The sequence below is a fragment of the Budorcas taxicolor genome, chromosome 11 (assembly GCF_023091745.1).
Source record: "Budorcas taxicolor isolate Tak-1 chromosome 11, Takin1.1, whole genome shotgun sequence".
NCBI lineage: Eukaryota > Metazoa > Chordata > Mammalia > Artiodactyla > Bovidae > Budorcas > Budorcas taxicolor.
The window spans coordinates 107,528,300-107,650,195 of record NC_068920.1 but is presented as its reverse complement, the minus strand read 5'-3'; the positions used below and the strand labels follow the sequence as shown (position 1 = coordinate 107,650,195).

Sequence of the window (121,896 nt, the reverse complement as noted above, 5' to 3'; positions counted from 1 at the left end):
CAGGCAGCCTCTAAAATGGGCTCCAGGGAGCCCTTCCTCCTTTCATTCTTGCTTTTGTGTAATCCCCTCACCTTGAGTGTGGGCTGGACCTAGTGTTGTGCGTCTAACAAATAGAAAGCAGGAAAGGTGAAGGATGTCACTTCTGAGATTAGGTTAGAAAATCAGGGTGAATCCTCTTGCTCAGCCTGTCTCGCTGGTTCATTCAATGAAAGCCAGCCACCATGCTGTGAGCTGCCCTGTGGAAAGGAACTGAAGGTGGCCAACAGGTAGTGAGGAATGAGACCTGGGTCCAACATCCATGAAGAATTTAATTTTGCTAACAACCACAAGATCCTCCCCTAGTGGGGCCTTCTGCCAGCCGAGCCAATACCTTGACTTCAGCCTGGTAAGAAACCTTGAACCAAGGGAGCTACCTAAGTGTTTCCAGATTCCTAACTCACAAAGCCATAAAATTATGTTTGTTGTTTTAATCGTAAAATTTTGGTAATTTGAATATAGCAATAGATAACTTACACTGCCCTCAAGTAGTTTACGGCCAATTAAACATATAAACATATAAATAAAATAAACATATAAATAGGGAAAGAAAATAGGGACTTCATCAGTGGTCCAGTAGTTAAGATTCCACCTTCCAATGCAGGAGGCTCAGATTCAATCCCTGGTCGGGGAACTAAGCTTCCACATGTCATATGGTGTGGCCAAAAATTTTAAAACAAAATAGTTAACACATAGTGCTTATTACTTGCCAGATGCTTTTTAAAGCATTTTACATATATTGTTTAATTTCCTTCTTACAACTCTATGAGGTAAATATTATTACTATCACCATTTTATAAAAGAGGAAATTGAGGCAACAAGAAGTTAAATAACTTGGTCGTGGTCACACAGCTAGTGGAACTGAGATTCAAAGTCAGTTTGGTGCCAGAGTTCAAGTTCTTGATCACTGTATTGCACTGTTTCTGTTCCACTTTATGTGCCACAGTAGAGGTATGTTGCTTCTTCAGGAGTAGCATTTCATTATCATCAACCCGTGCTCAACCGTGTCCGATTCTTTGCAGTCCCATGGACTGTAGTCCCCCACGCTCTTCTGTCTGTGCTATTTCCCTGGCAAGAATACTGGAGTGGGTTGCCATTTCTTCCTGCAGGGGATCTTCCCAAGGCAGGAATAGAACCCAGGTCTCCTGCATGTTTTGCTTTGCAGGTGGATTCTTTACCACTTGAGCCATCAGCATAGGAAATGATTATATCTGTAAGATCAAGAAAGGGGTCAGAAGGATTCAGACACCTGGGCAGTGTTTGAAAGATGGAAGTAAGGCATTCCAGGCAGATGGAATAGCTTATGCTGAGGTATGGGGCCGAAAGACTTGCCCCCGGGACACATTCCATTCAAATGTTTCAAGTCAGTATATGCACTTCCTTATATCCTGACCTTTATTTCTACTGGTAAACATTAGTCTCTTGGAGTTTTAATAAACTGTTACTCTTTTCCAAAAAGAGTAATGCCTGATTCTCAACCAAAGGTAAAGGCAGGAGCTCAGAATAAATTGAGCTTGTTTCAACAAACAAGATGATTTAGGGGATTAGTAACCAAGTCATTGGTCTTTAGCAGCAACAGAAACTCACTGTTTACATACTTCCCACATGCTGTCCACTAGGGAGTATGATGCTCTCCCTGCCCTTGGGACAACAAGGAAAATCAATTATAAGTTTGAGAACTGCAATCAGAGTTTCTATATTTAAATGAAATAACTTTAAATAACCTGGGCTTCCCTTGTGGCTCAGCTGGTAAAGAATCTGCCTGCAATGTGGAAGACCTGGGTTTGATCCCTGGGTTGGGAAGATCCCCTGGAGAAAGGAAAGGCTACCCACTCCAGTATTCTGGCCTGGAGAATTCTATGGACTGTATAGTCCATGGGGTCGCAAAGAGTCGGACACGACTGAGCGACTTTCACTTTCACTTTAAATAACCTTGCATCAGGCCCAAATAACCTACTGATAGGCAAAATGGAGAAGACAGAAGAAGGGGGATAAAACATAATTTAGAATTAATCACTAAGACTTCCCTGGTGGCTCAGTGGATTAGAATCCGCCTGCTGATGCAGGGGACACGGGTTTGATCCCTGGTCCGGGAAGATTCCCCATGCTGCAGAGCAAAACGGCCCACTTGCCTAGAGCCTGTGCTTCGAAACAAGAGAAGCCACTGCAATGAGAAGTCCACATACTATAGCTAGAGAGTAGCCCCTGCTCACTGCAACTAGAGAAAGCCTGGACAAAGCAAGGAAGATCCAGAATCATCAAAAATAGATAAACAAATAAAATTATTAAAACAAAAAACAAATGTTGATGAGGGTATGGAGAAAGGGAAACTTAAACAAAATTAATCACTGGAAAAAGGAGCCAGGTAAACCTAAAACCAAGGAGAAGAGGCTCTAGATACAATAATTAGAGACATAAATAGTGGTTGCCTTTCTGCTTTATTACCATGTGTGCATGTGTGCTCAGTAGCTCAGTGTTGTCTGACTCTTGCAACTTTTTGGACTGTAGCCTGCCAGGCTCCCCTGTCCATGGAATTTCTCAGGCAAGAATACTGGACATTATTATTCTCAAAAGGCCGGTTAAAATATTTTTGAGATAATTATGGATTCCCATAAAACTCAACATTCAGAAAACGAAGATCATGGCATCTGGTCCCATCACTTCATGGGAAATAGACGGGGAAACAGTGGAAACAGTCTCAGACTTTATTTTTGGGGGCTCCAAAATCACTGCAGATGGTGACTGCAGCCATGAAATTAAAAGACACTTACTCCTTGGAAGAAAAGTTACGACCAACCTAGATAGCATATTGAAAAGCAGAGACATTACTTTGCCAACAAAGTCCGTCTAGTCAAGGCTATGGTTTTTCCAGTGGTCATGTATGGATATGAGAGTTGGACTGTGAAGATGGCTGAGTGCCAAAGAATTGATGCTTTTGAACTGTGGTGTTGGAGAAGACTCTTGAGAGTCCTTGGACTGCAAGGAGATCCAACCAGTCCATTCTGAAGGAGATCAGCCCTGGGATTTCTTTGGAAGGAATGATGTTGAAGCTGAAACTCCAATACTTTGGCCACCTTATGTGAAGAGTTGACTCACTGGAAAAGACTTTGATGCTGGGAGGGATTAGGGGCAGGAGGAGAAGGGGACGACAGAGGATGAGATGGTTGGATGGCATCACTGACTTGATGGATGTGAGTCTGAGTGAACTCTGGGAGTTGGTGATGAACAGGGAGGCCTGGCGTGCTGCGATTCATGGGGTCACAAAGAGTCGGACACGACTGAGTGACTGAACTGAACTGATGCAGTTATAAGAAATAATGCAGAGAGATCCTACATAGTGCAATATCACAACCAGGATACTAACACTGGTTGCTGCTGCTGCTGCTAAGTCACTTCAGTCGTGTCCAACTCTGTGTGACCCCATAGACGGCAGCCCACCAGGCTCCCCCGTCCCTGGGATTCTCCAGGCAAGAACACTGGAGTGGGTTGCCATTTCCTTCTCCAATGCATGAAAGTGAAAAGGGAAAGTGAAGTCGCTCAGTCGTGTCCAACCCTCAGCAACCCCATGGACTGCAGCCCACCAGGCTCCTCCGTCCATGGGATTTTCCAGGCAAGAGTACTGGAGTGGGGTGCCATTGCCTTCTCTGACTAACACTGGTACAATGTATCAAATTTACTTAGTTTTAACATGTATGTGCGTACATAAATGTGTACATATGTATGATGAATCCTATTTCTATGCTAATTTATCACAAAAGCAGAGTTGTGTGGCTACCAGAAGCAAGGTCTAGAACAGTTCTATCGCAAAGGCTCCTTAAGTTCCTCTTTCATAGCCCACAGGCACCCTTGCCCGTCCCACTATCTCCAGTCCCTGCCATCTCCAATCAGTTCTCAATCTCTATAATTTTGTCTTTCAAGAATGATATATACAAATAACTTTTAAGACAAACTGAGTTTCAGCAAACTCAGGGAGATAGTAAAGGACAGGGGAGCCTGGCGTGCTGCAGTTCATGGGGTCACAAAGAGTCGGACACGATTTATCAACTGAACAGCAAACAACAATTTTTGAGACTGGCTTTTTTTTCACTCAGCCTAATTCACTAAGATGTATCCATGATGTCATGTGTATCAACAGTTCAGTCCTTTTAACTGCAGAGTAATATTTCGTGGTATTGGTGTACCACAGTTTGTTTAATTCGTCACTTGTTGAAGGGCATTTGGGTTGTTTCCTGTTTGGGGCTATCACAAAAGTAAAGCTTTATGAACATTTGCATACAAGTTATTTTTTGTGTGGATCTGGAATAAATGCCCCAAGTTACAACTGCTGGGTCACAGGATAAGCAAGCTCAGTTTATAAGAAACTGCCATAGTCTGGTCCAGAATGACTGTACCTTTTTTCCCATCTTCAGTGTGTGGGTGATCCAGTTTGTCTTCATCCTCACCCGCATCTGACATATTGCTACATTTTGTTTTAGCTATCCTGATAGGCATAAAGTGATACCTCATTGTGGTTTAAATTTGTATTTTGCTAATTGCTAGTTTTTCCTCTTTCTTGTTTTTTAAAAAATTTTATCTTATATAGGATTAGCAATGTTGTGTGAGTTTCAGGAGGACAGCAGAGTAAAGTGCTCCATTCTCTGCGACAACCTCCATAGGAAAAGAATTTGGGAAAGAATAGATATATGTATATGCATAATTGCTAATTATTTTTGAACAGCTTTTTATTTGTTTGCCATCTGTAAATCCTTTCCAGTAGCATGTATATCCATGTCCTTTTCTTCTTTTTAATATTTACTATATTTATTTGGCTGTGTTGAGTATTCTTTGTAGCACGGTCATGAGGGATCTTAGTTACAGCATGCAGGATCCAGTTCCCCGGCCAGGAATTGAACCCAGGCTCCCTGCATTGGGAGCAAGGAGTTCTAGCCACTGGACCACTGGACCCCCTTTACCGTTTTTCTGATTGGACTGCTTTCTCTGTTTAAAACTGATGAGTTCTGAGAGTTCTTTATGTATTCCAGAAACAAGTCCTTTGTCAGATACAAGGTTTGCAATTATATTCTCATTGTATAGTTTGTCTTTTTATTCTCTTCACAAGATCTTTCCAAGAGCAAAAGTTTTAAATTTTGATGAAGTTCAATGAATAATTTTTTCATTTTATGAATTATAATTTTGGTGTCAAATAAACATTCTTTGTTTATCCCTGTGTCCCAAAGATTTTTTGCCAAGTTTTTCTTTTTTTTTAAGTTTTAGATGACCTGTTTAACATTTAAGTCCAAGATCCATTTTGAGGCAATTTTTGTAAAAAATATTTGACTTAGATTGAGATTCACTTGTATTTGGCCTATGAATGCCCAATAACTCCAGCTATATTTGCTGAACAGGCTATTCTTCCTCCTTTGAATTTTTCCTAAACCTTTGCTAAAAATCACTTGGGCATATTTGTGAGTCTATTTCTGTTCTCTATTTGTATTTCACTGAACTATCAGTCTATCCCTATGCCAGTATCATACAGTCTTGGTTACTGTAGCTATATATTTAGACTTAGCATAGTTTGTTTTCAAAATTATTTTAACTAATCTAGGTGCAGCACTTTTACATATAAATTTTGTAGCAAGCTTGTCTATGTTATACCGTGCTGAGATTTTGATCAGAAGCACACTAAATCTATAGTAATCAATTTGGAAAGTATTCATATCTTTACTGAGTAATCATACACTACACAAACACAGTGTGTTTATCATCGTACAAACACAGTAAAAATACATACAAATATATCATACAAACACAGTATGTTTATCCATTTGTTTAGGTAGCTATTCAGTTCAGTTCAGTTCAGTTGCTCAATCTCGTCCGACTCTTTGAGACCCCATGAACTGCAGCACGCCAGGCCTCCCTGTCCATCACCAACTCCCGGAGTTCTCTCAAACTCATGTCCATCGAGTCAGTGATGCCATCCAGCCATCTCATCCTCTGTTCTCCCCTTCTCCTTTTGCCCCCAATCGCTCCCAGCATCAGGGTCTTTTCCAATGAGTCAACACTTCACACGAGGTGGCCAAAGTATTGGAGTTTCAGCTTTAGCATCAGTCCTTCCAATGAATACCCAGAACTGATCTCCTTTAGGATGGACTGGTTGGATCTCCTTGCAGTCCAAGGGACTCTCAAGAGTCTTCTCCAACACCACAGTTCAAAAGCATCAATTCTTCAGCACTCAGCTTTCTTCACAGTTCAACTCTCACATCCATACATGACCACTGGAAAAACCATAGCCTTGACTAGACAGACCTTTGCTGGCAAAGTAATATCTCTGCTTTTTAATATGCTGTCTAGGTTGGTCATAACTTTTCTTTCAAGGAGTAAGTGTCTTTTAATTTCATGGCTGCAGTCACCATCTGCAGTGATTTTGGAGCCCAAAAAATAAAGTCTGAGACTGTTTCCACTGTTTCCCCGTCTATTTCCCATGAAGTGATGGGACCAGATGCCATGATCTTCGTTTTCTGAATGTTGAGCTTTAAGCCAACTTTTTCACTCTCCTCTTTCACTTTTATCAAGAGGCTTTTTAGTTCCTCTTCACTTTCTGCCATAAGGGTGGTGTCATCTGCATATCTGAGATTATTGATATTTCTCCCAGCAATCTTGATTCCAGCTTGTCCTTCTTCCAGCCCAGCGTTTCTCATGATGTACTCTGCATAGAAGTTAAATAAACAGGGTGACAATATACAGCCTTGACGTACTCCTTTTCCTATTTGGAAGCAGTCTGTTGTTCCATGTCCAGTTCTAACTGTTGCTTCCTGACCTGCATATAGGTTTCTCAAGAGGCAGGTTAGGTAGCTATAGGGCTATTCAAATGATCTGTTTAGGAAATTCCCTTGCTGTTCAGTTGTTAGGACTCTGAGCTTTCACAGCTGAGTGTGGGTTCAGTCCCTGATTGGGGAACCAAGATTCCACATGCCAGGAAGTCAAAAACAAAAAAGAGAGAGAGAGAAACATAAAACAGAATGATCTATTTCACACTGCGCAAGTTGTGCTAGTCTGTGTGTTTTGAGGTTTGTTTCATCTAAGTTGTTAAATTTATGTGTATAGAGAGTAGCATTTCCTTATTATCTTTTTTGAGGGGGTTGCACAGCATAGCATTTGGAATCTTAGTTCCCTGACCTGGAATCGAACCCACGTCACTTGCAGCGGAAGCTCAGAGTCTTAACTTCTGGACCACCAGGGAAGTCCTCTTATTATCTTTTTAACGTCTGCAGAGTCTTTAGTGATATTCAGTTTCATTCCTGATACTGTAATTAGTGTCTTCTTTTATTCCTTGTCAATTTTATTGGAGGTTTGTTAATTTTCCTTTATGATTCTCTATTGTTTTCCTATTTTTGATTTTATTCATATCTGCTTTTGTATTTATTATTTTCTTCTTCCTGTTTGCTTTCAGTTTATCTTGCACTTCTTCTCCTGGTTTCTTGAGGTGAGACCTTTTTTTAACCCTGTATTATTTAGAAGTGTGTTGTTTAGTTTCTGAGTTTTTGGAGATTTCCTCTTATCTTACTGTTATTCATTTTTAGTTCAATTCCACTGTGTTTGGATAGCATACTAGGTATGATTTCAATTCTTTTAAATTTATTGAGAATTATTTTATGGCCAAGGATATGATCTATCTTGATAAATATTTCGTGGACATTTCATAAGAATGCATATTTTGCCATTATTGGGTTCAGTTCAGTTTAGTTCAGTCGCTCAGTTGTGTCCAACTCTTTGCAACCCCATGAATCCCAGCAGGTTGGGTATCTATAAATGTTGATCAGATTCTGCTAGTTGTCAGTAGTTTGCTAGTTGTAAGTTCTTTCATATCTTTGCTTACTTTCTATCTAGTTGTTTTACTAACTATTGAAAGAAGGTTGCTGAAGTCCCCAGCTATTAATGTGAATTTGTCTATTCCTCCTAGTTCTATCAGTTTTTGTGTCACATAATTTGTAACTCTGTTGTCTGGTGCAGGCGTATTTTGAACTGCTGTGTCTTCTTAGTGGACTGATCTTATTATTACGATATAATGCCCATCTCTACCTCCAGTAGTTTTCTTTGCTCTGAAGTCATCTTTATATGATATCAATATAGCTACTCTTACTTTCTTTCAATTAATATTTGTATGATAGGTCTTTTAAAATACTTTTATATTCAGCCTGTAATACGATTATATTTGAAATTAGCTTATTGTAGATATCATATAAGTTAGATCCTGGTTTTTAATCCACTTTGCCAATCTTGTCTTTTAACTGGTATATTTAGACCATTTATATTTAATGTAACTAATGATATGTCAGAGCTTCAGTTCAGTTCAGTTCAGTTGCTCAGTCGTGTCTGACTCTCTGCGACCCCATGAACTGCAGCACGCCAGGCCTCCCTATCCATCACCAACTCCCGGAGTTCACTCAAACTCACGTCCATTGAGTTGGTGATGCCATCCTGCCATCTCATCCTCTGTCGTCCCCTCCTCCTCCTGCCCCCAATCCCTCCCAGCATCAGGGTCTTTTCCAATGAGTCAACTCTTTGCATGAGGTGGCCAAAGTACTGGAGTTTCATCTTTAGCATCATTCCTTCCAAAGAACACCCAGGACTGATCTCCTTTAGAATGGACTGGTTGGATCTCCTTGCAGTCCAAGGGACTCTCAAGAGTCTTCTCCAACACCACAGCTCAAAAGCATCAGTTCTTCGACGCTCAGCTTTCTTCACAGTCCAACTCTCACATCCATACATGACTACTGGAAAAACCATAGCCTTGACTAGACGGACTTTGTTGGCAAAGTAATGTCTCTGCTTTTGAATATGCTGTCTAGGTCGGTCTTAACTTTCCTTCCAAGGAGTAAGCGTCAAGTTTGCCATTTTATGTTTTGATTTCTGTGTCTTTGGTTTTCTATTTCCCTAGTTTCTTTTTTCCAGCCATACAGTGGATTACTTGAGCACTTTTAAAGAATTCCATTTTGACTTATCTACAGTATTTTTCCCCAGCTTTATTGAAATATAACTGACATATATAACATTGTGCAACTTAAGAGGTGCAACATACTGATCTGATACATTTATATATTGCAAAATTATTACCACTGCTATCTTTTTTAAATTAATTATTTTAATTATTTGTGTTTAAGATTTTGGCAAAATATACACTAACATAAAGTTTACCATATTTAATCATTTTAAGTATGCAATTGAATACATTCACCATGTTGTATAGCCATCATCTCTATCCATTGAGAAGTTTTTCATCATTTCAAACAGAAACTCTGTACCCCTTAAACAATAATTCTTCCTTTTCCCCTTATCAATAGTATTTTTAATTTTACTCTTTGCATATATTTTTTAGTCATCACTCTAGGTATTACATTATACATACCTATTAAATTCTTGTTTGTTGTTAGTTGCTAACATGTGTCCGACTCTTTTTGTGACCCCATGGATGGCAGTCCACTAGGCTCCTCTGTCCGTGAGATTTTCCAAGCAAGAATACTAGATTGAGTTTCCATTTCCTTCTCCATATCACAGTTTACTTGCATCATTTTATCAATTCGACTTAAGCGTAGAAACCTCACCTCCCTTTATGTCTTTGTCCTCCCTGTTAATACGATTGTCTTAAATATTTACTTACATTTAGAATCACATCAAACAGTGTTATAATTTTTGCTTTCAGTGCCAATTTAGAAATTTAGAAAACTCAAGAGAAGGGAAGTCTATTGCACATACCAACATTTTTGCTTATTATATTCTTTCTTCTGTATGTTCCAATTTTTTTTTGTTTGGAAAATATTATGTATGTCTGTGGGTGATTTTCAATGGACATAGAATTCTGGATTGACAACTTCTAGTACTTGAAAAATGTGCCACTTCCTTCTGACCTTCATGGTTCAGATGAGCAATCTGCTGTAATTTGTATTGGTTTTCCTCTGTACAAAATGGTGTCATTTCTTTTTGGCTGTTTTCAAGATACTCTCCTTATTTTTCAGAAGTTTAATTGTCACGTGTCTTGAAGTGGAATTCTTTAGGTTTATCATACAGTCTTTGGTATTTGTTCAACATCTTGAAATTATAGGCTTATATCTTTGCCAAATTAGAAAAGTTTTCAGCTATTATTCCTTTGAATACATTTTCAGTCTTACTTTCATTCTCCTTTCCTTCTGTGACTACAATTATAGGATTGTTACTTAAAAAATAATATCCCACAGTCCCTGAGACACTGTTTATTTTTATTCCAGACTATTTGCTGTTGTTCAGATTCAATAAGTTCTATTGGTCTGTTCCTCAAGTTCACTGATCCTAACCTCTGTTATCGTCACTATGTTTTTGAGCCCAAACAGCAAGTTTTTAATTTCACTTATGTATTTTTCAGTCTATAATTTGTTTCATTCTTTTAATAATCTCTATATCTTTGCTGAATTGTCTTTGTTTCAAGAAACTTTGTCAGTGATTGCTCAAGTATTATCATAGCTTTAATGTAATTACCATGGGCTTACCCAGGTGGCGCTAGTGATAGAGAACATGTCTGCCAATGCAGGAGATGTAAGAAATCCAGGTTTGATATCTGGGTTGTGAAGACCCTTTGGAGAAGGAAATGGAAAGCCACTCCAGTATTCTTGACTGGAGACTCTTATGGACAGAGGAACCTGGCAGGACAGGATTGCAAAGAGTCGGACATGACTGAAGCAACGCAGCACTAATGTAATTATCAGATAATTCCAACATTTGATTCATTTCGTTGGCATCTATTGATTGTCTTTTCTCATTCATATTGTGATTTTTCTAGTTGTTGGATGAGTAATTTAAAAAAAAATCACATCGTGGATATTCTGAATAGTATATATATTAACAGTGTTCTGGATCCCATTTAATCTTCTTTTTCCTTTAGAGCAGGCAGTCCCCTATTGAGATTTAACACATGGGCTGCTGGGTGTGCATGTTTAGCTTCCAAGCCCTACCAACACACTTTGGCAAAAGCGGAGCCCTGACTCATACTGCCTTGTTGCAAAGAGGTGGGGTGGAAGTTCAGCATTCCCCTTGCTCCCAGTGGAAGGGTTGGGGGGTGACAACTCCCGCTGTCTTGTTGCCTCTTAACCAGGGGTATAAACTCAGCTCCCTGCTCAATCTGTTGGTACCACCTGCTGGGGGAACTGGAGCACCACCTGCCTTTGCCAGGCAGGAGACAGAAGGTCAGCTCCGTACTCTGACTTGCCAAAACCATCCTGCAGAGGAACTGGAGCGCTGCCTCCAGGTCCCTGGATTAAGGGGGGTTGAGTGGAAAATTATGTCCCTGCTTAGCTCTGCTGATACCATGCTAGGGGGAAAGGATGCAGTTTTTTGTGTTTGGCTGGAATTGGATGGATATTGCCAACAAAAGTTTCAGTGTTAGGCCATCCCTTTTCCCATGCTTTGGTTAGAGAAAATAGGCTTTCTTGGAGCCTTTATTGTGTGTGCCTGTTTGTGGTGCTGAGTGGGAGTCTTTTGCAGTACCCCATCTGAGATATGGGGGCTTCCCTGATAGCTCAGTGGTAAGAACTCACCTGCCTATGGAGGAGATGCAGGTTTGATTCCTGGGTGGGGAAGATCCCCTGGAGAAGGGAATGGCAACCCACTCCAGTATTCTTGCATGGAGAAATCCCATGGACAGAGGAGCCTGACAGGCTACAGTCCATGGGGTTGCAGAAGAGTCAGACATGACTTAGCAACTGAACAACAATGACAACAACTGAGATATTGAAGAAAACCTGTGAATTAACCACCAGGTCATTTTTCAAGTCCTAAGATCCCTATACTGCCCAACTTGTTTCTACCTTTCAAAATATTCCTGTTTGCGTTCTGTGTTACGTCCAGGGTTGGTTTTTTTTTTTTACAAACAACCTGGAGGAATGGGATTAGTTTGTGTTTGTGGAACTGGAAGTCTCAAAAGGCCACGTTTTAAGCACTTGCTTAGTTTACTATCTGGAGTTTCCCCCAGGTTGTCAAAAGTCATGAATCTCGTACGTCAGCAATTTACAGCCTAGACTCTGCCCTGCATAGATGTGGTAGGAAAAGGCAACCCACTCCAGTATTCTCGCCTGGAAAATTCCATGCAGAGAGGAGCCTGGTGGGCTACAGTCCATGGAGTGGCAAATAGTCGGACATGGCTGAGCATGCACACATGCACACAAGATACATAAACAGATGCATCAAATACATACGTAAGAGGAAATAACAGCACTCTGGATTTTTATAGGGCTTCATGGTTTATAGAGAACTTTCTGTGAATCTATACATATATATTCTTATACATTTGCTAATTACATGTATACATTTACCATATAAAACACATTTAAATTACTTTAGAAATAAATATATATAACTCAGTGATGTTGCAAGGTAGGTGGAGTAGAAATTGTTATTAAAAAAAAATAAGACTGTTAGGTTAAGATTGTTGCCAAAGGTGTAAAAGCTGGCAAGTAGAAGTGTTACAATTTCTGTGAATTTTAGCCCTAGACTCCTATTACCTAACCACATTACTTAGAGTAAATGATCCTTTGTGTTATTAGGAACCACATGCTTAACAAGTAATTATGTAGCATAATTTTGCTTTTCGGAGGTAGAGTGCTAATGGGTTTTGGAGTCAGACAGATTTTAATTCAAATTCCAGCTCCACTGTGTATTAGCTGTCTGATCTTGCAGAAATCCCTCTCTGCTTCAGTTTATTCCTTTGTAAAACAGAGATAAAATAATATTTACTTCCAAAGTTGCTTCTGATAATCACATATTTAAAGCAAAGTGCCTGGCATACTGTAAGCACTCGATAAATGGTAGGTATTATTATTACTGGAATAAATAAACAAAGCCAAAGGGGGGAAAAACACCCATTACATTTTTGCAATGAGGAAGTAGTGATTCAGCATCAAAATTTTCAAAAGCAAGGAGGGGGAATTCCCTGGTGGTCCAGTGGTTAGAACCCCAGCTTCCACTGTAGGGCACACGGGTTTGATACCTGGTCTGGGAACGAAGACCCCACAAGCCACAGGGTGTGCCCCCCCACCCCAGAAAAAAAGCAAGGAGGGTGTATCTATCTATTCCTGCTTGGTTGTGTAGTGCCTCACATGTTGTCTAATAAACACTGGCATCTCTGTAACTTTAGAACTGGAAGGGACTTAAAGGTCATCTATTTCAAGCTTCTTATTTTATAAACAAGGAAACTGAGGCCAGGCGGGGCTGAGTGAATTACTTCAGAATTACAGTGCTATCACCCTTCCTGCTATACCTGTAAACCACACAAAAGGGTGAGCAGCAAACAAAGTAAAGAAAGACACCCAGATTCCAGAAAGGGTCACAAAGGAGTCAGACACAACTCTGAGACGAAACAACAACAAAACCAGAAGGCAGCCAATGAGAAGTGCCCTGGCTTCCAGAAGGGGTGAAGACCACTTTGGGGATGGCTTTGCTGTTGAGAGAGGCTGTCTTAAACAACCTTTAGTGGTGCTGAAAGAAGGTGGTAGTGGATGCAGAAGAAAAGGCATTATTGTCAACACTGCCTACCAGTAGGTCATAATGGCAGGCAAGGTATAATCCAGCCAGCCAGCAAACAGGCATGTAAGTGGCAATATGCCCCAAACCACACAGGAGATATAAAAGAACTGAAAAACATTCTGATCAATACTTTTGCTGGTAGTTATGCTTTCACCCATTTCTTAAATTAGTCTTAGCAGCAATTTCCAGAAATGTCTCATGTGGAGATTTCTTTTTTTTTTTTTTGTAACAGCTTGAGAATGATGAAAATTGATTTTTAAATAAATGATGAAAAGGAGTGTTATTTTCAAAATTTGATATTTCATAATAACACATTTTGTCAATTTAACCTTACTTTTTTATATTGGCTGTCAGCTAGAACAGTTAGGAAATTAGCAAGGTCTCTTTCACAAAGTTAGTTTTTTTTTTTACAATTATAAACATAGTCTTGCTTACTCATATCTGAAAGTGCATTTTGCATAAAAAGCATATTTTAAAAGTTTTCTTTATAGATTCTCAAATTTGAAAGATGAAATTTTTACTTTTTCTATCGGTGTCTGTCTACTTTCAAGCATCTAAGAGCAAGTCAAGATGAAAAAAAAATATGTATAAGATCTACTGAATAAGGGTGAATGCTAAGCTATAGTTATATGTAACAGTTACTAAACATTTCAAAAAGATGTCACGAGCAGTTCTGAAAACTTTTGTTAGAGAAATGTGTGTGCTTAGTCACTCAGTCGTGTCTGACTCTTTGTGACTCCTTGGACTGTAGCCCACCAGGTTCCTCTGTCTGTGGGATTCTCCAGGCAAGAACACTGGAGTGGGGTAGCCATTTCTTTCTCCAGGGGATCTTCCTGACCCAGGGGTTGAACCCAGGTCTCCTGTATTGCAGATAGAGTCTTTACTGTCTAAGCCACCAGGGAAGCCCGAAAGAAATGTTGAAGACAATAAAAACAGTCTACAAAATAATTCTAAATAATGAGGAACATCCTTCACCTATGGGCCTATCTGTATATTCAAGAAAAAGTCTGGAAATTCATCCCAAGTGTTAAATCTAATTTTTTTTTTCTGGGTCTTGGGATTTCACTGGATGATTATTTCTGTTAACCTATTTGTATTTTCTAATTTTCTAACAAAGAAGATGTATTTTGCTCATAAAACAAAAAGGGTTTTTTCTTCCTTTCTTTGGATTGTTTTCTTAAATGTTACAGAGAATGGAGTTTGGGGTGGAGGGGAGGACCAATGCAAAGTCTAGAATGATTGCAAATGAAATGGTCCCTAGATTGAACAAATTATGGGGGCAGGAGCTCAGTTGATACTGGATGGGGTTTTTGTTTGTTGGTTGGTGTTTGTGTGGGTGAATTATTTTTTGCTGTGTGGTAAAAATGTAGTCATAGAAAAATAATTTGCAGTTGTTCTGAAAATGGAATTTTTCTGCTGTTTCTTCTAGAGACTTCTCTCTGAGAAATCAAGGTTTAGGCTGAAAGCAATTATGCGCTAGGTAGGAAGGGCCAATACAAAGGAAGAAGGTAACAAAGATCTCTGCCCTTACAAGTACTATTTTTCTTTCCCTGGTTAAATTTGCATTCTCTTCTCCCCTTGTTGGGCTTCCCAGGTGCCACTAGTGGTAAAGAACCTACCTGCTAATATAGGAGTTAGATCATTGGGTCAGGAAGATGCCCTGGAGGAGAGCAGGGCAACCCACTCCAATATTCTTGCCTGGAGAATCCCATGAACAGAGAAGCCTGGTGGGCCACATAGGGCCGCAGAGTCGGAGAGGACTGAAGCAACTTAGCAAGCACACACTCCTCTTATCTTCTTTCCTTTAACAAGTACCTAGGGCACTTTTTCTGCGCTGATTAAATCATGGGAGAGAAAAGAAAATTCATCTATGACCTAGGAGCTAACAATCTAGTTAGAAAAGAAGGTACATTTTGGAAAAGTTAACTAAAAATATGAGGGCAGTATGCATGTAAGCATTAAATGGCTTAACAGAGAAGTCCTCCAGCAGTTAAAAGAGCGGCTGGTAACCCTTAGGGTCATGGTCTAGATCAGAACTTTTCAACTGAACTTTCTACAGTAAAAAAAAAAAAATGTCCTGTGCTGATTAACACAGTAGCCACTAGCATCTGTAGTTACTGTGCAGCTGAAATGTGGCTGGTACAACTGAGAAAATGAATTTTAAAAATTTAATTTAAATAGCTACATAGGGGGACTTCCCTGGTGATCCAATGGCTAAGACTCTGCATTCCCAATTCAGGGAGACCGGGTTTGACCCCTGGTCAGGGACCTAGATTCTGCATGCTACAACTAAGACCTAGTACAGCCAAATACATAAATAAATATTTAAAAATATAGCTACATATCGCTGATGATTACCATATTGAGGAGTGGCAGACCAAAATCTAGAAGGTATCAACAGCAAAAGAGATTAATAGTAATAGGATTTGTCTTATTACTTGAAGAAAGGGAAGGATTTGAGTAGCTGAGGATAAAGAAAAGCATTCTAGGAGAAGAAAAAGCATGACGAAGCTGTGCTTAATTCACCCTCATAGTGTGAAAGTGCCCAGTGTTTGGATGGGGGATTGTGATGTTCTGCTATGCTGGGCAGACCACACAGCTAAGATTCAGGATTTGAAGCTGCAGGTAATGGGAAGTCTTGACTATTTCTCATTGGAATTGAAGTCGCTCAGTTGTGTCCGACTCTTTGCGACCTGTGGACTGTAGCCCACCAAGCTCCTCCGTCCATGGGATTCTCCAGGCAAGAATACTGGAGTGGGTTGCCATTTCCTTCTCCTTTCTCATTCAGTTCAGTTCAGTTCAGTTGCTCAGTCGTGTCTGACTCTCTGCGACCCCATGAATCGCAGCATGCCAGGCCTCCCTGTTCATCACCGTCTCCCAGAGTTCACTCAGACTCACGTCCATTGAGTCCGTGATGCCATCCAGCCATCTCATCCTCGGTCGTCCCCTTCTCCTCCTGCCCCCAATCCCTCCCAGCATCAGAGTCTTTTCCAATGAGTCAACTCTTTGCATGAGGTGGCCAAAGTACTGGAGTTTCAGCTTTAGCATCATTCCTTCCAAAGAAATCCCAGGGTTGATCTCCTTCAGAATGGACTGGTTGGATCTCCTTGCAGTCCGAGGGACTCTCAAGAGTCTTCTCCAACACCATAGTTCAAAAGCATCAATTCTTCAGCGCTCAGGCTTCTTCACAGTCCAACTCTCACATCCATACATGACCACAGGAAAAACCATAGCCTTGACTAGATGGACCTTTGTTGGCAAAGTAATGTCTCTGCTTTTGAATATGCTGTCTAGGTTGGTCATAACTTTTCTTCCAAGGAGTAAGCGTCTCTTAATTTCATGGCTGCAATCACCATCTGCAGTGATTCTGGAGCCCCAAAAATTAAAGTCTGACACTGTTTCCACTGTTTCCCCATCTATTTGCCAGGAAGTGATGGGAACAGTTGCCATGCTCTTCGTTTTCTGAATGTTGAGCTTTAGGCCAACTTTTTCGCTCTCCTCTTTCACTTTCATCAAGAGGCTTCTTAGCTCCTCTTCACTTTCTGCCATAAGAGTGGTGTCATCTGCATATCTGAGGTTATTGATATTTCTCTCGGCAATTTTGATTCCAGCTTGTGCTTCTTCCAGTCCAGTGTTTCTCATGATGTACTCTGCATAGAAGTTAAATAAGCAGAGTGACAATATACAGCCTTGACGTACTCCTTCTCCTATTTGGAACCAGTCTGTTGTTCCATGTCCAGTTCTAACTGTTGCTTCCTGACCTGCATACAGATTTCTCAAGAGGCAGGTCAGGTGGTCTGGGATTCCCATCTCTTTCAGAATTTTCCACAGTTTATTGTGATCCACACAGTCAAAGTCTTTGGCATAGTCAATAAAGCAGAAATATATGTTTTTCTGGAACTCTCTTGCTTTTTCCATGATCCAGCAGATGTTGGCAATTTGATCTCTGGTTCCTCTGCCTTTTCTAAAACCAGCTTGAACGTCAGGGAGTTCACGGTTCACGTATTGCTGAAGCCTGGCTTGGAGAATTTTGAGCATTACTTTACTAGCATGTGAGATGAGTGCAACTGTGTGGTAGTTTGAGCATTCTTTTGCATTGCCTTTCTTTGGAATTGGAATGAAAACTGACCTTTTCCAGTCCTGTGGCCACTGCTGAGTTTTCCAAATATGCTGGCATATTGAGTGCAGCACTTTCACAGCATCATCTTTCAGGATTTGAAACAGCTCAATTGGAATTCCATCACCTCCACTAGCTTTGTTCGCAGTGATGCTTTTAAGGCCCACTTGACTTCACATTCCAAGATGTCTGGTTCTAGATTAGTGGATAATAATAGCTCTTATCATATACCCAGCATTATATTGAGTGCCTTACATGGACTGTCTGATTTAATTCTTATAACAACTTTTTCAGGAGAATGAAGATTATTATTATTTTTTAAATATTCATTTGATGGCACTGTAGAGGTAAGAGAAGCGATTATAATCTTGGAAGGATGACAACAGTACTTATGAAGGGACTTCTCTGGTGGTCCAGTGGTTAAGAATCTGCCTGCCAATTCAAAGGACATGGGTTCGATCCCTGGTCCATGAACTAACATCCCACCTACCATGGGGCTACTAAGCTCATGAGCCACAGCTCCTGAAGTCCACACACCGTAGAGTCTGAGTTCCACAACAAGAGACGCCACCTCAGGGAGAAGCCCATGCACCACAACTATAAAGTCTGCTTGTAGCAACAAAGACCCAGCACAGCAAAAAAAAAAAAAAAAAAAAAAGTACTAATGAAGGTGAGGCTCAGATAGTTAAGAATCTGCCTGCAATGCAGGAGACCTGGGTTCAATCCTTGGGTTGGGAAGATCTCCTAAAGAAGGGAATGGCCACCCACTCAGGTTTTCCTGAGGTTCCCTGGTGACTCAGACAGTAAAGAATCTGCCTGCAATGCAGGAGACCTGCATTCGATCCCTGCGTTGGGAAGATCCCCTGGAGGGCACAGCAACCCACTCCAGTATTCTTGACTGAAGAATCTCCATGGATAGAGGAGCCTTGTGGGCTATAGTCCATGGAGTCAAAGAGTCAGGCATGACTGAGCGACCAAGCACAGTGAAGGTGAAGGAAGTAGAAACTGAAAAGCCTCATTTAAGACATTAGGAAGTTAGACTCAATACAGAATATGCGGAGAAAATGTGGAGGGCGGATGGAAAAGGGAGTGAGACAATCTGTATCCCTAGGGAAACTGATGAGGACATCTGGAAAGCACCAATAATTCTGGGGTGACTGAAGGCAGGTTACTTAGTGAAGGGACCTTGAGAAGGATACAGGTGGCAATGGAAACAGGTCAATGGAGTCAAGGAATCTGATGAGGGAAAGGTTTTCAAGAACCCTAGAGATAAGTTAAGGGCTTCCCAGGTGGTGCAGTGTAAAGTATCTGCCTGCCAACGCAGGAGATGCAAGAGACATAGGTTCACTCCCTGGTCAGGAAGATCCCTGGGGGAGGTAACGGCAACTCACTTCAGTATTCTTGCCTGGGAAATCCCCATGGACAGAAGAGCCTGGTGGGTTGCAGTCCATGGGGTCGCAAGGAGTTGGACACAACTGGGCAATTGGGCACACACACACGCGTATACACACACACACAGAGGTAAGTTAAAGATGAAGATGGTGAGGTGGCATAGGAACATGGGAAAATTAAGATAATGCTGACAAAAAATGAAGAGTCAAGAGGAGGAGAGTCAGTTTTGGAAGGGAAATACAGATTCTGTTTTTGACATGTTCATTGGAGGTAATAAGTTCTCTGGATGATGATGTCTTGCTGCTGCTGCTGCTGCTAAGTCGCTTCAGTCATGTCCGACTCTGTGCGACCCCATAGACGGCAGCCCACCAGACTCCCCCATTCCTGGGATTCTCCCGGCAAGAACACTGGAGTGGGTTGCATCTTGCTAGTTGGGGGAAATGTGAAGCTAGTTTATGAGAACAGATCAGGACAATTTTAATTTTAATGTGCTCTCACAGGGCATCAGGTAGAGAGAAAACAAGGTTGAGAATAGAACCTGGGGCAAACGCCCATCCATATAGGTGACTAACTGAGAAAGAAGAGCCAGTAAGAGGGAAGGGATGACTGAACCAAACCATGGCAATGCCCTGGAGGTCACAGAAGGACTTTAAATGGGATGGTGATTCGTAATTTTCACGTGTTGCAGTGAGATCAAGGGAAACAAGAGTGAGAAAAGGGTGACTGAGCTTATCAAGGTGATCCTTGGGGAAACAGGAGGAACACATGTAGAGGCTCTGTTTGGGTAGTTGGGCCTTGCGAAGAACTGAGGAAAAGGGAAACAGATTGAGAAGGGTTAAATGAAGGTTCCCCCTACATGATCAGGTCAGGCGGCAGCTTAGGAAGGGAGAAGGGACTCTTCTTCCTTCTGGCACTTGACAACAGTTCACCAAATGGACGGTATCAATAGACATATTTTGAGGAGAGGATTCTCAGGGAAGCAGGACTCAGGGTCACCTGCCAAGAAAGAAGGGAAAATGGGCAAGGGAGGGAAGAGAAAGGAGGTATGTAACAGCCACAGTTGGGGCTGCCCTTGAGAATCACCAAGAAATAAAGGATTGGGTGCAAGATCAACATGATTCCCTGACTAAACTGCCATCTCAGATTTATTCCTGGGAACTGACATCAATAGTAACAACCACCACCACCATTCATCATGTGGTTATCATGTGCTGCTTTCCGGGTGTTTTCGTAAGTTACCTCACTTAACTTTCCTAACAATGGAGTTCAGTATTATTAATCCTAATTACTTCCGAATTATAAAAAAAGGAAATTGAGGCTCAATGAGATTTTACCTAAATTAAAAAAGGAAGATAGCATACCATGTCTCCAGGCAGTGCTTCCTGCACAGAAAACACAGGCAAGGGGGCTGCCTTATTGGAAATCTATAGAAAAGCAAACGAATAAAACTAGGAAAAGGTCTTTTTTGTTTCATTACGCATTCTTTACTTGAGAACCAATGGGATATAAATTATTCCCCATCAGTACTAAAAATAAAAGCATGCTGTGAGCATGTTTTCCCTTCTACAACTGGAACAATTCCGGGAATCGGTTAGTTGCTTGTCTGAGTTAATAGTTTCCAACTCTTAAAGAGTTTAATTTTCAGATTAAAGAAATCATTGTCACCTAATCTGCGGAATAACATTTTAAGTTGTTAAAATGATAATATACTAAATAAAAGTGAAAAAGAATAAGCCATTGAATACGAATAAAGGCTCACCTATGTAAAAAAAAATTGAATCAGATCATTTCAGATTTTAATAATGGTGCGCAAAGAATAAAACTGATGATACAATTGGTATTATAATAAATGACATAGCAATGGAGGAGGGAGTGCGGTCTTGGGAGGACCCTCAGTGGGACAAGGGAGCTCATTTTAGGATGAGAAGGTAGAGAGTTTTCCAGGTCAAAGAAAATGCAAGTACAGAGGCCCCGAGGCAAGCAGCAGCGTGGCTCCTCCTCAGCTGCAGCTCAGTGAGCGAGTAGGTGTAGGCCAAGGTTGGAGGCACCATCGCCAAGTCAGGGAAGGATTTACGCAAAGGGGTAACTCCAACCTATTCAATGAAATAAGGCGCCGCAGAGGCGCGGGCCAGACTGCCCCAATCTCCGACTAGAGTTTCCTGTCCGCGAAGCTGCCCGTCTTACACGCAGGGTGAAGCAACCGGTCAGGAGAGGCTCCAGGCCCAGGGGCCAAAGGGCCGAGGCCTGCGGGGATGGGGGATGTGTGTGTGTGAGGCGTGTGACCTCCTAGTGTCGCAAAAGTCGAGGGAGCACCGTAGGCTGCGCCCGGCCACCCCTTTCTCCAGCCCCACAACCACCCCCGCCTTTCTTGCTCGTTAGAGACCCTCGCCCGTAGCACCTCCCACCCCGTCCGGCCCAGCTGGATTTCCGCCCCCCCACCTCGGGGCGGCGAATCCGTTTTCCAAAACTTCGGAACGACCGTACCCCCTTGGGTGATGGGGAGAGGAAATAATACAAGGCTAGGGCGAAGTCCTACAGGAAATAGACCTCTTTATTTCTGCCTTGTTTTTCCTTATGGTTTCCCCAAAACGCCTAGCTTCCCGAGATGCTCTTCAAGTCACCCCCTCCAACAACGAGTCTATTGGTTTGGCCCTTAGTCCCGGATTGGCTTAAGGGTTACGCCTCGGCCTGGGATTGGAGAACGTTGGGCCCTTACGTGTTCCCGGCGCCCATTGGCTCGTTTTCCCCGTTTCTGGGCGGAGTCGCTAGGGCCGGTTTCCACCCACTTGTTTACGGAGCGCGTAGTTGTAGCGCTCTCGGAGCTCTGGGGCTGTCTCTAAAGTTCCCAATTTAGCTCTTTGGACCAATTGGGGGCTGGCTCCACCCTCTCCCGCTCCCTCGCACGCCTCCCGCGTGGTACGGCCCACACCTTTAGAGCGGCGGCGCGAGCGGCTGTGTTCCTCCGCCCGCGCTCGCCTGGCTGACCCCCCTCGACGGTGCGCTTGGTACGGCCCGCGCCGCCTCCTTCTCTAGCTGGGGTGGTGGTTGCCCCCCTCGGGTCGGCGGCGCTTGGTGCCGCCCGGGAGAACCAGGTCATCGGTCGGTTCCCTTGAAAACAAAAACAATCGGCGGCGCCGCGGCGGGCAGTCGAACGCGGCGAGCGGGGAAGCCGGGGCGCGGGGCCGAGTCTGACCAACTAGCGAGAGCAGCGGCCACGCGCCGGGGCCGGGGCGCCATGGGGCAGGCGGGCGCGGGCTTCGCTAGGCTCCCCTGGCGTCGGGGCTAGCGCTTCCGCCGCCTCGGCCTCTCGCGCCGCCCGCCTGGGGGACGAGGAGCAGGACGCGGCCTCGGCCGGGCCCGGGCCGAACGGCTGCGGACACTCGGGAGCCGAGGAGCAGAACACCGCCACCGCCGCCTCCGGGATGGATCAGTGCGTGACGGTGGAGCGCGAGCTGGAGAAGGTGCTGCACAAGTTCTCGGGCTATGGGCAACTGTGCGAGCGCGGCCTGGAGGAGCTCATCGACTACACGGGTGGCCTCAAGCACGAGATCCTGCAGAGCCACGGTAAGGCGGCCCGGATGGTCGCGCGGGACCGGGCCCACCCACCCCGAGCCCCTCGGGCCCAGGCGGGCCAGGAGGGTGCCTCCGGGAGGCCAGACCCGGCCTTCCCTGGGGCGCCGGGATCCCCAGGCCCCTGTGACTTTTCCTCCTCTTCTCCCCCCGATCTGTCTTGAACCTACCGCGACCTTGTTGTTAATTAAAAGTGAGCGGGAACCCATCCGGAAACCAATTCTGGAGCCACGGGTTCCATCCAGGGTTAAACCCGGGCGCGGGGCCGGCTCGTCGCACCTGCAGATTTCCTCCCTCCCGGGGTGGGCGCCCCTAGTTAATTGCCTTGGGCCGGAGGATCCGGGCGAAGAGAGGGTCAGTGCAGAGAGCCCCACCCCTCCTCCTCCTCCTCGCCCCAAACATTTAGCCAGGGACTGACTTTGCTCGTCTTTCTTCATTTTTTTAAAATTAGAAACTCGCATGTTATTCTTAGCTGTGGGTTAACAAAACAGCCGCTGCTTCAACTCCATAATTTGACTCTCTGTAGAAGAAGCCTTTCTTTCAACTCCGCAGCGGCACTAATGTGATTCCTAAGAAACTAGCTAAATCAAACTTAAGCTCTCCCAGTTGCATTCTGCGATGAGACGGGAGGCAGCCTCCCCAGAAACACATTGTGGAGCAAGTTGTTAGTTACCTGCGTTACCTGGTCAAGTTTTTACTTGTTTTCCTTTCAGAAAGCAGGTTTTCAATGGAAGGTGTTTCTTCTCTATTATTATAGCCCTAGGCCCTGGGGGAAGATACTTGGCTGCAGTTAACTTGTGGAAGCTGGGTGGGATTCTTTGGGTTTGGGTTCTTTAAATAACATGAAAAGTCTGGTATTCTTTAGGTTAAAATGTCTGTAGTGATGATTCTTTCTGAGCAAGAAGTAATGGACTTCATGGAATGGATTTGTTGTTTGGGGGCCCTGCTCAACTCAGAGGTTGAACAGAAATCTTTGATAAGGAAGGTTTGGTAGCTGGGGTCACATGTGGATACTGGAGCAAGTGTGGTTGAGGACAGTGGGCACTGGCTGAACTTCTCTCCACCTCTCTTCCTTCCTGTACACTTTCCTTTCCCAGGCTGTTTTCAGTTGAGAGTTAGTGCTCATCCATGGTGCCTGTGTGCGTGGCTCAGTCGTGTCTGACTGCACCTCCATGGACTGTAGCCCACCAGACTCCTTTGTCCATGCAGTTTTCCAGGCAAGAGTAATGCAGTTGGTTGCCATTTCCTCCTCTAGGGAATCTTTCCGACCTAGGGATCGAACTCACGTCTCCTGCACTGGAAGGTGGATTCTTTACCACTGAACCACCTAGGAAGCCCCATCCATGGTGAAAGAGTCTTATAACAGCATCTCATCCTGGACACGGCAGTCACTTGTGAACTCCAAGAAAGAAGGAAACCCAGTGACCATAGTGGGGTTAGGACTTGAAGTATGAATATGGAAAAATGAGGAGACCTAGACTGCTGCCTGCAAGGGGGAAGTAGATGTGGGGTAGGATGGGTCTCCTGGGAAGGCTCTGGTGAACTTGGTTTGCGACAAGTGAGAAACTGACGGACTAATGAAGATAGTCAAGGGCATCATGTTTCCTATTGGCTGAAGATGCATAGATGGAGTTTGGGAGCAAAGAAAGGTTTAAGATGGTGTCCTGGTGTCCTTCTATAAAGGAGAGTGAAGGAGATCATTAGGTTACACAGAGGAAAGACGGTAGGGTCTACCCACAGCCTTGAACTCCCCTTGAAGAGCGGAGGTGCTGGAGGTGCCAGCAGAAACAGAACGGGCAGGCTTAGAGAGGTTGGTCAACTGGTGTTTGGCTATTGGGAGTCAGTGACCCTCTTTGCAAGCAGTTTCATAGAATTGTTAAACTAGATCACTAGGAGTTAAGAAAAATAATATATTGAGGTGAGAGAGGCTGCTTAAGTAAGGGAGCTGAAGGTGTGCTCCTTCCGCCCCTCATCTGGAGAGGCAATCTTTTTGTATTGTTAAAGACTGAAAAGGGACTTCCCAGGTGGTGCTAGTGGCTTCTGCCTGCCAATGCAGAAGACAGAAGAGCTGCAAGTTAGATCCCCGAGCCAGGAAGATCCCCTGGAGGAGGCTATGGCAACCCACTCCAGTATTCTTGACTGGAGAATCCAAGGAGCTTGGTGGGCTACAGTCCGTAGGGTCCCAAGAGTTGGGCCTGCTTCACATGCAAAGACTGAAAAAGGTAGGAGTAGGTGAAGGGTGTAGACTTGGAGAGGTGGAAGGAAGGATTTCATTTTTAAGGAACAGGTTGAATATTGAGGGCTTGTAGAGTTTGAGAGAGAGAGAAGACAGAAACTATTTAAAAATCCCTTTATTCCATGAGAGAGAGAGAAGATAGAAACTGTTTAAAAATCCCTTTCTTCCATGAGAGAGAGAGAGAGAGAGAGAATATTAATTGAAGGCGAATGATTTGAATTTCGTTTTAGGGGATTTGGGGCCCATCCCAGATGGATAAAATAATTCTGAGAACTTGCTGAAGCAGAAATGTGTTTTAGACCTCTTTCCTTGGGACTTTTCGAGGAACTTATGGTCAGAGGGATATTAGCCACAGAGTTTGCTTTGTTGTTCAAACAGTCTGATGTGAATTGTGGCGTTCCTGCCTATTTTTTACCTTCTTATCTAACAAATTGCAGTTTTATATTGATAATCTCTTTGATTTTCTTTAATTCTTCAAGAATAGGATTAAGAGACTAAGGAATTCTCCAGGCAAGAATACTGGAGTGCATTGCCATACCCCTCTCCAGAGGATCTTCTCAACCCAGGGATCGAACCCTGGTCTCCTGCATTGCAGGCAGATTCTTTACTGTCTGAGCCACCAAGAAAGCCCCTAAGAGACTAAAGGCAGCAATAAAACATGAAAGAAAAATAAATACCACAAGCACTAGGTCTAGTTTTCAAAATAAAATCTTCTTTCTTGTTATGATGTTCTATTGTATGAAGACAACAGATTTCATGCCTTGGTGTCTGGAAGATGGTATTTTTCAAAGCAGATGATTTCGAAAGTTCTCTGCAGACAATGTGGGTATTACATTGAGTCTTAAGTATACCCTTCTTAAAGCTGTATGCACTGAAATCTGATTTTGGAACTCCATTTTCAAGTCTAAAGGAAGTTTTCAAAGCTCTGAATATGCCTGTCTGGGCAAGTGATCTGGTGGTTTCTCATGACCTGATGGAGGGGCTCCAGTTGGCACCCTCTGTAATTAGGCTTATTATAATAAGCTCATTCTTTGGGTTCATTTGTGATGATATTCTTATCATGGGGACTCTATAGATCCCCCAACATTGCATCACAGTGTTGGTGAGTGACTGCCTGATTCAGTAGTGTTCTTTAGTGAGGGCCAGGGGGTCAGGTTAGTTTTTGAGGTTGAATTATATTTTCTTTACATTTAAATTTCTCTTTTCTAAAGTTGTGAGCAGACAGCTATACCACGTGAGGATGGTTAGGATGGCTTGTGGTAGAAACTGATCAACCATTAAAGGAAACCCATTGACAACTGTGGTCCACTCACACCACCCTTGTTGCAGATCGTGACGTGACCTCTGCCCAAAGGGGGCTTGCCTGATCTCCCCTAAGATCCTCTCATCTGCTCTGAATTGCCCCACATGACATTTCCCTAACTCTGAGGGAAGAGGAGAGCACTCTTGTCATTTAGTGTATCCTCCTTTCAGTGAGAGTTTCCCTATGAGCGTGAAGTTTGCTGTAAGGTTTAATACAGTCGATGCTGTTGGTGATTGTTCTCACTCTGCCCTTGATCTCATTTGGATGATGCCCTGGTTCTTCTCAAACTTCACTTACACATGCGCACTCATTTTTCAGGTAGATTCACAGTTTCACTTCAGTAGATTTATCCTCATTCTGGGCAATAATTGTGAAGTCATAGATTTGGTATGTTAGGTATAATCAACCTTATATTAACTATGTTAAAATACTTCACATACAGCTAAAGTCACCATTTACATCATTGGTAGGGGAACCACACTTTGGACAGCCCTTGATTAACAGATGAGTGGTATTAGATACATTTTGGTGATTTGCCTTGTGGGTTTTTATTGTTAACTTTTGGGGGAGGGCAAGTGTATTTATATTTTGTTTATCATTAGCACTTCTGTGGTGTGGAAAGGAGAACATAAAAGAACCATAAATGGTGTATTGCTAATATTCTAAATTCATGTTTGGTGATAGAATATTAGGCTGGAACAACTGGGTAACTGTTTTATTACATGTATATAGTATACTTGAGAAAAAATTACAATGTTTAGGAGTGTAAAGGATGTACAATATTTAATGAAATTGTTACTTTGGAGCTGTTATTAAAGGGAGTTCGAATATGGTTTCTGAAAGTGATTGTCAAGGAATTTTCTAAATTTAAAATTGTATTTCTTTTGAGTGGATAATACATTTAAATGGTATAAATTCAAATGATAAGAAGGATGTCCAGTAAAAAAAAAATCTCCCTCTCAGTCATTGTTATTCTCGGACCACCTAGTTGTCTATCTTGCAGCGAAAGATTTGGCTGTTTGCAGAAAAAATTTAAGAAGATTCAGGGAAATGATAATTTATCACTGTTTATTTTTTCTCTAAGACATTGGACGTATAGTTCTACATACTGTGATTTAGGCTTAGTATTATCACAATTTGCAAGTTGGTAGAGATTGTTTCATTTGTGGGTGCAGCCAATATATATTATCAGCTAAAACTCCGTGTGTTTCTGTGTGGTCTAACACTTAGAGTATGATCTTCTACCTTCATCTCTTTGGTGAATCAAAGAGAATTTAATTACTAATTGCAGAATTGCTTCTTTTTTTTTTTTTTTTTTAACTTGAGAGTGATGAGAAGCAATTAAACATGAAAGAAAAAGCAAAGTAGATGGTCACGTTTTAAACTAATTTTTGTGATATAGTATTGGGTCAGTAGACAGAAAAACCAGAGGTCCAGGGTTACATGTTAGGTATAACTAACTTTACATTCTAGAATTTGAATTGTATATATTACATATATATATTGGAAAATATGTTTATTTATATATGCAGATTCTCTGCTTTTCACCGTCTACCAGTGTTGTGTCTGTGTTGAACTAATTGTAAAAGGATCAGGGTTTGGTGGACTAGTGATATGTCTTACTTCAGTTCAGTTCAGTCACTCAGTCGTGTCCGACTCTTTGCGACCCCATGAATCGCAGCACGCCAAGCCTCCCTGTCCATCACCAACTCCTAGAGTTCACTCAGATTCATGTCCATCGAGTCAGTGATGCCGTCCAGCCATCTCTCTAATCCTCTGTCGTCCCCTTCTCCTCCTGCCCCCAATCCCTCCGAGCATCAAAGTCTTAGTTATCCTTATTCTTTGGCGTACTTTGAGTAGGCTGCATAGCTTGGTCCCTCATTTGTTAACTAAACATTTTGCTAAGTACAAGACACTCTTGAAAGAATTAATGCCATTCAAGTTTTAAATAAAATTTGGTAACTCCATTTAGCATTTAATCTGAAAAGTAGCAAGATAAGTAGGTCAAAAAAGTTTGTGTGAATTAGCCATTATTCAAAAACTCAAAGAAGAGAATAGACCAGTCACCAGTCTACTTGGACTGTTTTATAGATGGTGAGAATCATAATAATAATAGGCTACCATTGGTGTTTCCAGTTGGGTTTAGAAGCAGATTTAACTTTGTCAGCCATTCCTTTCCAGGCTCATTTAGGAGGTAACTCTTGTCATCTGGCACCTTATTCAGACTGCTGTATCACTCAGGATCCTTTTGGTTGCAGGTGGCAAAATGGTTTTAATTAAAATGGAATTTGTTGACTCATAACTAAAAAGGCTGAGGATAGGCCAGCGGCTCCCGGGGCACAGAGGGTGTCATGAGGACTGGTTTTGTTCTCTTCCTCTCTTGGCTGCGCTTTCCTCCATGGTTGGCTTCATCCTCAGCAGAGTTTTTTCCACATGGAAGCAAAGATGGCCCGTGGACTCATGTCATTCTTGTACTGCTTGTAATCCCAGAGACAGGGACATGCCTGTTTTCTGTATTTCCAACAGAATTACTGGGGAATATTTTCATTGTCCTAGTTCAGATCAGTAGCAGGGGCTGCTGGGTGGAGTCCATCAGCCACCTTGGGCTGCGCTTCCCAAGTGCCAGATGATTCATGACCCTGTGGCGGGCTGTTGCTCAAATAAAGGAGAGAGTTCTAGAAGGAAAGCTTGCGCCAGACAGAAATGATAGATGCCCATTGTAGTTGAGCCAGCTGTAAGTTACATCGGTAACAGCATTCTTTGAGATGGTTTCTTGATTAGCCCAGTCTTTACTTCTCAGCTTTCTCCTTGACTTCTAACTGTAGTGTTGAGATAATTCAAGCCCTGAGTTGCTGGTATGACTTCATGTGTAGACTCTGAGACTACAGCTTGATTCATGTTACCTTTGGGAACTTACTTGAAATTACTTTAATGCTTGGTGTAATAAAATCACTTTCCTAGGGTTATCTTATCTCCTGAGTAGTTTCTAATTCTGGATAATAACCTCGGTAAGAGGGAAACTTGCCAACACTTCTGTGATACTGTCTTACTAGAGTTAATAGAGAAATTTCTGTTGTTTTCATGTTGCGGTCACTTAGTAGCTAGCATAGTGAAAGTGGTGTTTTAGGCAGACTGCTGTTCACTTGGGATATTGAAACTTACTTGTTTCTGTTTGGAGCCCTGCTTCTTCATCTGTAAAATCTTTGAAAATGACCCCAAGAGGCAGTTGTGGGGAAACCTGGGGAGTCCTGGCCAGAAGCTATGTACTTGGAGGCCTGTGGTACTCCTATGTTACTCCTCAAAGTTGAATACTGGGGAGGTGATAACTCAACCGAGCATTTCTTCTGGCCTTCTTAGATTACGTGCTAGTCTAACGGCTCAGAGAACAAGAGACTAGAATCTCGGGCAGCACTTGAGGCTTTTAGAAATAAGCTTCCATTCTGTCTTGGTTTAGTGATCGTATGGCTGAGCTCAGTGGTTCTTTGGGAACATTGTTTGGGAAATCCATATGTCTTCTTTTGCCAAGTCTTTCTCCACCTTAGAGGCCTGGGGCGCAGTATGTGCTGTATCTGTACAATCCATATAGATTTAATGTCTTATTCTTGGTCTGCGAAGACGTTTGGGAGGACATAAAGGGAGACTTTTAAAAAGAGAAGCATGGTATGCATGGCCTCAGTCCTCCAGGAAGGTAGAGGCTAGTTGCGGAGACAAGATGTGGCTGTGTTTGTGGAGAAGAACATAAAGTTTTGCCCTTGAGCTCAAGCGATCTGGATTTGAGTCCTTGTTCTAACACTTCATTGCGTCTCCGTGTGTGTGTGTGTGTGTGTGTGTGTGTGTGTGTGTGTGTGTGTGTGCGCGCGCGCGCACACGCACGTCTGTGCGCAGTTGCGTCCAACTCTTTGCCACCCCATGGACTGCAGCCCATCAGGCTCCTCTGTCCATGGGATTCTCTAGCCAAGAGTACTGAGTGAGTTGCTATTTCTTCCTCCAGGGATCTTGCCGACCCAGGGATGGAACCCGCATCTCTTGTGTCTCCTGCGTTGGCCAGTGGATTCTTTACCACCAGCACCACTGGGGAAGCCCTCAGTGCTTCTACAGTCTCACTTAACCTCTTTGCTCCTCAGTAGACTGATAGCTTATGTCATGGGTTGTGGAAATTAGATGGTATGAACTGGCTTTGAACTCTGTAAAACAAGGTTTACTTATTGTTTTTAAGGTCCGTACCTTTAAGCAGTGTCTTAATTGAGACCCTGGGTTTAGATATCTTTATTACTGGTGTATGTTAACTGCCATTGTGTCCAGTGGTCTGCTTAACACTCTTAGGAATATTCAAAAAGTATAACACAACAGTCTTCAAGGAACTTTATTTGGATAATGAGGCCAGAGTTTTACAATTGAGAGGGGAAAAACCATGGCTGTGGAACAGTACACAGCATAATACTAAGGGCTTCCCTGGTGGCTCAGACAGTAAAGAATCTGCCTGCAGTGCGGGAGACCTGGGTTTGATCCCTGAGTTTGGAAGATCCCCTGGAAGAGGGTGTGGCAACCCACTCCAGTATTCTTGCCTGGAGAATCCTCACGGACAGGAGCCTGGGGTTGCAAAGAGTCGGACATGACTGAACGACTAAGCACACAGCACACTTAATGTTATGAGATAACAGTGCTTCTGGTTGGTGTAAATACTATCAGTTTAGGAAAATGGGAAGAGAAGGAGCCCTTAGAACGAGCTGCTTAGAGGTGGGCTGTTTCAGTTGCACTGCAGAGCACTTGGTCAGTAGTTACTAACCCCCTGTTCTGTGTGAAACTGGGCTGAATCTTGTGGGAGTTACAGAGGACGAGCAGTCATCCTCATGCTCCAAGCACATTCTGAGTAGCTGGGGAGGTGAGCCCAGTATGTTTTTACAGTGCGAGGCCATGTGTATCCGGTAAATGCTGATTGAAGGATACCAACAGTAGGGTGGGATTTGAGACAGGGACAGGCTCCTCCAACCTGTGGGCAGTTTCAGGAACAGAGACTGAGTGAGGCGAGGAGAGAGATAGGATGAGGTGCTGGGAGAGGAGCTGGCAGGAACAAAGATGCAGAGGAGTGAGAGTACAGGAGGCATCCTGGGAACAGTGAAGCATCAGAGTGGGGAGGCAGGAAATAGAAGAACGAAAAGTAAGCTGGACGCAGGCTCTGTATAGTCAGGGCTGTCAGGGAAGGTGGTAAACCGAGAAGATACTGAGAGACTTGGGTTGGAGGCTGTGAACAGGGAAGGACAGGGACATGATCTGAGACCAGTTAGCATTTTGGGTGATTGGAGTGGGAGTGAAGTTTGACTAGAGGCAAGAAGACTAGTTAAGGTTCCTTGTCAACGTGCGACTGATGAAATAGGGGCCTATTCTGGAGTAGTGGTAGAGACGTAGAGACCCAGGCATGGAGTCTCCTGCAGGAAGAAATTACCAGGACATGGTGCAGAATAGGAGAGAAGGCCCCAAAAAATCAAAGGTTCATCTAGGGTTCTGAGCATGAATGACAGACAATTACAGAACCAGGAGGGATATGGGAAGTGCAGGAGAGGGGAAGGTAGAAATTTGGGTTTGATTTTTAAATAAGAAACCCACATTCAAATGCTATAAGAAGCTCTATCTGGTTCACCCATTCATTTCAGAGATAAACAGATGTCTCGATTAATTCTCTGTATTTCGAATTTGAAGGGAGTGAACAGGCTCTCTCAAAATACCTTGTTGTTTAGTCACTAAGTCTTGTCTGACTCTTGCAACCCCATGGACTGTAGTCCGCCAGGCTCCTCTGTCTGTGGGATTCTCCAGGCAGGAATACTGGTGTGGTTGCCATTTTCTTCTCCAGGGGATTTTTCCAACCCAGGGATCGAACCCGGGTCTCCTGCATTGGCAGGCAGGCTCTTTACCACTGAACCACCGGGGAAGCCCCTGAAAATATCCAGCAGATATTTAAAAACTTGTTCCCACGTCTTCCTTCCCCTCTTCTTCTCTGGCCATTTCTTGCCTCGCAGACTACTGTAGAGCCCTGCTTTCTTCCCCGTGCCCCTCACACTGGTCTGGCTCTCTGCTCCAGGAGGACTGTTAGTCTGTGCCATGTCACTTAGCTCTTAAAGATAAACTGAGGTGATTTGTTTTCTCTCGTGTTTGGACTTGCACCCCCCTCGGCTGTGACTTGGTGCCGTGGATCCGAATACCCATCTGTGACTCTGCCATTGGGGTGGACGAACAAATGCTATACTTTCCTTTACTGTGTACATTTGCCAGCTGTTAATTTACCAAAAGTTTATTTTGTTTTCAGGTTGTACTGCCTCTAGGGGGGAAAAAAAAGAGTGTTTTCTATTTGTGCCTTTTCCTGCTTCCTCTGAGTATATCTCAGTTGAGTGGTCACTGTGTCCTAAGTGCCAAGGTAGCTCATGAGAAGCCCAAAACCTCAGTAGGCCATAGTTTGGCTTGCTACTCGGGTTTCCCTGGTGGCTCAGACAGGAAAGAATCTGCCTGCAGTGCAGGAGACTCGGATTCGATCACTGGGTTGTGAAGATCCCCTGGAGAAGGGAATGGCTACCTACTTCAGTATTCTTGCCTGGAGAATTCCACGGACAGAGGAGCCTGTTGGGCTGCAGTCCTTGAGGCTGCAAAGAGTCAGACACAACTGAGTGACTGACACTATGGTTTGCTACATACAGTGTGAAATAGCCCTTTATTATTATTTTTCATACCAACCTTTTCAGAGTTTCAAGTTTTTCTGTTTTAATATCTTGCAAGCATATCCATGTTCACCTTGTCAATGACTTTTAAAAAAATTTTTAATGGGAGGTTAATTGCTTTACAGTGTTGTGTTGGTTTCTGCCATACATTAACACGAACCAGCCATGAGTATACATATATCCCATCCCTCTTGAACCTACTTTCCAACCCTGCCCTCCATCCTACTCTAGGTCATGACAGAGCCAGAGTACCAGGCTGAGCTCCCTGTATTATACAGCAGCTTCCAGTTAGCTACCTATTTTACACGTTGTCAATGACTTCTTTAGAATCAGTCTTATCCTTGAAATTGAGACGGTGTAGTACACAATCTGTTATTTTTCTATTCGTTCAGTAAATAGTTATTGAATGCCTAATATGTGCTGGTTTCCATGCTAAACATGGGAAATTAAATACTTATGTTTTCTACCTTCAAGTAATTTCATGGGAGTGATAAATAAAATATTTACAGTGTAGTGTGAAACCCTGGTAGAGAAGTACAAGAAGCTATGCAAGCAAATATTTTTCTAATTTACTGTTTCCAGGTAACTAATGGACATAAATCCTGAAATGGATAGGCAGTGAAGCTAAGAGCAGAGCTTGAAGTCTTAACTGGTTTCTATAAAAACAGCTTAATGTTGTATGCTTAGTTGCTCAGTCGTGTCTGACTCTTTGTGACCCCATGGACTGTAGCCTGCCAGATTCCTCTGTCCATGGGGATTCTCCAGGCAAGAATACTGGAGTGGGTTGTCATTTGCTTCTCCAAGTAATCTTCCTGACCCAGGGATCAAACCCATGTCTCTTGTGTCTTCTGCATTGCAGGCAGATTCTTTACCACTGTACCACCTGGGAAGCAAGGTAATATGAATTTAGGAGTTAGCTCACATATGTGTAATTTAGTTTGACAGATGTCTGATTTTGGAGGAGTCTATGCCTATTCTAATTTCTGAGACTATCATGCTTAAATTTTTGTTTATAAAAGATACTATTCTATTGCACTAAAAGGAAAAGTATCTTTAACTTAGACCAACTGTGTATGTTGATTCTCTGCTTGGATTTAAGATTGATTATTGCCATACTAATTGTTTTGCTTGTTGACTCAAGTCAAATAATAAAAGTGACCTTAAAAATAGTACTTTTGTGTTACAGCCACTTTGAAAGATGGTTTGGTGTTGTTTTCTTACAAAACTAGACATTATTCTTACAATAAAAGGCAACAGTCAGTGTTCCTTGGTATTTACCCAAAGGAGTTGAAACTTAGCTCCACACAAAAACCTGCGCCTGGATGTTTATGGCAGGTTTATTCATAATTGCCAAAACTTGAAGACAGCCAAGATGTCCTTCAGTAGATGAATGGCTAAAGTGTGGTCATACCCAGACAATGGACTAAATAAAAAGAAAAGAACTTTCAGGCTGTACATGTGTGGAGGCGGGGTATACTGGGAAATCTCACTGCCTCCCTCTCAATTTTGTTGTTAAGTATAAAACTGATCTTGAAAAATAATCTTTGGAAAAAAAAGTATTTGTGGTGACAGTAAAAGGTGAGTGATTTCTTTTCATACTTGTGTACGGGTCCTGAGTCCAGGGAGGTTATTGCATTGCCAGACACACTTGGCACAGGACTTCATCCTGGGTAAAAAGTGACCACTCTCCTAGTGGCCAGCATGGCTCCCAGCGTTCACCTTCCTCTCTGGTTGTTATGGTAAAGGTGGCTGTCACAGGAACTGCCCAGTTTTACTTCTAGGAACTGAATCCGATGAGTTTTCTTTCATAGAGAAGCAGATTTCTGTTTCTCTTAGAAGCAGGTTTTGTTTTCAGACAAGTAAATGGAAAGAACATTAGGCCTCTCCCTTTAGGACTTAGAAGTTTGGTCTCAGTCCGTTTGGTGATTACAGTGATTTCCAAACCTGTTTTTACCTTTGGCTGCTTTCCACCAAATCCATTTGAAAATGCATTAATGGAATCCTTTTCTCTGAACAGGGCTTTCCTGGGGTTCTCTTTCAGATTATGCCATTATACTTTTCTTGTGCTTCCAAATACTTTGTAGAAATTATTCTCCTTGGGGCATATTGAAAACTGTGTTAATTAATTGACCTTATATTCCTCACATCTATGATTTATAAACATAGCAAACTGAGTCACTAAAATTTGAAAATGTCAATGGATTTTGAGGTTGGGACATAGAGATTCAACTGGCAAATCCCAAATGACCTCTCTCCAGCTTGAGCTTTGCTTTTGTGTTCCTTAACCTTTTGTTTGTTGTCTCCTAATTGTAGAAATAAACATGTCCAGCTGTTAGGGTTTGCATTTTTAGGCTTTTTAAAAAAATAAGTTAAAGTTCACATACCGCAAAATCACCCTTTGAAAGTGTCAAATTCACTAGCTTTTAGTACATTCAGAGTTGTGTAGCCATAACCATTATCTAATTTGAGAACATTTTCTTCACTCCAGGAAGAAACCTCCTCTTATTCACAGTCATTCTCCATTCCACACTTCTCCAGCTCAGGCAAGTATGAATCTTCTTGCCTGTTCTGGACATTTCAAAGAAGTAGAATCAAACAATCTGTGGCCTTTTGTGTGGCATATTTCAGCTTAATGTTTCCAGGGTTCATCCATGTTGTAGCATAGATTAGTGCTTCCTTCCTTTTTATAGCTGAATAATACTATGTTGCATGGATTTGCCACATTTGTTTATCCATTCATTATTTGGGTATTTGAATTGTTTCTATTTTGAGGCTATTAAAATGCTGCTATGAACATGTACAAGTTTGTGTATGGATGTATGTTTTCATTTCTCTTGGGCCTGGCGTGCTGCGATTCAGGGGGTCGCAAAGAGTCGGACAGGACTGAGCAACTAAACTGATGTACCTACATGTGGAATTGTTGGCTTATATGGTAACTTTGTTTAACTTTCTGAGGAATGTTTTCAACAGCTTTTGCACCATCCCTCAGCAATATATGTGGGTCTCAATTCTCCACATTCTTGCCAACACTTATTATTGTCGTCCATCTTTTTTCATTATAGCTATCCCAGTGGGTGTGAAGTAGTTTCTGAGTGTAGTTTTGGTTTGCATTTCCCTATTGATTAATGATGCTGACTACCTTTTCCTGTGCTTATTGGTTACTTATATATCTTTTGTTTTGACCATGCCACACGACTTGTGGAATCTTAGTTCCATGATCAGGAATTGAGCCTGGCCATGGCAGTGAAAGCACCAAGGCCTAACCATTGGACCACCAAGGAATTCCCACTCTATCCTGTTTGGAAAAAAATCTGTTCAAATTCTTTGCCTATTTTTAATTGGATTGTTCATCTTAGAACAACAGACTGGTTCCAAATAGGAAAAGGAGTACATCAAGGCTGTGTATTGTCACCCTGCTTATTTAGCTTATACGCAGAGTACATCATGAGAAACACTGGGCTGGAGGAAGCACAAGCAGGAATCAAGATTGCTGGGAGAAATATCAATAACCTCAGATGACACCACCCTTATGGCAGAAAGTGAAGAAGAACTAAAGAGCCTCTTGATGAAAGTGAAAGAGGAGACCTGACCTGCCTCTAGAGAAACCTATATGCAGGTCAGGAAGCAATAGTTAGAACTGGACCTGGAACAACAGACTGGTTCCAAATAGGGAAAGGAGTACGTCAAGGCTGTATATTGTCACCCTGCTCATCCTGGAACAACAGACTGGTTCCAAATAGGGAAAGGAGTACGTCAAGGCTGTATATTGTCACCCTGCTCATTAACTTATATGCAGAGTACATCATGAGAAGCACTGGGCTGGAAGAAGCACAAGCTGGAATCAAGATTCCTGGGAGAAATATCAGTAACCTCAGATATGCAGATGATACCACCCTTATGGCAGAAAGTGAAGAGGAACTAAAAAGCCTCTTGATGAAAGTGAAAGAGGAGAGTGAAAAAGTTGGCTTAAAGTCCAACATTCAGGAAACGAAGATCATGGCATCCGGTCCCATCACGTCCTGACAAATAGATGGGGAAACAGTGGAAACAGTGTTAGACTTTATTTTGGGGGGCTCCAAAATCACTGCAGATGGTGATTGCAGCCATGAAATTAAAAGACACTTACTCCTTGGAAGGAAACTTGTGACCAACCTAGATAGTATATTCGAAAGCAGAGACATTACTTTGCCAACAAAGGTCCATCTAGTCAAGGCTGTGATTTTTCCAGTAGTCATGTATGGATGTGAGTGTTGGACTGTGAAGAAAGCTGAGTGCCAAAGAATTGATGCTTTTGAACTGTGCTGTTGGAGAAGACTCTTGAGAGTCCCTTGGACTGCAAGGAAATCCAACCAATCCATTCTGAAGGAGATCAACTTGGGATTTCTTTGGAAGGAATGGTGCTGAAGCTGAAACTCCAGTACCTTGGCCACCTGATGCAAAGAGCTGACTCACTGGAAAAGACCCTGATACTGGGAAAGATTGAGGGCAGGAGGAGAAAGGGATGACAGAGGATGAGATGGTTGGATGGCATCACTGACTCAGTTGACATGGGTTTGGGTGGACTCTGGGAATTGGTGATGGACAGGGAGGCCTGGAGTGCTGCGGTTCATGGGATCACAAAGAGTCAGAAATGACTGAGCGACTGAACTGAACATCCTGATATTGATGCATTCTTTTTGTATACTGGATACTAGATCCTTATCTGATGCATGATTTGCATATTTTTCTCCCATTCTGTGGGTTCTCTTTTCACTTTCTTGGTAGTGGTAGTGTTTGGTAGTGTTTGAAGCACTAAAGTTTTAAGTTTTGATGAAGCGAAAATCACTCCGTCGTGTCCAACTCTTAGCGACCCCATGGACTGTATAGTTCATGGAATTCTCCAGGCAAGAATATCAGAGTGGGTAGCCTTTCCCTTCTCCAGGGGATCTTCCCAACCCAGGGATCGAAGCCAGGTCTCCCACATTGCAGGCGGATTCTTTACCAGCTGAGCCACAAGGGAAGCCCTTGTTTTGATCAAGTCCAATTTAATTATGTTTTTGTCTGGTTGCTTTTGGTGTCATATCTAAGAAACCATCACCCAATCCAAGGTCATGAATAAACCCATTTTCTTCCAAGAGTTTGATAGTTTCAGCTTTTAATTTCTGTCTTCATTCCATTTTGAGTTAATTTCTATGATATGATTTTTTTGCAAATGAGTAGCCAGTTATTCCAGCACCCTTTGTTGAGTATGACTTTCTTTTTAACTGTTTTCTCCCCCTTACTTTATTTACCATCAATCTGTATACTTATATTAATAGCACCTGCAAATGTGTAGGGTATATAAGACTGTGGAGGATACAGTTTAAGAACTTGTCTTCCCTTTGGTTCTTACATCTAGTTGAGGCTGATGATGGTGTATATATCTGAAATTGTTAACTGGTGTTTTATTCTGTGCCAGAGGAGTGGTAGAGAAAACAGAATTCATTAGGAATTGAGAAGACTGAGTAAGTCTGTGGGCATAGAAATTCAAAGAGAAGATAAAGCCATTGAGGTTAGATAAGGGTTAGATACAGAAAGAGCAGAAATGGCCAGAACAGAGCTTACTGAAGCAATTAGGTTCTTTTGGCCCAAAGTATGTATAGGACATGTTTTAGACAGATTTAAATTTTTTTCCTGGATTATCAGGTCTTTCCTTCGCCTAACCTGCATCACTAGAAATTGGAAGCACCTGATACATACTTCGTGCAGTTGTATTTAGAAATAAGGGCAATTTCTGTTTTGGCCACCCCATGTTGAATTGGGTACCTTACGGATACATTCTTCTGCTTACTTCTCTCAGTGGTTGTCATAAATGCTGGAATGCTTTCCTCTGTAGGGAAGGAAAAGTAATTTTACATCTACCCTTGCAAGTTCTTGGCTGAGAGACTCCTATAATAAAAAACAGACTGACTAGAGAAAAGCAGTTTGTTTACACGTATACCTCATGTGCTTGTGGGAGGTGCACTCAGTATTCCAGGGAGTAGTGAGTGACTCAAAGAGGTGGCTTAGAACTCAGGCTTACAGACCAGCTTCAGCTGAAGACAAAAGAAAGGTAGGTGTGGGTAGGCCAGTAATGGGGAGGTTAGCAGGAAAAGCACAGTAAACAGGGGTTAGGTTTTTTATGTAAATCTAAGTCTGAGCTTTCATAAAAATTTCTTGTGATTTACGAGAAGGTAATGGCAACCCAGGGGTGATCTTTAGAATGGACTGGTTGGATCTCCTTGCAGTCCAAGGGACTCTCAAGAGTCTTCTCAAACACCACAGTTCAAAAGCATCAGTTCTTCAGTACTCAGCCTTCTTCACAGTCCAACTCTCGCATCCATACATGTCCACTAGAAAAACCATAGCCTTGACTAGACAGACCTTTGCTGGCAAAGTAATGTCTCTGCTTTTGAATATACTATCTAGGTTGGTCATAACTTTCCTTCCAAGGAGTAAGCGTCTTTTAATTTCATGGCTGCAGTCACCATCTACAGTGATTTTGGAGCCCCAAAAAATAAAGTCTGACATTGTTTCCACTGTTTCCCCATCTGTTTGCCAGGAAGTGGTGGGACCAGATGCCATGATCTTCATTTTCTGAATGTTGAGCTTTAAGCCAACTTTTTCACTCTCCCCTTTCACTTTCATCAAGATCAGCCCTGGGTGTTCTTTGGAAGGACTGATGCTAAAGCTGAAACGCCTGTACTTTGGCCACCTCATGCGAAGAGTTGACTCATTGGAAAAGACTCTGATGCTGGGAGGGATTGGGGGCAGGAGGAAAAGGGGACGACAGAGGATGAGATGGCTGGATGGCATCACCAACTCGATGGATGTGAGTTTGAGTGAACTCCAGGAGTTGGTGATGGACTGGAAGGCCTGGTGTGCTGCAGTTCATGGGGTTGCAAAGAGTCAGACACGACTGAGCGACTGAGCTGAATGGCAACCCACTCCAGTTTTCTTGCCTGGAGAATCCCAGGCTCCTAGAGGAGCCTGGTGGGTTGCCGTCTGTGGGGTCGCAGAGTCGGACGTGACTGAAGCAGCAGTCACTCTTCTCTTCCTCATATAGAGATACCCTTAAAATGGAGGTTTATTTTATACATTTAAATTTCCCTTATAAAAGGGTCACTTCTATTCTGCTTTCAGAGCTTCTCCTCTGTTTGTTGTTTTTCAGAAATAATTAGCTCAAGATCATCCTTGTGCCAAAAGGCTATTTGGGGGTGACATTTTCTGCTACCCTTCTCCCCCTTCTTTCAAGTTTTTGCCCAGATGTCACTTCCTCAGTGAGGCTTACCATGTCCACCTGTTGAAGATTACAGTGGCTCAACCCACAAACACTCTACATTTGTTTTACTCTGGTCCCCCGCCCCTGCCAGGAGCACGTATCCTCTTTTGCAGTATTGTGTAATTGACTGACTTTGTATTTATCTTGCTCACCAGAAGTTATGTTTTGCTGGGATTTTTGCCTGGACACAGCTGTACCTGTCACATAATTGAATGCTCAATAAATAGCTGTTTGATGAATGAAGCTCCTAAGACTGCTTTTACTTTGGGGCTCTTCTCTTTCAAATTCTTGGGCCCTATCCCAGACCTCTTGAATCAGAAACTCTGGGGGTGTGGATCTATCTACTTTGTCTTAACTAGACCTCCAGATCACTCTGATGTAAATTTATCTTTTAAGAACCACTCAGTAAGATTTCAGGAGCTAGGTCTGTTGCTTACAGGTGTGGATGTGTAGGCCTGTGCTTGAGGTAACTGACAAGTATTACTGAATACAAATTCAGAGATAAAGAGAATACAAATAAAGAGAGCAATCTCTTTTTTTGAGGAGATGGCACAAGGAAAGGAAATCAGCGGTAGTAACTTTCTGTTGATCTATCAAGGAAAAAGTGTCCCCACAACTACTTTGTTGTTGTTTAGCCCCTAAGTCGTGCCCGACTCTTTGTGACCCCCATGGACTTCTGCACACCCCACTTCTCTGTCCTTCACCATCTCCCAGCGCTTGCTTAAACTCATGTCCATTGAGTCAGTGATGCCATCCAACCATCTCATCCTCTGTTGCCCCCTTCTCCCGGCCTCAGTCTTTCTCAGTATCAGGGTCTTTCCAGTGAGTTGGCTCTTTGCATCAGTTGGCTGAAGTATTGGAGCTTCAGCTTCAGCATCAGTCCTTCCAATGAATATTCAGGGTTGATTTCCTTTAGGATTGACTGGTTGGATCTCCTTGCAGTGCAAGACTACTGTAGATTCCACTAATACAGGAGGAGGCACTGGACTCAACAGGTAGTCACACTCATACTCATGGCTAACATTCGTTACAGCAAAAAGGTACAAGACAAACAGCAAGGGAAAAAAGCACACAGGGCATTGTCTAGAGGAAACCAAGAGAAAGCTGCAAAGAGTCCTCTCCCAGTGGAGTCACACAGGGCAGCATACTTAATTCCTCTAGCATCAAACACTAACAAATATGAAGTGTTACAGTATTCCCCTGGAGACTCAGTGGTAAAGAATCCAGCTGCTAATACAGAAGACACAAGTTCGATCCCAGGGTCAGGAAGATCCCCTGGAGAAGGAAGTGGCAACCCACTCCAGTATTCTTGCCTGGGACATCCCACAACCTGGCCAGATACAGCCCATGCGGTTGCAAAGAGTCAGATACAGTGACTAAACAATAACAACGTGAAGTGTTTATCTCTGAGGGAAGCTCATTTGGAGACATAGTCTTCTGGTGTTTACTGGGTACTGTCGTGTAGGCAGGCACCCTCTGTCTAGCAGATACCAAAATTCCAGACTCCCAGAAGAAAAGCAGTTCAGCACAAACCACATTTTACAAACAGTTTAGGCACAACAAGCCATTCTTAACCAGTTAGAGTAGTAGGAACCTTCCTGAAATCCAAATTCCCAAATGCCCACCAGAGACCAACCTTGCAAGCCAGTCTGAGATTGCTAATCCTTACAAAGACCTGCTTGCAGGGTGGGCTCTTGGCCGGCACCTGGGAACTCGAAGTTCTTGAGAGTTCCTCCCACCCTGACTGGTAGGGATGGCTCACTGAGGCTTACAGGTGGGGATATATAAACTCTTTTCTGCTATGTTCACTGTTTCTCCATGTTATCCAGAAAAGTTTGTTTTTTCTTCTTTGTGTAGAACATAAAACAATTAGACTTCTCTCTTCTTAGGAAATTTAGTAATAAAATGTTGTGAGAGTGACTTGGACAGTTTAAGTGGATTGAATAAGTGAGTTTATTCACTTAGACATATTTTCTTCAAAATGCCTTGGTAGTATTATGCAGTATTATTCAATTTAGTAATTATATAAGTGATTTATGTCATAGTAAAAATTTTAAATGTATTCCAAATGATGCAAAAATTAAAATAGCTTTCTTACTGTTCCTTTGAAAAATATCGCCTATGGCTGTTACCATCTGTTTCAAAGTGGACAGTTGATTTTTCTTCACATCTACCTTTTCATCTTCCAGAGGGCCAATGTGATAACTTGCCATCTTTGGGTTTGCTTTTTTGAATAGCCAGTCATCTTTCTTTCTTTTTTTATAGGTCAAGATGCTGAATTATCAGGGACACTTTCACTTGTCTTGACACAGTGCTGTAAGAGAATAAAGGATACTGTTCAGAAGTTGGCCTCTGACCACAAAGACATCCACAGCAGCGTTTCTCGGGTTGGAAAAGCCATTGATAAGGTATGGTGTTGTCGGGAGTGTCGGGTGTGTTCTGGCATCAGCCACCATTTTCCCATGACTGCTTTCGTCACAGTAGCTTTCTCATTGTTCATACTATTTCTTTCATCCTTGCTTTTAGTAATATCGTTTTACTATGGTACTCTTAAAGTCCCGTGTTGCTGTTATTTCCAAAAAAACAAGAATAAAAGCAAACCAAAAACCTTCTCTTTTTATAGCCTTTTTTTTTAACCCATTTTCTTGTACGATGACCACTCCTAATGTCAAGGTGAGTCAGTTTCCAAATTTCTAACTTCCTCTGAGGGAGTTTGTTCATAGAAGGAACTTTTCCTACTTGCTGAGTAATTCCTGGGGTGTGACTTGGCCTCTGTTAGGGGATGACTGGGGTAACGAAGCTTGCGTCTGTCTGCCCTGCATCATTCTAGTCTCCTTGTCCTCCTATGCTTGCTGGTCACTTTGCTCCAGCTGGTCACTTTGTTGTTTGCTGTGTGAGCGGGTTGGTTGCTAGCCAGCAGAGCCGGTTGCTTGAGTGATTTTCTTGTGACATCTCTTAAATCTTTGACTTGGAGGTTTGCTTATAAGCAGTTACTGTTTTTAGCACTGGGCCAGTTTTGCCCTTGGAGTTCTTGTTCTTAGTAGAGCCCAAGAGAAGTGGCTTAAGGTTACTGTGTGATGCCTGGGAATGTTTCATCTGTTAGGGAGTGTGTGACTGGTTGTGGACATTTTTGTTCACACATTGTAAACTTTTGGGAGAGTAGGAAGAAATTTTGGGGAGAGCTTTTTGTAGCAAAACATGTCTTATGAGCTGCTCCATCTGTGTGCATGAGGACAGTAGCTGTAACATGGAAACTCGTGGAATCCAGAGAACGGCTCTTAACTCATGTGCAAGCCTAACTGTCAGAAATAATCTGACAGAGTGGTAATGTTGGCCGGCTAGACTCAGGGCAGCCCAAGTGAGAACTATAACACGGTGCTTTTAAGGAGGTCTTGCCATCGTGTAGGTACGGTATGACGGGACTGAACGGCTGGGGCTCTGCAGATCGTTTGGGTAGCTGGGCCTTCAGAAGTGTTAGTGACCTTTGGGAGAGCTCTCACCACTCCCAGTGTGCTGAGGGCTTCGACTCAGTGAGAGGCCAGAGAAGTGGTGCTGGCTGCAGCGGCCCCATTTTTGGGTCTGTAATGGCAGTTGCCAGCAGAGGCTGGAAGTGTTCTCTGAAATAGCTCTGAGGTTGGGGGGCCTGTCTGTTAACTCTGAGGATGGAAACAGAGCTTTGGAAGTGGCTTTGGTCTCAGACTTTTTGGAGACTGTGGTGTCGTATGTCTTCAGTTGGTGCCTGAAGTGATTATTGGTGTGTACTGATTCAAGGACCTTCTGGAAGAGTGAGGTTGGGGGTGCTTTAGAGATGATCTTAAATCACTGTGAGTGAGGAACCCTCTTTAGAGTTCTTTAGGGTGAAGTAACTACTGGTGATGTTTAGGAAGCTTCAGATATTGGCGGCTGCCAGTGACCAAGGTATTCTAGTGAAGGTTCAGACCCCAAGAGGTTCCTGGCAGTGACCATTGTGCTACCTGCAGTTATGATGGTGTGGGGACAGGCGGGACCAGAAGATGCCAGGACAGCAAGAGTAGTTGAAGCCTCCAAAGCAGCCAGTCAGAGAAAAGATCCCAGATTCCAGAATAGGTGGGGATGGCCTTGCAGTCATACCTCGTGGGTGTTTTCCTGGCTACCAAGATCTGGGATACAGGGCTTTGCATGGTGCCGCTGGTAGGGGGCCATGTGTCCTCATTTCCTAGCTTATGTCTTGTCTGATCCTAATTACCATTGGTGTTAGTCCCTCCATCTTGTCTGACTCTTTGCAACCCCATGGACTGTAGCCCGCCAGGCTCCTGTGTCCATGGAATTCTCCAGGCAGGAATACTGGTGTGAGTTTCCATCCCCTTCTCCAGGGGATCTTCCTGACCCAGAGACTGAACCCAGGTCTCCTGCATTGCAGGTGGATTCTTTACCGTCTGAGCCACCAGGGAAGCCAGTTATCATCAGAGCCCTCTTTTACTCTTGTCCCCCAGCTACTGGTGACTTGCTAAACACGTCTTCTTCCAGATGTGGCAGGTCTTTATACACATTCGTAAGGGTTGTCATGTTTTGGCTATTTTTTGAGACAAAAGCATTTAAATGTGTTTGGCACTGGAAATGGAAGTATCTTTTTGAAAGTGGACGACAAGGGATCCACATAGTGAGTAACCTACATTCTGACCTTTTTAGTGGGGAGGTATTTGAGGTGAATATTGCTGATTAAATATTTTAATTTATTCATTTCCCTTTGGGTATATTTTTCATGTACTTGGAAGTTATAAGGACTTTTACAGGTTTTTGGGGGGGAGGGGGTAGTTTTATGTGTTCCTGTGAAAGTAGTTTAGTTTCTAGGTGACCTGGCTTCTAGATTCTTCTGATCTATCATGAAATGACACCATTAAGTTGATGCTGGGGTAACTTGTTGAATTATAGTTCTGAGGCACAGCCGAAAGCTTGGATGTCTTAGCGGAGTTCTATAACATTTTTCAGTGTATCCTCTTCCCTTTTGTGGGAGTTAAGGGGCGGCATCTACTTAGCCTTAGCTGTAAAGGAAGCTGTCACCCCACTAGAACTACCTAGACCTGGTACATGAGCTTCTGGCGCTCCTGAGGAATTCTGTGTTGACTGATGTTGTCCAAGATTCCATTGGTTTGTAAAGTCTTCCTGCCCTTCTAGCTTGCACCTCATAAATTTGTGCAAGCTTCCGGGGCCACCTATCATAAAGGCTGGGTGGACTCGTTGGTTGGCGAACAAACAGGATGAAGCTGAAGCCACTGTGGCTTAAGCCTTTAAGTATCATGGTAAACAGCCTTGAGTAATAAACTGGAATGTCGTCCGGCAGCCTGTGAGCACCATGTTATGGGGACGTGTTCCCACCCTGCTGAGAGGAGGGCAGTAAGGAAGCTGGTGACTCGTATATGAGCAGGCTGGTGGTTGAGTGAGGAACTTGAGTAAATTTTTGACATGCTTAAAAAATTTATTTTTTCCTTTAATGTTTCAGTGCTTCCTTTAAACTTTTCGGTCATCACTTCCCTGAAAACGTATGCAGAAAAGTTTATGATGTTAGGCCGGACACTTTCTGGCTTTTAATTATTGCCAGTATAAAAAATTATTGAAGATTTCTGCTTTAATGTGTTCACAGTTTTCAGATGCCTGTAGTATAATCACAGTTTAAAATAAATATCAACCGCTGGGTTCTGTAGCCAAAAAAATGTTTTTTGTTTGTTTTTTTTTTTTAGTAAAAACAAATACGTTTTTTATTTCCTTCTCTATTTTTAAGAAAATCTAGAATTCTTTCCTATTTAGGATATTTTATTTAGTGTTTTACTTAGTCTTTTGACTTTTTTAAAAGTTTAATTCTTAAGTAAGAAAAGTCAGTACAAATAATTACTGCTTTAGACTTCTGTGTGTGGGTGGATGAAATAATGCTAAGATTTAAGTATCTAACATTTGCTGTGGGACAGTTGAAAGTGAAAAACATAGTACATGTTTTTTAGAAAATTGTGGCGTTGTTTATTCGTTTAAGGGCGCTTTTTGTACATGTCAAAGAACTGGAAAGATTCTGAGACAACATAAATAAGTTTGCTTAGGACAGACTCTGCTTACTAATAAAAAGTAAAGAGATGATCATTGAGTTCTTGATTAAGGTTGTAGAGTTGATATTTTATTTATTCATTCATTTATTTTGGCTGCTCTGGGTCTTCATTGTTGTGAGTGGCTTTCTCTAGTCGCAGCAAGTGGGGGCTGCTCTTCCTTGTGGTGTGAGGACGTCTCACTGTGGTGGGTTCTCTGGTTTCAGAGCACGGCCTCTCGGCTACGCTAGGTGCAGCCTGCAGGCTCAGTAGTTGTGGCATGTGGGCTTAGTTGCTCTGAGGCATGTGGAATCTTCCCAGACCAGGGATTGAACCTGTGTTCCCTGCATTGGCAGGCAGATTCCTATCCACTGTGCCACCAGGAAAGTTCCATTTAGTTTTTAATTTTTAAAAAATTTTTTATTTGTTTGGCCACCCCACAAGGCATATGGGATCTTAGTTCCCCGACCAGGGATTGAACCTTTGCCCCGCTGCATTGGAAGGCAGGGTCTTAACCACTGGACCGCTGGGGAATTCCCTGGAGTGGATGTTTTTACATTTGACTTGTGAGAGTGGGTAAGATTTAGTGCAGCAGAGCAGTGAATTGTGGTCTTCCATGGGGTCAGGCAAGGAACTGAACAGTTGAGAAAATGCTTGACTCCTGTTAAAGACTCTCAGGGACTGACTTGACGGGAGTGGCTGCCCCTGTCAGGCAAGCTCAGGCTGGGGAAAAGGCAGTGATGGAAGGCATAAAGATTTGATCCAAGGAGATTAGGGGGAAAAGGGAGGGAATGATAAAAACATTTGAGGATTTGCCTACCTCCTTAAATAGGATGAAATTAGACTAAGGAGAAAGGAGAAAATATAGCTGTCACTTACGGAGTATTGACCATGTTTAACATGTTGAGCTGAGAACGTTACATTCATTTAGAGGGCTTCCCAGATGACGCTAGTGTTAAGAGAATCCACCTGCCAATGCAGAAGACAGAAGAAACTCCAGTTCCATCCCTGGATCGGGACGATCCCCTGGAGGAAGGCATGGCAACCCACTCCAGAATTCTTGCCTGGGAAGTCTCATGGACAGGGGAGCCTGATGGGCTGTTGGCCACAGGGTCGCCAGGAGTCAGACATGGCTGAAGCGGCTTAGCAGCACATACACACATAGCCCGCAATGTGTGTTAGTCGCTCAGCCGTGTCGGGCTCTTTCCAACCGTGTGGACTAGTCTGCCAGGCTCCTCTGTCCATGGAATTCTCCAGGCAAGAATACTGGAGTGGGTTGCCATTTCCTTCTCCAATAGCCCATGATACAAGCCCATGATATTCCCTTTTCACATGTGAGGAAACTAAGATTCAGAAATATTAAGTAACATACCTTAAGGTATGCAAGTGGTAGATCAAGGTTTGGGAAAAGGTTTCACTCAAGAGTTTGTTCTTAAACATTGTGCTGTACTAGGAAATCAGGCCACTGCAGGGCTGGTAATGTTTTAAGGGGGCAAATAATGGTTTAAAAAAACCCCTTTTTGTAAACCACTTTTCCTAAACTGATCTTCTGCCACTAGATGGAGCATATGCATTGGTGAGGCAAAATGATGACTGTTAAAAAAAAATGGTGTAAGGCTATAAAAAATGAAATAGAGAACATTGTAAAATAGTTCTGAGTGAGCCTTTATATAGGTCTTACTGGGGTGTAAGAGGAGAAAACAGTAATGGCAGGAGAAAATTTTTTGCATTTAGCCTTAAACAATAGTTAGAATGGGTGAGGTCAGCTAACTCTGAAGTACTATTATTATATAATGGATAAATCCTTATGTAGTAGAGAGATGTTACTGTTCATCAAGGAGGGAAATGAAAAAGGCTAGAAAACTTACTCTGAGCAAGGCGAAAAAGAACTGAGTTCTGAAATATAGGCAGATAATTTGATACATGTATTGGGTAGAATTTTCAGAATTACTGAAAAGAAATGGCTAACAAAGCTGTAAAAAGATCACAGTGATTGGAAGCTAGGAACGAATTCCCTAAAAATAAAACATCAGACTAACCATACCCCCTAAAAAAGTTACTAGTAAGACATTTAGTAAAAATCTCATATTTTCTCCCATTCTGAGGGTTGTCCCTTTGTTTTTGGTTTCCTTTGCTCTGTATAAGCTTTTGAGTTTAATTAAGTCCCATTTTCATTACTTTAGGCAGTAGATTGAAAAACATCTTTCTGTGATTTATGTCGAGTGTTTTGCCTATGTTTTCCTCTTTGCTGTAAGTTTTATAGTATCTGGCCTTGTTGCATTCAGGTCTTTAGTCCATTTTGAGTTTATTTTTGTGTATGATGTTAGAGAGTGTTCTAATTTCATTCTTTTACTTGTCGCTGTCCAGTGTTTGCATAGTATCTTTTTTTTTGTTGTGTGTGAAGTAGTAGATAACTTTTCCCAGGCTGCATGGAGCCAGAGCCCAGGTCATCGTCTTCTCAGTTAAATGTTCTCTGCAGTAACCCTTTCACTCCTGCTAAGTAAACCAGATTAACTAGGTGCTTGGATGGGAAATTGATTCCTGGTAGGTGCAACAAGAGCACGTTGTTAGGGTCACATGCCAGTTTTTCTACCAAAGTCAATGGAGAAGTATTTAAAAAATTAGCAGTATTAAAGAATTGGCAGGGACTTCCCTGGTGGTCTAGTGGGTAAGACTCCTTGCTCCTAATGCAAGGGGCCCAGGTTCCATCCCTGGTCAGGGAACTGGATCCCACATGCCACAACTTAATAGTTCTCATGCTGCAACTAAGACCTGATGTAGCCATATAAATAAATATTAAACGAAAAAAGAATTGACACTTAGGCGTTAAATCAAATACTGTGTTTTATCATGTACTTCTTTTGTCAGTACTTACTCAATAATTATAATTTCATAAAATGTATTTCAGAAAGGGATTGATTTTGGATGGTGAGCAGTGAAAGCCAGTCCTTAAGTCTAATCAGTTCATAAGCATGTTTAAGCAAACAGGTAGGGTGGTTTGTTTAGATTTCATAGTCTTGTAAGTAAGGATCGTCTAAGTTATTTACTTCTCCTCTGCCTAGCCTCCAGACTTTAAAACCTTTAATCCGTTAAAAATGTGAAGGATACTAAAAGTACATGAGATGGTATACAGATTTGTGTGTCCTGGATTTCTCTTTTTAAGCTGTAATATCTTCTCTAGACAGACACACCCTTGAATATGTGCTTTTTATCTTTTGAGAATGTGCCTTCACATTTAAGAACATCCATCCATGCTTTTTCTTTTCTTTTCCTTTATAAAAGGAAAAATGGAGTAAAACAGAAGTGCTAATAGACAGGTGTTTATCTTCACTATCTACTTCTTGGCTGGTTTGCGATGCTGCTGATTTCCTGGGCAGCCATGCAGATGAGTTTGGTCACCTAGCAACAGGGCCTGGAACTGATCCTTGCTCTGATGCAATAGTAAGAACTTGCACTTACAACAAAAGGAGTTCTCATACTCTTTTGCATTTCCTCGACCTCTTTTTACAATTTAAGCTTCGATTTTTCCTACCTGTGAGCAGAAAATAAGCTATGAGAAAAGTTTACTCATCCACTTTAGTGGTTTAAACTGTAAGATCTAAATGATAGAAGGGAGCTCAGAAGTTTTCATCTAATGCTTTGCTTAGTCATGCTTAGTTGTGTTTTCCAAGACTAGCAAATAAGTTCTAGAACTTGAATGTCGTACAGATGTCTTGAGTGTAAGGGTTTTTGATTTTTCCTACCACCAGTATAGTAGTGAAATAAAATTATATGAAGAGCATCCTTGTAAAAGAAAGTATTTACATTTGTTTCAATGTTAGACTGTTTTAAATTTTTCTAGATGATCAAAATTTACTTTTGGTTTAAGTATATGAAGGAAAGATTTGGAGGAGTTGTTTTGTTTTGAGTTTTCGTATGGTCTGTCCTTTGGAGTTGACCATGTGTCTTCTTTCTTTCCTGCTGAATAATAGACACCTAATTTGTTGGAGGTTGATGCGATTGGGGAATAATCAGTAAATGAATCATTAGAAATCTGAAGGTTGTGTTTGGATTGAACGAGGTTGACAGATCAGTGAGAAATCTTAGTCTCGATTCTTGCCTATAGAGTGCATGCAGACATTTAGAGAGTTATAGACAGATTCTTGAGTTGGTAATAAATTCTGTCATCCTCTGATACCATTCCTTTATTCATTTGATTAGCCTTTTATCTGGGGGAATACAATATGGGAGAAATCTGTGACATTGTTACTGAACCCAGCTCTGACTGTGTCCCGATAAAGAGGTTGATAAGAAGGAAAGTTTGGTTTATTTTAGATGCTGGCAGTGGGAGGTGGGGAATGCTTGTCCAAAGGCTGACTCCCCACCCCCAATCAGGGGCAAGAGCTTTTATAGACAGAGGTAGGGGCTCCATGCAGAAACAGCACAATCAGCTCTGACAGTCATCTTGGTCATCGGTGGTCTAATCAGCGTCATCTTCATTGTTTTAGGAAAAGTCAGTCTTCTGTTCCAGGATTGGTTGGTTCCCATCTCCTTGAGGCCAGTTCTTGGAATTGTGCAGCTGTGTCGTGGTTAGTCTGGTCATCATGTAGTTAACCTCTCTACCTGCTGGTGGTTTCAGTATCTACAAGGACAGCTCACAGGATGTGGCTCAGAATATTATCTATAGCCTTTGAGAAGAAACTAGCGGTCCCTGACTGTGCTTGATGACTACACTATTATCATTTGGTCTCCTTTGACTGTTTTCCTTCATTTCTGCATTTTCTCGCTTCTCTGATGAAACTTAATTCTTTGGCTAAAGTTTTTCCATGGGCGAAAGGCAGGCTGAGGACATGGGGGGCGAAGCCCTTGGGTCCTGCTCCGTTTCACCATCAGTCACCCTAGTAAGGCCTGTACCCCACCCAGTCCAGAGGAGGAACAAGGTAGCAACATCTTTACTTCTGGTGTTCTGATTGTCATAGACAGCATAAAGATGTAATAATTAGCGTAAAGGTATTGATAAACTGCTATAAAGTCATCTCTCAACAGGCAGAATCTGGTAAGCAGATTGGATGAGGAAAGTAGAGAGTCACAACCAAGCAATCCTGATTTTTTTCAGGGCTAGATACGGTCTTTTCAGTATGGGCATGGACGCTATTGCCTTAGCATCTAGGTACTCTGTATTATTTCATTCTTTAGATTAAGTACTAGGCCAAGAAAGAGGTCTATAAAAAGAAAAGGAATAAAAATTTTAAGATTCTGAGAGTAATTTTCCTTTTTTGTTTTTTGTGTTGAGTAATTCCAAATGTTAAATGTGTATATTTAGTTTTAGGCTACTGACTTGACATCTAAGAATAGAGAGATCTTTAAAGAAAAGTGGGCTGAGTTTTGAAGAGGAGAGCTGTGCTGTGTTGTGATGATTGTAAACAGCATGTGGTTTGGAGTTCTATTGCAGGATTACTTACCACCTGTTCTTATGTGTGCTGTAAAATAACCCTGTGTTGCTTGTACCATGCTTAAGCAATGATTAAGGATTGAATGAAGAATTTCAGTTTAATCTAAACATTAATTAAATTTATGTGCTTAAAAAACAATTCAAGAGGCTTATCAGGTTAACATAGGTTAACACCTATGAAAGATAAGGGAGTGGAAGTGAAATTGGGCACAGAAAGCTTTCAGAGGTAGATTGGCCAGTTTCTTTGCTCTTGATGTTTCGAGTTGCCTTCTACTGGGGTGATTTCCCCTTAGTCAGAAGAACTTTAGCAGTTCTTTTAGAGCAGGTCTTCTTTCAACAAATTGAGCTTCCCTTCATCTGAGAGTGTCTTTATTTCATCTTCATTCCTGAAGGGTATTTTCACTTGATATAAAATTCTGGGATGTCAGTTCTTTTCTTTTAGTACTTGAAAAATGTGTCACTTCTTTCTGGTCTCTGCATGGCTTCTGTTGAGAAATCTGTAGTCCTTTTTTCTTTTTTAAAAATATGAAAGTATGATAACACATTTACAGGAGACTTGGAAAATACAGAACAAAGTTGCATATGGTTCCTCTATATTTTACAATTATTTTTAAAGTATGTAAATTAAGATTTTTAGTTGAGAAATCTGTAGTTATTTGAATTATAGTTTCCCTATAAGCAATGTATCACTTTTTCCTAGTTACTTTCAAAATTTTTCTTAGTCTTTAATTTTTAGCAGTTTGATCCTGAGATGTCTGAGTTTGGATTTCTTTGAACTTATCCTTTCAGGAGTTTGCTGAGCTTCTTGAATCTGTAGATTTCTGTCTTTTGACGAAGTTGGGAAATGTTAAAAAAAATTTTTTTTCCTACACTACACTCTTCTCCCTCTAGCAATCCATTGACTTAATGTAAGATCTTTTGTTATTTTCCTACAGGTCCCTGAGATCCTATTCTTTTTTTTTTTTTTTTTTCAGTTTTTATTTGGTTGATCAGATTAGATCATTTCTGTGGATCTCCACTGACTTTTGTGCTGTTCACCTCTATTCTGCTGTTAATTACATCCTGTGAGGTTTTTTTTTTTAAAAAAAAATTATTTATTTGGCTGTGCTGTGTTTTAGTTGCAGCATGCGAGACCTTAGCTCTCTAGCCAGGGATTGTACCCAGGCCCCTTGCACTGGGAGCAAGGAGTCGTAGCCACTGGACCACCAGGGAAGTCCCCATCCACTGAGTTTTTTTTTAAGTTTTGTTTTAGTGGTCACTACCTTGTTGGGCTCAGACTACAAGTTCTGACCAGTCTTCTCTGAGTTATAGTTTCAATGTCAGCTTATTTCCAAAGCCATTACAGAGTTGTTCAGATATGTCTTGTTAGTGTGCAAACCAGTGGCCACTCTAGGGCCTGGAAGCTAGGTCTGACCCCTAGTTCCTCTTTGAAAGTCTGTGCTGTGCTGCCGAGGGTCAGACCCATGCCTGTGCCACTTGAGGGCAAGCCCAGGGGTTCATAACCAATCTGAGTTTCTTCCCCTCTCTCTGATCTCCCTGCTACTTTAGAGTTCTTTGGAGCTTCCTGTTTAGTCATCCAGCCAGAGAACTGATCCACTCAGTCGTGTTCGACTCTTTGTGACCCCATGGACTGCAGCACACCAGGCTTCCCTGTCCATCACCAGCTCCCGGATCTTAACTCAAACTCACGTCCATTGAGTCGGTGATGCCATCCAACCATCTCATCTTCTGTCGTCCCCTTCTCCTGCCTTCAATCTTTCCCTAAAGCATCAGGGTCTTTTCCAATGAGTCAGTTCTTTGCGTCAGGTGATGTACCCTCATCCCCTGTATTTTATCATAATTCTGCCTGTATCTGGGGCTACAAGGAAGAGGGAGAGAGAGAAAAGATGCGAGAGGAGTTTTGGCCCCTCCTTCTTGGGACCATCGCTCCTCTGATTGGAGAGAAAAGATCCCTTCCCTCAGTTTTAACTTGCCTGCTGTGGTGGATTTCCCAGGTGGTGCTAGTGGTAAAGAATCCACCTGCAAGTGCAGAAGACATGAGAGGTGTGTTCAATCCCTGGATCGGGAAGATCCACTGGAGGAGGGCATGGCAGCTCCAGTATCCTTGCCTGGAGAATCCCCATGGACAGAAAAGCCTGGTGGGCTACTGTCCATGGGATTGCAAAGAGTCGGACATGACTGACTTAACACGTGCAGAGTTCTGAAGATCTGCCGAGTCTTGTTTCCTGCTTATTCAGTCAAACATAATCTTGGTACTGCTGTGAAAATTACGACACCATTTCTTTCTTTTTTTAATGACACCATTTCTGTTGGGAGAAAAAAAAAAAAGCTTACAAATGCTTCTTATTCACAACAGAAGCTTAACTGCAGACTGCCTTGTGCTAGGGGTGCAAGAAAATGGAGGGGAAAAAGCATGTGATTTCTTTCCACCCCCTTCTACATGATAGGAAAACCCACTCCTGTTCCTCATGCTAGCCCTGGAGGGCTTCTCCTGGAGGTGCCTGCCCTGTTGTGGGTTTTGGTAGTACTACCTCCAGACTGAGAGATAGATGTTGGAGGGAGGAAAGTAGTAAGCTCACCTTCGGTTCTTTGCCCTCCTCCCCAGTCCACTTACTGCTGTTCAGAGTTGCCTCCAGTAGCCACTCTGCTCAGTCCTGATCTGGAACTGCGTTCAGAGAGACAGGGTGGGGTGTACTTGCTTGATCTTACCCAGAACCAGAACCTTCAACACTCTCTCTTTTTGTAATAGATTTTGACGAAATCCTTTAGCTTGCTATAAAAGGAATGTTTGCTCTTTGTGTAAGAGTGGTTATCTCCAGTGATAATCTCTGCTAGTACTTTATATATTTTTTTCACATTTGTTCTGTGAGCATTTGTAAGCTTTTCTTAAAGAAATGGTGTCATTAAAAAAATAGAAACTGTGTCATAATTTTTGTAGAAGTTGCTATTTTTTTTTCTCTTAAGGATAAGAACATTTTTCCATGTTAGTAGATACAGAGCAATGAACCTTTACTTCTTAATTGTGAATAGTAATACTAACAGAGTAGTGACTGCCATTTCATTGCACCAATAAGGGAGCATATTAATTTCCGAGAGCTGCTCTGACAAAGTTCCACAGACTGGGTGGCTTACACAGACATTCTTTTCCCCACTGTTTTGGAAACTATAAGTTCCTGATCAAGGTGTGGCAGGCAGGGTTGGTTTCTTCTGGGGCCTTTCTCCCTGATTTGTAGATAGCCATCTTTTCTTCATGTCATCACGTGGTGTCTTTATCTGCTTGGGCTGCCAGGACAAAATTCCAAAATTCCATTTAAACAAAAAAAGTTTATTTTCTGGTTGTAGAGACTGGGAAATCCAAGATCAAGGTGCTGGGCAATTCACTGCCTGTTGAGGGCAGGCAGCCTTCTTCCTGGCTGGCAGACGAGCACCTTCTCCCTGGGTCCTCATGTGGTGGAGAGAGAACAAGCGAGCCCTGGTGTTTGTTCCTTGCCTCATAAGAACACTGGCCCTACTGGATGAGGGCCCCACCCTGATGACTTCATTTAACCTTTATTACCTTCTCCCAGACTCTGTCTCCAGACAGTCACACTGGTTTCTAGGGCTTTGATGTAGGAATTTGGGAGGGACACACACATCCGGTCTATAACAGGTGGTCTTCCTTCTGCACCTGTCTCTGTCCTGCGTGCATGCGTGCTCAGTCGCTTCAGTCATATTCGACTCTTTGCAACCCTGTGAACTGTAGCCCGCCTGTCCATGGGATTCTCCAGGCAAAGATACTGGAGCGAGTTTGCCATTTTCTCCTCCAGGGGATCTTCCCAACCCAGGGATCAAACCTGTGTCTCTGAGTCTCCTGCATTGGCAGGCAGGTTCTTTACCCACTGGCGCCACCGGAGGCGTCATTCGTATTGGATTAGGGCTCAAAATGGTCTATTTTAACTTTATAAGGTGCTGGGAGTTAGGACTTGAACACCAGAATTGTGAGAGGATACAGTTAAGTCCATAAAAGTATTTTCTCTACTTAAGCTGAGGCTCAAATATCTTGAGTGATTTGGCCAAGATTACACAGCTAGTTAGATGGAACGAGGATCCAGACCCTGGTGGATTGGCTCCAGAGCCTGCTCTCTGAGCCATCTGTCCAGTCTCTTTTTCCCCAACACCCACCTTGGCACTGCAGTTGTTGGGATGGGCCAAGGATTATTGAATAATCCTGTGTTGGATATAATGGCTCTTCTTTTTTTTCCTATTAGACGACTCTGCATTGAACATGCTTTTACAATTATCACTGCACACCTGTGAAAATATTGCTGTCATATAATGCCTAGAAATCAGTTTATTTACAGAATCATTATAAAGTTTATTTTTCCAAAATACCCTCAAAAATGAAAACATTTACCCTTGCAGCAATAATGAATGAGAGTGGGGGTTTCAGAAAAGAACAGTGGAAAAGACTGCTTCCTGTCATAGGCTGCAGACAAATTGGAATTGGGGACTTATTGGAGGTGTCACAGAGTTTAAACAAAGATGGTGGTTTCTGTTAAGATAGGCGGGGTGAAAACGTATCAAGTGATGCATCCTGGTCAGTTCATGACTCGCTATCTTGCCTTTCAGAATTTTGATTCCGACATCAGCAGTGTGGGGATAGACGGCTGCTGGCAGGCAGACAGCCAGAGGCTTCTCAATGAGGTGATGGTGGAGCACTTCTTCAGACAAGGAATGCTAGATGTTGCTGAGGAGCTCTGCCAGGTGAGGATGAAATGAAAACAAGGGAGATCCTTGTGGTTTTTAAGTCTTCTAGCTGTAGGTAGGTTGTTACATTTTAATCACCAGTGCTGACCTCAGTTTACCAGGAGGTGTCTCTCCTTTTTTTTTTAAACTTGGTTCAAAATTATAGTCCTAGAACTTCCTATTCAAATTATTTCCTTATTCTTGCCCCAGAATGTTGGTCCCAGGTCATCAGTCAAGGGTCAGAAGTGGTGCTACTTTTCCAAATATCTCCTCTTTTTTTGGGGGGGAGGGAGCCAGTGCATTTTACTTAATTTTTTAAATCAGTTTTTTTTTTTTAATTGTACAGTTGATTTACAGTGTTGTGTTAGCTTCTGCTGTACAGCAAAGCAAATCAGCTACATATATATCTCCACTGTTTTCTAGACCCCATTTCCATATGGGTCATTACAGAGCACCAAATAGAGTTCCTTGTGGTATGCAGTTACTTGTTACCTCTTACATATAGTACTGCGTATGCTCAGTCATTTTAGTCACGTCTGACTCTTTCCGACCCTGTGGACTGTAGCCCACCAGGCTCCTCTGTCCATGGGGATTCTCCAAGCATACTGGAGTGGGTTACCATTTCTTCCTCCAGAGGATCTTCCCGACCCAGGGGACTGAATCCTTTTCTCTTACGTCTCCTGCATTGGTCAGGTTTTTCACCACTAGTGCCACTTTGACAGGAAGGTTAGTATAGCAGAGAAGAGGACAAAGAGGATTATATTTGCTCTAATCTGGCCCAGCTTAAAGAACTTTATCAAATGAATTTCAAGCTAAAACTTACTTTAAGTGGGCAGCTTTTGTCTTTTATTCCTATTGGACATGAACTTAGAACAGTTTACCAATACCACATAGTCATAATATCAGCGATATGTATTAAGTATTTACTGCCAGCCAAGCCCTTACTGCAACCCTGTGAAGAAGAAATTATTTCCCCCGTTCTACAGATGAGGAATCTGAGGTCTAGAGAAATAACCTGCCCAAGGCCGTACAGGTTCTTTGTGGAGGATCTTGGATTCAGTTCCAGTTCACGTGTCTTCAAACTCTCTTCTGTGGCTTACACTTTGTGCTGTTGTATTTTTCATTTAGAAGAATGAAGGACCATAAGGTTTAAATAATTTAAAGCCAGTCTGTAAACCAGACCTCTGATCTAAGACTTTGCTATTTTAAACAATTTAGATAAGTATTAACTCAAAAGTCTTTCTCTATACATTACAGGATTCTGTGTCCGTATAAATTTCCTAAAATAAATTGTGTCATTTAAGATTGTTTGTTTACAAGTATCAGAGACCCAAAATACCAATGGCTTAAACAAAAATGAAGTTTATTTCTCTTACACAAGAATAGGCGATAGTAAGCCATCCGTGACATATATGGTCGCCACACACCTTGAAACTCTTAGGGATCTCAGCTCCTTTTAGCTCTGCTGTTTCTAAGGTGACCCCTGTCCTCATGGTCCAGGGTAGCCAGAACCCCAGCTTGACCTCTTTGTATTCCAGGAAGGGACAAAGACATATGTTTGTGTTTCATTGGCCAGAACTTACATTTTGCAAAGCCCAGCTTTATTCCATATGCTTACGTGCCCAGCTAAAATATGGGGTTTACTACTATCATAGGAGGAGGAAGAGGGATACTGGGGCTTAGTCCTCAGTTTCTGCCAGAGAATTATATGTTAAAAAGAAACTATCTTTAATGATTTACCTCACATTTTATAATGTAGAATATGCTTTTACCGTATCTCTTTACTCTGACTTTTGCTAACAAAAGTTCTTTTGATTTTTTTCAGGAATCTGGTCTTTCTGTAGACCCAAGCCAGAAAGAACCATTTGTGGAGTTAAATCGAATATTAGAAGCGTTAAAAGTCCGAGTTCTGAGACCTGCTCTGGAGTGAGTTACTGAGTTTGTCTTCCTTTTAATACTTTGCGAGAACTCTGTAAGAAAACGGAATTAGCAAACACAGTGAAGGTTTTGAGATCTCTCTCTTAATCTCATGTGGGGTAGACTTCAGAGTAATCAAGGGAGAATTTTATTTCTTTTAGTCAAGTGAATTTGGGGGATATGCAATTTGAGAAAATGGTTAACACTCATTTCACTTATCAGTTGGTCTGAATTCCCATGAGAGAAGAGGGTTTCTTGTAGCCAGACTAGCTTTATAACTGAAGTACTGTTGTTGAGGGCATCTGAATTTGATATTTGAACTTGCATAATGTGTGGGGTTTGGTGTACATGAAGAGAACAAATGTTGCGGAGTTTTACTCTAATTACCATCATAAAATAGTTCACTGTGAACTTGTCATTGATGTGAATTCTATGAAATTACTAGGTTAGCTCTCTTAAGTATTATCCTAGAACAGGGTCAAGGGAAGTTTTTCATAAAGAGCCAGAGAAATACTTTAGGCTTTGCAAGCCATGTGTGGTCTCTGTTGCATGTTTTTCTTTATTTCATTTTATAACCTTTTAAAAACATTAAAACAACAACAACAACAAAACCCACCTTGGCCATGTGGTATATGAAATAGACAGCAAGTCCTGTTTGGCCTGTGGCCATGGTTTGCTGACCCCTGTCCTAGAATTTTTTAATGTGATGATAATCATGTTATTTGTTTTAAAAAGGAAGAAAGGAAAGTTACAAAGTAAAAGAAAAAATCTGGGTAAAAGCAGTGATATTGTTGTGAGGGCACAGCCTTAGAATTGTAATATTTTAAAACTGGAAATACGTGAGTGCATTGTTATCAGGGGGGAGATGTAGTTGGGCAGATCCTTGATGAGTTTTATAAAATACACCTTTTTTCCTTCTACTAACCCATTTAAATCTTCATAACTTAGTTTTTTCTGTTTCTCATCATTTCTCAGTTCTTAGGAAATTCAGAAAGTTCTAAAACCAGCCTAGATGAACAGGCAGAGATAGTAAAAGTCGCTCAGTTGTGTCCGACTCTTTGCGACCCCATGGACTATACAGTTCATGAAATTCTCCAGGCCAGAATACTGGAGTGGGTAGCCTTTCCCTTCTCCAGGGGATCTTCCCAACTCCCAGGGATGGAACCCAGGTCTCCTGAATTGCAGGCAGATTCTTTACCAGCTGAGCCACAAGGAAAGCCCAAGAATACTGGAGTGGGTAGCGGATCCCTTCTCCAGCAGATCTTCCCGACCTAGGAATTGAACTGAGGTCTCCTGCATTGCAGGTGGATTCTTTATCAGCTTTCCCTGAGCTATCAGGGAAGCCCTGACAGAGATAGAGTCCTATGTAAATTTATAAATTACAAATTTCTGTATAAATTATAAATATCAGGTAGCTCATTTATTTTAATTCTTTTAAGATATAAATGTCACCCAGCACCACTGTGTACTATGCATATCACTTTTCAGTTTATTTTTATAATTGATTTTTTAGCAGGTTTTATTGTGACACACCCTTATAAGATGAAATTTAATCAAATGCCTCAAACACCCTCTTAAATATGGCAGTCACTCTTGTCTCTACTTTCATATTCCACCTAAATGGTTAAAGTCTAAAGGAGAGTGAGGGAGCCTAAATATAAAAATGTGATGGGTTTCTCAGTTGTTTTATAGTGATTTAGAAATGATATGTAAGTTGTTAATTGAGGTAATATTCATCCATCCATTAATTTCTCAGATTTTTCATCAGACTTTTGTTGAGTGCTTATTACTATGTATCAGAGACTATACTAAGTATTTGGACTGCCTTAGCCCTCAAACTACTCAAGGTTTTTACCTTTTAGACTGAAGAAAATTCATAAGACTCTTTTAACTGTGTACTTTTTCTGTAAGATCTCAAGTTTCTTACTGATAACTATATTATATATATCAGTTATTTCTGTAGATGTCTTTCGTTATTTGTAGCCTTAAGCAGTGCCTCTCAGGCAAAGGAAGGACTCATTCCATCTGCCTGGCAGTAACAGTGGAAATTTCTCTGCAGTCGTCTCTTAGTATCCATGGGACATTGGTTCCAGAAGCCTCTGTGGATACCGAAACTCACAGATGCTCAAGTCCTTTATGTAAAATGGCTTGTTACTTTTGACCCTTTGTATTTGAGGTTCTGCAGCAGTGGATGCTGAGGGCCAACTGTACAATAAAAATGTTCCTGTTACATTTTTCTGGGAATAGTGCCACGTTAAATATCTGCACATGGGATATAGTGATAATTACGGTTACCTCTCTTGGAGTGCTTATTATTAATATATGCCTCACGTTGTTCTAAGTGGTTTGTATGTATTAACTTATCAGTCCTCATAATAACCCTATGAAGTAAGTACTCAGTTTACAGAGGAGGAATTGAGCCTGGAAGATGCTCCATGGGAAAAAAAGGATGTGGAGTCAGAAGGTTAACTGAGGAAAGCTTCATGTGATAGTCTCTAGTACTCTCCTCTAAAAGATTCACTTTAGCATACTAGATGGGCCATCTGCAGTCCTACGATAAAGAAACGCATTTAACTCTGTGAAATCCGTGTTTCCCGTGCATATTTAACCAAGGAATCCTTCTCTCCTTTCACCCGCAATAACACCTACTACATAAAACTCACAAAATTGGAGATCTGTGGAACTATAGGGGTTTCCTTAGTGGCTCAGATGGTAAAGAATCCACCTCCAAATGTGGGAGACCATAAATTTGGAAAGTGTTCATTTAACACAAATATCCATTACAGAAACTCAAAATTGTCCAATTCTTGCCAGTTATTGGTGGATGCAAAGCAGACATTAACTCAGCATCTTTTATGGGCAGGGTTTGGACTTCCCAGGTGGCTCAGTGGTAAAGGATCAGCCTGCCAATGCAGGAGACGCATGAGATGCAGGTTCGATCCATGGGCCAAGAAGATCCCCTGGAGGAGGAAATGGCAACCCACTCCGATATTCTTGCCTGGAAAACCTCATGGACAGAGGAGCCTGGTGGGTTACAGTCCATAGGACTGCAAAGAGTCAGACACCACTGAGCCTCTAAGCACGTAGCACCCACGTGGGCAAGCACACACGTACTCAACTTGAATCAAAAATTTAAAAATGTGGGACATGAGTTTCCAGGATTCTGGTTCAGAAACACTGGAGAGAATCTTTCATATTTCATGTGTGGCATCTTCTCTTTGTACCTGGAAGCATCATGGAAGCACCCAGGAGAGGAAGAAGAAGGTGAGAGACTGCAACAGCTCCTTCAGGCAGCCTCGGCAGTTGAGGCAGAGGCCAGCCAGAAAGATTAATATGGCTGGAGTTGACTAGATGGGAGGACTAGATGAGGAGGAAGTCTGGTGAGCGTTGTTAGCTATTAATTGCAACCAGGAAAAGACAATGGAAAGAAGGTGGTAAAGAAGGATGATACGGCAGAGAGAAGCGACAGAAGAACAACCAGTTATACATACAGTCAGGATCCTGCGTACTCTTTTGTTCCTGCCCCTGTATTTCTGAGTTTGTGTGTGGATTTTTCTCGTCACTCAGGTCACCCTGTTTTTTGAGTTCCTCTTGGCACCTCGCAGAGTGCTTATTTCATTGTAGGCATTCAATAAATGATGGAATAATTTGAAGAAGAACTTTGAACACACATGCCCTCCTCCTTCATGCGGCAGATAGAAGCAAAGTCAAAAATAACCAGAGTGGATGGGAGAATAGCAGTGACTTAATATGACGAGATGGAGAAAATTAGAAAACTAGAAACTGTCCTTGTAGACATGTACCAGTTGTTGACATTTTGAAAGTGCTATCTTGAGGGGAAGCCAGATGGTTGCCTTCCTAAAGAAGTTTCAGAAAGTAATACTGCCTTGGTAGATTTGCCATGGTCTAGAATATGACTTTCAATCTTGCATACTTGGAAGCCCATTTTCTTTTTCCTCGAACACCCAAAGCAGGCCCAGGGGCCTCATAGCACTTGCTTAGAGGAATTTGAAGTTCTGTTTGCAAAGCTTCAGGGAATGCTATAAGGAAACAGAAAGTAACTGAATGATTATAATAGAGATGTTCTAGAATTTTTTTCATTAGTCTAGACCACTGCAGAGTTTTAGATTGAACAGACCATGAACAGTACAGGCAAGCTTTGAAATATGAGAGGACTCCACCTCTAAGCCTAGCAATTAGGTGGAAACCACAGAGGGGTGTGAGGTGAGCTTGCCGTTGTGGTTTCTCGGCGGTGTGTGTGAACAGTGCTTTTGAAGTGAAGAAATTACTTTCTGGAATTAGAGAAATTGTGGTGTCAGTGACTAAAACACTGTTTATAAGCAGAGAAAAGTTTTAGAATATGGAGGTTTTAGAAAAGTTTTAGAAAAGCCAGCAAGGATGTCTGGTCATGGAGCCTTGACTACTAGAAAAGAGAGTGGCAGTGATTAAGCTGTTTCTGGTGTCAGTTCTGTTATTACTTTTGTCTTCCTGCAGGTGGCAGTCTTGCTGACTCAGGTACTTTTAATAGCCACATAGAACCGCAGATAAAAGGCTCTGATAGGTGTTGCCTGTACCACTGGAGAAAAGGGATCAAGGTTTGAACAAGTTGGGTCTTTCTCCCCTCCGTTTGAGCGTTTTTGGTTTTGTTTTCTTCGTTTTTGGTTTTGTTCAGTAGTGTGCGCGTGCTTAGTTGCTCAGTCACATCCGACTCTTTCCACTCTCATGGACTGCAGCCTGCCAGACTCCTCTGTCCATGGGTGTTCTCAGGCAGGAATACTAGAGTAGGTAGCCATTCCCTTCTCCAGGGGATCTTCTCAACCCAGAGACAGAACCCGGGCCTCCTGCATTGCAGGTGGATTCTTTATCGTCTGAGCGCTGGCTCTTTTTAATTCTGAATGGGCCAAAGAGGTAAGTTGAGGAATGGGATACAGTTTTAACTCACTGTGTCCATGCATTGAATCCAGTGGAAACAGAGCAACTCTGTTAAAAAGAAGCTAATTGAAAGTGGAAAGAGGTACCCAGTGGAAAGAAGACAGAGAGAAGAAAGGTCAATGGAATGTAAAGACCAAAAGGGGGAAAAAAATATCTGGTGTGAGGACATCATTTTCTGTTGTCTGGCCAAAGTTTGCATGAAGTTGCAAGGATAGTCAGTGCTTCTCAGGAGGAAGAGGAGACATGGCCATCTCTTATCTGGATCCATCGTCACCAAGGACTTGAGGATTATTGGAAACAAATGGGCAAACCATGGCTACAGAGAGACTGAGAATCTTCTTTTTAAAAAAAGGGAAAATTGAAATAAATTATCCCTGAGAGGAAGTGTTTAAAAAGAACAAGGAGCTGAACTAGGCCAGGAGGGGAGCTAAGGGAGACTCTGGAATTTGTTCTTATAAAATGCTGATGTGTTATTAATTTAGGCTTATCAAACACTTGGTTTTGTGGTGGAAATTAGCATTAAATAAGGCAATGTCATATTTAAGTACTTTATTAAAAAATCACCAGTCTGTAGAACTGTACTGTCCAACATGCTGGCCACACATGACGTCTGTTAGGCATGCCCACCACATTCTGCGTGACTAAGACCTCTTGTAAAAGTTAAGTGTGAACATGGTGGTTTAAAGAGGTTCACATGTGAATCATTGCCCTTTGTGTGGTTTCTTAAATAGCATGTAAGAAGGACAGAGATTCACACCAGCTCTGAGATGAGTGAAATGATAGTAGTTCCAGCGACGGATTCAGCTTATGAGGAGCTACCATTTGCCAGTAACCTCAGAAATGAAATGTTTAGCTATCCTAAAGCAAAATGATAGGGTTCCTCACTGTTTGGGGCTGAACTTTGGTTTTTGCCAATCTCTGAATTTTTTAACCCCTTGATTTGGTCACCAATAACATTCACCCAAGTCTACCCCTGTGGAGTAAACGCCTGCCACTCATTTCCCTGACTTTCTGCTTTTACCCCCAGGAAGATAGCCCCAAGATAGATAGAAAAAGAAGATATTTGTGAGCCTTTTAAAAAATGCTGTCAGACTTAGAGAATGAACTTATGGTTGCCGGAGGGGCGGGATAGTTAGGGAGTTGGGGATGGACGTGTACGCACTGCTATATTTAAAATGGATAACCAACAAGGACCTATTGTATGGCACATGGAGCTCTGCTCAATGTTATGTGGCAGTCTGGATGGGAGGAGATTTGGGGGAGAATGGATACATGTGTATGTATGGCTGAGACCCTTCACTGTTCACCTAGAACTATCACAGCATTGTTAATCAGCTCTCAGTCACTCAGTCGTGTCCGATTCTTTGTGACCCCATGAATCGCAGTACGCCAGGCCTCCCTGTCCGTCACCATCTCCCGGAGTTCACTCAGACTCACGTCCATTGAGTCCGTGATGCCATCCAGCCATCTCATCCTCGGTCGTCCCCTTCTCCTCCTGCCCCCAATCTCTCCCAGCGTCAGAGTCTTTTCCAATGAGTCAACTCTTCGCATGAGGTGGCCAAAGTACTGGAGCTTCAGCTTTAGCATCATTCCTTCCAAAGAAATCCCAGGGCTGATCTCCTTCAGAATGGACTGGTTGGATCTCCTTGCAGTCCAAGAGACTCTCAAGAGTCTTCTCCAACACCACAGTTCAAAAGCATCAATTCTTTGGCTCTCAGCCTTCTTCACAGTCCAACTCTCACATCCATACATGACCACAGGAAAAACCATAGCCTTGACTAGATGGACCTTAGTTGGCAAAGTAATGTCTCTGCTTTTGAATATACTATCTAGGTTGGTCATAACTTTCCTTCCAAGGAGTAAGTGTCTTTTAATTTCATGGCTGCAGTCACCATCTGCAGTGATCCTGGAGCCCAAAAAATAAAGTCTGACACTGTTTCCACTGTTTCCCTGTCTTTTCCCATGAAGTGATGGGACCAGATGCCATGATCTTCGTTTTCTGAATGTTGAGCTTTAAGCCAACTTTTTCACTCTCCTCTTTCACTTTCATCAAGAGGCTTTTTAGTTCCTCTTCACTTTCTGCCATAAGGGTGGTGTCATCTGCATATCTGAGGTTACTGATATTTCTTCCGGCAATCTTAATTCCAGCTTGTGTTTCTTCCAACCCAGCGTTTCTCATGATGTACTCTGCATACAAGTTAAATAAGCAGGGTGACAATATACAGCCTTGACGTACTCCTTTTCCTATTTGGAAGCAGTCTGTTGTTCCATGTCCAGTTCTAGCTGTTGCTTCCTGACCTGCATACAGATTTCTCAAGAGGCAGGTCAGGTGGTCTGGTATTCCCATCTCTTGAAGAATCTTCCACAGTTTATTGTGATCCACACAGTCAAAGGCTTTACCCCAGTACAAAATGAAAAGCTCAAAAGGAAAAAAAAAATGCTGTGAAAGATCGTAGTGGAATGTGCCGTAGAAACTGGCAAGAGGCATTTTTCATTGGAAAAGACTCTGATGCTGGGAAAGATTGAGGGCAGGAGGATGAAGTAGTTGGGTGGCATCACTGGCTCAGTGGACATGAGTTTGAGCAAACTCAGGGAGATAGTGAAGGACAAGGAAGCCTGGCGTGCTGCAGTCCGCAGAGTCCAAGAGTCAGACACGACTTAGCAGCTGAACAACACCGCCAGCCAGAAATAGAAACCAGCCCAGGCTGGCAGGATGGTGGGAGGAGAGAGGTAAGCAGACCAGTGCTGTCAGTTAGTCCTGGGAAGGAACAGCTAGCTTGAAGGTGGAATCTCGTTTTAATTATTTTGGATTAATAAGGAAATGCTAAACATGGAACGAGCCATGGGCCAAGTCCCTTTGGAGGCCTGACAGTGAAGATAATGAATACTTCCCGTTTCTGTGTGATAATTGTGTGGATGTGGGTTACCTCTGACTCCATCGCCTAAGTGAGTGGTGGTGTTTTGGGGTCTTTTTATGCACGAGGCCCAGAGGTCTCCTTATTAGCGCCACAGTGAACCGGAACTGTGACATGGGCGACCTTACTGGGTGTCATTGTGTTTGGTTTGCAGTGCTTTTCTAAACCCGGAATGGTTCCACAGCTGCCGGTGCTCTTGTGGTGAACACTGGGAGACTTGGGAGCAGACTTTTTTTTTAGAAACTACAGTAAAGCTAATAATTTTCCTGAATGTTTACATTTAGCTTGCTGCTCATAGTGTGCGTGCGTGTGTGTGCTTATGTGTTAATGTTAGTCGCTCAGTCGTGTCCGACTCTTTGTGACTCCATGAGCTGTAGCCTGCTGGCTCCTCTGTCCATAGAATTCTCCTGGAAAGAATACCGGAGTGGGTAGCCATTCCCTTTTCCCAGGGGTCTTCCTGACCCAGGGATCAAACCCCAGACTCCGGCATCGCAGGCGGATTCTTTACCATCTGAGCCACCATGGAAGCCGACTATAGTGGGGTGGGTGTTAGTGTTTTAAAAAATGAAAGATCAGAAATCTTCTGCCAGAAGTGCCGTGAACCAGAATACAGCGCCCCGTTCCTTCATTAACTGTTTTGTTTTTGTTTATTGGTCTTTCTGTCGTGTGTCTTCAGTGCTGTGTAGACAAGCAGTTTTTGGTGCCGGTGTAGTTTTGTGCTTTTGTAGTTTCATGTTCTTCATTGTTTTTGGATTTGATGATTTTCAGGTTAATTAAGATGGTAACTTTCTTCTACCCCTTATTCCTGCTCAGTGAATCAAACACCCACATGTTCAGTGTGAGCTTCTAGTGAAGAAAACTTCAAAAATTTTTGAAGGGAGTTAGCTGGTACATGGAGAAGGCAATGGCAGCCCACTTCAGTACTTTTGCCTGGCAAATCCCATGGACGGAGGAGCCTGGTAGGCTGCAGTCCATGGGGTCGCTAGGAGTTGGACACGACTAAGCGACTTCACTTTCACTTTTCATGTTCATGCATTGGAGGAGGAAATGGCAACCCACTCCAGTGTTCTTGCCTGGAGAATCCCAAGGATGGGGGAGCCTGGTGGTCTGCCGTCTCTGGGGTCACACAGAGTTGGACACAACTGAAGTGACTTAGCAGCAGCAGCAGTAGCTGGTACATGCTGATTCCCAGAGAGTTGTTTTTAGAAAAAATCAAAGTAACACTGAGTATTGTATGGAAGTGCCCAAGTAACTTTTAGATTGTCACTTTCTTATTAATGATTTTAGAGAATATTATGCTTATCTATTCAGTAAACACATATTAAGTAGCTGATTATTGTCGATTTGTGCCAGTCTCTGGGCTCACTGCTTTAACTGGCCCCCTCATTTAATGCTCATAACACTATGAGTTGCCCCCATTTTATAGTAAGGAAACGGATGTGAGCGCATTAAGTAACAGATTGCCACGATTCACACCACAGAGCCAGCATTTAAATCCATGAGTGTTTGGAGATGGAAATGGCAACCCACTCCAGTAGTCTTGCCTGGGAAATCCCATGGACAGAGGAGCCTGGCGGGCTGTAGTCCACGGACTGCAAAGAGCCGGACATGACTTAGCGACTAACGACATTTGGCTCTACTGACCTGCTCTACCTTGTGCCCCTTCAAAGTAGGTGGGGTACCGAGCTGAGCAAGGCAGAACCCCGCCTTAAGAGACCATCTTCCCAAGTGGACTGTGAGAGGTTCGAATAAAAAACATCTAGAGTTCAGTGGATGAAGAGATTATTAGGAAACTTACAGAAAATGTGGTAATTGAGCCTGGGCCTTGAATGTTTCAGTTCCGTTCTCAGCTACTCAGTTTGTTCCATTGTACTTTTGTTAAAATACAGCTGCCCCGTACACTGGGAGAAGGGACCATGGCTTCTCATTTCATGGAAGGAACAAGCATTCTCTCCACACCAGCTGTGCTTCACCTAGATGCATCGCTGTTGGTGGGATGCGGGTTGTGAGTCAGAGTGTCTGAACATGTTTGCACGTTCTTCTTGGCATGCACTTCTCTCTGCCTCCATTCTGTTCTCAGCAGCGCTCTTAATTTCCTCCTTTAATTCTTCACGCCACATCACACATGCCTTCAGCTCACCCTATTGGCCCACCACTGGGTTCTCCTCCTTCCCTACGTTACGTAACCTCCCCCCTGGGTTTTTCAGTCTCCCATCCTCTCAGAAAGAGGAATGGATGGGGCAGAGACCTCAGTGATGATAGACCCAGTTCCTCAAACTTCTTTCTTCATTGTACCACTCCGGGCCATCTTTGTCTTTATAAAGTAACCTCTTGCCTCTGAAATCCTTATTTTTTTTCTCTCCTGTTTCTTTTCTCTACCGAACCTATGGGCAGTTCTCACTGCACAATTCCCAGTATGCCCAAATTTCACCACAGTTTAGTGAGAGAACACCGATTCCCCAGCAACACAGTTCAGATTTCAGTCACCGAGGTATATTGCGAGTAGGTACATAAAGTACAGACTTCCCCGCCAGCTTTTCAGCCGTGGTCACAACACAAGTGAGAGCTGTGCAGCCCGGCCACCGCTCCTCAGTCTCGTGGCGCTGGGCCACAGCGTACCCGTTACTCAGTTCACCCTCAGACAGCAAGTGTGGGGCCCTGTTGCCTCCTCGCCTCCTGGTAATAAGCCCACGCGACATATTACAGAAAGGGATCACTGAGAGACAGGCTTGGACAATAAGGGTGAGTCACTAGATGTGAAATTGGATGCACTGAGGATGATTTGAAATGATGACAGCAAGGGGACGCTGGGACGAGAGCTGCTAGACTTCCATGGAGCTGTGGTATGAAGCATATTGAAAAGTCCTATGGGGACCTCCCTGGTGGTGCAGTGGCTAAGATTCCATGCTTCCAGTGCCGGGGGCCTGGGTTCAATCCCTGGTCAGGGCACTTGATCCCACATCCAGCAACTAAAGATCCTGCATGCCACAACTAAGATCTGATACAGCCAAATAAATAAATATTAGAAAAGAAAAAAGTCCTATGAATGTAAAAACCAAGTTGAAGTTGCTTCAACACCTTTTAATGTGAATTGCACTAGGAACAGAAAGCTGCTTGTGGTTTAAATGATGGAGCATTTACTTCTACTTTGGGTTGTAAAAACAAACAAAAACCCAAAAAACCTTGCCATTCTGGGGACTTCCCTGGTGGTCTAGTGGTTAAGAATCTCCTTGGTGTTACAACTGGACTGCATTAACCTTAGTGCCAGTTAAGGATCCAAGGCTTACTTGAATTTAAGTAAATATTTCCAAGATCCAAGTGATTTTTTAAAAATCACTTTGATTTTGAGGTCAGAGGTGCTTCATGATTAGATTCTTAAGAGGCGGCTGCATCAACAGATTGGTTAGAATATTGATATGTGGATTTGCAGCCCTTTGGGGAAGGATGGGATCCAGTGAGGGCTTCTCTGGTGGCTCAGACATAAAGAATCTGCCTGCCGTGCAGGAGACCTGGGTTCCATCCCTGGGTGGGGAAGATGCTCTGGAGAAGGGGATGGCTACTCCCTCCAGTATTCTTACCTGGGAAATCCCATGGACAGAGGAGTCTGGAGGGCTACAGTCCAGTAGGTCGCAGAGAGTCGGACATGACTGAGCAACAAGCACACTTACAGGATCCAGTGAAAGTGCCGTCTGTGAAGTCTAATGCCAGTCAACTGATTCATTACAAGTAACTTGAAACATTTTACTCTAGTATTAGGTTGACCCATAAGGTCATTTGAGACTTCCATAGCATCTTAATGGAAACACCCGAACAAACATATTGGCCAACTCAATAGTAGAGTAACTCAGTTTAGATTCTGAGGGTCCTTAGTGAATTGGGTTAAATGGGGAATGTCTAACTGAAGATCAGATTAGAGAAGAATGTGATACTGACATCTACATATTAATATGTTTAGAGAAATAAAGCAGTGTTTCTTACCACTTGCTTGCAAATTTGATTTTAACAGCTGGCTGATAGACTTCTCTGCTTTAGTGCTCCCCTTTAACTGGTAGTCCCGGCTCAAGATAGTTATTCCAACTTTTGTACTACAGAGGCTGATGTCACTGAACTTTGGATCATTCAGAACTGCGTATTGTTCTTTCTCTCATTAGCACTGCTGGTACAGACCTTCCTGGCACTGTGACACACTACATGATAATTTTATAGCTTTATCTGCCTGATCAGATCAAAAGCATCTTGAGGGTGAATCCCTGTTTACTGTTTTCAGTCGGAAAGCAAGTAGCACAAAATCTGGCAGCAGTGCAGTGCTGCGTTAGTTTCTGCTGTTCAGCAAAGTGAATCAGCTCTGTGTACACATATCCCCGCTTTCTTCATTGAAAATTTAAACATAGACGATTCTCCTTCAGAATCTTCTGATACATTTATAGACATAACAGTTGAACAGGACGAGTAGTGGATCTAGACAGCCAGTGGCGAATCTCATGAGTGACGTCGGCTTCAACGTGTGGCCTTGTACAGTTCCAAATATGTCAAATCAATCTTGTCTTGATGTAGAAACCTTATTAAATAGTAATTGTCATCTAATTTAATGTTTTTCTTTCTTTCACTGGCTGCAGAGCATCTTTTGGTATAGTTTATTTTCTTTACAAAGCCTCTGGTCCTAAGGGTTGATGTTACCACCAACTTCCACAAGATGGCAGACTAAACCCATTTTTGTTGTTAGGTTTCAAACCACTTTTAACATACATGCCTGTGCTTTTTATTACCGTTAAATCTTTTTTTGCTTTTTCTTTAGATGGGCAGTATCAAACCGAGAAATGCTCATAGCCCAAAACAGCTCCTTGGAATTTAAGCTACACAGACTCTATTTTATTAGCTTGTTAATGGGTGGAACTACAAATCAGCGAGAGGCGTTGCAGTATGCTAAAAATTTTCAGCCATTTGCCCTAAATCATCAAAAAGGTGAGTCTAGAGTCTGAGGGCTTTAATGGTTGAAACAGGGTTAAAGCTGCCACTGGAATTTGTTTGTCTTAACTAGATGTAACATGTATTTGCTAAGAAACTGAAACAAAAGTAGATGATGATTACTTAATTAAAAAGCTCTTGACTGGCTCTAAAGCCTCTTGATTGAGGGAATTCCCTGAAGGTCCAGTGGTTAGGACTCTGTGCTCTCACTGCCAAGGGCCCCAGGTTCAATCCTAGTCGGGAAACTAAGATTCATTCTACAAGCCGTGTGGCAAGGCTTGAAAACAAAAAGTCTCTTAATTGAAAAGCCAGAAAGAAACTTTACATTTTGGAGGATTCTGTTAAACTAAGAGGAAATGAAGTGTGTTCTTGCTCCCCCGCCACCCGCTGTGCCGCTGTTGTCACACAGCCAGACGTCTGAAGGCCCACCAGCGTGGCAGCACTTAGCCCCAGGGATCGGTGTAGGGGCTGGCTGGTTTCACAGCCAAAGATAGTAATGGCCCCATTTTATGACACAGTGGTTACTCCTCCGGATAATGGTAATCACACTGTGCTGTAAGAATAAAATAATTATATATTCAGTATTTAGTGCTTTCCTTTTCTTGTTTTCCTCTGTGCTGTTTCTTTAAAAGACAGCGAGCTTAAGGACCAGAATTTTTAAAAGACATTGTTAATAAATTATTTTATGCCATGTCCACTGGGGAAATTCTTGCCTTTTTCAGTGTATAACTTGCAAACTCTTGTTTCAAGTGTGAGCATTCATACCTCCAAATCGCTGCTGCTTCTGTTTAGACATTCAGGTCTTGATGGGGAGCCTCGTGTACCTGAGACAAGGGATTGAGAACTCACCGTATGTTCACCTGCTTGACGCAAACCAGTGGGCTGACATCTGTGATATCTTCACCCGGGATGCCTGTGCCCTCCTGGGGCTCTCCGTGGAGTCTCCGCTCAGTGTCAGGTATGGACACTGTCCTGTCTAGTTTTTTTGTTGTTGTTGTTTATTTTTGAGGGTTCCCTGTGCTCTATAGTTAGTTCCCATTTGTTAACTATTTTTACATAGTAGCATGTATATGTTGATCCCGATCTCCCAGTCCATCCCATCCCCCATTCTCCCCTTGGTATCCGTAAGTTTGGTCTCTACACCTGTGACTCTTATTTCTACTTTGCAGATAAGCTCACCTCTACCATTTTTCTAGATTCCATATATATACATTATATACATAGTATATTTATATATAATTATGTATAATATATATTATGTTATATATAATATATAAATTACATATAATGCATTATTTATATATATTATACAATATATATACCATATTTGTTTTTCTAACTTACTTAATTCACTCTGTGTGACAGTCTCTAGGTCCATCTGTGTCTCTGCAGATAGCACAAGTTTGTGCTTTTCAACAGCTGAGTAATACTCTATTGTGTATACGTGTCCTGTCTGGTTTTGAAACATTCATCACATCAGTCAGTTCTGCTTAATTTGCAGTGTAGTTCCTGGTGTTTAAAGCTGAGAGAACGTTTGTCTTTCTAAAGAAGAGTATAGTTGGTATTTCAGGAGATGGTCACACCTGGTGACAGTTTTAGAGGAGCAGTTAGCAGAGTGTGATCCTTTGGGGGTCTCCGAGGGTCTCCGAGAGCCTTTCCCACTGTGTTCACATGGTGGGTTAAATAAACTCCTCCAACCCTGGCACAGATGAGGGCAGTGGTCCCAAACCCCTCAAAGACTTGCTATATTCCTCACCACTCACACTTGCAGATATTTTAGCTTTACTTAAGAATGTTCTTGACAAAACGTTAAAAAATCATTCACTTTATTTGTGTGCTTGAATAGGAAGTTCAAATAAAGCTCTTCAGCTCATGCTAGGTCATGAGATAATATGATGATGTCTCAAGAAAAAGCATCTGTATGATGTTTGAGTTATGAGCTAAAGAACTAGTTGCTTTTTCCTAGAACACAGTTTTTACTCGAAAATCCACTGAAACACTATAGTTATTCACACTCAGGCTTTTGGCAGACATCTGTTCAGATGAATGAAGTGGGCCTCTTATGTCAGGGAAGGCAACTGATGGTGTCTTTTGCCACAGTGATGGAATTTTTAAGCTAAAATAGAAATTTGGGGCAACTTGAACCCACCACTGTGAGGTTGACAGCTTCCCAGTGCTTAAAGACATTTCTGATGAAATTGGTGGTGAGGATAATTTTAATTTTTCCATATATAATAAAACGTACTAGCTCTTAGAAGAGTAGTATGATCTTACAAAATCATGCATGAGTCAAGGATTCATTCAGAGTTCAAGACCATTGGGTTTTAGTAGAGCAGAGTAAAAAAAATACTCTCATAACAGCAAGGATTCAGATTCCACTTTGCAGCTAACCTTTTTAACAGACTGCTACTTTGTGGCATTTTAGTGAGGCATTAAAGAAGAATATCCACAATTATATGAAAAGGCAATTAAAGTGCTACATATCTGTGTGAGACTGGATTTTTTTTCCCCACTTCAACAGAAAGCATATATTGCAACAGACAGTGCAGAGGAGGGTGTAAGAATCCAGTTGTCTTCTGTTAAACCGGAGGTTAGAAAGATAGGTAAAAACAGAGAACAGTGCTGCTCTTCTCGCAAGGTTATTTTTGGTTTGGAAAATATAGTTATTTTTTGTGAGAATCTTATCTATCTCATGTAATATATTTATTATTTTCAACATTTAAATTTTAATCATTTCTCAGTTTTACTTTCTAATACAATAATGATGGAACTCACAAAACCAAACACCCTTTGAGATCCTTAATGTTTCAGCCTGTAAAGGGGCCCTGAGATCAAAAGGTTTAAGAACTCGTTTTAAGAACTGACTCTTGCAGCTCTTTGATTCCTTTGATTCCTGTAGTGTTTTAAATCCTGCTCCATCCAGGCATCGTGTGGGACACAGAGATGAATCAGGTGCAGCCTGTGTTCACAGGGGTCAGAGTCCTACGTAGGAGACAGTACAGCTCACTTTAACGTGCTGTGGGCCTGCAGGGTCAGGTTCCCTGGGACAGACTTGAAATGCGGGGAGACAGACGTGCAGGAGGTTTACTGGGATCACCCCCTGAAGGGAGCGAGAGCAGCAGGATCAGGCAAAGAGGAAGGCTGAACTCTGATGCAGTGTCGCTAGAGGCCTCAGCCCACCCTTGTGGCACTCGGGAGCTGTGGTGGCTGGTGGGGTCATCCCAGTTGGGACAACTTTTGTATCATCAGGTGGAGCTGTCTTAGAATGTGACCCTGGTCAGGTTGCTTCCTTCAGGTGAGGACAGTCTTGAAGAGGGACTCAGCAGAAAGTTGACCGCGAGCACTTGCAGATCTGAGAAGTGTGTGCTTCTGCCCTGGCTCTCCAGGGTGATCCAGGTCTCGAAGGGGCTGTGCAAGGAAACATTTCAGAGGGTCATTAATGCTAAGAATTCTGTGGGGGGGGGGGGACAGTTCCTGAGGCACTAACCTGCCGTTTCCCCTTTGCGTGGCAAAGAAATCTACTCTCCTCCTACACTTGAAAGAGAAAAAAGCATGCGCACGTGTGGACATGTGCACACATGTATGTGCGCACACGCTACTTTAGCAAAACAGATGGCTTTATCGTACCTAGAATCCAGTGGGACCCTCTGCACACAGCATGCAGGCTGGAGGAATTGGTGTTGCCCGGGACCAAGCTTCCTGCCACCTGGCCTGGCTTTAACATTTCCTCTTCTGCCCTCCAGTTTCTCAGCAGGTTGTGTGGCGCTGCCGGCTTTAATTAACATCAAAGCTGTGATCGAACAGAGGCAGTGCACTGGCGTTTGGAACCAGAAAGATGAATTACCTGTGAGTGCCATTTCCTGTTGGTTATCACCTCTCCCATCAAGATAAGAACGTGGATGCGACGGATTTTAAATGGTTATTTTGCCTTTTAATCAGGAAATATTACTGTAGCCATTTGACAGGGATTCTTTTATCTGTACGGAGACATGATTAAACAGTAAAAGCAGAGTAGGTGGTGGTGTTAGCCACTCAGTCGTGTCTGACTCTTTGTGACTCCATGGACTGTAGCCTGCCTAGCTCCTCTGTCTGTGGAATTCTCCAGGCAAGAATACTGGAGAGAGTTGTCATTCCCTTCTCTGGGGTATCTTCCCCACCCAGGGTTTGAACCCTAGTCTCCTGCATTGCAGGCAGATTCTTTACTATCTGAGCCATAGGTACATTTTGGAGGCACTGGAGTCTTCTTACCATTTTGACTTAGAGCAGCAGCGACAGCTAGTGAAGGCGAAGGTCAGAAGGGGGAAAGGTGGATATACTGAGGCATGAGCGGTGTTCTGAGTGCTGTCGACTTCAAAAAAAAAATGTATGAGAGTTGTGAGTTAAGTTTTACTGGGGACAGAATGAGGACTGCAGCCTGGGAGACAGAACCTTAGATAGATATGAGGAGATGCAAGGACTGGGCTCATAAAATCAGTTTCTGAAAATATTAAACTATCTGAAGGCCTGTTGCACCAGTTCTCCTGGAGCACAGAGTGCCTCACTCCTGTTCTCCGCGCTGCTCTGCCCTTCAGAGTGTCTAGAAGGTCAGCATGTACTCTAGTCACTTGCTAGCTCTCTCTCTTCTCAGAGCGGTAGTTTGTCCATGTCTAAAATGGGGACCATCCTTCTCTTTATGAGGCTGTTAAAGGCTAGATAGAGATAACAGAGGAATGCTTAGAAAAATACGGGACACACAGTAGGTAGTCAGGTTTTGTTGCCATAGGACTTATGACATGGAAGCATAACAGGTCATCGTGTGTGTGTGTGTGTGTGTGTGTGTGTGTGTGAAGCATAACATAGGTCATCGTGTGTGTGTGTGTGTGTGTGTGTGTGTGTGTGTGTGTGTGTGTGTGTGTGTGTGTGTGTGTGTGTGTGTTTCTCCTAGGCCTCTGACAGTAGGCACTGGATCTTTGACAGGAATTCTCATTCCTGCCTGACTCCTGCCACGTGTGTGTGTGTGTGTGTTTCTCCTAGGCCTCTGACAGTAGGCACTGGATCTTTGACAGGAATTCTCATTCCTGCCTGACTCCTGCCACCTCTGTGTGCAGGTTTATCTGCAGTTCCCTTGTAATTCCAGCTGATAACTGTCAGTTGGTTGCCCTAGCTTTTCAGAGATCAGTTCTGATGAAAGGCGCAGGTGCACACCCAGTCCTGAGTGTGGTCAGGACACAAGCAGTGGCCCACGTGGCAGCTGCTCGTTGAAACAAGTGAGAAGAACTCGCGCCTTCCCTCTCTTTGCTGAGGCAGGTGCCTGCAAGAACTGGCAGTTTTCCAGCTGTGTTGTCAGTGTCTGACGCTTGCATCCTAGAACAGAGCACACTGAAGTCTGAATCCACCCAGCACCCGGGTGTCAGGGGAATAAAGCAGTTGGGGGTGGAGGGGAATGAGCTGGTTATTTTATCTCGGGATCATTGTTACACTCTGCCAACTTGTTTGGAAGAATCTGGGCAATATAGACTTTTCTGTTGATAGCCATTTGAGATTTAGAAGAAAAGAAAGCAGAAAGAACTGCTGTTTGTGAAGCCTCTGTCACATGCTAGCCAGTACGCTACGGTGATTTCATAGCTTTTGTTTTGTTAACTGCAGAGAGAGCTGATAGAGTGCTATGGGCGCAGATGGATGGGGTGTGAATTCTCCGGCTAAAATTTAGTTTGAAGCCCTTGTTTCAGGTGGTTTCTCTGGACAGTTGCATACAAAACACCGGAAACCCAGATCTAAAGCCCACACAGCAATAAAGAATATTTAGTCTGCCTTTAATGAATTAGCACACTGAATTGTATCGGTGTGTTGTGAAAACCATCAGCATTTCTGGTGAGTTTATTTATTTGGCCATGCCATGCAGCATGTGGGATCTTAGTTCACTGACCAAGGATCGAACCCCTGCCCTAGCAGTGGAGGCACGAGCTCTAAGCACTGGACTGCCAGGGATGTCCCTTGGTGGGTTTACTCTTTCATATATCTTGATGAGTCTTTAAGAGTGTTTGACTTCCAGAGTATTGCCTTGCCTTTGACCTTTGCTTTCAGGCATTAGAATTTGGTTTGCTATATCGTGTTATAAATAATTTTGAAGGTTGATTTAGAATGATGAGGTAATACTTTGAGTCCCTAAGACTGTCCATCTTTGAGTTAGTTTAGAAGAGTGCTGTAAAAAGTTACCTTTGTATGAGCAGGTTTGATAAATGTTCTTTGCTGCAGAGTACATACTGGCATGTGGATGGTTTCCTGAAATATAACGTGAGTCCTTTACCTTTTTAAAAACAGATTGAAGTGGACCTTGGTAAAAAGTGCTGGTATCACTCGATATTTGCCTGCCCTATTCTTCGTCAGCAAACAACAGATAACAATCCACCCATGAAATTGGTCTGTGGTCATATTATATCAAGAGATGCCCTGAATAAAATGTTTAATGGTAGCAAGTAAGTGTCTTGAATTTTTAAATGTTAGTAATATATATATGTGGAACTTGTTGGGACAGTAAATAATAAGGATAAATAAACATAGCTAGAGTTTAGAAATATATATTTACTTATTTAGTGGGTGGTATGTGATCTTTTCTCAATTTCAAGACTGAGAAATTTGTTCAAGAATTTATTAATTAGATTTTAAAAAACAGTTTCAAAACCCTATTTCTAGCATAGGCAGCTAAAGAATTTCTCATTGGCGCTCATTTCAGACCCATTACAGTGAAGTCTTTTCTTTGAAGAAAAGGCCCTGAAGCTGTTTGTGCCCTCCTCAGCAGCTGAATGCAGGTGGATGACAATTTGGTTCAGACCATGCTGGTTTCTGATGCTACCACAGCATGTCGTGTGCCACCACGGGCATGTAGGCCACTCTGGGTTGGCTGCGTGCTGTGTAGGCCTAGCAGCTGGCACCAGTTTTGCTGCACGTGTGTGGATTGTGACACCAGTACATCTGAGAGTCATTCTGAGATGGGTGCAAGCTAAACCTTGGAGAAGAAAAAATTGAATTTGCTTCTGAAACCCCAGAAGCAGTTTTCAGAACAGTTGTCTTTGTTTTGTTTTCAAAATACTTTTCACTGATTGCCACTGAAGAAGAGCTGTGCAATTTAGGGTCTGGCTTGGATGGTGTTTATTTTTAACTCTTCATGGCTGTTCTATTAAGGGAAAGCACAGTTATAGATGTGCACAAGCAAGCATATCTGTGAGTGTAATTGTTACAAGATACTCTGTAACTAGACAAAAATTGAATGCTCAGTACTGATCCTGTTTCTTGATTCAGTATTTTCTTTCTTGTCTTTAGATTAAAGTGTCCATATTGTCCAATGGAACAAAGTCCAGGAGATGCCAAACAGATATTTTTCTGAAGAAATAACTTTAGTTTGCAATTTGTAAGTGAAACGGAATCGAGGGTGCATTTCAGAAGAGAACGTTCCATTTAATGCAGCTAACCAAGGACTCCCATGTTTCTATAAGCTAATGCTCCAGAAACTTTGCCAACATCTTAGTGTGTATGCACGGTGGGGAGTGCTCCAGTTGGATATTATCATAGGGCTTTATTATATTCTTGGTCTTCATTTCTGATCAAGTAAATACACCAGCAGTTGTCATTCAATGCAGGTTTTTGTACTTAATTATATGGTGATTTTTTTACTTTCTAAGAGCAGAAACAGAAATCTACCTTCCTGCCATGTGTTTAGTAGTGCTCCTGCTTTTACTTTTGCCATTCTCCCGATAACTGTAAGCCTTGAGAATGTTTGTGAAGAAGTTTTATTTCCTGTTATGTAACATAATTAAGTGAAAATCCTTCAGAAAAAAAGTTTGATAAACTGAATTGTGGTTATGAAACTCATCTGCAGGGTTTTGTTTTTGTTTTGCTTAAGGAAGAAAGCTGTGATAAATTGCAAATTTGCTTTCTGATATTTTCCTCTGCTCCAGCTCTCACTGAGAAGTCAGCAGACCTGCGCCTGAGCTGTGCTGGTAGCCCCAGCAGGCTGCCTGTTGCAAAATTCCTTAATGAATTTACTAGCAGGTCGGCGTGACCAGTCTTCCACTAGAATAGAGTGGAAGCAGTACTTTTGTTTCTTTGCTTTTATTGCCAAGAGATGCTTGTTTTAAGAGTGTGTTCAATAAAACAAAATTCTGATGTTAGAAGTGTTAAGTTGACATTTGCTCTCTTGGTCTTGGTAGCCCTCTTCTCTGAAATCTGCCTTCAGGACTTGGCTGTGTATATTGCATTTGTATATCATTGCAGACACAGTGTTGTGCATGTGTGTGTACATATATATATATACATGTGCACCAGCATCAAACATTGTGTATCTGGAAGGGAAGAAGCATGTTCCAGTCCTCAGATGCAGTTACCAGACTCATCACTTTCAGTCCTTCAAGTTAGAAGTTAGCAAATTTTCTGTAGCACAGAATGTTTATTGCTGTTTTTTTGTATTTGAATAGCATCCTGTTCAATGCCTCTCTTCTGCAAAACGTATCATCTCATTGACTGTGAATCTGTATATTATTCTGATGGATACAGATAATGATCGTTTCTCTTGTGAGGTATCGTCATTTAATGCACTGTCCGGAAATAGCCATGCGTGAGAATCTTTCTCTGTATGATGAACTACAAGGAAAAGACATCTGTGGACGCACTTCTGACTTAAACCCATGAAGTTACTTCATTTTGAGGAGAATGTCATATGGAAATCACCAAATACTTTGCAACTCTATATCATCTGACTCAGAACTGACTATCAATATAGGAAAACTTCCACGAGAAAATGAAGAAAGGAGACGACACAGAAGCAAAGAGAAACGTGGCGCTTCACATTTTAAACTGCAGACTGACTTCATTTGCACGGGCGGGGAGGAGGGTGATACCGGATTTGGTGCTCAGTTATTGGAAACTGGCAGCATTTGCTGTTATATACCAGCCGGGATGGTTCATCCTGAAATGTTTACCAGGGAGAGCTTGGATTTATTTGTAAATGAAGGGGATGCTGCTTGGTTGCTGTGTGTGGTCAGGCTGACGGTGAGGGTTGTTACTGTATGCTGTGGGGCTGAGCCAGGATTTGATTGGCCGGCTCAGTGCTCGCTTTGCCTGACTTCCTGCTTTGGCCAGCTTCCGGCTCAACTCCACAGCTCTCCTGTTGGAACCCACTGTCTGCTAAAGCAGTGAAGGAAGAGAGCAGAGAGTAGCTCCTCGGACTCCAGGAGAAGGTAGAGAACTCCAGGCAACACTTGGGCCAAGGATGTAAAAGTGACTTATCTTTTTTTCTTTCAGTTAAACCCAGAGTGTCTTTTTATTATTATTTTTATTTTTTTTACCTTTTGCTCACTAAGCCAGATTTAGTTTTAGTTACAACTTACTCTCACCTTTTCACCTCAAACACCCACACAATATTGAGGCTTTGTGTAAGGTTCCTACATTACTGACATTGCTCTGGAGGCTGGTGATAGGTGTTTTTGACAGCCAGACCCCCCAGCAGCTGGCTTAGGTCCCTTTCAAGAGAAGCCAGAAAAAGCTCCGCTTTGTCCCTCTCGCAGTGTTGGCAGCCCTATTGACAGTTTTCTGTGCAGCTCGTGAAACTTTAGAAAGAATATGCTTTAATGGAAGCATCTGATTTTGCATTTGCCCATGCAGGGTCCTTGTTCCCACTGGGCAGGGTTAGGGCCAAAAATTTGAGACTGTTGATCTGATAATTTAACATGCAAATGATGTCTTGTGACCTTCTATAATGAAACATACAGACTTAAAATTCACTGGTGACTAAATGTGAAGGAAAGAGGTGGATTTGAAGAGACCAGAGCTTAACCAAAGATACGGAAATGCAGCATGCTGCCCTTTCAGCTCCAGAAACACCTTCCCCAGTGGTGTCAGGACCAGGTCGTCGCTGAGACCGTCAGTGCAGTCGTTGCACTCTGCTTTCTCTTGAAGAAGGTCGTGATAGAGCCAAGGTTTTTACAGTCAGATTAATGATAACAGTGCGCATTTAAAACAGAATCTGAGTGATTTCTTAAATCTCTCGGAATCTATTTCCATTTCCCAGGCTCCGACAGAGGCCATGGAACTATGCTAAACCAATAAAACCTTATCAGCTCCTTACATTCTGATTTAGAGCCACTGCACTTTCAAGTACACACTGAAGTGCAGCGGCAAAGGTTGTCTTTTGATCTTTTTTCTTCTTCGTGCAGTCATCACTGATGCCATTTCTGTCATTTTAGTGGTGATTTTATGATACTTCTAATACATAAATGAACGGGTATTGGTGCCTCTTGATTTTTAAAATTTTGAAGAGACGAGCCACCTCATATTCATAGGGTGTATGAGTATCTTGTGAGTGTATGAGCATTTGATTGAACCTAAGAAAGTGATGAAGCAAATCTTAACTGATTTTTCTGTAGCAGCTGATGTATACGGACACACTAAAACCCACGTCTCATTATGTGGGGAATGAAGATCCTTTTTTTTTTCTCTCCAAGTAGTCCCACAGGTTATGCAGTTTAAGTTCAGTATATTGTATGCTGTGAGTTATTTTCCACCTCTGTGATTTCACCCTCTGGGACAGTAGATTTTGCAAAAACCAAGAACTCTTGGTTTATCTCCACAAGACAAGCTGCTGGTAGACATTAACCCTCCGGTTTTCCAGCTCAATCTCTGATTAAGTGGATTGACTGGCTGGCCAGTCTGCTTAGTCAGCTGACTCAGGTTAATTTCAGGGAAGGCATGGAGGCATGTTTGGTTAACTTCATCGCTAGGCTGTGTAAGGTGAAGACACAAACCAAATACCTATCATTACTTATCTCTACTTGCATCATCTTTGGGAACACTAGAATGCTGTGGTCTTGAGGAAATGTTGGCAAAGAACATGCAGAAGATTTGGTGCTTTGTAAGGCCGTCCAGCGATGGCAGATGTTTTGTGGCACAGTGGTGTTTACCATAAACAGATACAGACTTCACAAACTGTGCTTATTGAAGGAGAATTGAATAGATACCAAAAATAGACTGACAAATGTATTTTAATTGCAGATGAGGCAGTTAGTTTTAGGGCAGGTTTTTCTGCTACTGATTTTACTTCAAGACGTAGGGAGAGAAAATGGTGTAGTTCTCAAGACATTTCCCTCTACAGTTTTAAACTGTAGTGAGCATATGCTTCATTTACTTCCAAAGAGGCAGAAACAGCTGGAATTGGCTTACAGCACATGCTTTGTTTGATATTATGGGTGATGACCTACACTCTTATTTTAGCAGTCACTTAATGTTCTCCAGCAAGGCAGATGTGGGGTTCACTAGGACTTAGTGCCTGATGTTTTTCTTTTGGGAAGGGGTGGGAGTGAATGTATCGGGGATGGGAGGGTAGCAGGAGAGGAAACGGAAGAATGAGTGTGCATGTGTCTGAAATTCACCATTTGCCCCCACCTGTGTCTCGCTGAACAGGTATTTAATGTATTTGGCTCCTGGCTGCAGTGTGCATGTATTTTTTTCCCCATCTCCATGTTTTCTAAACCTACACTTAAAAGGATTCATCGGATCATCTTTTTCAGATGGCTCAGGATTGCATTTCTTTTGCTTACCCTGTGCTCTTGGGTTCTATAGTATTTCTATAATTATGTAACAATAGTGTTGCACTGTAATCTATCATATAGAGCTATATGTATGGAAAATCTTGATCAGTTTTTTTTTTTAAGAAATGTATTCTGTTTGCAAAGGCACAATAAAGTTGCATCTAATAGACTACAGGCAATAAAGCTAACAATAAACCTTATTTAACACAAACCATATTCACATTCTCTGTTCATTTGATCTTGAGAAAAAGTCGAGCGTATCTGGTAGTTTCAGGGATCTCATTTTAACTTAAAAGGTTCTGATATATTTAATTTATAAAATTCAGACATATAATAGAGTTTTGGGAAAATATAAGAAATGCTTTGTTAATGTGTGTATTCCTATGTAAAACACATGGCTTCTCCTGTGTATATTTTTCAAAATTAAAGAAATGCACATTTGAAAAGTGTTTTGTGGAACCAGTCTGTATAAATGTGACAGGTGCCAGAGGCAGGAGGGAGGGAGGGAGCATGGAGGTGAGAGAGCATTGCTCTCTGCCTCTGCTGAGGGTCTGCATGTAAAGAGTTTAAGAAAATATCTTTGTCACCATCTCATCCTTTTCCTGTTGCCACCAGCAGTGTGAGAGGAGGTGTTGGCTGGGCACCGTCCCCAGCTTCTAAAGAAGGGGGATTGGGTTGATAATTACAGGTTCCTGCCCCTCATGCTCATCCTGTGGGTGCCTGGGACCCCCTGACCAGGCAGACAGCTACTGGTGGAGGAGGGTGGCTACACCCAGCTTTGCCAAGGAGGAACAGAGGATGCATTGTCTTCCTCCATGACACCCTGAGGTGGTAGAGACCCAGAATCTCTGTGCTGCTTCTGTATTTTCTGAGAGAGAAAGACTCATTGTCATCTGAGATTTTCTGTTGAATCCCACACCCAGCGGCATCTGAAGCTAGGAGGTCCAGGAGGTATAGATGAAGCCTGGCATTGCCACCTATCCCTGCAGCATTTGGGGCTTCGCCAGATTCAAAGTGCAGCCTTCCCTGGTGGCTCAGCGGTAAAGAATGAGCCATTGCAGGTGACGTGAGTTCAATCCCTGAGTCGGGAAGGTCCCCTGGAGGAGGAAATGGCAACCACCCGCAGTTGTCTTGCCTGGGAAATCCCGTGGACAGAGGAGCCTGGCGGGCTACAGTCCATGGGGTGGCAAAGAGTCAGACACAATTTAGCAACTAAATAAGACTCAGCAGCAGCATCACCTGAGACCGTTTAGAAACGCAGGATTTCAGGCCTCAGCCCAGACCTACTGAATCCGCGTCTGTGCTCCTGAGAATACTTTCGTCACGAGTTCCCTGGATGCTCCCTTACTTTGTCTCATTGACCTGGGGGGTTTTGCAGAAACTAACAAACTGGCCAGCAATTTGTTATGTAAGTGAATATTGAAACGTCTCCAGTTTATAACGTTTGGATAACAAAAGCAAGCTCAGGGAGATGATGATGGACAGAGAAGCCTGGCGTGCTGCAGTTCATGGGGTCACAAAGGGCCGGACATGACTGAGCAACTGAACGACAACCACCAAAGATGTGTTACTGTGCCTCTGGTCACTAATGTGCTGTATGTGTGTGCATGCTAGGTTGCTTCAGTCATGCCCAGCTCTTTTTGACCCCAGAGACTAACCCGCCAGGCTTCTCTGCCCATGGGATTCTTCTGGCAAGATTACTTGACTGGGTTGCCGTGCTCTCATCCAGGGGATCTTCTGAACTCAGGGATCACAACTGCGTCTCTTACATCTCCTGCATTGGCAGGCGGGGTCTTTACTGCTAGTGCCACCTGGGAAGCCCGTTATAAACTATTGACTGATTGTTAGTCGCTCAGTCTTCTGACTCTTCGCAACCCCATAGATTGGGGCCCTCCAGGCTCCTTCGTCCATGGGGTTTTTCAGGCAAGAATACTGGTGTGGGTACCCGTTCCCTTCTCCAGGACATCTTCCCGACCCAGGGAGCAAACCTAGGTCTCCTGCGTTGCAGGCAGATTCTTCACCATCTGAGCCACCAGGGATATATATTAGTAAATATCCTCCCTCTTAAATGTGGCAGATAAGGGTCACATGTACTGAACAAAATTTAGCCTTGATGACTAAGTTATGAGTCATGGAGAAAAGTTAAATTTAGTGTGCTTAGAACTCTCTTAGTACAGTTATCTTATAAATCAGTGTATTTTGTTAGGCATCCATGTAACTGAGAGACTGTTGTGTTTGTTGTTCAGTCACTAAGTTGTGTTGACTCTCTGTGACCCCATGCACTGCAGCACACTGGGCTTCCCTGTCCTTCACTATCTCCTGGAGCTTACTCAAACTCATGTCCGTTGAGTCAGTGATGCTATCTAACCATTTCATCTACCACCCCCTTCTGCCTTCAGTCTTTCCCAACATCAGGGTCTTTTCCAGTGAGTTGACTTCACATCAGGTGGCCAAAGTATTGGCGCTTCAGCTTCAGCATCAATCCTTCCAATGGATATTCAGGGTTGATTTCCTTTAGGATTGACTGGTTTGATCTCCTTGCTGTCCAACAGACTCTTCAAGAGTCTTCTCCAGCACCATAGTTCCAAAGCATCAATTTTTTGGCACTCAGCCTTCTTTATGGTTCAACTCACATCTGTACATGACTACTGGAAATTCGCAGCATGGCGAAATGCATTTTCCACCCCTTTCCACCAAAACAGGGACGAATGAGCACCAAAGATGTAAAACACTGGGGTTTTGTCATGGCAAAATAAAGACTGAAAAATGCACCCTCTAATGAACAGCTTGAAGCCCCTCACCCGCTACCCCCAGAGAAGCTTGAAGATAAACAGTATCCCAGCAAGCAAATGTCACTTCCCAGAGGACACTCTTTCGTACTTTTTTTCTGGCAAGCAGTAAGAAATTAGTATAACGCTGTATACATGTAAAATTTATAATTCTCAAAAGTCTTGCAAGAAACTACCTAGTGCTTATTATTTGGTTTATGCTTATCAAGACAATTGATTTCATGACTCTAATGGGTCAGAATCCACTATTTTAAAAAGCCTTGCATTGGGAATTCCTTGGCGGTTCAGTGGTTAGGAGTCTGCATTTTCATTGCCAAAGTCCCACAAGTCATGAGGCACAGCCAAGATAAAAAATGAAGCCTTGCACTAAGGGGTAATAATGCAATGATCCATTCACAAAGCTTCGTTGAAATTGCTGTTAATATGTGTGATAATATATTTTTCTTTTTCCTAAAACCTTTTTCTTGCAGTGGGATGTGCTGCTCCTGTGAGTCTTCCATACTAGCAAATGTAAAATAGCTAAACATTAGAAGCACTGTCTTAAGCAAGGGGACTTGCATGTCAGGGAATTTCCTGTTTCCTTAGCTATGTTTTCCTCCAGCTCAGAAAAGCGCAAAGTGCTTCAGGCTAAATATCTGCTTGTGCAACAGAATCCATTAGTAACTTAGGCAGATGTGTGCCTGTGAAATGCAGAAAGTAACATAGTATGACAGCTTCAGTCATTCAACATAGAATTTTTTTTTCTTTTTCTTAAGTGCCAGGCATTAGGAAGAAGCAGAGTCCTGGGCCTCCAGGAGCTTATGGACTGCCAATAGGTGCAGAAAAGTAGAAGAGAACCAAGATCCTGTAGTGTGGTTAATGCCCACCAGTGACCTAACTATTGCAGGATGATGGGAGGGAAGAGAAAGGCGAGATGTAATGATGCGAGAGAGGGTGGCAGGGTGGGAACGAGTGCAAAATCTTAAGTTCCCCAACCAGGGATTGAATCAGTGACCTCAGCAGTGGGAGCTTGAAGTTCTAACCACCATCTGGAAATTTCCTGATTTGTGCTTTTTAACTTATTTTAATTGAAGTATATTTGCTTTACAATGTTGTGTTAGTTGCTGCTGTACAACAGTGTGAATCAGCTGTAGCTGTTCATATATCCTCTGCCTCTTGAGCCTCCTTCTCACCCCCACCCCCATCCCACCCCTCTAGGTTGTCAGAGAGCGCCGAGCTGAGCTCCCCGTGCTCTATAGCAGGTTCCCGCTAGCTATTTATGTGTTTTTAAGGTCCACTCTGGCCGCAGTGGGATGAAAGGTGGCTGGGGAGAGGATAAGGTTAGACCCTGGGAGGGCCTGTTTGGTAGGTGATGAAGGCGAGTGTTTTTGTTGAGCACAGTAGGTCCTGGTGGGCAGCATGGTGAATAAGACAATCTTGGTGTCTCCCCTCAATGAGGGTAATCTGAGAGAAATTAAATGAAAATACAGCAAGATGATGTTTTTGTCACATACAATGCTCAGAAGTCTCTTTCAATATAGTGAAGCATTAAAGTGTTCTTGTCTCTCAAGTGCTGGGACTCCTTGCTCTGATTGTTCTAAAAATCATTCCCACTTCTTCCTATTGTCTTCACTTCTGGGTGGATTTCTAACTTCTCCACACTCTCCTTACTTCATTGGCTTCCTACACTATGTGACCTTAGTGATGTTCTGCCAGTCTCCTGTAGGGATTCACCTTTTCACTCCATTTGGAGACCACATTCAGCCACCGAGCAAGTGCTGCTTTTCAAATGAAGGACTTTGGTGTCATTTCCTGTCGGAAGCAAAGATGTACCTTAAAAAGAAGCGCGTTATTTGTTAGCATTCAAGGCTGTTTTCGGAGCTTTCCCTTCTGAACAGATTAGAAATGACATACATATACCACCATGTGTAAAATAGATAGCTAGTGGGAAGCTGCTATATAACACAGGGAGCTGAAATCAGAGCTCTGTGATGGGGGTGGAGGTAGAAGGCTCAAGAAGGAGGGGATATATATATATAGCTGAATCATGTAGAGCAAAAACCAATACAAGACGATGAGATGGTTGGATGGCATCACTGACTCAATGGACATGAGTTTGAGCACACGCTGGGAGATAGTGAGGGTCAGGGAAGCCTGGCGTGCTGCAGTCCATGGAGTCACAGAGTCAGACATGACTTAGTGACTAAACAAAGCCCAATTTTAAAAAAATGCATTTCAGGTTTCCTGTCGTAGCACAAGACTGTGTTGCTTTTAGTTAATTTAGATCAGTGAGCACATCAGCCCTGCAGAGGAATTTCACAGGAAATTATTACATTGTCATGAAAGCTTTGAGAGGTAGTTCTGGAAGTTTGGGCTGAGGGCCTGTGTCTGTGTTGGTGAGTATCAACAGCACACATGCAGTAGGCTGTCAGGTTTGTGTGGTGGCTTCATGCCACCAAAGGACCCACAGTCTGGCCGTGTGGCCTCAGTTTCACCTCTGATCATGTCTGTGTTCCAGGCAGCAAGGAGGAAGCAAGTGGGGAAAGAACAAGCTTCCACCTAGGTTAGCCCTTTTGAAGTCTTTCCTGGAAGCTCTACCCAGTGACTTACTAGCCACACTTGGCTGCAGGGAAGTCTGGGTAATGTAGTCTTTGAGCCGGACACATTGCTGCCTATAATAAAAGGAAGGTTCTGTTAGGAAGGAAGAAGGGGTGAATGGTTGTTACAAAAGTAACTTGTGGTCTCTGCCACAAGATGCACTTAACTGTGCATCTCAGCCGGGTAACAGGTGAAATTTCATTCATAGAATGGAATTAAGTCATCAATTCAGCTCAGCTCAGTCGCTCAGTCGTGTCCAACTCTTTGCGACCCCATGTAGTCAATGCAACTTCTCACCTGTCCTGAGATGTGAGACAAACAAGTTTGCTATTACTAGAATATCTCCTTGACATACATTTCTTGGCCTCTGGTGGTATTCATGGTAGAAGCAGGAACCTCACCCTAACTACAGACAGAAGCCCTATTCTATACTTGCTCTAGAACATTCTTGCCATGTGTCAAATTTCAGAGCCAATGATGACCTTTGTTTTCTATCTTGGTATCTGCGTAGGTAAAAAGTGTGCACCTTGGTTTTGAGATGCTTATAAAGCTTTAAAGCATTTTTAAATGCTTTATTGGAAGACCCTATTTTTTTGTATTTTGCTTTATTGTGCTTCACAGATACAGTGCTTTTTTTTTTTAAACAAATTGAACGTTTGTGGCAACCCTGCATCGAGCAAATTTACAGGTGCCATTTTTTCATGAGCATTTGCTCACCTTGTGTCTCTGTCACATTTTGGTAATTCTAGCAATATTTTAAACTTTTTCATTATTATATGTTATGTGATCTGTGATCAGTAGTCTTGGATGTTACTGCTGTGACTTGCTGAAGGTTCAGATGATGGTTAACATTTTTTAGCCACAAAGTTTTAAAAATTAAAGTATGTGCCTTTTTTAGACATACAGTATACATTTAATAGACTATGGTATAGTATAAACATAATTTTATATGCACTAGGAAATCAGAAAATTCTTGTGATTCACTTTATTGTGATATTCACTTTAGTGCAGTGGTCTGGAACCAGATCTGCAATATCTCAAGTATGCCTGTATTTGCCTAATTTAAAAATTAAAGACAGACTATAAAATAATCAATATAGCAGGGTATTTAAGAGTTTGGCGTATGGAATTAGATCTGAGTTCAAATCCTGATTCCACCAAATTCCAGTTGTGTGGTCTTGGGCAAGTGATAGAAACTTCCATCCAACTTCCCTGGTGATCCAGTGGTTAAGAATCTGCCTCCCATTGCAAAGGACATAGGTTCGATCCCTGGTCCAGAAAGATTCCACGTGGCGTGAGGCAACTAAGCCCATGAGTCACTGCTACTGAGCCCACACTCTAGAGTCCGCTCACTACCAGTAGAGGAAGGCCTGCACAGCACCGAAGACCCAGCACAAACATAAATAAATAAAGTCTACACCTTAAAAAAAAGAAAGAAAGAAACTTCCTATCTATGCCTTAGTTGACCCTTAGTAAAGAGGAATGATAGTTTCCACCTCATGGTTTTGCATGCGTGCTAAGTTGCTTCAGTCGTGTCCTACTGTTTGTGACGCTATGGACTGTAACCTGCCAGGCTCCTCTGTCCATGGGATTCTCCAGGCCAGAATCTTGGGCTGGGTTGCCATGCTCTCCCTCCTCCAGGGCATCTTCCCAGTCCAGGGATGGAACCTGCATCTCTTACGTCTCCTGCATTTGCAGGCAGTTTCTTTGCCATTAACACCACCTGGGAAGCCCCACCTCATGGTTTTGAGGAGGCCTAAATGAGATACCTGGCCCATGGTGAATGCTGAATAGCCGGTAGGTAGGTTTTATTTCATTAAGCCAATAAAACGTGGGACCCATGACATATGCAAATCATAGCCAGCTCAGAGAGAACGGAAAAGGAGAACTGGTAGCTGGCGTCTCAGAGGTGAACTGGGCCCACAGGGACGGGGCCTTCAGTAGGTGCTGAGATGACCAACAGTAGAGCACAAGCTTTTCATACTGTTTCTGCTGTACAAGTTCACATCTGCCTTGCTGGAGAATATTAAGTGACTGCTAAAATGAGTGTAGGTCATCACATGAAACAAAGCATGTGCTATAAGCCAGCTGTATCTGCTTCTTTGGAAGTAAATGAAGCATATGCTCACTACGGTTTATAACTAGAGGGAAATGTCTTGAAAACTACACTGTTTCAAGGATGGTAAGACTTGCCAGGGTGTGGTGCTCAGGATGCCAGGCTGAAGGGAGCTTCTCATCACGCAGTGCAGAGGCTGTGTCCATCTGAGACTGAGCTCTTGTGAGATGTGTATGACAGAGATCCCTGCGTATGCATAGTACATGGACCCCTCAGGAATGACTATTGTGTACCCCTTTTATGGATATAAGAGAAGTTAGAAGAATCAGACACGAGTGGCTGTGTTCAGAGTGTAACTGGTACAACAGTAATTTTGACAAGTTTAGTACATATTCATTTTTTTCAGGATACGTTTGTTACTGGATTCCAGAAGCTGTTCTAGGCACTGAAAAAAATACATATATTCTTGCAAACAACGTTTTGAGATAGGGACTATTGTTACCCCCATTTTACAAGTGAGGAAACTGAGGTATCGAGGCATTGTCAGTTGCTGGAGAATGCACAGTTAATTTCTAGCACAGCCAAGAAGCTGCTTTCAGTGCCTCTGCATTTAACCTAATCTCTGGTAACTGAGGCCTCCTGCAGTTCCCTTTGGTGGAGAAGAAAGACTCAAGTCTGCTTTTAGGAATAGCTTGTAAAATCATTGTTATGCCCAGTGTCCAAGTCCCCAAAACTGAGAGAATAAGACGTCCACAGCAATGCAAAAGCATAAAAGGGTTTATTGCTAGCTCGAGCTAGGGCCCAAGTCTCATCCAGCACAGTGGAATCTTGACGAGAGCCCCAAGCGCTGAATCACAGCTGCTTATATACAGGCGGTCTTTTGTCTCAGCAATAGTGTAGTTGGTGTGTGGTGATTGACTCAACCTTGGGTCATCGTGGTGATTGATTTAACCTTGGGAGGTTAAATCTTCAGGGAGGACCTTCGTGTCATCGGGGACCTTGGTGTTTTCGGGGACCTTGGTGGGGCTTCCTAGAATTATGACTCATGCTTACAAGAACCTGAGGCCTAGGCCCAGTGTGGCCTGTTGAGCCTGTCATGGCTCAGGTCAGGTCCCAACAATCATGGCTGTCGTAAAATTGGCTATTGCAAAATCATGTGCAGGGAAGATTTGCACACAGGCCCAGCGCAGAAGGGAGGGGCAGCTTCTTGCTGGTTAAAAAAAAAAGAGAGAGAGAGAGAGTTCTCTTTGACCCACTTGCTGAAGTGTCACAGGGGATTTCCGTAGGGTGGGCTCTCTTAAGGCAGTTTAAAAGCTGGGAAAAAGAAACAACCAATTTCTCTTTTTCTTCAACAATTAGGCTATGGTCTTGATAGAAGAATGCATCCTTACTAAATGTTGAAACTGGATTCTGGCCAGCTGAACCAAGCTTACTGCATAGTACAGTGATTTCTCTTAGTTCCTGTCTTTTAGGATCCAAAAATGTGTTGTGGGCATCTTTCACATAGGAAAGTTGGTAGAAACCAGTGCTTCAGGCTACAGATTGGCAAGTAAAAAAAAAAAAAAAGACTGTTGGGACTAAGGCCTCCGGCTCTGAACTGTCGGTCCTCCTTCTGCATGGGTAGAACAAGCAGGCTGGAAGTCTGTGGTCTCCAGTGAGCCCTGAGCCTAGATTCACAGCCCACCCCTGGCGTGCCTTAGGCCTCCTCCTCCGTACACTGCTGCTCTATTTTCTTTCTCGAGGGCCAGTTCTAATGATTGCTTTTTCCTGTGTTAATATTTTTAATCTCCAAATTGTTGTTTTACCATTTTATTTGTGGTGAGTGAAGAAATCCTTTCATGTGTGTGTTAGTTGCTCAGTCGTGCTGACCTTTGCAATCCCAAGCACTGTAGCCCACCAGGCACAGATTCTTTACTGTCTGAGTCATCAGGGAAGCCCACCCCTTTCATGGGGGATATGAAAAAAAAATCAGGGAGTATTTAATCCTTTCTGGAGCCTCATGGCTCCTGGTTGCTCACACCTGAGCTGCAAGTTGGAGAAAAAATGTAGCAGAATGTAGCCCAGAAAGAATGTGGCCCTTTTACTGTCCCTCCCTTTGAGGAATGCTCCTCCTCACCTCTTTCAGGAAACACAGAGAAAGCCCAGAGCCTGCAACCCACTCCAAGCTAGGCCTCTATCCCTGGGTTGTGCCCCCTCCATCCCCATTCTGGTTAGCTTGATAGGTTCGGGAGGAGGGGTCAGAGCCAGATTTTGTCTTGAAGAAACCTTCCCAGTTTCTCTTCTGCTTTCCCACACTGATGATACTTTTTCCTCTAGATTTTTGTTCTCTAAAAGTAGACTGCTTTTTAAAATTAAGGCTGTGGAAGGCCATTTCTAGAGGGCAGGGAAAGTTCTGTTTCTGATGTGGTGCCGGCTATGTGAGAGTTCACTGCATAATGATTTGGAATTGTATGTTTACAGTTTGTGCACTTTTCTGTATGTCTATTTCACCTGAAGGACAGAATGAAGATTTTGTGATTTATTACAAGAGGAGTAGCAATTTGTCTGTTACCAAGGGAGAACAAAATGAAGGAAGACGATACAAGAAGAGATGAATTGATTTTGATTGATGTGAAAATGGGGAGTCTGAGGTGAAAGTGGGCAGTGACCCAAGAATTTTAGGTATTTGTCCTCAAGATGTCTGCAACTTTTAAGTAGTATTTGTTATTACAGTAGTGGTAGATTGGAAACAATGAAATATCAAGTCATGGTTAAATAATGGCACAACCAAAAATGAAATATGACTTTGCTATTAAGAAGTAAGCCATAAATGTTTGTTTATTAAAGCCACTTATAAAAGCATAGTGCAATCCCATTTTAAAAAATTATATATTTTATATGTAGGCACAGAAAATAATCAGGAAGAATGTAGCCCATAATATTAACAATGGATTATCCCTGAGGTAAAGAATTACAGATGATTCTTACTGCCTTAGCTACATTTTTTCTTCCAGTGAGCATGCATTTTTTGCAGAACACAGTAAGAAAGGAAATGCCTTGTAGGGCTGCAGCTGGGCTCGTAGCCTCCTCACCAGAGTTTGTCTGCACATCCCCTCAGGTGCTAGCCTGGGGTGGCCAGGGCCTGTGCCAGCTGCTCAGTCACAATTCTCCCCTTACAAATTATAAAAACTCACCGATGACCCAGGAGCATGTTTGAATATGGAATCTCAATGTTTAGAGAGAGTTGAACTCCATTCAACTTTCGAAACATTCAAATCATGCTTGCAGAGGGTGGCCTCTCCTCTTTCATGGGTCCTTCCGCAACACAAGGGCTGGGAGAACCATCTTGGATCCAGGCTGGGATTTCCCAGAGATTTTCTTCAGAGGTCAGGTTGCTCATTTTCCAGGGTTCAGTTCACTCCTTCCACTTCATTGGAAGAATTCCTATTATCTGTATAATTTCACGCTTGATTATAAAAATATAATCTGATCCTGTTCAGCAGTATCACAGAACTCTGTCAAGTTTTCTTGTCCTATTTCATTACCTCATAGAGGCTCTAGGTACAGTCATGGGTCTATCACAGGTGCTTCAGAAATAACTAGTTCTCTTGAGGCTTGAGATCCAGCTCTCCACACTGAGACAGAGGCCTCTGGAAGAAAGACCTCAGTTGTGTGGAGCCCCGCTAGGACTCTGATCCAGCTGTTCCCCATCTCTGGGCCTCAGCGTCCTCCTTTGTAAATTGGGTGGAGGAGAGGTTGGGGCTGAGTGGGTGCCGGGGCCCCCACCAGTTCTCACAGCCAGGTTCTGAGAACAGAGCTTGCGGTAGCTCTGGCCTGCCCGCCCTCTACCTCAGTATGGGAGCACAACAGCATGATAACCCTTGCGGTATGCCTTAGACACGAGAGTCTTGTTTTGTATCAAAGTAAATAATAAAGAAAAAGTAACTCTTCCCACCCCACCCCCATGGAAAAGAATAATAATGAGAAGGAAGGAAGCACGGGAGAAATCGAAAGGGAAGGATTCTTGCTCCCCCTGTCAGGAGAGTTCTCAGGATGAAGTCTTGTAGTGGCTGTCACACGGGGCCCATCGCCATGTCAGACATATTTATCTGAAAGGTTGGGCTTGCCTCCTTGTCGGACCACGGGCCTGAAAGAGAGGTGGGTGACTGTCAGTGCAGCAGGAGCCCCTGCAATTCGATGCAGCATCCACTCAAGTCTACCCACACACACCCACACCAGCTTCCCAGCCTTCAGGGGGCTCTGAGGACTTGTCCCCAGGCCACCAGCATGGGACTAGGTGAAGGACCTCAGCAACCCTGCCAAGAACTTTCCTTGTGCCATCATGAGATGAGAGGTTGGAGAATGTGCCCAAGGTCACGTAGCTAGGACGGGCTGGAGCCAGCATCTGAAGCCAGTTAGTCTAGCTTCTTGGAGACTTTGTCAAGGTCCCCATGGAGGTGTGAGAAGCAAGCTGATAACCAAGCCATCATCTGAGTTGATTCTCAGCCCTTGAGAGGATCACAGCGATAGAGGAGGATGTGAATGAACCACCGTCTGTTAGTCAAGTAGAGCTATTTTACCTAAAAGTCCCTTTGATTACCCAAATTTGATGTGTTAATTCACTACTGGGCTAGCACCTTCTAAATGGGCTGATTCATCGTGAGTGCCATGTCTACACACACCATCCTCCAAAACCTCGGGGTTGAAGCTGAGCTGCCCTTGGTCATCACTGAGTTTATTAACTCAGGTGTGTGAATTGCTCATAGTTTTAATCTGCATGGTTTTGTATTTGGGGACAGAGTTTTATTCTCAGTTACTCATTTCAAAATTTCAGAAAAGATAGAGATAACGGATGGTTCTCCTCCAAAATCTTTCCAATATTGAAACTGCTAAAAAATCCTTCTCTGCTCTTAAAGGGTATCCATTGGTATATCACCTTTAGCATATGCATTGGAAATTCATTACATTTCCATTGTTAAAAAATAACAATGTATAAGACACTGAACTTGGGTTTCTGAAGAGAAATATCTAGGGTGAAATGCAAACCTCAGGTATAAAACTTGAAACATTTTCATCTACTGAAAGGAACTGGTGAATAGAGTTGGTTATCGTTAACCCCCTCTGCCCTGGCTCCCAACCACAGAGAGGAGCCTGGGCTTTGAACAGAAGTTGCAGCTCTCCTGCTTGCTAGCAGTATGGCCTCAGACAAGTCACTAAAGGTCCTAAGCCTCAGTTTCCTCATCTATAAAATGGTAACCACACTGACTACTTTAAAGGTTGTTATGAAACTTGAAACTTAAAAACTTTATATATATTCATATATATAAAGCACTGGTAAACTTTAAGGTTGTTATGATTGAGTTGGCCAGAAAGTTCATTTGGGCTTTGGGAAAAACTTAAATGAACTTTTTGGCCAACCCAATATTATTGACGGGTGGCTCAGTGGTAAAGAATCCACCAGCCAAACAGCAGATGTGGGTTCAATTCCTGGATTGCGAAAATCCTCCAGAGAAGGAAAAGGCAACCCACTCCAGTATTCTTGCCTGGGAAATCCCATGGACAAAGGAGTCTGGTGGGCTATAGTCCATGGGGTCGCAAAGAGTTGGACACGACTGAGCAACTAAATAACAGCATTATTGATAGCTAACGTGTAGGCGTGACTCTGCCACCTTGGCTAGATTTCCTGATCTCTGAGCCAGTGACCTATGAGATGGCACTGTGGTGATCCCCTATTGGGTTGCTGTGAGCATAAGAAATTCCCTGGGTGTGACCCCCATCACTGTGCTGGGCTAGAGAGGGCACTTGCTAGATGTTAGGGCAGTGCTGCCTCAGACTAAGCTGGAAGGAGAAAGGAGACTGAGGCCTCTCTTTCAGACACCGTTTTTCACTTATGTCTTTTCCTGATCATTTCAGAATGATCATGGGCTGGAATTGGATGAGGGGGTCACTTGAACTGCCAGATAGTTCTTTGCCTCTCTCCCTGACTTCCCCTTCTTCCCCCTCCAGTCCTTGGTAGTAAATCAAGGCCCTGAGTTGCCACAGGGAAATGAGCAACTGAGGCCATTTTTTTTTTTGTTAATTGAGTGATATTTGGTTCAGGTGATAAAACTGACTCTCCCCTCCCACCACCCAAAAGCTAGACCAAACCAATGGGAAAATAAAGAAGTTTTCGTAAGAAAACAACAAGACTCGAACTTCCTTAGTAGTCCAGTGGCTAAGACTCTGTGCTCCCAATGCAGGGAGCCCAGGTTTGATCCCTGGTCAGGGAACTAGATCCCACATGCTTGCAGCAAAGAGTTTCCATGCACTGCTAAAGATCCTGTGTGCCACAAGGAAGACCCAGTGCAGCCAAATAAATAAAAACTTTAAAAGAAAGAAACCAATATTTATGAAAGAAAGAAAGGAAACAAGACTCAGACAGAATCGTCCAGATAAAAGAACCCTCGGGTCTTTGGGGGCTTCCCAGGTGGCGCAGTAGTAAAGAATCCGCCTGCCAGCGCAAAAGACAAAAGAGAAGTGTGTTCGAGCCCTGGGTTGGGAAGATACCCTGGAGGAGGAAATGGCAACCCACTCCAGTGTTCTTGCCTGGAGAATCCTACGGACAGAGGAGTCCGGTGGGTATCCACGGGGTTGCAAAGAGTCAGACATGACTGAGCACCGCGTGGATATAGGATTAAATGGGGGAATACTTCAGGTTAGGCCAAATAAGATGGACATTTCCTGAAACCACACTGCTCTTTCCATTAGTCCAGCTTCACCTCTATCTCCTCCCCTGTGTCAGCCTTCTGCCTGCATCTGTTCAGACACTATAATAACTCCCTGGACCTCAGGACTCTGCTGCCATGGCCTCTGTCTGGAAAAGATCCCCACCATCTGCTGCCTGGGATGAGCAGGTCCAGAGATTATAAGAGACTCACCTGGGACATTTGCAGACACGTCTTCGGTTCCCTGGTTAAGGAAAAAGAAGGGGTAAGATGATTATCTCACCATGGCCAACAATTCCAAACATGATTTCTGCTTCACTTTTCCTGTTTATTTAGGATTATAAGTTTTTTCTAGTGTGGCTATGACTATTTTTTTCAAAGCAAATAAGAACTACATCAACGTTTTAAAAAATACATCATAGGTGTTTGTGGTCCAGTGTATAGGACCTCACACTGCCAGTGCAGAGGGCCAGGGTTTGATCCTTGATCAGGGAACTAGATCCTACATGCTAAAACTATTAATAAAAGATCCCACGTGCTGCAACTAAAACCCAGCGCAGCCAAATAAATAAATATTTGGAAAAAATACATCATAATAAAGTAAACTTGTAAAATGACAGTGCATAATAATGATTGACACTGAAAAGAAGATTAATTTACTAAAACACAAGCTATAAAGCATAATATATTTACATTTTATAGTTTTAATAATTATTATTAAAAGTTAAAAATTAAAGTATAGTTGATTTACAATATTGTGTTAGATTCAGATGTATAGTAAAGTGATTCAGTTTTTATACATGTAAATATATATATATGTAAATATATGGGCTTCCCTGGTGGCTCAGATGATAAAGAATCTGCTTGCAATGCAGGAGATCCAGGTTTGATTCCTGGGTCAGGACGATCTGCTAGAGGAGGAAATGACAACCCACTCTAGTATTCTTGCCTGGGAAATTCCATGGACAGAGGAGCCTGGTGGGCTACAGTCCATGGGGTCCCAAAGAGTCGGATGTGACTGACGGAATAACACATATACATATATATGTAAATGTATATATACATGTATATGTAAACAAACATTTCAGATTCTTTTCCTTTATAGATAATTACAAGATATTGAATATAGTGCTATGCAATAAGTAGCATTTAACTCCTGAGAACTGAGGTGAGGTCTTCTTTCCCACCCTTCTTCACATCACTTTAAAAAGCATTGCAAATACACACGTGGGTGAACGTGGGTTAGTACGGCCACCTGCAGTAGGATCCAAATGGGTGGGGGCTCACAAGGAGGGGGCCAAGGATAAACCACTGCCTGTAGTGGTTTTGACCCGGGCTTCCAGGGCTCTGGTGCCCGGGCCACAGCCGGGCCCCGCCCTGCTCCCATCCCAATCCTGCTGCTGCTGCTGCTGCTGCTAGGTGGCTTCAGTCGTGTCCAACTCTGTGCGACCCCACAGACGGCAGCCCACCAGGCTCCCCCGTCCCTGGGATTCTCCAGGCAAGAACACTGGAGTGGGTTGCGATTTCCTTCCCCATCCTAGGCGTTTGTAATAAGCCCAGACCTGCGGGCTTTGCTGGTGGAACACCCCACCCCTGCAGCTGCCGCTCCGGGGATGGGGCTATGCCTTCCTAAAAACTTTCCGGGATGTGGAAAGAGAAGGGGTTTTCCCTGCGTTCTCCCTCCAGGAAAGACATAGGCAGTGCCTAGCCCTCCGGTGCAGCTCAAAGTTCCAGAAATCCGAACCCAACTAACTGAACTGCCCGCAAGGGCTGCCTAAAGCAAAGCGCTGCAAAAATCGGGCTGAATCTTTCCGCGCGATTCCCCAGGACTTACGGCGGTAGCAGATGCATGTGATGACCAATGAGAGGAGAAGGACGGCGCAGGTCCCGGCCAGGGGAGCCCAGATGTAGATATCGCAGGCGAAGTCCAGCCCGTTCGTGTCCACTGACGACACAGAAGACGCGGACATTTAGGACAGGGCCCGGGATCCCCCACCCCACCCTGGGGACCCCCCCCCCCCCACCAACCCTATCCCACCCCGTTGGTGCGGGCACGTCCCTTTCCCTGTTCCGGCTTTCGTTTCCCCACCGCTTGGGCTGCTAGGAAGATCAGCGTGGCCCCTTGCCGCGCCCGCCTCACCTGTGCTGCCCGCCGAGGGCCGGCACACCTCTGAGCGCGGAGAGACAGACCTAGTCTGCGGCGCGATGGTGGGCGCGCGCGTGGATGGCCGCATCGCCGGCGTCGTGGCGGGCTTCGCTGCGGGAACAACGGAGAGTGGTTAGGGGCCGCGCTGGAGCTGTGCCCGCGAACCCTTCCCACCTCTCCGCCAGCCTTTGCTAAGGGGGCACTCCCTCCGGATTAGCCACTGGAGGAGCCGTAGAGGCTCAGCGGAGCTCGGCGCTCAGCGCAGGGAGATGCTGAAAGACCACCTGGTCGTCTGAGTACACTGGATGCCTTGGATACGAACACAGAGGCCAGTGCCCCTCCGCCCAGCCTCTCTCCAGGGCCCCACCAGAAAGCTCGAGGGCTTGGAGGAGGCAGGGGTGGGAGGGTGGGACACCGGCCTTCTACTGACCAGCAGAGGGAAGCTCAGATAATTGAAGTGCAGTAAGTTGCCCAGGATCATACTAGCCCGGAACTCGAGCCCACATCAACCAGACCTAAAAAGTCACCTTGAATTACTACCCAGTCGCACCCTAGCCTCAGTTTTCTCCTCTGTGAATTGGGAACAGTATCTAAGTAGCCCCCAGAGGCTCGAACCCCAAGAGACTCGAAAGTAGCGGTGTCCCTGTGAAAAACGGACTCAGACGCGAACCCCAAAGCCGACCCGGGGCGCCGAACCTGGCAAGAAGACAGGCACGAAGTTACTGAAGTACAGGACCGAGTTGCTCAAGACCGAGCAAAAATAGTAGCCTTGGTCCTCCTGGCGGAAGTTTCTCAGGGTGAGCTGGAATTTGGAGCCGGTGAACCTGGCGCCGGAAATGTGGTCGGGGTCCAGTCCCTGGGCTAGCTTGACCCGTTGGGAGGAGACATACATTAGGAAGGTGGGTCTGGGGTCGTCCCCGGGTATCTGGCGGAGCCAGGAGCACCCTGACGCCATGCCGGACGGCACCACCTCGCATTGCAGCTCCACCGTCTCGCCCAGTCTGGTCTCCTTCTGCGTCGGCGACATCAGGAACGAGAGCGACCCGAGGACCATGGGGGCATCTGCGGGACACGGGCAGCGAGACTGAGCTGGGAGCCCCGCGCCGACCGCCCCCCCACCCCCACCCCCACCCCCGGCCAATCCCATGCCAGCCCCGCCCGCGCCTCCCCCAGGGGTCGCCAACTCACCGAGCAGCTGCAGGGCCAGCGGCAGGATCAGGGCGGTCAAGAGTGAGGCCATGGAGCGCTCCCCGCCGCGGAAACTCCGAGGCGCGCAGGAGTCGGTGGATCACCGACGGGGCCGGGGGAAGTTTCGCCCTTCGACCGGCCTCCGAGCCCGATTTCGCATTCAGAGGATGTGATGTCACTTGAAGCCCCGCGGAGAAGAGAGTCGCCCTCCTTTTCGCGGTTGTCACCCTCCAGCCCAGAGAGGGGTGGGGGTGTGGGGGTCCGTGAATGGGGGCCGTCGAGGCAATCTGGCCAGGTGGAGAACAAGGACAAGGATGGCTGGACGTGGCCCTTGGAAGGGCTATCTTGTGGGTGTGACAGAGGCAGAACATAGAGATAAGAGATTTCTAGAAGGGAGGGTGAGCGAGCAGGAAGGAGAGAGAAATGTCCACTTCCTTTGACCTCATTCAGAGTGGCCCTGGCACTGACAACTTGGGGCTTTAGGTCCCGGCGAAGTGGGCCCTGAGGGCTGAGACTAAGAGGAGTTAGTGACTGGCCTACGTCTGGGGGACTCGGACAGGGGCGTCCGGGTGCCCACAGAGGATAAAACCTTCTTCCTTCCATTGAGGAGACTTCCACCAGTCAGCCGGTCAAGCAGTGTGTGAGGTTTGTGATTTTCTGCTTCTCATCCTCTTTCCTCAGCAGTTAAACCTGGCCACCACAGCCTCATTCCTTCGAGGCCACTGCAGCAGCCTCCACACTAGCTCCTGTTCCGGCGAGTCCCCCAACCACACTGCTGTGAACAGTATTCTCCAAAAGGGAATGTGATAGCGTCACTCTTGAAGCCTCCTGGTGACCTGCAGGTCTGAGAGGAAGCTCTGCGTGGAAGCTCAGCCCTGCCTTGGCTTGGAGCCTCTGAGTGCTGGTTCTGCCCAGCCTCCTTCCCAGGCCCCTGTCCTGGTCTTTCCTATTCACCCCCACTACATGCCCATAGGGTAATCTTATAGTGCGCTCAGTCATATCTGACTCTTTGCGACCCCATGGACTGTAGCCTGCCAGGCTCCTCTGTCGTGGCATTTTCAGGCAAGATTACTGCCAGCGGGGTTGCCATTTCTTCCTGCAGGGGAATCTTCCCAAGCCAGGGATCAAATCCGTGTCTCTAGTGTCTCCTGTGCTGGCAGGCAGATTCTTTACCACTAGCGCCACTGATGATCTGAACTGTGCGCTCCCCATGCTGGAATGCACTTCTGTTTCAGCCCCTGGCCAGCTCCCAAGCCTTGGTATCTGAATCTCATTCTTCTGGCTCTGGGTGCTTGGCAGGCACATGTGTCAGCCTGGGCGGAGACGTTTCTTCCTGTCTGAACCTGATACACACTTGGCCCCTTCCTTTTTTGTCTGCTGCTGTCCTGAAACCTTCCACCCCATAGTGGGTCCCCTCTCTCATTTCTTCCGGGTATTCCCATTTTGCATCCCATAGTGAGTGCAGCAATGCCCCAACTTTTTGACATCAGGGACCAGTTTAGTGGAAGACAACTTTTCCACCGACTGAAGGCAGGGGATGGTTTGGTGATGATTCAAGCACATTGTATTTATTGTGCACTTTATTATTATTATTACATCAGCTCCACTGCCAATCATCAGGCGTTAGATCCCAGGGGTTGCAGACCCCTGCCACAGTGCCTGCCCCTCATGCTGCTGCCCCCTGTTTCTAGAGACAAACCACCTGGTGTTATCTGTTCCATGTGCCTGCCCCATCCATGAGTTCTGCCAGGTGGTGAGGCCTATGTCCCCGACACCCTCCCAGATGTCACATGTCATATCACGGCAGGCTGAGCTGTGTTTGCAAAACTGCAAAACTCCCTTCATGGAGTCTGAGCTTGAGTCTTGGATGGGATTTTTTTTTTTTAACTTTGATGTCAACACTCTCCCTCACCCCTCTACCCAAGGCGTCCAAGGTACTTACTCTAACACACACCATTTAACGTTATATATTTAGAGATATTTTTTTAAGTGTCTTTTAAATTACAAAAGTTATATATTGTTGAAAAACTTCAGACAATACAAAAAAGAGTATGGGGAGGTTTCCCTGTCTCAACTCTCCTCCCATCGTCCATTCTCTAGAGAAAACCACTTATGTGTGCCCCTCATATATAGTCTATGCACAAACAGATGCTTATACATCATTTTAGACACATGGTTGTACTATACACATATTTTTTTTGCAACCTGCATTTTTTATCTAACAGTAGAAGAGGAAAGCTTTTCATGTCAGCATCTGTAGATCCACCCATACTTCTAAAGAGCGTATTTTATATGCTTAGTTGTGTTTGACTCTTTTTTTTTGACCCCACGGACTGTAGCCCACCAGTTTCCTCTGTCCATGGGATTTCCCAGGCAGGAATACTGGAGTGGGTTGCCATTTCCTTCTCCAGCATTTTATATGAGTGTTCCATAATTTAGTTTCCCTATTAACAGGCATTTAAGGAGTTTCTCAATTTTTAAAAAAGCACTTCTTTACTTATTTGGTTGTGCTGGGTCTTAGTTGCAGCATGTGGGATCTAATTCCCTGACCAGGGATGGAACCCCAGGCTCCCTGGATTGGGAGTGTGGAATCTTAGCCACTGGACCACCAGGGAAGTCCCAGCAGTTTCTCAATTTTTGCAATTACTAGTAAAGCTGTAGTAGATCCAGTGCATCTATATCAGTGAGCAGTCACTCATGTTCATGGAACATTTTCAAATGGAGGACTAGGGAAGTTGAGGAAGGAAAACCCTTTGTAATGATGGATATGACTGTGGCACAAGCAGTGGTTCCCCTGGCATACCAATATGTGTGTGTGTTTGTGTCCCTGGCTGCGTAGACACAGAGCTGTGCCTTAGCTCACATGAGTGAGGGTCACAAGGAAACAGCCAAGTCCAGATACGCCCCTGACAAGGCAGTCCTCGTTTTAAATAATTTCCCATTTTGCTTCATCTCTGTTCCCACTGCAGGAGTGTTAAATGGCCCTTTTGGCCAAAGGATGCCATCAGGAGGGAGGTGAAGAGGATGACCGGCCACGAAGGTACACCTTGCTGGTGGAGGAAGCATTGGAGGGAAGCCAGAGTCAACCTGCAGATATTTGGATCTTGGGGACCAGGTTCCTGAGGATGATGATGCCCAGGTTCTGGGGTATAAAGCTTGAAAATAGAATCATCCTATCCCACTCTCCCGGAAGTGAGCTGTAACTAGCGTGGAGGTCTTCTAGCCTTGCTACTTAGAAAAGTGTCAACCAGGGGGCTGGCAGCCCCCTTGTGCAGAGCATGACAGAGGATGGGGGGATGTCAGGGCAACATGTCAAACCCACCGAGGAGGTTCTGTGACCCCAATGTTATTTTTCAGAGAGCTGGTAGATTTTCGGCATAACCACAATGACATCCGCCCTGTCGCAGACAGAACAGATGCAACTGTGCACGTTCTGGCGATGCTTGTTTGCTGCAGGGCCAGGTGTGCAGAGGGCTGGGTGAGGACTGCCAGGTGAGCTCCGCATCCCACACTGGCACTCACATGGGGTAGATGAAGAAATGGGAGCAGCCTCACTCTCAAACTCCTTATTTTTAAACACATTCAGGGAGTAATAGGGTAACAGAGTCACCAGTTTCTGTGACAGAGAGGCTGGCACTCTTCCAGCACTTCTGGTCCCTTTCAGTGAAGACCTTGTCCTGCTCACCTAGTCTGTGCTCCATCCTGCCAGGGCTTTCCATGGTCCCTTAGAAAACACCAGTTTTTATGCTGGTTTAAACAGGTCACCAGTTTCTAGGCCGAATTTAAGCAGGTCTTTGCTTTCCTCAAGGTATATGTTATTTTTTTTAAGATTTTTTTAAAATGTGGCCCATTGTAAGTCTTTATTGAATTTGTTACAATATTGCCTCTGTTTTATGATTTGTTTTTTTTTTTTTTTTTTTGGCTGATGGGGTATGTAGAATCTTAACTCCCTCACCAGGAATCGAACCCACATGCCCTGCATTGAAAGGCAAAATGAGAACCAGTGAACCACCAGGGAAGTCCGAAGGTATATGTTCTTAAACCACAGAACTACTCAGCGGTAAAGAAACCACTTGCCAAGGAGGAGACACAGGTTCAGTCCCTGGGTCAGGAAGATCCCTTGGAGAAGGAAATGGCAACCCACTCCCAGTATTTTTGCCTGGGAAATCCTATGGATAGAGGAGACTAGTGAGCTACAGTCCATGGGATCACAAAAGAGTTGGACACGATGGAGCATGCACACACATACACACATTAATTAAAGACCTATTCAGAATGTATAACTGGGTGGGGTAGTGGTAGGAAATTAGTCAGGGCCCTGGGCCCCAGCTCCTAAGATGCTGACCCAGGGCCAACCTGGAATCATGGTGTTGGAAGTTAGCTGTTGTCTCCCCTTGCTGGTCCAGGAGATATTACCATCTCCTGGAAAAGAGTTAGCTTACTTGGGCCTAGAAAGGTCTTTGAACTCTAGAATTATCAGGGCCTTGCTTTATCTCAATCACAAACACCTGTTATTTCTATCTCACTTCTGCCATTGCCACTTTTCTCTACCCTCAACCCCCCAAGTTCAGCTAGGCAACGGGCATCTCTTACCTTGACATCTGGCAGTGGTCTTCTAACTGACCACCCCACTTCTACTCTGGTCTCGTCCAGTGCTCCTGGTCCCGTTCAGTGAGAAGCTTGTACTGCTAATCCTGTGCTCCCTCCTACAAGGGCTTCCTACGGTCCCAGGGGGAACACTGGGTGATCCTGCATGTTGTCGGAGGCCCTGCACACTTGGGTCTGCAGCTCCATCTTCATCTTCTCCTGTTCGCCTTCTTCACACCTCCTGCGCTTGCTATCTCTTGGCTTCTCAAAGAGGCCTTGCTCCTTTCCACCTCAGTGTCATCAAACATGCTATTCCCTTGGCCTGGATTGTCCTCAGCTCTGCTGCCTGCTTAGTGATCTTCTCTTCCTCAAGTCCCAGCCCAAGCACCTCCTCCTTCTGGGGCTCAGTACCTTACCCACCCCTCCCCCTGCTCCTAGGAAGTATAGACCATAGGCTTCTTGGTGTCACCTGGACCTTGGGCATTCCTAGACTGAAGCACTTACTCTGCCCAGCAGCAGTTTATTTGCTCATCCAGCTTGATGACCAGAACCTTGGTCCCTTGAGGAAGAGACCTCATCTTGTTCATGGTTTTTATCATGGTGCCTAACAGGACTTGCTACACATTTGGTCCTCAAATACCCTGTTTGGTAAAAGCTAAATGCAGGTAAAAGCAGAGTAGAGCAGACAAGAAGATGTGGAGATAGTTCGTTTCAGATAAGAGTGCTCAGGTAAGGCTTTACGAAGTGGCTGGCTATAGATAAAGTAAGAATAGGGAGAGAGGTTATTTTTAATGAGGCATTCAACACATTTCCCTGGTGGCACAGGGGACGAGAATCTGCTGGCCAGTGCAGGGGACACAGGTTTGATCCCTGGTCTGGGAAGATTCCTCATGCTTCAGAAAAACTGTCTGTGTGCTGCAACTGCTAAAGCCCACATGTCTAGAACCCGTGCTCTGCAATAAGGGAAGCCATCACAATGAGAAGCCCACGCGCTGCAACCAAGAGTAGACCCCCCTTTGCCACAACTAGAGAAAGCCCGCATGCAGCAATGGAGAGCCAGCACAAGCAAAAATTAAATAAATGAATATTAAAAAAAGAAGAATGAGGCACTTGACTCCTAATCAAGATGGTGCTAATACCATGTTTTAATACGTAGTAATGGTATGGTTGAAGGGAGAAGGAGGAAGGGGAGAAGATGGACTCATTCAAAAGCAAGGTGAATATGTCCGCAGTGTAGGGGTGGAAGCAGGGCTGAAATCAGGAGCCAGGGGCTCTGTTCCTGAGCCTGTGTCTTGAGGGTCCATCTTGAAGCAGTGGCACTGAGGGTTTGACTTCTTCAGCTAACAGGGTCCCAAAGTGCTTCATCTATGGAGAGAGGCTGAAGCCAGGCTCTCTGTTTGAAACAGGGGGTTGGGTCAGGATTCCTCAGTGAAAGGCTGGAGAAAGCTGTGCATTTTTCCATAGTCATGGCTCATATGGGGCTGTGTCTCTACAGTGATGGCAGGGCGGGCCAGAGACTGCAGTCACCTGATCTCCAGTGTCACCACCGAACAGAGCCCAGAGCCACCAGAACAAGGCCTGGTTCTGACTGTTGCCCTGAAAAAAACTAGGAGGATGGAGTATAAAGAGAGAGAGAGTTTTTGCTTTTTGTTTTTTTAAACTTTCATTGTGTCACTGAACTTTATTACCAGTGTCACCATTTCTGCCTACATCTGCTGAGAAAAGGAGAAACTGACATTTACTGAGCACCCTCAGTGGTCTAGAACTTGGCAGGACTTATTTTAAATCTCATGGGCCCTCTGAAGTGGGTTTAATTCTCCCTTTTTTCAGAGAAAGAAACTGAGGTTCAGAGATGTGAGAATAACTTACCCACGGTCGCACAACTAGTAAGTGGTAGAGATGAGATGGAAACCCAGCCTGGCTCCTAACTGATCCTTTAGTCCCACATTTCCTCTCTCTCTCCCTCTCCAAAAAGAGAGATTTTTAAAGTCCCCATTCAAGGTGAGATTATATACACACTGAAAATTCAAAATACATGTAAAGATAACTTACTAAAATTGGGATGGGAGTTCACTTCAGAAGAGATACAAATTACAGAGCAATCTGAAAAGAGTTTAAAACAGAGAAAAAGAAGGCATAGAAAACGCAGAAATTAAACAAGAACAACTGAATATGATAAATACTGAGAATACTGGAAATAAAATCTGTATATAGTTTAGATATAAACTAGGATACACCCTACACTGGACATAGTTGAAGGAATAATTAGTAAAATGGAAACTAGCACTGCGGGACTAACAGATTGCAATGCGAGAAAATATAGAAACAGTTTGAAAAGCTGCTCAGATGTGGACGAGCACTGAGAAATATTTAATAGAATTTCAGAAAGAAGAGAATAAAGAGAGTGTGGAGAAGGAATACTGGAGGAGATCTTGGCTGAAGATTTTCCACAATTAAAAGACACAAGCACTCGGATCAAAAGGGCTCCCAGAATGCCAAACAGAGTAAGTAAAAAGATGTTCATCTCTGAACATACCAAGTTGAACCACAAGACTTCAGAAGCACAGAGAGGAAGGCAGCCCAGGGGGTCAGGAGAAGTTGGGATAATATTTAAAATACCCTTGGGCGAACCTTCAGTCACAGCTGGGATGGGGTGAAGAGAGTAAGAACCTGATCTGTGACGGGAAAAACCCACACGTCTGCTGACAGCTTATAGTGATGCTGTGTCATTCTCTTGGTGCAGACACATGCTTGCTGTAAAGCTGGGGGCCAGCTTGCTACAGATCTTTAATGTCAAGAGCATTCAAACCGAAGCATCCTGAATGCAACTGGAGAGGCAGGATTTGAGTCTGAGAGAGGGACCAGGGCTGGGAACCCAGCCTGTGCAAGGCTGTATTCATCTAAGTTCTGAGAGTGGGTCTGATTGCAAAGGCAGGCAGAGCGGAAAGGAGAAGCAAAGGAGCATATTGAACCTTTAGGGAAGGCGCATTTTTAAGGAGAGGGAAGAAAACATTGGCAGTAATTCAGGTGGTGTGGGGACTTCAGGATGGGGCTTGAGAGGTGGCAATCCTTTATGGAGAGGTGGCTGCTGTGGATTTGGGCTATAAAGGAGCTTTGGGAGGACATGGAAGCTCAGGACGACTTGAATGCAGCCTGTGGCAGGAAGAGATTGTAAGCCTGTGGTCAACACCTGGCCCACTAAGGACATCGACTCCCACGTGTTTGTCAGAGGAAGACTCCCAGGTAAAGAGGGAGGTGGGGGCAGGAGGGTAGGCTGGAGAGGGTAGGGAGCTAGAGGAATATTGGATGAGGTGATGTTGATGTCTGGATTTCATTTATTGTTCATTCACTTAAATGTGTCTTCCATTCACCCTTTAATTTTAAAGAAAGCATTTGAACACAGAAAAATAGAGCAAATAATATAAAAACACCCATAGGCTCCCCAGAAAGCACCCCTCAAAACTAATGTGTTAGCATTTTGTCACATTTGCTTCAGATGAACATTACAGATAAAATTGCACATCCCCAAATACCTTGCTTCCTGTCCAGAAGCAGCGTCTGGGGTCTATCAATTATGAAATTTGGATGTTATATTTCCAGTTATGTTCCTGGATTTGTCTGTTTCTCCCTTTAACTCTGTCCATTTTTTGCCTCTCATATTTTGAAGCTTTGTTGTTGGGTACAAAAATTAAAAGACGCTTACTCCTTGGAAGGAAAGTTATGACCAACCTAGACAGCATGTTGAAAAGCAGAGACATTACTTGGCCAACAAAGGTCCGTCTAGTCAAGGCTATGGTTTTTCCAGTGGTCATGTATGGATGTGAGAGTTGGACTATGAAGGAATCTGAGCACTGAAGAATTGATGCTTTTGAACTGTGGTGTTGGAGAAGACTCTAGATCCAACCAGGCCATTCTACGGGAGATCAGTCCTGGGTGTTCTTTGGAAGGAATGATGCTAAAGCTGAAACTGCGGTACTTTGGCCACCTCATGCAAAGAGTTGACTCATTGGAAAAGACTCTGATACTGGGAGGGATTGGGGGCAGGAGGAGAAGGGGACGACCGAGGATGAGATGGCTGGATGGCATCACTGACTCGATGGACGTGAGTCTGAGTGAACTCCAGGAGATGGTGACAGGAAGGCCTGGTGTGCTGCGATTCATGGGGTCGCAAAGAGTTGGATACGACTGAGCGACTGAATGAACTGAACTGACACACACATTTAGGACTGTTCTGTTTTCTTGGCAGATTGACCCTTTTATCGTTACAAAATGTCCCTCTTTATCTTTGGTGATACCTTGTTTTGAAATCTAGTTTGATTTTCACACGGCCATTCCTGCGCTCTTATGTTTTCTGTTTTGTTTTATTTTGTCTTTAGTTTTTAATTGGAGGATAATTGATTTACAGTGTTGTGTTGGTTTCTGCTGTACAATGTGAACCAACCATAAGTATATGTATCCGCCTGTCTGTTTTCTGTTGAATTTTTCAGTTTTTGAGGAACCTCCTGACTGTTTCCATAGTGGCTGCACCAGTTTTCATTCTCACCCACAGAGTATACACATAATTTTGAGGGGGTTGTTTTCCAGATCCTCAAAGCCTGTTTATCCTTTTTCCTGAGATGGATCTGCCCAAGAACAAATGGCTTTGTCTAGTTTTCACAGATTCTCTCTCTCCACTCCACCTTTCACGATTGCTCTTTTTTCCTGCTTTAAAACAAAACAGCAGACCTCCCAACCTCCTGTATCTTACTGTGGTGCAAAGGAAAGAGATACATGCACCCATATGCCAACAAATATTTTTCATTTAATGTCTGTTTGCTTAGAAATTGACAAAGAATACATTTCTTTTGAGAAGAGTCTCTGAGATGCTGGAAAACAGGACATTGGGCAGAAATGCTGGAGGCTGAGCTCCTTTATGGACATCTCCTGAGCTCCATCACTCTACCAACCTCTCTACTGTAGAGCTGGAGTTCAGAGGGAGATGGTATTATGGGATGCACATTAACATGTTCATTGGAGAACTTCCCTAGTGATGCTGAGGGTAAGAATCTGCCTGCCAATGCGGGGGACACAGGTTCGATCCCTGATCTGGGAGGATTCCACATGCCACAGAGCAACTAAGCCAGGGACCACAACGGCTGAGCCCATGCTATACAGCCTGAGAGCCACCACTACTGAAACCCGTGCATCTAGAGCCTGTGCTCCACAACAGGAGAAGCCATCACAATGCGAAGCCCGAGCATGGCCGTGAAGTGTAGCCTCTGCTCAGCGCAACTAGAGAGAGCCCGCGCAGCAGTGAAGATACAGCGCAACCAAAAATACAAAAATTATTTACTTAATTTAAAAAACATGTTCCTTGGAATTGCAAAAGGAATCAGACTTCTTTTTTAACAGAAGGTAAGCTTGATTTGCTAGTTGGTTTGACATTGAAGCCTGGGCCAATGAGGATAGTTGGCAGGTTTTTTTTTTTTTGTTTTTTTTCCATGAATCAAATGAGAGAAACCTTTAGATCCAAAGTTTTGGTGAAAACAAAGTGGAAAGCCTTTGATAAGATAAAAATATTTTTTTGGTAAATTTGCATGGTAATTAAAAATATTTATATTTCCCCAACCATTTCTAAGTTCATCAGGGTAGGCAACTGCTTTTCAGTGAGAGAAGGACAGTAGCTTTGTCAATAGCTACTTGAGAGGCTATAGTATAAAGCCTATTTCAGTGACCCCAGAAACTGAGAAGTGAATAAGTCTAAAGATCATGATCAATTCACATGTAGGTCAGTGCTTCCTGAGTCTTTGATTCCAAAACAATTGAAAGAGGACCTGCTAGAATTGGTAAGTGTTATAGATTGACTTATGTTCCCTGTTCCCTCCCCACCACCCACAAAAAATTTACATATGAGTGAAGTCCTAATCCCCAGTACCTCTGAAGTTGGCCTTTTTTGGAGATAAGGTTTTAACAGAGGTTATCAAGTTAATGGGCTTCCCTGGTGGCTCAGACAGTAAAGAATCCACCTGCAATGTGGGAGACCTGGGTTGGGAAGATCCCCTGGAGGAGGGCATGGCAACCCACTGCAGTTTTCTTGCTTAGAGAATCCCATGGACAGAGGAACCTAAGTGGGCTACGGTCCATGGGGTCGCAGAGTCAGGCACCACTGAGTGAATAAGCACTAATCAAGTTAATGGGCTTCCAAGAGGCACTAGTAGTAAGGACTCTGCCTGCCACTGCAGGAGATACAAGATTGGGTTTGATCCCTGTGTTGGGAAGACTCCCTGGAATAGGAAATGGCAACCTGCTACAGTATTCTTACCTGGAAAATTCCATGGGCAGAGGAGTCTGGTGAGCTACAGTCCCTGGGGCCACAGAGTTGGGCATGACTGAGTGACTGAGCACATACACAGTTAAGTTAATATGAGGTCACTGGGAGGGGTCTTTGGAGAAGGCAATGGCGCCCCACTCCAGTACTCTTGCCTGGAAAATCCCATGGATGGAGGAGCCTGGTGGGCTGCAGTCCATGGGGTTGCTAAGAGTCAGACATGACTGAGCGACTTCACTTTCACTTTTCACTTTCATGCACTGGAGAAGGAAATGGCAACCCAATCCAGTATTCTTGCCTGGAGAATCCCAAGGACGGAGAAGCCTGGTGGGCTGCCGTCTATGGGGTCGCACAGAGTCGGACACGACTGAAGTGACTTAGCAGCAGCAGCAGCAGCAGCAGCAGCAGCAGCAGCAGCAGCAACAGGAAGGGTCTTAATCCAATTTAACTGGTGTCCTTAAAAAGGGGGAAATTTGGATACAGGCACACAGCCAGGGAGACCATCAAGTGGAAATAAAGACATAGATGGGATGGCTCTTCCAAATGTTAAGGAACCCCGAAGACAGCCAGCAACCCACTAGAAACTATGAAAGAGTCATGGAACAGATCTTCCTTTCAACGTTCAGAAGGAACTAATGTAGCCAACCTCTCAATCCTGCGTTTCTAGCTTCCAGAACTGTGAGACAACACATTTCTGTTGTTTAAGCTACTTAGTTTGTGGTACTTTGTTAGTTGCAAACTTATGAAGCAACTAATAGCTCATTAAAACTACATTTTGATGATATATCACTATTATGGGGTTATTGTTGGTTTTCTTTGGCCAAAATTTTTTGGAAAAAGTGAAAAAATTTAATGACTCTGCTGTAACAAAGTGTTAGTCAGTCAGTCATGTCTGACTGCAACCCCATAGACTGTAGCCTGCCAAGCTCCTCTGTCCATGGAATTCTCCAGGCAAGAATACTGGGGTGGGTTGCCATTCCCTTCTCCAGGGGATCTTCCCAACCCAAGGATCAAACCTGGGTCTCCTGCATGGTAGGTGGACTCTTTACCATCTGAGCCACCAGGGAAGCCTGTTGTAACAAAACCAACTATTTATTTGTGGGAACAAAATTTCTCAGTGCTTACACTGTGTGAAAAAACAAAACAAACAGAAAACTAATTGATGCTTAATCCAGTCTCATTCTAACAATAGGTCATGTTATCCCATGGGTTCATAAACTAATTGGACCCTATTCGTCTCATTAAGAGCTGAATTTCCCCTCCAATTTACTTTTAAATAAAGCTTATTATTTTGAGATGATTATAGATTGAGATTGTAATTGTAACAAATAATATAGACAGATCTTATGTATCCTCCACCTATTGGTAACATTTTGTATAACTTTATAGTACTTTATCACCATAGGTTACTTTTTATGTTTAATAATTATTCTTTAATAATTTAAACTTTTATAATTTGTAATTTATAACAAATTATTTGTAATTTTTTATTTTTGAGTAATTGTGTACTATGTTGCAATGGTGGCATAATCTAAATTCTTAGTACTTAGGAATTTATGGTTCTAGAAATTTAAAACTTCAATTCGTTTGCTTTTGTGGGGGCAGACAAGTATGATCAATAAAAGTTCTTCAAGCATAAGAACATATCAGAATAAATGTCTATGGAAGAAGTGGGATAGAATTCATAAGTTTGAAGGGGAAAAAAAAATGATGGAAAATTTCCAAAATTTAAAGAACTTGTTCTTATATTTTCAAAATGGGTGATTACTGAAATAAAATTGATATATAATTTTTTCTATTAGGAACAAAAAGGGTGATGTAAAGTTTTATTTTAAAGTATTTATCGGGAATTCCCTGGCAGTTCAGTGGGTAGGACTCCTGGCTTTCACTGTCAAGGGTGAGAGTTCAATCCCTGGTTGAGGAATTAAGATTCCAAAGCCTGCGTGGCCAAAAAAAAAAAAAAAAATCAATATTTATTTACAACACATTGGAAATTATGTACTTTACAAGCATTTATGATGGAAAGTGTTTGATGTCAAGTTAAACTGAGTGAAGAAGTATACCATATTCACAGCAGTATTATTCACAATAGCTAAAATGTGGAAGTGACCTAGATGTCCACTGATGGGTGGATGGATAAGCAAAATGTAGCATATACATACAACGGAATATTATGCAACCTTAAACTGGAAGGAAATTTGACATATACTACAGCATGGATAAACCTTGAGGATGTTATGCTAAGTGAAATAAGGCCATCACAAAAAGACAAATACTGCATGCTTCACTTAGGGCTACCCTGGTGGCTTAGATGGTAAAGAATCTGCCTGCAGTGCAGGAGACCACAAAGTACCTGGAGCAGTCACAATCAGAGACAGAAAGTAGAATGGTGGTTGTTAGGGGCTGGGGGGAAGGGGAAAGGGGAGTTATTGTTTAAAGGGTACAGAGTTTCAGTTTTGCAAAATGAAAACTTCTGAAGGTGGATGGTGGTGATGGCTGCACAAGAATGTACTTCACACTGCACGTTGAACTGTACACTTAAAAATGGTTAGGAGGGTAGATATTATGTTCCGTGTATTTTACTACAAAAATTTTTTTTCATGAGTGGAGCACATAGTCTTTCATATTTGGGGGGATACAAGAGAAGTAGTCAATCTGATTTTGGTATTGAACATCTGGTGAAGTCCATGTGTAGAGTCTTCTCTTGTGTTGTTGGAAGAGGGTGTTTGCTATGACCAGTGCCTTCTCTTGGCAAAACTCTATTACCCTTTGCCCTGCTTCATTCTGTACTCCAAGGCCAAATTTGCCTGTTAGTCCAGGTATTTCTTGACTTCCTACTTTTGCATTCCAGTCTGCTCTAACGAAAAGGATATCTTTTGGGGGTGTTAGTTTTAGAAGGTCTTATAAGTCTTCATAGAATCGTTCAACTTCACCGTCGAACTTCAGCTTCTTCAGCTTTACTGGTTGGGGCACAGACTTGGATTACTGTGATCCTGAATGGTTTGCCTTGGAAACGAACAGAGATCATCTGTCGTTTTTGAGACTGCATCCAAGTACTGCATTTTGGATTCTTTTGTTGATGATGATGGATACTCCATTTGTTCTAAGGGATTCTTGCTCACAATAATAAATATAATGGTCATCTGAGTTAAATTCACCCATTCCAATCCATTTTAGTTTGCTGGTTCCTAAAATGCTAATGTTCACTCTTGCCATCTCCTGTTTGACCACTTCCATTTTGCCTTGGTTTGTGGACCTAATAGTCCAGGTTCCTATGTAATATTGCTCTTTACAGCACTGGACTTTACTTCCATCACCAGTCACATCCACAACTGGGTATTGTTTTTGCTTTGGCTGTGTCTCTTCATTCTTTCTGCAGTTATTTCTCCACTGATCTCCAGTAGCATATTGGGCCCCTACCAACCTGGAAAGTTCATCTTTCAGAGTCATATCTTTTTTGCCTTTTCATACTGTTCATGGGGTTCTCAAAGCAAGAATACTGAAGTGGTTTGCCATTCCCTTCTCCAGTGGGCCACGTTTTGTCAGAACTCTCCACCATGACCTGTCCATCTTGGCTGGCTGTACACGGCATGGCTCATAGTTTCATTGAGTTAGACAAGACTATGGTCCATGTGATCAGACTGGTTACTTTTCTGTGACTGTGGTTTTCATTCTGTCTGCCCTCTGATGGAGAAGGATAAGAGGCTTATGGAAGATTCCTGATGGGAAAGACTGACTGATGGGGAAACTGGGTTTTATTCTGATAGGTGGGGCCATGCTCAGTGAATCTTTAATCCACTAGAATCTTAAATTGAATCTTAAACTTTAAATTAAAAGTTAACAGAATCTTTAATTCTGTTGATGGGCAGGGCTGTGTTCCCTCTGTTATTTGACCTGAGGCCAAACTATCGTTGGAGGTAATGAAGATAATGGCGACCTCGTTCAAAAGGTCCCACGCATGCACTGCTGCACTCAGGGCCCCCAGCCCTGCAGCAGGCCACTGCCAACCCGTGCCTCCTCCGGAGACTCCTGGACACTATGGGCAAGTCTGGGTCAGTCTCTTGTGGGGTCACTGCTCCTTTCTCCTGGGTCCTGGTGCATACAAGGTTTTGTTTGGGCCCTCCAAGAGTCTGTTTCCCCAGTCCTGTGTAAGTTCTGGTGGCTCTGTGGTGGTGTTAATGGTGACCTCCTCTAAGAAGGCTATGCCATACCCAGGTCTACTGCACCCAGAGTCCTTGCCCCTGTAGTGGTCCACTGCTGACCCATATCTCTGCAGGAGACACTCAAACACCATTCTGTCTCAGTCTCTGTGGGGTCTCTGAGTCCTGGTGCGCACAAGGTTTGTTTCAGCCCTCTGAGCATCTCAAGTGGGTATGGGGTTTGATTCTAAACATGATTTCACCCCTCCTACTGCCTTTCTGGGGCTTCTTTGCCCTTGGACATGGGGTATCTCCTCAAAGTCACCCCAGCACTGCACAGCTGCCACTCTAGTTGGTGATGGATATCCCCAAGAAAAAGACTCTACACCTGGACATCACCAGATGGTCAATTCTGAAATCAGATTGATTATATTTGTTGCAGCCAAAGATGGAGAAGCTTTATACAGTCAGCAAAAACAAGACTGGGAGCTGACTGTGGCTCAGATCATGAACTCCTTATTGCCAAATTCAGACTGAAATTGAAGAAAGGGAAAAGCACTAGAGCATTCAGGTGTGACCTAAATAAAATCCCTTGTGATTATACAGTGGAAGTGACAACTAGTTTCAAGGAATTAGATCTGATAGACAGAGTGCCTGAAGAATTATGGATGGAGGTTTGTGACTTTGTACAGGAGGCAGTGATCAAGACCATCTCCAAGAAAAAGAAATGCAAAAAGGCAAAATGGTTGTCTGAGGAGGCTTACAATTAGCTGTGAAAAGAAGAGAAGTGAAAGGCAAAGGAGAAAAGGAAAGATATACCCGTTTGAAGGCCGAGTTACAAATAATAGCAAAGAGAGATAAGAAAGCCTTCCTCAGTGATCAATGCAAAGAAATAGAGGATAACAACAGAATAGGAAAGACTGAGATCTCTTCAAGAAAATTAGAGACACCAAGGGAACATTTCATGCAAAGATGGGCACAATAAAGGACAGAAATGGTATGGACTTAACAGAAGCAGAAGATATTAAGAGGTGGTAAGAATACACAGAAGAGCTATACAAAAAAGATCTTCATGACCCGGATAACCACGATGGTGTGATGACTCACCTAGAGCTAGACATTCTGGGATGTGAAGTCAAGTGGCCTTAGGAAGCATCATTACGAACAAAGCTAGAGGAGGTGATGGAATTCCAGTTGAGCTATTTCAAATCCTAAAAGATGATGCTGTGAAAGTGCTACACTCAATATGCCAGCAAATTTGGAAAACTCAGCAGTAGCCACAGGACTGGAAAAGGTCAGTTTCATTCCAATTCTAAAGAAAGTCAATGCCAAAGAATGTTCAAACTACTGCACAATCGTACTCATCTCACATGCTAGTAAAGTAATGCTCAAAATTCTCCAAGCCAGGCTTCAACAGTAGGTGAACTGTGAACTTCCAGATATTCAAGCTGGATTTAGAAAAGGCAGAGGAACCAGAGATCAAATTGCCAACATTCGCTGGATCATCAAAAAAGCAAGAGAGTTCCAGAAAAACATCTACTTCTGCTTTATTGACTATGCCAAAGACTTTGACTGTGTGGATCACAACAAACTGTGGAAAATTCTTCGAGATGGGAATACCAGACCACCTGACCTGCCTCCTGAGAAATCTGTATGCAGGTCAAGAAACAACAGTTAGAACTGGACATGGAACAACAGACTGGTTCCAAATCAGGAAAGGAGTATGTCACGGCTGTATATTGTCACCCTGCTTATTTAACTTCTATGCAGAGTACATCATGAGAAATGTTGGACTGGATGAAGCAAAAGCTAGAATCAAGATTGCTGGGAGAAATATCAATAACCTCAGATATGCAGATGACACCACCCTTATGGCAGAAAGCGAAGAACTAAAGAGCCTCTTGATGAAAGTGAAAGAGGAGAGTGAAAAAGTTGGCTTAAAGCTCAACATTCAGAAAACGAAGATCATGGCATCCGGTCCCATCACTTCATGGCAAATAGATGGGGAAATGGTGGAAACAGTGACAGACTTTATTTTGGGGGGCTCCAAAATCACGGCAGATGGTGACTGCAGCCATGAAATTAAAGGACACTTGCTCCTTGGAAGGAAAGTTATATCCAACCTAGATAGCATATTAAAAAGCAGAGACATTACTTTGCCAACAACAGTGCGTCTAGTCAAAGCTACAGTTTTTCCAGTAGTCATATATGGATGTGAGAGTTGGACTATAAAGAAAGCTGAGTGCCAGAAAATTGATGCATTTGAACTGTGGTGTTGGAGAAGACTCTTGAGAGTCCTTTGGACTGCAAGGAGATCTAACCAGTCCATCTTAAAGGAAATCAGTCCTGAATATTCATTGGAAGGACTGATGCTGAAGCTGAAACTCGAATACTTTAGCCACCTCACGTGAAGAACTGACTCATTTGAAAAGACCCTGATGCTGGGAAAGATTGAAGGCGGGAGGTGAAGGGGACGACTAGGATGAGATGGCTGGATGGCATCACTGACTCAATGGACATGAGTTTGAGTGGACTGCGGGAGTTGGTGATGGACAGGGAAGGCTGGCGTGCTGCAGTCCATGGGATCACAAAGAGCTGGACACGACTGAGAGACTGAATTGACCTGAAGAGAAGATCTGATGACCAATGCCGCTGTTTATTTCTCTAGTCTCTGTGCATGACCCTTTTGCTTGTTTATAGGTTTGGCCATTGTAAACAACATTGCAGGGAACATCCTTCCACATATACTCCCTAGAGTCCATACACAAGATTTTCTCTAGTGTATCAACCTGGAAAAGGAATGACTTAAAGAAGACACTGGCCTTGAGAGGAACGATGACTTGAAGCGTCTCCTTCTGTTACCCCGGTGTGTGTGCTCAGTTGCTCAGTCGTGTCCAACTCTTTGCAGTCCTATGGGCTTGTAGCCTGTGAGGCTCCTCTGTCCAGGCAAGAATACTGGAGTAGGGTGCCATTTCCTACTCCATCTTACCCCCATGGCTATTCACAAAGTTCTTTCCAAAGTAATGGTATCTGCTTATACTCACACCAAGCTATGGATGAATTTCTGTTTGCCCACATGCTAATTCTTGTTTTTGCCAGTCTTTTCAATTCAGCCAATCTGATAAGGGTGAGTTGGTATCTTATTGTTGTTTAAATCTGTATCTCCTTAAACATGGTTGAGATTGAATCTTTTGTCAGATGTTGGCCATTTAACCTCTTTCCCAAATGGCCCATTTGCTTTCCTTGTCTTTGAGTGCCAACAATGTTTAAGTAACTCCCTCACACCAGGTGCTGTCCCTGCCTTCCAGAACTCACATCACTTAAAATGCTAATATCATTGGTGCTTAAAGAAGCTGCTTTCTTTTCAATCAGTTGTTTACTACTAATTTCAACAGTCAAATGAGACTTCAGCTCTTCTGTCTGTTCACAGAATCCAGAGTCCTGCTGTATTCACAGTTCAGGCTCTGTGAAAAAAACTTGGTGTGGCAAAATAAACTATTAAAAGGCTCCTTTCTTTCTGTCCTCTCCCCCACTTCCTCCCCCCACCTCCTCCTTTTTCACCTCCTCTTCCTCCTTCTTTTTTTTTTTGGTGAGATGATTTGTTGCCTGGAAACAGTTTACCCAAAATAGAAACTTTAAAAAGGCAGTGGAAATTTTTCTTTTTACACAAGAGGGTTAATTCTTTAATTTGGCGCATCTGTGAAGTAAGCTCAGCTCAACCAGTAAGTTTTACATGGTCACATTTTAGAAAATATTACTTTGCGGGTGGTCAGCGTCCCGCCAGCTTTCCCGGGGAGGGGTCCGAGTTGTGTTCTTGAGTCACCCGTGTGGTGAGCTGTGGAAGCTGGAGGGCCAAGCAGTGGAAACACTGCAGGAGGGGGAAGAACTGTTTCCAGAGCTAACCACCAGAACCAGAGGGCGGGCCCTCTAAAGGCCCCCAGCAGCGCCTGCAGCATGGAGACCCATTTATCAGAGCCTTCCCAGGGAAGAAGAGGAGGGAGGTGTGGACCTGGAAAGAGGGGGGAAAAGGCAGAAAGGGGGGAGCTGGGAAAGGAAAGAAAAGGTGAGGGAAGTTGAAGGGATTCCCCTCCATTCTCTACTGGTCCTCCAGTTTCCCCTGCCCCCGCCCCCAAGTCCCCTGCTTTTGTTGGGCTTCAAATGATGGGGTTTAGAGGATTTCTCAGGGTGGTTTGCCCTTCTCAGTTTAGCAGGAAGGAAAGAGATGAGCTGCTCCCTCCACACCTCAGACACTGGGGTAAGGAGCCCTTCAGGAATGTCCCTGCTTATGTCCTATGAACTAGGATCTCCCCTGAGCTCCAGTCAGGTCCTTACTGGGAAGGCAGAGCCGGCGCCCCCAGCCCCCCCTCCCCCACGGTTGTGCAGTGGAGAAAAGTACAGGGAGCTGGGGTGTGGGTGGGGTTTGCCGTGGGTGTGGGGACAGACAAGGGAACACGTGATGATACCACGATGAGGGTGCCAGGATGTGGTGGGTGCAGCCCCCGGACAGGAGCACTGGGAGCCCAGCCGCCTGCCGCCCCCAGCCAGGTGGGGTGGGGATTGGGGAGGGCGATCAGGGAGGCTAGAGCCAGCTGTGCCTGAACTCAATCTTCCTGGAGGCGAAGAAGCAGGCGTGATGGGATTGGAGGGGTGGGTGGGGAGCCAAGCTGCGGGCAGGCAGTGTTGCCAAGGCACTAGGTCGAAACAGCTCTCAGTGTGTCTGGGGAAGCCAGCACCTCGGAGGGCTGTTGAGGCATAGCTGATGCTCGAGAGGAGGCGGGGTCGGTTCACACTCCCTTCTTTTCTTGGTCATTCTGTTCTATACAGTTCTCTGGGCCAGACTTGGCAGAGGTCTAAAAGAGCCACACCGATGGATCCAAGGTCAATCGGTGATCTCCCTCCACCGTTTCTCCTAAGAACTCTTTTTCTTTTTTCCTGGAGACGGACAACCCTAATCAGAGGCAGGCAGCACATTTATGTTCTTACTCCAGGAAAACAGTGGCCCCAAACGGGGGTCAAGTCCTGACCTTCTGCGGCTGCACGCATAGAGCACAGAGCCCAGCGCGCAGCACTGGGGTAGAAACTGGGGCTCTGTGGTGGGTGGGCAGGACCATGCGGTCGGAAAGATGAAGACTCGCCTGAGGGGCCCTGGGTGGGCCCGAGGTGGGGGCAGGAGAAAGGAAAGATCTAGAATCTGGACCTGGAAGTGAGCTCAGAGAAGAGACCATCCAACACGTTTTTATGTTATAGAGGAAGAAAATCGGAGGCTCAGGGAGGGTGAGCAATTTAATTCAGGAGGCAGTGACTGAGCCGGAACCAAGTAATCCATGACGCTGCCTACCAAGCCGGAGCATTGCTCTCTCAAGATAAAGTCTAATGCCCCGCTCTGTCCTGCAGGGGGCGACGTTGCTCTAGTTTGGTCCCGGTTGAGAGTTGGGGAGGGGAAAGGAGGGAGCTTACTCCTTGGAAGAAGAGCTATGACAAACATCAGTTCAGTTCAGTCGCTCAGTCGTGTCCGACTCTTTGCGACCCCATGAATTGCAGCATGCCAGGCCTCCCTGTCCATCACCAACTCCCAGAGTTCACCCAAACTCACGTCCATCGAGTCAGTGATGCCATCCGGCCATCTCATCCTCTGTAGACAGCGTATTAAAAAGCAGATACATTACTTTGCCTATGAAGGTCCGTTTAGTAAAAGCTATGGTTATTCCAGTCGTCATTTACGGATGTGAGAGTTGGACCATAAACAAGGCTGAATGCCAAAGAATTGATGCTTTTGAACTATGGTGTTGGAGAAGACTCTTGAAAGTCCTTTGGACTGCAAGGAGATCAAAACAGTCAATTCTAAAAGAAATCAACCCTGAATATTCACTGGAAGGACTGATGCTGAAGCTGGAACTCCAGTACTTTGGCCACTTGATGTGAAGAGCTGACTCATTGGAAAAGACCCTGATGCTGGGAAAGATTGAAGGCAGGAGGAGAAGGGGGCAACAGTGGATGAGATGGTTGGATGGCATCACCGACTCATTGGAGATGAGTCTGAGCAAACTCTGGGAGATGTTGAAGAACAGGGGAGGCTGGCATGCTGCAGTCCATGAGGTCACAGAGTCGGACATGACTGAGCAACTGAACAACAAAGGAGGGAAGAATTTTGAATTTAGTTCATGCTTGCCCACCTGCAAAACTGAAGCTGGTTCACGTTCCCTCCTAGCCAGCTGGGGACCAGCCATCTTCAACGCTGCCACCCAGCTGTCCCCCATCAGTGATTTTGGACCTCGCCTTTCTCAGGATTCCCACCCCAACTCCCAGGAGTCCTATTACTGCTGCTGCTGCTAAGTTGCTTCAGTCGTGTCTGACTCTGTGCGACCCCATAGATGGCAGCCCACCAGGCTCCCCCGTCCTTGGGATTCTCCAGGCAAGAACACTGGAGTGGCTTGCCATGTCCTTCTCCAATGCATGAAAGTGAAAAGTGAAAGTGAAGTCGCTCAGTCGTGTCCAACTCTTAGCAACCCCGTGGACTGTAGCCTACCAGGCTCCTCCACCCAGGGGATTTTCCAGGCAAGAGCACTGGAGTAGGGTGCCATTGCCTTCTCCTATTATAGGCCCCTAGAATTCCTCTTTTCTTCCTCCCTTGGGGGATGGGGTGGAGTGGGATGGAGGGTAAGACTTGCATTTAACTGGGGATCAAAAGACTGGTTAAAGATGGAATTTCTGGCTCCAGATAGAGGGGGGCCAGGATATGCTTCCTGTAGACTCCTAACCTCCCC

At 43.6% G+C, this 121,896-nt stretch overlaps 2 protein-coding genes across 3 annotated transcripts; one reads left to right on the top strand and one right to left on the bottom strand.

Moving 5' to 3' along the window:
* The first annotated feature begins 22,084 nt into the window (after nucleotides 1–22,084).
* RMND5A (required for meiotic nuclear division 5 homolog A) lies at nucleotides 22,085–83,108 on the top strand. 2 transcript variants are annotated; one of them, XM_052647434.1, is made up of 10 exons: nucleotides 22,085–22,636; nucleotides 42,433–42,575; nucleotides 56,257–56,391; nucleotides 58,199–58,299; nucleotides 70,933–71,099; nucleotides 71,895–72,060; nucleotides 74,846–74,948; nucleotides 77,403–77,557; nucleotides 78,402–78,489; nucleotides 79,553–83,108. In XM_052647434.1, the coding sequence occupies exons 1-9, from the start codon at nucleotides 22,495–22,497 to the stop codon at nucleotides 78,463–78,465; spliced, it is 1,176 nt and encodes a 391-aa protein (XP_052503394.1). In that variant the 5' UTR covers nucleotides 22,085–22,494; the 3' UTR covers nucleotides 78,466–78,489; nucleotides 79,553–83,108. The 2 variants fall into 2 exon arrangements, with proteins under 2 accessions (XP_052503394.1, XP_052503393.1); XM_052647433.1 differs by having other exon boundaries at nucleotides 22,086–22,636; nucleotides 78,402–83,108.
* An 11,048-nt stretch (nucleotides 83,109–94,156) lies between these two features.
* CD8A (CD8 subunit alpha) lies at nucleotides 94,157–100,151 on the bottom strand. The gene is made up of 6 exons (XM_052649635.1): nucleotides 100,100–100,151; nucleotides 99,608–99,973; nucleotides 98,906–99,022; nucleotides 98,600–98,710; nucleotides 96,979–97,009; nucleotides 94,157–94,208 (listed from the first exon to the last, which is right to left on the bottom strand). Exons 1-6 carry the CDS (start codon nucleotides 100,149–100,151, stop codon nucleotides 94,157–94,159), a joined length of 729 nt encoding a protein of 242 aa, XP_052505595.1.
* Between the last annotated feature and the right edge of the window lie 21,745 nt (nucleotides 100,152–121,896).

Excerpts from the sequence above, each read along its gene's own strand:
- RMND5A (XM_052647434.1), top strand. The coding sequence starts at position 22,495 with ATGGATCAGTGCGTGACGGTGGAGCGCGAGCTGGAGAAGGTGCTGCAC. Across the intron at positions 42,576-56,256 it reads TTGGAAAAGCCATTGATAAG|AATTTTGATTCCGACATCAG; the intron begins GTATGGTGTTGT and ends CTTGCCTTTCAG. Across the intron at positions 71,100-71,894 it reads TGCCCTAAATCATCAAAAAG|ACATTCAGGTCTTGATGGGG; the intron begins GTGAGTCTAGAG and ends GCTTCTGTTTAG.
- CD8A (XM_052649635.1), bottom strand. The coding sequence starts at position 100,151 with ATGGCCTCACTCTTGACCGCCCTGATCCTGCCGCTGGCCCTGCAGCTG. Across the intron at positions 99,023-99,607 it reads CGTGCCTGTCTTCTTGCCAG|CGAAGCCCGCCACGACGCCG; the intron begins GTTCGGCGCCCC and ends TTGTTCCCGCAG. Across the intron at positions 97,010-98,599 it reads CACATGCATCTGCTACCGCC|GGAACCGAAGACGTGTCTGC; the intron begins GTAAGTCCTGGG and ends TTCCTTAACCAG.